This window comes from Coenobita brevimanus, chromosome 1 (genome assembly GCF_032717465.1).
Source record: "Coenobita brevimanus isolate Jiangsu-jjx chromosome 1, ASM3271746v2, whole genome shotgun sequence".
Lineage (NCBI taxonomy): Eukaryota > Metazoa > Arthropoda > Malacostraca > Decapoda > Coenobitidae > Coenobita > Coenobita brevimanus.
The window spans coordinates 2,655,200-2,799,378 of record NC_136954.1 but is presented as its reverse complement, the minus strand read 5'-3'; the positions used below and the strand labels follow the sequence as shown (position 1 = coordinate 2,799,378).

The following is a 144,179-nucleotide window of genomic DNA, read 5'->3' as shown; positions in this document are numbered from 1 at the left end:
TAGGAAGGTAGGTAGGAAAAGGTGCAGTCAGGGAGGTAGGCAGGAGACAGACAACAATAGCGATATCCACCCATGTATTAGTCATCATTCATAAGTAAGTCCTCCTTAGAATTATACAGCATTTATCATTATTATACACCATTCATTATTAACTACACCTGTGAATTGAACACCATTCATAACTACACCTATGAATACACCGCTCATTACACCATTAAGTCCATCATTACACCATTTTATTACACCCATCAATAGGCCACTTCAATCAATCAATCAATCATCAATCAATCAATCAATAGGCCACGTAAGACAACTAATCAGCGTGACATCATGTAACAGGGGGAGGATTGTCACGCTAGGGCAGCACCAGTGGACCAACTCTACAGGCGTGCAGAACATCACATCTCGCGTGACCGTGCGGACCAAGCACGGGGTAGAGGCGGACCAAGACCTGGCTGTGTTTATCTTGGAGGAGCCTGCGGTGCTGGAGCCAGGTAAGTCCAGGCAGGAACTTAAGGATCTTGTCACACAAAGGTCAGAATCGATAGTGACACACACGGTCAGAATCAGTACACATGAAGGTCAGAATCGGTACACATGAAGGTCAGAATCGGTACACACGAAGGTCAGAATCGGTAGTATTTTGACACGAACTGTGGTAGTGTAAGTCAGCACGAAAACTGGAAAAAAAAAATCACCTCGCTTCCTTGAGCCACTGGGAAATAAACACCTTCCTTGAGCCACTGGGAAAAAAACACCTTCCTTGTGCCACTGGGAAATAAACACCTTCCTTGTGCCACTGGGAAAAAAACACCTTCCTTGTGCCACTGGGAAATAAACACCTTCCTTGAGCCACTGGGAAATAAACACCTTCCTTGAGCCACTGGGAAATAAACACCTTCCTTGAGCCACTGGGAAATAAACACCTTCCTTGAGCCACTGGGAAATAAACACCTTCCTTGAGCCACTGGGAAATAAACACCTTCCTTGTGCCACTGGGAAATAAACACCTTCCTTGAGCCACTGGGAAAAAAACACCTTCCTTGAGCCACTGGGAAATAAACACCTCGCTTCCTTGAGCCACTGGGAAATAAACACCTTCCTTGAGCCACTGGGAAATAAACACCTTCCTTGAGCCACTGGGAATAAACACCTCGCTTCCTTGAGCCACATCCTTGAAAGCTTTTGTTCAGTGAGATATAATGTATGTGACAGTCGATGCAGCAATGGCCGGAGAGTGACCCTGGTAAATGAGGTGTTTCTTTCTAACTTTTATCTCGACCACCATGGAGAGAGACTGACAAATAAGGAAGTGAAGGAGCGTTGTGGTGTGGATGTGGATGTGATAGGAAGCGTTAGGAGAAACACACTGAGGTGGTTTGGCCATGCGGAGAGGATGGAGAGTGAGAGACTGACGAGGAGAGTGTATGTGAGTGAGGTGGAGGGGGAGAGAGGGACGGGGAGGCCAAGGATTAGGTGGAGAGATGGACTGGAGAGGTATATGAGAGAGGACGGTGTGAATTGGGAACAGGGCAGTGAGATGGCGGGGGACAGGGCGACGTGGAGGCAACTTGTCTGTGGTCACCCCGTATGGGATTAAGGCGTCTGGCAATAGATAGATAGATAGATTTACTGACACTCATTGTCATCCATTTATCTCTATTAACCTGCTTATTTATTGCTATCTTTGCATGCTTCTATTTGTCTGTTTATTATTTATTTCTGACCTCAGTGCTTGGATGTTTTATATGTTTTTTATTTACTTATATAATTATTTCCTCAGATGTGGTATGGCCTGTGTGTGTGAGCCAGGACCCCTTGAATGACCTGGGCTACTCTTTGGATGGTCTACCTGCTGGCAAAAAGTACCTGGGCTACTTATCCTACTGGCCTGTCCTTGACATAGGTACCAAAGTAGCAGTAACTCTGGAACTGTCTCCCTCTGTCTGTATTTCCAACTTCCTATGACCTCCAGTCCTTCAAACGCAGTGTGTCCAGGCATCTTGAAGTGAACAGTAACTCTGGAACTGTCTCCCTCTGTCTGTATTTCCTGTTTACTATGACCTCCAGTCTTTCAAACGCAGTGTGTCCAGGCATCTTGAAGTGAACAGTAACTCTGGAACTGTCTCCCTCTGTCTGTATTTCCTACCTCCTATGATCTCCAGTCTTTTAAACTCTGTGTCCAGGCAACTCGAAATGAACGGATCTTGAATTCGGCTCTCTTTTGTATTGATTTTTTTTTTCTTGGAAGGAGTGGTTTGCTGGCTCCTGGCCTTTGGTTCCTTCTTCCTTGCATAAAAAAAAGTTACATTGACGTTCAGTACTCCCTATAACTACAACACTTTCCCTTAAATTTATCCACAAGTTGAAATTTTGCGATTCATGTAAATACAACAGTTTTGGTTAGGCTTGAAAAAAGAACCCAAGCTGGATCAAAATTATTCTGTGTTTACGTAAAGATAGAGACCCCTGACCGTGTACGTAGAGACCCCTGACCGTGTACGTAGAGACCTCTGACCGTGTACGTAAAGATAGAGACCTCTGACCGTGTACGTAGAGACCTCTGACCGTGTACGTAGAGACCCCTGACCGTGTACGTAGAGACCCCTGACCGTGTACGTAGAGACCTCTGACCGTGTACGTAGAGACCCCTGACCGTGTACGTAGAGACCTCTGACCGTGTACGTAGAGACCTCTGACCGTGTACGTAAAGACCTCTGACCGTGTACGTAGAGACCCCTGACCGTGTACGTAAAGATAGAGACCTCTGACCGTGTACGTAGAGACCCCTGACCGTGTACGTAAAGTTAGAGACCTCTGACCGTGTACGTAGAGACCCCTGACCGTGTACGTAAAGTTAGAGACCTCTGACCGTGTACGTAGAGACCCCTGACCGTGTACGTAAAGTTAGAGACCTCTGACCGTGTACGTAGAGACCTCTGACCGTGTACATAGAGACCTCTGACCGTGTACGTAAAGTTAGAGACCTCTGACCGTGTACGTAAAGTTAGAGACCTCTGACCGTGTACGTAAAGTTAGAGACCTCTGACCATGTACGTAAAGTTAGAGACCTCTGACCGTGTACGTAGAGACCTCTGATCGTGTACGTAAAGTTACAGACCTCTGACCGTGTACGTAGAGACCTCTGACCGTGTACGTAAAGGTAGAGACCTGACCGTGCAGGCCTGTGTCTTTCACCCGATGACAATTATCAAGCGTTATTTCACACTGAGGTGGTTTGGCCATGTGGAGAGGATGGAGAGTGAGAGACTGACGAGGATAGTGTATGTGAGTGAGGTGGAGGGGGGGAGGGAGGGAGGGAGAGGCCAAGGATGAGATGGAGGGATGCAGTGGAGAGGTATATGAGAGAGGGGTGTGTGAGTTGGGAGCGGGGCAGTGACATGGCGGAGGACAGGGTGACATGGAGGCGACTTGTTTGTGGCCACCCCTTATGGGATTAAGGCGTCTGGCACTAGATAGACAGATAGATTTCTCTGCTCAGGCCCCTACCTTGGCGGTCTCCATGCACAACTTCACCCAGTCATCCCAAGTCTTTCCAGGTGTTTCTCTGGCCAGTCTCTCCTCCCCATTCACGCTTCTGGCTCTCACATTCAGTTATCCTCCTCAATTCTCACAACATGTCCAAATAATTCTCTCGAACACAAATTTAGCATGATGGTAATACTTCCATCATGTGAATTAGCAGTAGCACTATTCAGCCAGCATGGAATGATGACAGCGTCTGAAGGTTTGTATTCCACGCTTATTTGCACCGCTCTAAGACCTCTGCATAGCTTTTACTTCTAGTGCTGCTGCTTTCCTCTTGCAGATATCGGTTACACTTTTACGGTAGCTACACAGTACATAAAGTTAATCTCTTTTCTGTGGATATTAGCAGTGTTTCCATAATGTTGGCAGAATCATAACAATACTGACAGATTTTAGTCCATCTATCTATCTATAGCCCGACACCCTAATGCCGCAAAGGGTGGCCGCGGACAAAACACCTTCAAGTCGCTCTGTCACCCACCATTTGACTGCCCTCCCCCCAGCTCACTCCCCCCTCCCTCATATACCTCTCAACTCCATCCCTCCACCTCATCCTCGGTCTCCCCCTCTCCCTCCCTCCCTCCACTTCACTTACAAACACCCTCTTAGTCAGTCTTTCATGTTAGTGCATTGAGGTTTTGTGTTTTGAATTTCCCTTTCAAATATCGGCCTCATTTCCATACGGGCGAGTCAATTATCACTTCCTCACGGTGTTTTTCTGCCTTTACCACTTGATACATCGGCACCTGGCCATTGGTTCCTTCTTCCTTGCATTAAAAAAAAGCATCTCACATTAACAGCATAATTTTTACATCATCATAGCTCTGTAACTCATTTTCTTATTTTCACATCATCAGAGCGCTCTAAACCAATTTCTTCTTTCAGACAACAAGGGGACATTGCGCCAGTCTGAGGTGTTCGTTCGAAACTGTTCCGAGTTCTGTGACCGAGGCTTCGACCCCAACCCTTTATGCCGCTACTACAACACTACCAAGGGCCCCAAGAACCCCCTGTGTGTCGTGGGCATGAGCTTCCGGGAGTGCTGTGAAACGGTACTGATATTCACAAACTCTCCCCAGCTTACGTCGTGCAAAATAAGCTTATATTGTTTACAAGTGTATGTGAGTGCGGTGGAGCGGGGGAGAGTTAGGAAGGGGGAGGCCAAGTTTGAGATGGAGGGATTGAGTGGAGAGGTATATGAGAGAAGGGTGTGTGAGCTGGGAGCAGAGCGGTGAAATGGCGGGGGACAGGGCGACATGGAGGCGATATATTTGTGGCCACCCCTTACGGGATTAAGGCGTCTGGCAATAGACAGATAGATAGACAGACACGATAAAACCTACCGTCCTTGTGTTAAAAAAAAATAATAATAACAAATGCACAGTCTTTGCTGGCGAATTGTTACCCACCCCCCACAGTACACATTGGCTCCGCACCATCACCTTCACAGTGCATTAAATGAAAGCTGTGATGTTCCAGTTGCATTACCTTATTGTCTGATAGTACCCATAGTAGTTGGCCTGGCTGTGGGCGCTACTGAAGAGAGATGGTTTGTGTTTTGATATTCACTCCTACTGCTGTAAACACGTCAGAGGCCAAGTAGGGAGACTATCTATCTGTCTACCTATCTATCTATTGCCAGACAATCCTGTAAGGAGTGGCCACAAACAAATCGCCTGCATGTCGCCCTGTCCCCCGCCAATTCACTGCCCCGCTCCCAGCTCACACGCCCCTCTCCCATATAAAGTGAACTATATCCAACATAATTATTTTTGACTGTAGTCTGCCATTCACACTGTTAATCTAACTGCACTGTTTACTGTTCTCTCAGATGTTTGTGGATGGACACCCGATGGTCGTTCAGAGTGCCGTCAACAGAAAGTTCTATCTAACTGGGCTGTCATGGACCTGGGATGAGTGTGCGATAGACAGCATCAGCACTCTACTCACACCCGTCACCCCCAGTGCCAGGGATATCTTAACTATCATAAAGTAGTTGGGGATATTTGCAGCTGTTGACGAGCAGTTACTTATAATTTACAAGAGTCATGTGCGCTCTCAGCCTGAATACTGCTTACCCTTGGGAATGGATGTGGATGGAATGGTTGTGGAGAGGTTGCATTAAAACAACTAGACAAAATTCAGAACAAGGCTGTTAGAATTATTAACAACCCTGCCATTACATGTAAACTACCTCCCTTACAAGTAAGAAGGAATGTTGCCTCCCTTGCATTATTTTACAGATATTTTTATGGCAAATGCTCAGATGAAGTTGCGTCCATGGTGCCACCTCTCCATGCCTTCCCTCGCGCTACACGGGCATCTGGTAGCGCTCATGACTGGACTGACACACTGCCATATTGCACAACTTCTACCTATCAGAATTCTTTCAATCCCCGAACTGCATCTCTCTAGAACTCGCTTCCGCAGAGTTGTTTCCCTCCAAACTTCAACCCACAGCTGTTCAAGTCCAACTGTTAGAGATATTTTATGAACAGAGGACACCAGTAATATGGTGTATGGATTATTTTTTTAATTCATTTGTTTTTCCTTCCTCTGTTCTGTTATTTAAAAAAAAAAATCATATGGTAGTTCATTTCTTTAGCCTGATCACTTAGTATTTATTTTATTTTCTTCAGGGAGTTTTGTTCTCCATAGTAGACTTTTCGATCCTTTAAAAGTAGAGTTAAATAAAATAATTAACTTTAATCTTTTGGTGATGTCAAGAATGAGATTATAACTATATATTCATTGTTTTGAGAGTAACACCAGAAAAATCTACAGGATCATAATCATAATCATTCATAAAACTAGAGCACAAAGCAGGATTTCTTTTACACTTTTTTATTCATTTGTCTTTCCTTCCCCTGTTCTATATAAAAAAAAATGGACACTGCCTTTTCGTGAACTGAATTTAGTCTTTTCGATTGTGTTTATACATGAAAATCAAAAGAAACGAGTATTATTGTTTTATTACCCCTCTAGGCAGGAACTTAAGTGTATTTCTACTTCTGAAGATAACCTGTATTATTATTAAAAACTTATTATCTAGTTCAGTGTGGGTTCTATTTATCTATCTATTGCCAGAAGCCTTAATCCCATACGGGGTGGCCAAAAACAAATCGCCTCCACGTCGCCCCGTCCCCCACCATTTCACTGCCCTGCTCCCAATTCACCCCCCCCCCTCTCATATGCCTCTCCACTCCATCCCTCCATCTCATCCTTGGCCTCCCCCTCCCTCTCTCCCCCTCCATCTCACTCAAATACACTCTTTCGTCAGTCTCTCACTGCATCCTCTCCACATGGTCAAACCACCTCAATATTCTGTGGGTTACTCCATATAATTACTGACAGTCAGCAATATTTTAAGGGCAATATTTACCAATGCCATTATGCAATACCTGGTGGAAGATATTAATTTCCACCAGGCTACGAGTGTGAGGTGGCTGGACGTGCCTGCCGGCGACAGCGGGCACATGAGGGACTAGATACCTGAGGAAGTGGGGGAGTTGTTTGTGTGGCTGGCCTTTACTATGCTGATGGTGCAGGTATGAAAACGTGCTCCATGACTATTGGTCGGTTGATGAACTCGTGGGCACACTTGTCTTCGGTAAGTATATGGACCGTGACAGGTACCTGGCAATCCTACGGTTCCTGCATTTCAGCAGAAATTATCGGCCTGCACTGAATGACATGTTATGAAAAATTAGACCCACCCTGACCAGGCTCAAGGCGTCATTTTCCAGGGTTTTCTGTCCATTTCAGAAAGTGGTTATTGACGAGTCTCTGGTGCTATTCCGGGACAGGCTGGTATTTATTCGGTATGTGCCGACAAAGAGTCACCGCTTTGGACCAAAATTCTTTGTCCTTTGCGACTGCAAAACTGGATATGTGTTTGATGTGAAAGTTTATTTGGCTAAGGATGCTGATATACCTTGTGACAATCCTTATGGTTTCTCAGCATCAGTCGTGAAAGTGCTGATGGAAAGGTACTTCAACAAGCACCACATTCTGTACACAGATAATTACTACACAGCCCCAGCGTTGACCAAGTATTTGCTTGAACACAGTACTGGGACCTGTTTAATTGCCTAGGCAAACTGAAAAAATTTCCCTAACCTCCCAGCAAATACTAAGAAAGGCGCCCTTCTTACCAAGAAATGTGACAAAATGTTAGCCTTTCTTTGGCATGACAACAGTACATAAGGGTGTGTTTGAGGAAACAGGAAGAACAGACTACAGGACCAGGGACCGCGTGTTGAAGCCCGATGCTGTCAACACTATAATATCAACAAGCGGCTTGTTGATAAGTCGGACATGCAGACTGGTGAGGTTGACTGCCTTAGTAAGTCCTGCCGATGGTACAAGATTCGCCACCTGAACAGTTTCATACTGTTCACGGAGGTCAAGAAACCTCTCTCTCTACGGGAGTTTGAGAGCTTGCATGCGAACTCCTTGAAGAGTATTCAACTGCACAGGTGCCAGGTGTGAGGCGGGGGATGCAGACAATGGCTACAGCTGACAGGCTAAGCTGTGCCAAATATTTCCGCAGCACAGGCTAGTACAGACTGGCCGTAACACTGCAGGTTGTCAAGCGTACAGGTGTTGCCATGTCTACAACACCACCAAATGCCATCCCCCGGCATGAAAAGAGACAGCCTATCAAGGTGCAGAATGCAAGGTTTCCCTGTGCCCTAACTGTTTTACCGAACACCAGCCCAAGCGTGAGTACTGAGCAAGTGTGGGGGAAATTGTAAATGGTAAACAGGTATGGTCAAATATGTTATTTTTAATACATAAGTTAAATGTCAGATACTGTCAGTTGTATCTAGGAAGTGTTATGAGTGTTTTATAATAAGTTTTTAAGTGCAATGCAATAAGTGGCACTGTTTATGGTTATTGGTGAAATTGATTAGAAATACCTTGAGTAACCCCACCTGCTACATGAAAGAAAACCATGAATGTGCAGGCGAGAAAGGGAATGACCTGGTTGGCTATAACTAAATTTCTTCTCTCGTTACTCAAAAAATAATGGTGAATATGTGAGAATAAGCCTATTTGTGAAGTACAAAAAATATAAATTGTGTATAACATTAGTAATATTTTCATGATGTCCCTGAGTAGTACAAGTCAGTCACAATTTTAGTACAAGTAATTAGCTCATACTCAACCATACTGCGTGAAACAGCCACAGCATTTACTTCTCAAAAAGCAGTTACCCGCAATCGTGATGTCATGCAAGTATACAGAAGTGCCATAGTAATGGGAAATTTTTATATTTGACGCAAGAAGTGAGTACATAAAACTAAAGAGCTATTCTTTTCCCACACACCTACGGGGTGTACAGAGTACCAAAGTAAGGAAACTTTGGGATAAAATATACAATTCGAGTATGACATACGTCCGTATGCTTAAAGCTCTGGGGCCTTTCTTAAGAGCCCTATATCAAAAAAGTATGCTAAAAGTTTGAGTTGGGAAAGATTTCACTCTCTCTGTAGGGATTGCTATATTATTATTATTTTTTTTTTTGGGGGGGGTAAGACAGCATGATATGACTTTCACAAACCCTATATTTAATTATACGTAACAAAGTAGCCCCGTACCTGCAGAAAATGTAAACAATTTGTAAACAATATTATAACAAGCTAAAAATATAATGCAAGTATACACTGCAATTGTTTGTTTTTAATTCCCGCAGGCTATACCTTAAGGAGTAATAGGTCAAGGGCAAGTCGGGTCCTCAGCTGCACTTGTGGTGACATGCACTATTTTTTTTTTTTTTTCCACAGAAGTTAATAATAGGGCAAGATCCTCAAACTGACATGCTTAAACCACATACATACACACTATCCATGTGACTTAACTGAATATCGGGCGCTCAGTCAATGCTTGGAGGAATAATATACGAGTACATGCTGTCTCATATATCAAGAAGTTACCATCCTTAGCACAAATGCCAAACTATGAAGCATCGTGACAGCATCAGCTCTCAGGCACTGCAAACTATAATTTTTCCTATTTATCTAACACCATTTTTAAATATGTACAAGTGGCATCCTATTCATAACTCTTGGTAATCCTTTAGGAGACTGGACAACCTTATTTTGCAGTTTTCTCATTTTCTCCTTACCCTTCAAGTATTCTCCAACTGCGTTTTAGAGTTTCAATATTTTATTTATTTATTATATCTTATTTTATTCTGAGTGGTAAAGTGCGCCTAAAAAGGCAGTTTGTTCACGGACACTATCTTGCGATCCACGAAGACAGATGGACGCCATCTTAGAACGCTATCTATGAGCGAAATTAACTTTATCAGTGCTTACTTATCCAAACCTAACCTAAATTTTCGTTACAACCCAATCTTATTCATCCTAACCTTATCTAACCTATTTTTTGCTAACCTTACCAAACTTATCCTAACCTGTGCGCGAAGACACAGGGACGCCATCTTAGAACGCCCCCCTTAAGCAATTTACCTTTTGTCAGTGCCCATTTACCCAAACCTAACATAAATTTTCGTATTTCAACCCTACCTTATTTATTCTAACCTACTTCATGCTAACCTAACCCATTTTATGCTAACCTAACCAAATTTATCCTAACCTATCCCTTACGTAATCATTTTCTTTGTTTATTGGTGGATTCTCTTCCTATTCGAAAACAGTACCCACACCTTAAGTCACTAAATTTATTCGATTTTTTTTTTTTATAACTGCAGCGCTAGCCATCATATTTAAAACATTAGTATTGACCAGAAATTTTATTACTGTAAAAGTAAATAAAGTATACGAACGTGCTTATATAAAAATGACGGGAAATTTTGTTGTTATTGATGGACATATGGCGACTGCCACGGGTGTGATTCCAACATACCAACCAGTCACGCAGAGCTGCCAATCACCCTCTTTCCCTTCGTGCTCTCTCAGCATTTTCCGTAGTGTGTAAAGTAGGGACCAGTGTAGGGCCTCTCTGTTTGTGTTTAATCATACGGCCGTCTGTGATCGGCTAATATATTCCCACACGCGCTGCGGATATCACAAGATGGAATATAAACACTTACCTCGTCCTACTGTATGATATCTTGGTCCACTTCTTCCTGCTTGTACTCTCCCTACGCAAAGCTACCGTCCTTATATCTCGTCAAGAAGCACACATTCACGTCGTTGATAATCCACCACAAAGGAAACAAAACAACGCAACAGCTCCACAGATCCCCCGTGGGGGCAGGAGCACAAGTAAACATTTTAACATACAGGGTTACGGAAGCTTAGGCGTGACGTCATTGGATCCAGCCAATAAGAGCATTCGCTGAGTTTCTATATAGTTAATTGACTGCTCTTGCTGCTAGTGACGGAAGAATCTCTACACTTGTACGATTGTGTGATATTTAGGTCGAAACAATATGCTTTTTCTTTTTTTAATAAACATTATTAATCATACGCTCCACTTCAGGACAATGTTCCGTAAACCTACGCTTTACTTGAAGTAGTTGAAGAACCTTACCAAGTCATTTCATATTCCTCCAGTTTGTTTTCTGTATTTTTCTGACAATTTTCAGGGTGGCAAATTATCTTTTTCTGCTGAAAAATTTCCCACTTTTTATCATCACGCTTGCGTACTCAGAGGTGATTTTCGTTTCAACTTCCCAACTGGAGGCTAGGTTAGGTTAGGTTAGGTCTGGTTAAGTCAGGTTTGGATAGATTAAATTATTAGGTACAGTTAAGCTAGGTTAGGTTAGATTTAGTTAAAGACTCAGGACACCACGCAAGCTTACATAATGTCAATACACAGCTCACAAACTCCAGTGCTTATAATCCGCCTTAAGATGAAAACAATTCTTAAGTGGAGACAAGAGCAAGACAGACAAGTAAGGAAGTATCAGGGTGTCTCTCAGCGTAATAAAATCATTTGGAAATAGGGAAGTGTTAGGAGAAACATACTGAGGTGGTTTGGCCATATGGAGAGGATGGAGAGTGAGAGACTGACGAGGAGAGTGCATGTGAGGTGGAGGGGAAGAGAGGGAGGGGGAAGGCCAAGGATGAGATGGAGGGATAGAGTGGAGAGGTATATGAGAGAGGGGGGGGGGGTTACTTGAAAACAGGGCAGTGAAATGGCGGGGGACAGGGTGACGTGGAGGCGATTTGTCTGTGGCCACCCCGTATGGGATTAAGGCGTCTGGCAATAGATAGATAGATAGATAGAAATAGAGGTAACATAACATCTAACTTTGACAATCAGGGGACAAGGACCGTAGAATATGGTAGGTCAGTGAACATTTTTGCAGAACACGGTTATAATGTACATGAAAATGAACATCACTTGCTCATCGTGTACCATTTTCTAACCACTTCAGTACCATACATTATTTTTATTTTATTTATCTATTACTATCTATTGCCAGACGCCATAATCCCGTAAGGGGTGGCCATTTGACTTTGAGTTATTTGTTTTACTGGGAGGGGCACTAACCCTCCACCAACCCACTTGCTGACACGTAGGGAGCACGTATGGTTTGGTTATATGGTTACCACCCAGCGCTGTTAATGTTTTTTTTGGCTTACAGGAAACCATTTGGCTTGCCACTCAATGTAAAGCCACCTGTAAAGGAAAGAAAAGCAAGAAGAAGCGACAGGAAAGATGGGAGAAATAGGAAGAGAGGAGGGCAGGCACAGAAAAAGAATGACAAAGGCTAAGGAAGAAGTAGACAGCACTACATCAAGTGAGAGGATGATGGTGAGAAATAGGAGGAGAGGAGGGCAGGCACAGAAAAAGAATGATAAAGGCTAAGGAAGAAGTAGGCAGCACTACATCAAGTGAGTGGATGATGGTCGCCATATATCTATTTTTATTTATTTTTTTTACTGTCTCCTGTTCAGCTCATTAATCTCTAAAGCAACCTCTTTTAAGAATCATTCCCTTCATTAAGATAGATTTTAAAATGTACGATAATTCTTGCTTCCCTCAGACGATTTTATTAGACGCTTTTTTTTTTATTACAGACGAGAGCTTTATGAAGCTGGAGGGATTTGATAGAGCCTTCAGTAACTCAGTTCCCTTCTAGAAGCCTTTTATAAGTTAAATAAAATCACACTGGTGGTAGCAAGAGTAAGCTGAAAATAGATGAGACGATAATGATAGTAACAGCAGTAGTAGTAGTAGTGGTGGTGGTGGTGGTGGTGGTGGTGGTGGTTGCAGGAATAGTAATCATCATCATCATCTATAATACTAATGGTAGTAGTAGTAGTAGCAGTAGTAGCAGTACTGTAGTAGTAGTAGAAGTAGTGGTAGTAGTAGTAGTAGCAGCAGTAGTAGCAGAAGTAGTAATCATCATCATCATCATCATCATCAATAATACTAATGGTAGTAGTAGTAGTAGCAGTAGTAGTAGTAGTAGTAGTAGTAGTAATAATAATAATAACCATCATCATCATCATCATCATCAACATCGTCATCTTCATCATCTAGAATAATAGTAATAATAATAATGGTAGTAGTAGTAGTGTAGTAGTAGTAGTAGCAGTAGTGGCAGCAGCACAGTCTCTAAGCAATAATCCTAAGTTAATTACGCATTACATATTCTAATAATTCTAAACAATAGGAATTTAAGCAACAAAACTCCCAAGAAGCAAAGCAATGTAAGGATTCTAAGCAGTGATCTAAGAATTCTAAGCAGTGACGATTCAAAAACTCCTAAGCAATGATGATTCTAAACCGTGAGAATCCTAGAGAGCAAGATCTTAGGCACGCAACGGTGAAAGTGGTAAAAAATAATATATCGATTCTAAGCATGAAGACTAAAACATGAGGATTGTCAGAAGTTAGAATCCTAGACAGCAAAGAATCCTATGCACGGAACATTCAAAGCAGAGAAGGAGTAGGGATTCTAAGCAGTGCCATAACGAGTCTAAAATCTAAGCAGAGTGGATTCTGAGGCAAAGAAAAATATCCTTTACCCCAAGAATCCTAAGTGTCGAATATTCCAAGCAATCAAAGAGTGTGAATCCTAACCAGTAAGGACTTTGAGTAGGACTACGCAGTAAGGATTCTAGGAGTTGAGGATTCTAGGCACCGAGGATCCTATGCAGAGTATCCTTGAGGAAATAGAGGAGTGAGAATCCTATGGTACTGCTGGCCACACCGCCGATGTCACTGAGTAGCTGCGAGGCTGTTTGCAAATCCTGTTCCGTCACCACCACGTCCTCCTCCTGACTCAGCCGCACCTCAACCTGTTATTATTATTATTATTATTAGTAGTAGTAGTAGTGGTGGTATTAGTAATAGTAGTAGTAGTAGTAGTAGTAGTAGTAGTAGTAGTAGCAGTGGTGGTATTGGTGGTGGTGGTGTATCAGTAGTAGTAGAAGTAGTAGTAGTAGCAGCAGTGGTGGTGGTCGTGGTGGTCGTGGTGGTGGTGGTGGTGGGAGTAGTAGTAGTAGTAGTAGTAATAGCAGTAGTAGTAGTAACAGTTTTAGTAATGGACTGAGCTGTGAAGACTGAGAAACTAAAGATCTGTTTGGAAAATTAATCTCAGTATACTCGCAATACACTAATCAGCACATACCAGGCCAGTATTTACAGTATATACACAGACTACACGAAAATAAACCAATAACAGTCAGCTGTTTAAAAAAAAATATACATCATACTATAACACTACTGACAAACCGTTGGAAAGAAAGAGAGGATCTTCTTCACTGAGATGGCCGAAAACGCCTTCTGTAGGTGGCGACAATCCTGATAGCAACTACTTCGCCGTGCATTGACATCCGGTGAGATATTGGCGCTGGTTGTAAAGCCACGTCGCGTTAATTCAAAGCCACTCAGACCCTTGAAGTAGCGAGGCACAGATGCGTACTCCTCTTGAGTGCATAAAGGTAGTTCAGGACGATCCTGTAAGTAAGGAAGGCGACATTTCGAAGAGGCAGCCTCGGAAAGGCAGCGGTGGATGCAAGAGTTAAAGCTCTCTGAACCGTTTCCACCTTGTCCGCCCCGTCGATGGTATTCTGCCTCGTGGTGCGTTGCTACTACACTATGTTCAGCTGTCTTGGCCACCATGTCATCCATTAATGGTTGCTCATCCACTCTGGTGATGGTAACGTACATCTGAGGGCTGTCACCCAGAATGGTCTTCTTTTTCAGGATTTCTGGGGGCACAAACGTGAGCTTTGTGATATCCGTGTCAAAGAGAGAAGCATTTAGGGAGAAACAGCGGTTGAGTGGAGTTATTACAGGCTTCCAGATCTTGGCACAGCGAGGGTCCGTGGCACAGAAGAAGAGATGGGCGCTGCCATCTCTCAAGTCAGCCATAAAATCCTGGACAATATCAGTGAGATTCCAAGCAGCCTGCTTCCAAATCTGGTCCAGGCTGACTGACCAATTGCCTGGCAGGAGATCCATAACTCTCAGCACCTCCGGCAGGCGATCCTCCCTGGGAAGACGGTACAGCAGTCTGGTGGAGATGTTGAAGTCCAGCTGGGCAGCCAGGTGTGGCAGGCTGAAGGGTGGCCATCGGCACATAGTCACTGCCAACTGCTGAGTGCGGTTGTCACGCCACGACTTTTCAGTGGACGAGGACACCTTGTGGTACAGCAGAAAGGTGTGCAACTGCCACACTGAAAGCACAGTGCACAATATCACTGTCACAACTTTCAATAAGTGCTGAAATCTTCGACAATATATCATTGCCTTGGTGTGTTGGATCTGAGATCTGTTATACATCATTGCCTGAAAATGTAAAAGCTGAGTTCTTTGATGAAATATCGTTGCCTTTGTATCTGTTACTGGTTTGTTCGAAGACTTGAAAGCAGACCAGCTGGAGTCAATGGCATCAAATAGTGAATACCCTAAATATAACCCTATTATCCCGCCTAAGGTACAAGCTAACTGAAGAGCATCAAAACTATAGTAATTATCATCAATCACCATGACAAACCCACTGCTGTTTGTGTTGTTGTGGTGGTACGTGGAGACACATTGTTTGCGGCACTTGTCTACCTTCTCTTGTTGAGTGGCCACCATTATCATTTCCATTGGCACCACGTATAAGGTAAAGGGAAGGTGGAGGTGTGCATCTTTGCACACTGGCAGTCCTGCTAGGTTTATAAAAGGCGTTGCACTGGTCATGTCATCAACCGCCAACTCCAACAAGCAGTGGGCTCGACATTGTTCATTGCTGGTTTCTGGTGGGCGACAGTTCAGGGCGCGTGAAGCCAGGCGACGCGTGATAAGCTCAGTCTCAGTGGCTGGTTCAGGTGAGGCCACTCTTAGGTACACGGCTGTAAGTTTTGGCTGCGTCAGGAACACCCGTAGTGTCTCAACGGAGTGAATACACGCGATGGCAGCTAGTACCAGTATGAAACAGTACTTAGTTACTGTCACTATATTAAGGATTTTCTCTTTGTCATACTTTCTACAGAATCGTTTAAGGAAGATGGTAACCAGGCTGGACAGGGAGAGGAGTGACACGCCAAGAAAGAGTCCCAGGCTACCACCTGTGTCTGAGAAAAGTTTGATCAATGGGTAGACTTTCACCTCCTCTTCGCGCTTCACGTCAGTTGTTGCGGCCTTCATTGTTACATGGCTATTATGATAGTACTCCTTAATGTCGTAGCTCCAACTCTGTCTCCTACACCTCTCTGGGCACCGAAAACTACTCACTGATTCAAGCCAACTAAGCTTTTCAAAGAAATCTGGAGACCGACATATTTGCCCGGAAGGTTCATAAAATGTGTAAGGGTACATTGGGGAACAGCCATATTCGCGGTTGGTCTTAGATGTATGCAGGTTTGAGTAACACTGGCTTCTGGTGTATTTTGGGTCGGAGATGCAGCCTTTCAGTAACGAGGATTCCGTTAGCTGGGTAGCCACTGTCATACTGCGAAGGAAATCCACTGCTCGTAGGTCGTAATGGCCATCAAAGAGTTTATTGGAATAAGCAAGCACCTCACCCACACTAGTTGTTTTTCGGTGGCCATACGCTGGTGTCCTGTGAAAGTATATGAAGGCCTTCCGTATCTTAGCCATCCTGTACGCTATGTATTGCTCCATGCCACAGGTAGAATTACACTCCTCCGCTACCTTCGGGCAATTTACCACAGTTCCTGGGTTCTTCCGTATCGCCTCACACACCTTCACGGTGGACAGGGTCTGGAAGTTGAAGGACACCTCGGTTTCTCCAGCTGGCGGATTGAAAGTGAAACATGGTCCTAAGGGAGAGAAAGATCGGTACCACTCCGATGGCATCGTGTCGGAGGGTTTGAACATATTTATGGCGCCTCTGCTCTGATACACACTCATGAACACCTGTCCAAACTCCCACGAAGCTTCCTGCCAAAGTCGACTCACCGGCAGCTCCTCCGGCACGCCCCTCAGACTGAAGTAACTGTCCCTAAAGTCAAAATAGCTGCCGGAGATGTTGAGTCCGAGGTGTCTTAGTTTGGTGAGGTCGTAGGCCGGGTGGGGGCAGATGGTGAGAGGCGGAAGACGAAAGAAAGGATTCGGTTGCACGGTTACGGTGATCACAGTGGGGAGGGAAAGGTAGACGCCCAGGTTGAGACTAGCTTGGTAGATAAACAGTACCGTCACTGCCGCCCACACCACCGCCTCACACACCCACACGCCCACATGCTTCCCCCTCCACGCCCACGACAACCTGCAACACATAAACCCGTATTCTAGGTGTCATTGAAGGCTTCAGTGCTTCTTCCTTAGCAAATTAATTTGTTTTACACCTCAGCGCACTTTCTCGAACATTGTTTATATCGTTTCAGTATCAACATAACATCAACAAAGTTTGCATCATACATACAAGATGATACTTCGGTGTAAAGTTCAGAAATAAATCGCTAGGGAGAAGGTGCAATGAACTTTCCAAAGCTACACATACGTTCAATAATGCCTCACCTGCAGTGCCACATGAAGCCGTGCCGTGTCACCTCCCCCACACACACCCATCAACTGACATCTAAATCCCACGACAGCCCATACCATCCCCACCTTCATGCACACTGCTCCCCCCTCCCCTCCCTCCTATCCCTCTGCACATAAACTCCTCCTCATTCCTTTCTATACACATCCCTCCCCTTCCCATCCCTCTCGATACACACCCCTCTCTCCCTCATTCTCTACACCCCCTCCCTCTTCCATCCTTCAGTACACACACCTCTTTCTCACTACACAAACACACTTCTCCCATTCCTCCTTCTCTCTCTTCACATTTCCCCTTGCCTAAGTACCTCTCTTCCCTTCGTATATAATCATCCTTCCTCTCTCTCTACACTTCCCTTTTTCCCTCCCTCCCTCCCTTCCTTACCTCCCTCCCTCCCCTCCTCTATTTTCATTCCCTCATTCCTATGTACTTTCCTACATAGCTTACCTCCATTCCTCCCACTCTATACGTCTCTCCCTCCCTCCCTTTCCCTCCCGTTCTCCTCCATCTCTCCCTCTCCCTCTCTCCCTCCTTCCCCCTCCCCTTCCCTCCCCTTCCTCATACCTTCCCCCTTATACAAACACACTAGGCATCAACCAATTCGTCAAAGTACTGGAATCGAGCGGCCGTCCATTTTTCGACATCATATAATTTTCTCCAGCATAAAAGCAGTACTGGATGGCCGTACCGAATGTGGGACGTGTTAATAATTTACCACCATTGACAGGCGTCGGGAAACTATGTAACCTTCTCTACAGTGGGGGATAAAACTTGTATATCGGCTCCTCTGCTTCTCATTTTCTTCTGTTGGCTACTATTCCTAAGCTGAGAAAGGTCTGGTATGTCTCTCTGTTCATAGATGCAAAAGTTCGTCTAATATTTCCCCTGTTCTGATCCTCACTACCCTCAGCTGGTTATTTTTGCGAAGATGAAAGAGTCTTGGTATGTTCCCATGCACATAGATACGTATGTTTGCCTAATATTTCATCTCTTCTGCCTCTTATTTTGCTCTGCTGGCTAATATCCCTGAACTGAGAGAGGCTTGATGAGAGTTTTAGTATGTTTCCATGCACACAGATACGTATGTTTGCCTAATATTTCATCTCTTCTGCTTCTTATTTTGCTCTATTGGCTACTATTCCTAAGCTGAGAGAGGCTTGGTATGTTTCTATGTTCATAGGTACAGAAATTCGCCATTTCATCAGTTCTGCCTCTCACTTCCCTCTGTTAGCAATTATTCGTATGCTGAGAGAGGCTTGGTATATTTCTCCCTCCCTTAGATTAATTTCTTTACTGTGTCAGAAAAAGAAGTTACGGACATACCCTACCTGTGAAGTAAACGCAGTGAAACAGTCACCATCCACTCACCCGATGTAGTGCAAACTTAAGGTAACAAGCCAAATGGTTGCCTGTAATCCAGGAAACCATTCACTAGGTTGGGTGGCAACCATATAACCAAATGACGTATGTAGGTCTAGTAGGGAGGTCCAACCCAATGGCATCCGTAAAGGCTTAATTCGTAGGGTTGGGGCATAGTGCTCACATACTGCTACCCAGGGGCGAGCGAGGCTAGTGACCATCGCCTGAAATGTCCGGACTGAGTAACGTAGCCCTGGATCCCTACGCTCCTGATGGGAAAATAAATTGAATGACGGATAGATGGCCGATGGAAGGAAGAAAAAAAAATTGGATGACGGAGAGATGGGTGATGGAAGAAGAAAAGAAGACTGGATGACGGAGAGATGGGTGATGGAAGGAAGAAAAAAAAAATTGGATGATGGATAGATGGATGGAACTGTACACCAACTTTTGCCCCGTCTGTACCTCTTTTGAATGCTCTAACACGCTATGGGGAGATTAACAACGGTACAAATACAACTCCTATACAATATTCAGTATGAGGAGAGCCACTGAGAGGCAGGAAGGGGTTAATATTTCCATCACGTATAAATTCCAGTGATAATGATGATGATGATGAGGGGGGAAAATTGTGATGATGAATATTATGATGATGATGATGTGGTGGGGAAGGAGGAGGAAGATAGTTGTGGTGATGATATGCCGATAACGATGATGATGGTGATGATGATGATGATGGGTAACTGTATACGCATTTCCATCATCCATAAATTCCATTTGTATTCCCATGTCCACTTTTCAGGTGGAAATGAGTGTTAAGATGCTACTGCTACTAGTGATGATGATGATGGTGATGATTCAATTGTCCTTACAACACACACACACACACACACACACACACACACACACACACACACACACACACACACACACACTCGCTGGTGCAGTGGTAACGCTCTCGCTTGCCAACTGGTGGACGGGAGTTCGCACCTCGCTCAGGTTGCGAAAAGTTTCACTGACGAAGTGGGTGGTTACTGTCCCCCTTGAACAAGGGGACAGGTGTGTGCGTGTGTGAAGGTCACAGCCTTGCCCTTAGATCGGACTATATGAGCTCTCAGCTCCCTTCCGGGAAGGTAAAAGCTGACGATCACGACCATCAAGTGATCCTGACCAACCCGGTGAATTACACACACACACACACACACACACACACACTTCAGGCTTTAACTCCTCTAGTAGGCAAACTTCTTTTCATCATAGTTATCTTTGCTATGGCCAGACAACTTTACCCAACCATCGATAGGAGTAACGAAGTGAAGATGTTACTTATCATTGTCTTTCTTCCTACACATCTTCCCTCTACCCTTCCTCCCTCTCTCCTCTCGCTTTCCTTCTTCCCTCCTTCCGTTCATCCATTTATCCTCCTTCCCTCCCTCCCCTCCACTCCTCTCTCCTTCTCTGTATGGGTTAGCACGTCCAGAGCGTATGGAAAAAAACCCAGTTCGTTTGCCAGTCCCGTCAAACTCTTGGTCTAAATTTTTTCCCACCTTTATGCCTGTCCACCCAACAGTAAAAAGAGGGACCTGGAAATAACATCAATTATTCAGTGTTAGAGAGGGGCACCTTCATGCAGCGGTACTCATGCTGCACAAGTATACAAACGTCCCTCAGCTCCTTCCTTACACTCTGGAAGGGGAATGGTGGACTGCTAGAGAGAGACAGCTTCACTCTGCAGTCCACTGGGTTCACATTTCAGATGAACCTGGGACCATTACTACTACTACCACCTCCCTCCCTGAACACTCCCCTGCCTCCTTACGTCACAGCTCTCTCTACCGATGGACAACTTGTTATGTAGGGAATTCCTGTGTAATATTGCACCACTTTACCCGCCACATAATGGGTCTCGTACGCTTAGGAGGGCCACACCCCTATGGCATAATTGAACAGGTTAGTGTGGAAGGAGTACAGCCATGTATAAGAGTAACACGTTCTAATATCTCAGCTCGTGCAGAAGTGTCGGCGAACTTTTGCAGATGGCTGTACGTGACACCTACGAAGTTGAGGGTTGTATTCTGAGTCAAAGAGATTTCGTAACACCTCTTCCTTTGCAATTTATTCCGCACAGTGCATCTTAATATCGTCCTCAATGTCACTGATTGAAGCTTTGTCGATTTTAAAGTGACACGGATACTGAAATGGTGGGGGACAGGGCGACATGAAGGCGATTTGTTTGTGGTCACCCCTTACGGGATTAAGGCGTATGGCGATAGGTTAGGATAACATACAAGACAATGTTAAGGAGTAAATGGAACATAAATCGCTAAATAAGAGGAGCTACGAAGCCTCTTGTGGCACTTAGAGAACCACTGTACTATGTTCTATAATTATGTGTTCACCTGACGTAGATCCATAACCCCTTTCAGTTCAGGTGATGACCAAGTGTAGTCAGGGTGGCTTTGACTAGTAACCAAGAAGATCCATTCCTACCTCATCACTGAGTATCATAAAAATTGACATAAAAAGGACTTAGGATTCAAGTTGTGAGTGTAGGCCAGTTTCTTCAAATGAAAGCAAACCGTCTATAGGAAGCCTCAGCTGCCCATGAGAATACGACGCCCTTCCCCCAGAAAAATAAACACAGGACACTCAGTACATGTTTGTGTTGCTCCTAATGCGTATTACCGGATCATATATCTAAATTGGTAGCCTCGTAAGTAGGGCCGTTTGATCATATAATGCCTCCACTCCCAGCAGTGCCTAACCCCCCCAGCAATGTGTGTGTGTGTGTGTGTGTGTGTGTGTGTGTGTGTGTGTGTGTGTGTGTGCGTGCGTGTGTGCGCGCGCGCGCAATTTGGAGGCTCGAATGGTGTGTAATTGTGTGCCTTATTTAAATGGACACTTCATAATTTTCCCACTTCCATGCTATCTTTGTTTCTGGATATTATCTCACAAACCTAAATGGAAATTAAGGTCAGATCTATCATGTTTGTTAGACCTCAGTGATCAAAACTAGACTTGAAGTTGATTGAATGATTCTAAATTAACTTGCTTGAGCTGTGAGCTGCAGTAACTGTGGAGTAGCGGTTGGTAATATTATGGTTAGTGAGCTTGACTTTGCTGATGTTGCAATTTTCCAAGCAGGGTCAGTGGAAGCATTCGTGGGTGCACTTGAAACACTTACGAGGAAGCAAAGCCATTGGAACTAAAGGTCTCCTGAGCCATGATCAAGTTCCAGGTATTTGATGGCTTGTTGGATGAATCAATAGTCTCCTCAGGTATGTGGGGGTGACACAGAGGTCTTGGAGAGGTTTACTTATCTTGGTACTGTGACCTGTAACAATGGTGAATTGGATTATGAGATTTTCCGTCACATTAGTCTAGTTTAAAGTTTTATGCACTCACTTAATTTTAGTATTTGGCACTGTCATTATTTGTGCAGAACAAAGATTCACGTTTTCAAGGATGTGTACTGCGTCTTGAATGATAAGCCTGAGGGACGTTTGGATCAAGAATGAAGAGTCGAGACGAAGGATGGGACTTGAATGTATTAGTACTGTGATAAGATGGGGTAGATTCAGATGGTCTGGGCATGTGGAGAGGATGGAGTATGACAACTCGGTACAGAAAGTGAGGTGTGAACGGTGGTGGTAGAGTTGCGAGAAGCAGACCGAAAAAGACTAGGAACAAGGTCATAGAGTGTGACCTCAGGGATAAGGAACTGTGTAATGGAACAAACACAAGATGATGGCCAAGCCACGCATTGGTGAACTCGACCAGGCCTGCCTGAAGTGGTTTCAACAACAGTGTGGCTGTGGCGTGACAGCATCCCGTTGAGCTGAAGGCTGTAGCCACGAAGTTTGCTGAACAACTGGGGACCATGTATTTCAAGGCATCTGAAGGTTGGATGTCTTTGTTCAAACTTCGACATTGGCTGTCCAACAAGATGACATATGGTGATGCACTGGATGCAGACATGGATGATTTGATGAGTTTCGCACCAAGTTTAAAAACCTGATTGACAAAGAACGGTTAGGTCTCAATCACGTTTATAATGCTGAGTGGTCTTTTCTTCAGGTCAGTCCCAACTAATACCTTGGGTGACGATGAGAAGCCATTACCTGGTTGTAAGGCGGGCAAACAGCACGTCTCTGTTTTGTGTTGAGCCAGTGCAACAGGCTACCATCACCGGAAACCTGTTGTAATGGGGCACTCCAAACAGCCACGCTGTTTCCGGGGTTAATGGATCACCTCCCAGTGACTTATTTCCACTCGCTGAAGGCTTGGTTTACAGTCAAGATATTCAGAGATTGGTTCTACAATCAAGCTGTGAAGGAGATTATCCATTATCAAACTGAGAGTCTTGGCCTGCAGCCAAGTGAGGGCTCTGTTGCTCTTCAACAATGCTCCTGCTCATCCTCCTGAGAGTTGGTTGGAGATGGAGGTCGTATAAGGGTCATGTTCTTGCCCCCTAATTCGACCGCAGTCTTGCAACCTATGGACCAGGGTATTATCGCGGCAATGAAGCGGCTATACCTGAAGAGGTTTATGGAAGACGTGATGATTGTGCTCGAAGATGATGATGAGGCAGCCCAAGGCATGGACTGTAAGGGGAAGAGGATCTTTGCCAACCTCAAGTGGTATTCCCTCAAGTCTGCAATTTATAACTGGGTGCAGGCTTGGAGGGAACTCTCCGCACTCACGCGTGAGCATGGTTGGAACAAGCTCCTCAAGTGCAAACAGTCCATTACTGACTTTGCCAGCTTAGAAGCTCAGGATTTCATCCAGCTTATGGAAGCAGCAGGAGACCAGGGGACTGAGAACACGATCCACGATTGGCTGGAAGTGGACGAGGGAGACCCCGGGTACCAGACTCTGTCCAACATGGAAACTGTGGAGTCCGTGACTGCAGGGGGCAAGGGGGATAAAGAGGAGGAAGATGATGACAACAAAGTGGCAGAAATACCGAAGTTCCAGTAGGTTCATGATGCAGTGGATGTCCTTGACTACTGCGTGCATCCTAATCAGCAACCCATTTTATGACAAGGCCATGAGAATGTGCTAAAGCTGCAGTCGAGAAGGATCCCCAGGTAGTTCTCCATCACCTTCTTTTTCCACCCCGTGACACCTTCCACTCCTTTGCCACAGCCTTCGACCTCCTTGCATCATCCTCTGTAGGCCGAGCCTTTGACCTCCTCGCACTGGCCACTGCCACCCCAGCCCTCTACTTCCTCACATTAGCATCATTTACCCCAGCCAAGCACCACCACTTCAATTTAGCCAGGCACTTTGGCCATAGCATCATCATTAGCCTCACCGAATGTGGTGTTTCCGCCTGAGGTCTCCCTTCAGTCAGAGGCTTCATTGGAGCTCCACCAGACACCCTCTGCCACTCCACCTCCAGCACCTACTCCAGCGCCCTTGACAGAGATCGAGCCTACGGTGGTGGAGCTGGGGTAATCTTTGGGAGAAAAATTCGTCACTTGATCACATGGGATTATGTGAACTATTTAATACAGTACAGTACTGTACTGCACGGTGTACTACTGTATCCTGCAATGCCAACACTTGGTGGGCACTCATACATACAATTGTACAAAGTATTGTACTGTATTACTGTACTGTATCATTACTATATATTTTATATGCTTAGTTTTCATCATACAGTAGTACACTATGTACTGTAATACAGTACTTTATCATTACTGTATTGTTTTTATATGCTTAGTTTTCATCATTTGCCCATGGTAAATTTTTTAGGACAGCAGATCGAGATGGACAGAATCACAATATCTGGCTCAAAGCCGAATGCTTAGCCAGATATGCAATATCCGGCATTTCACTTTGTTTGACGTCAATTGAAAGTTTACTGTATTAAGAAAAGAGACTCACTCACTCATAAACAAGGCTCAAGGAATTTAATGTAACCAAGTCGTAGTCTTCGAGTTTTGCGAGTGGCCCAGTTCTGTCTGGTAAAAACAAACCGACTGTTATAGGATGAAGTGTACAAACTGACAGTAAGTCAGAAAGTGTCTGAGAGGAGTACAAAATGTATAATTACTTGACAGAGTCTACATAGTGTCCTTGTAGAAAAGGGAAGTGTATGAATTGTGCATCCTGTTTGTAAGAGTGTACAGTTATATGTTTCACTGTGCATTCAGTGTTAGCATTGTGTATGTGTTGAGTGTGTATTGTGTACTTACACCCACGTGTGAAAACGCGAGATGGTTGTATGTTTGGTTTGGTTTGTCTGACTGTTTGTGTGTCTGTCTGTCTGCAACATTATGAAAAACTATTTGACGAATCTGCACGAAATTACGTATAATGGTTGGGGATCACCAATGGAACAGATGATTATTTTTCGGGCGAAAAAAGTCAGGGAAAAAAAATAAAAAAATAAAAAATAAAAAACGATTCTGTCCAACTTTAGTGGAAGGTTTGAAAGACAGGAAAGTGTGAAATTATTAAGTTGTCATATGCTGGAGTATTCAAGGATCTGTACCAGGTGACTTCACATCATGGCACCGATATAACAAAGTGTCTCCGCTGCTCGATTATATCAAAGTCCTTCAACTTCCTCCCTGTACCCCGACTGAAGGATGATGGGCTGCAGGAAATGGGGCACTTCAGCCTGGAGTCCACTGGGTTTACGTCTAGACAAGCCTGGGGTCCCAACAACAACAATAACAAGTGTGATAAATAAATGAAACTGTTGTAAAAGTGGAAGACCAGAAACAATATAGTATAGCCTATGTTCGGTCACAATTACTAGTTTCTTTACCCCCATGGCGAATGGGAGAGGGAAGACAAGAAAGTTTTAAATCAAAACGAATAGGTCTTGGCGGTTCAACTGTGTACATGCATGAGTTTATAAACCTGATGAAATGCCAATATCTGTTCCCCTGATCTTTCTCCAACCTTGTCCTCCACATCCTATCGCCGGGGGGTAGGGTGTATAAAAAAACAAACAAAAAAAACTAGGGATCGTGACTGAATCTTCGAGAACAAAGATTCTGTCGCCTCTCCTGCTTCTCTCTCCGTGGATTTTTAACAACCAGACTCATGAATCCTCAGCAAGTGGCCCTAATTACTTTTATCTGGCCACATATGAGTGATAACACTGTCATTCGCATCGGATTCATCAGATTAGGTTTCCAACAGCATGGAGAGAAAAGGCAAGAGGCGACAGGACTTTTGTTGCCGATAGTATAGGCGATCAAAACAGAATCGATGCACATTTGGCACGAAACAATCTCACACCACAGTCAATGGCTTCAGAAAAAGATCCGCTGATTTAATCCCACACTGGTAAACCTGCTTGAATGAGAATGCTATATATTGCTTGCTTCTGACACTTCCTGCTCGGTACTCTCACATTACTGTCATTAAAAACATATGAAAAATATAATAAACTGTAGCTGACTCTACTAACAATTCTTATAATTTTGGATATCATCGAATCTTTCCTACACGATACAGTTCTGACTATTCATGCATGGTTTGTAATGGCACAACATCAATATAATCCATCATATACACATGTGATTCTTGGGACCTTGGTATTAAAACTATGTATAAAGGTACATTTTACACCTTATTTTTTTTACAGTAATTAAGAAACGCTTGTACAGGACAGTAATTGTTTAACCCTACAAAGCATTGTTAGCATGTTCTGAACTCATTTTTTTTTTTCTTGAAGTCATTGCAAAAACACTTAAGGGAGGTCTGTCCATTTCTTCTCTCCCTACATTTGATTTTCAGACCTTAATTTGAGCAAATACTGAGTCCCGGCTGGACACACATACCAGTAAGTCATAGTTCTGCTCATTCGTTAATCCCGCCCCTGGCTGGAGGAAGTCATAGGCAGGGGGTCACACAGAAGAGCAAAGGGTCACATTCTTACTCTGGAGATTTCGTAACACCTCCTCCTTAGTGATTTTTTCTATTACATCTCAAATCAACGTTGAGACAAAAGGTATACATGAGCATATTATGGGAAAATAGTCTAAATTATGCCGCTAAGGAGGACATGTTATTAACCCTACTGTACCACCTAAAATACGCCCCAAATCTGCGTGAATACAAGAGTCATGTCCTTTAAATGCTCAATCACAAAGTGGAATACAAACCCCTATTTCTTAATCCTTTATTTTGGAATGCCTGTGGTTATTACGTATGATCAGCCCGCATCCCACATTTAGAACACAGCCAGCAACGATATAGGAAGGCTGCACATGCTTTACTTACTCGCTTCAGAAATTATCTAAGAAAAATTGGGACATTGCATTTCACTTTACGGTTTAATGCTTAAGTATGCAACCACAAGTTTCAAATCGCCAGGAACTGTTTCCATTTACGCCTTTAATTCTATTGCTGGCTGGAGGGAAGTCATAGCTAGGGCTGCCCACTAAATGCAGACCTGTTGGTGGTGGTTTGAAACTGTTGTAGGTTGCGTAGTGTCGCCACAAACTGTTACTTGTGTTGACAGCCAGACTTCAGATTGTATCCTCTTCAGCCTGATGAAATAGTGTCCCTCGCTTATTACAGTTGTTACTAGTCCAGTGTAATATTTCCTTGCTTCAGTACTTACAAAAAATATAACTCTGAAACAGTCCAGTCAGGCCACAATGAAGTGCAGCTCACCTCACTGCAACACTCGCTTCAAGCACCTCACTAACACAAAAGACAACAGGAAATTCCCTCACAAACAATCTACTATGCTAACACTTCGCTGCAGGCTCCACACCATACCACACTCGCCTCTTACACCACTGACTCTCACAACCACAACACAGTACTCTATATAACTTACAAACAATCCACTATGCCCTGTGTAATTCAGACCCCACACCACAATACGCTTGCAACATCAGTAACAGCTCACACACAGTTCACTATGTCTACTGTACACTGTAATGCAGTCTCCTACACCACAACACAGGCAACTCATACACTTCACATTCAAAACACAGACATGCCTTCAAGGTAACCTCAATAAATGATCTCCGAGAGCACCCATCTGAGGCGACCAGTTTCTTGCAGTCCACTGGGTTCACATCTTGACGAACCGAGGGTAACAACACCAACACCGACAACAACGCTTCTAATTTACTGACACCCTTTTCTGATCGACACTTAAGTTTTTGCAGTAATTATAAACAGGAACATTATCTGGGTCAGTTAAATGAGAAGGGTTATTTGCAAAGAAATAAAGGTTCTGCTGGATCAAATATTTGTCAGAATGGGAGACTGACGCGAAGTGTGTCGAGAGAGGTGGAGCGTGAAGGTGGTGCAATCTGAGGTAGGGCAGCTTGGCGCGAGATGATATGGTAACAGAGGGGTGATTTGTTTGTGGTTTCCCCCTCCGAGATTAAGGCGTCAGGTACAGCAGGGAGGAAAGGTTGCTGGTTCAGTGAAAGCAGAGATATAGAATTAGGAAATGAGCATGGAGATCAAAAATTCGATGCACGGCAGTACTGTGATCCCCAAAAACGTACGTAAAAGAAGCTTGAACCCCGTTGTTAGCCCACAAATCAAGAGGGATAGCAGTGGAAATGAGTTATATGCGAGGAGTATGTGGAATTATGTGAAGATTTTGGAGAGACAGACAGATACATAAGGAAGTAAAGGAGCGCAGTGGTATTGATGTGGATGTGACTGAAAGTGTCAAGAGAAATATCTTTCATATAGTTTGGCCATGTGGAGAAGACGGAGAATGAGAAAAGGACTAGGAAAGTATATGTGAGTGAGGTGATGGGGGAAGATGGGGAAGGACGGAGAGAACAAAAATGAAATGGATAGACGAAGCGGAGAGATATATAAGAAACGAGGGTGCGAGTTGCAGGGAGAGCAGTCCAATGGCAGAAAACAGGGCGAGGTTGAGGCACTTTGTTTAAGGCCACCCGTTACAGGATTAAGGCGTCTGACTATAGAGAGAGAATTTTAGTGACCGGGATAACACCGGACAACAGGTGTTTAATTATTGTGAAATCCTGGCTTTCCTCCAGCGAGGGTTAGGATTAGAAGATGAGTAAAAATCATGACTTATGAGTTTACATATGTTCTTTGACATTAACAAATAATGTGGAGTTTGTGTGTATACAGGATTGAGAAACCCCCACTGGCAGAAGAAAAGGTGTATTTCTAAACAGTTCGGGCGACTAGTGTACCAGTCTTGGTCTGCAGTTTCAATGAAGAGGGCGACTGCAGTTACCAGAGCTTTCTGAATATACATCATCTCGCCTGCCAATGTGGGCTTCTCTATCTTCACTAATGTTCACGGCAGTGTGACTCTTTAGCCGTTACATGTACACAGCATATAATATCCGCACAAATACTTAATCCTACAACACAACCAGTAACACAGAGACCAGGGATATCATTGTCACGAATCAATTCGCGACATTTCCTTTTTGTGAGAAGCCACGAACTATTAGTGGAAAACTCACTGTGTATCGCTCAGTTAACCGTTTCTCTCTCCATTCCGGGGTATACTTTTCAAATAATTCGTCACCGTTTTCAAAAAGTGACCGATTTAATGCACGTCACTAAGTGCGCTACTGAGCGATACAATTATTTCTTTATCGTTTGCCTCTGCTCATTCAACCGTTAGCCACGCCTTCTTCCGGTGGCCTGTGCGTCCTGCTTATGCATTATTTGAATTCAGTCTTGTGTTTGCTGTGGCGGAGAAAGGTTCTGTGCTCAGAAGTGGAGAGGTCAGCTAGCACCCCAAGCTCCACTAGACAGTTAATCCAGTCCTCCCACCTTAGTGGTGATACACAGTATTCATCGACTGGTATTTCTTTTGTGTATTTTGTAGTTTTAAGAGCTTAGTTAAGGTGTTTTTCCTAGGCGTAAGTATTTAGCTTCTGTGTGAGTGAGCGAGTGCGTCTCATTTAATTGATTTGAAATGTAATGTTGAATTTATTTTTGTAATTAATAAATTTAACAGTTCTATTTCTTGAGCTTAATGTAGAGTAAATCTTGTTTCATTTCTCCATAATTAAGCTTATTTTCCATACAGCTCCTAGCTTGCATAAACGTTTACTATTCATAACTGGTACTTAGACCAGTCTTGTTGTATTAACTTAAAATCCGTTGTGCCAGGAGTTAATGCATCAGCAAGAACCTGATGTTATTATTATTAGTATTAGTTATTTATTGTCAGGGGTGATGTAACTTTCTCCAGAGGCTAACAGTACAGTAATTCAGCAATTGTGAGTAATTAGTCTCTGCTGTGTACTGTTGAGAAAGTTTATAAATTCTCGTTCTTGAGAATCTTAGCAAGTCAGCGTAAAGTAATCGTTGCTTGATGTAGCAAGACAATCATTGTCTCTGCTCTTCAATATTAATATTATTATCAAATTAAATAATACTTAACCATTTATTTTAAAATTACCGTGATATTATAAAAACCCCGTGACAATTGGCGACCTCATTCCAGGATATTAACTCCTAGCTCTAAAGCTATTCACGAGATAGTGCTCACTCATTCATATTTAGGTATTTATCATTAAAGTTTATAGGCACAAGCTTACTGGTGTTTACCCTTAATTTAGCAAGTGAATTTTGCTTTATCAATCCATAGAGTACTTAACTCTAGTTTATTCTTGGTAACGCCAGACGATTTTATTCGCTCCTGGGAAGTCGCCGTACCCATTGTGTTTATTATTGAGTCTTCCCAGTCATTTACATTTTTTATTTATTCTTTGCCAGTTAACTGGATAAGACTGGTCACCACTAGCTTGTGTCTGTACTCTTTACTTGTGTTTATTAGTATTCGTCGCTAAGCAGTCAGTACTCAATTTCGGTTTTGCTTAATAAATTAGCGCCATGGCTACTACTGTATTTTTACAGGAAGCCAAAGATATGGGTCTTTCGGACCCAACCGAAATTAAAGAGTATATACTCTCACGGCATAATCAGGAGCAGCAGCGCGAGAATGATGCCCGTGAAGAGCGTAAGATTCAGCGCGAATACGAGCGAGAACAGCGCGAACAACGTGAAAGAGAGCGTGCATATGAACAAGAGCAGCGTTAGAAAGAGCGAATACGAGCAGAAACAACGCGAGCTCGAGTTAGAAAAAGAGCGACAACAGCGCGAATACGAGCGAGAACAGCGCGAACACGAGCGAGAACAGCGCGAATACGAGCGTGAACAACGAGACAAAGAACGAGAACATGAACGTGCCGAACGTGAGGCACGAGAAAAACATGAACTTGAAATGATGAAGCTCAAGCGAGATTCCTTGGCTTCAGACACGTCTGGTGCAGTTGGTCAAAGCTCCACGAGCGTTCCCCCTGCACATGTCCTGGCGACCCCACGCATCAAGCTTCCTTCATACAAGGAAAGCGAGCGAATCGAGCCGTACATAGCTCGTTTTGAGGACATGGCAGACTTATATCAACTGGATGAGGCAGCTAAGCGGATCCAATTTCTTAGTTTATTTGAGGGCCCTGCCCTCGATATTCTCCACAGAATTCGTGGAGACAATCTCACATATGAGATGATGAAAGCTGCACTCATTAAGGCGTATGGTCTCACAGTAGACGACGCCAAAGTTCAGTTCATGCGAGCTCGTCTCCAAGACAAGGAGACAGCTGTTCAGTTCCTTGATCGTCTCACAGCTTATTTAAATGAGTGGATGGAGAAAGATGAAACTCCTTCCACGCGTGAGGGGATAATTGACCTTATGCTGCGTACACAGCTAGAGAGGTCGTGGCCTGCTGAGCTCATAGCACAGCTTAAGATCTGCCAGGTGAAAGATGCCAGCCAAATGGCAGAGAAGGCTGACGCATTCTTTACTGCATACGGGTATCAAGCTCGTAAGCAAAACACCTGGAACAGAAAACCTGATAAGTCTGGGAAGCCGTCTCAGACTGAATCCCAGCACCAAGGCCGTTCTCAGAGTAATGGTCACGGTCCAAGCAAACCACAGAAGGACCAGGGGCAAAACACTCAGAAATCTGAGTGGAAGCGGTACAACAAGCACCCCAACCAGCAGCAGTATCAGCCACGCAACCGACCGTCGGGACAAACTTTTTCACCACCAGCTCAAAAGAGGCAGGAAGCAAATGCAGCCTTCATTCCTCAGCAGCAGCACGGTGGTCACGTCCCTACCAGTGTGGGTACTTCCCCACAGTTCACTAGTCCCACAGTGACAGTGAACCCCCCTCCACAGATGGCCAATGTTCCATCTCAAGTATATAACCCTCAAGGCACAATGTTTGCCACATCAATTCAGCAGCCTCATGAGTGGCTAGCTGCTTCCTCCACAGGCCCTCCCACAGGTGACAGTACCTTCCTTGTTCAGCCAGGGTTTGTGGGAGGCATTCCTGTGAAGGTCCTGAGAGACAATGGTTCCTCAGGTTGCTCTGTCAAGCAGAGTCTAGTTCGGCCTGAGCAGTATACAGGTCGACAGATCCATGCAAGCCTTATTGATGGATCAGTGAGATTGTTCCCTGAGGCATGTATCCAGGTGGCATCTCCATTTTATACTGGTATGACACTTGCAGTTGTCATGCCAGAGCCTCTATTTGACTTGATAGTAGGCAATATTCAAGGAGCCAAGGATAGTTGCTCCGATGATGGCGCCACTCAGACTTCGGCTGCTGTGGTAACACGAGCCATGACTGAGGCTCCAGACTGTGTCACCCCAGTGATCATTGAATCGCCGCAAGATCTGATGTGTAGTCAACTTGTTGTACAAGAACAACATTCTGACCCGACACTTGCTGCCGTGTGGAACAAACAAAAGGGTCGAGTGATAAAGTATTCACGGGGAGGTCGAGCCAAGTTCCTTCGTAAACAAGGACGGCTCTACCGTGAGTCACGAACACCCGAGGGCGAGGTTCGACTGCAGTTTGTCGTTCCCGCCAAGTACCGCCCAGCAGTGTTACAATGGGGTCATTGTTCAGCCTCAGGAGGTCACATGGGGAAAAGGAAGACCCAGGGCCGTATCCGAGCTGACTTTTTCTGGCCAGGGATGGGACGGGACATAGATAGTTTTGTCCGTTCTTGCAGTGTGTGCCAAAGTATCACCACTAATCAGGGACATGCCCTTCCTGTGCCATTTATAACCACACCTGTAATCTCTGAGTCAGTTGAGAGACAGGGTAGTGGTGAAGTGGGTGCAGACCTGACATCTCGCCCATTGGCCCCACAGGACACAGTATGTCCAGGGCCTGTACATGCATATTATGTACCTTAAGTTAAGGGGGAAGTTGAGAGGCGACTTGAGGCTATGGAAGACCCAAGTTTGCATAAGGATTCTCAGCTTCCCGGTACTAATATATGTACCGTAAGTTAAGGGGGAAGTTGAGTGGCGACTTGAGGCTATGGAAGACCCAAGTTTGCATAAGGATTCTCAGCTTCCCGGTACTAATAGAAGTACTGTAGGTTAAGGGGGAAGTTCGAGAGAGAACTCCGCAGTGGCGACTTGAGGCTATGGAAGACCCAAGTTTGCATAAGGATTCTCAGCTTCCCGGTACTAATAGAAGTACTGTAGGTTAAGGGGGAAGTTCGAGAGAGAACTCCGCAGTGGCGACTTGAGGCTATGGAAGACCCAAGTTTGCAAGGTTTCTCAGCTCTCCGATATTAATATAAGTACTGTAGGTTGAGGCACAGGTTGAGGACCCGTGTGCGGTTCGAGGCTATGGAAGACCCGAGTTTGCACAGGGATTCTCAACTTGTCGAAACATAATTGTGTGCTATAATTAATGGCGACCTCGAATGTACGTCGTAGCACTGACTGCTAGGCAGAGAGAGTAATTGTAACTTAATAAGAATTTTGTCTCATTGACACTTTTGATGCTCCACCTCAATTGGTTTTGCAGGTTCAGCAATGGGTGTAGCAGTTTTGCTGTGCGGACCAGCTGATCGTCTGCCACGCCTGCCGCCTCTTCTCCTCTGCCTCCGTCGTCGCCATAATATTTACTATGTCATTTTACACGTAGGTACAGTTACACTACAACTGTCACACCTACACCGTGTATTACATACACCACGCTACACAACAATTAGTTGTCAGTGTAAATGTAGCGAATTTTCGCTCAGTTTGACCTGAGTACAGGATTTTCACCGTCGTCACGGAGTTTTTCCCTCAAGCTTGCTTCTATTAACGTAAATACGAGGTTTTTTCGCTCACTGACGACTGCGACTTTCTCCTGTAGCAGGATAGCACACACACCACAGTGTGAATCTTGTGTGACTGAGTTAGGATTTATATGTATGTATATTGAAATCATTCTTCTGAAGGAAGAAAGATTTAATTTTCATGGGGCGTAATGTCACGAATCAATTCGCGACATTTCCTTTTTGTGAGAAGCCACGAACTATTAGTGGAAAACTCACTGTGTATCGCTCAGTTAACCGTTTCTCTCTCCATTCCGGGGTATACTTTTCAAATAATTCGTCACCGTTTTCAAAAAGTGACCGATTTAATGCACGTCACTAAGTGCGCTACTGAGCGATACAATTATTTCTTTATCGTTTGCCTCTGCTCATTCAACCGTTAGCCACGCCTTCTTCCGGTGGCCTGTGCGTCCTGCTTATGCATTATTTGAATTCAGTCTTGTGTTTGCTGTGGCGGAGAAAGGTTCTGTGCTCAGAAGTGGAGAGGTCAGCTAGCACCCCAAGCTCCACTAGACAGTTAATCCAGTCCTCCCACCTTAGTGGTGATACACAGTATTCATCGACTGGTATTTCTTTTTGTGTATTTTGTAGTTTTAAGAGCTTAGTTAAGGTGTTTTTCCTAGGCGTAAGTATTTAGCTTCTGTGTGAGTGAAGGTGCGTCTCATTTAATTGATTTGAAATGTAATGTTGAATTTATTTTTGTAATTAATAAATTTAACAGTTCTATTTCTTGAGCTTAATGTAGAGTAAATCTTGTTTCATTTCTCCATAATTAAGCTTATTTTCCATACAGCTCCTAGCTTGCATAAACGTTTACTATTCATAACTGGTACTTAGACCAGTCTTGTTGTATTAACTTAAAATCCGTTGTGCCAGGAGTTAATGCATCAGCAAGAACCTGATGTTATTATTATTAGTATTAGTTATTTATTGTCAGGGGTGATGTAACTTTCTCCAGAGGCTAACAGTACAGTAATTCAGCAATTGTGAGTAATTAGTCTCTGCTGTGTACTGTTGAGAAAGTTTATAAATTCTCGTTCTTGAGAATCTTAGCAAGTCAGCGTAAAGTAATCGTTGCTTGATGTAGCAAGACAATCATTGTCTCTGCTCTTCAATATTAATATTATTATCAAATTAAATAATACTTAACCATTTATTTTAAAATTACCGTGATATTATAAAAACCCCGTGACAATCATTAATTAGTGTATGGGTAGAAACTATGACATAAGAGTTTACATAAATGCCTGTGTTCTTATGGCAATAATAAATGGTAAGGCGATGATATGTATGTGTAATATTTGCAATACTTAACCACACGCAACTAGAGACACAGAGAGGGTTGTATTCCAAGTGGCACGGGAGATTTTGTGACACCTCTTCCTTTGCGATTTATTTTACACAACACCACAGTTTCTTCTTGTATGTTTATGATGCAAGTTATGTCAGTATTAAAGTGACAACATCCAGGTCAATGCTAGGTTGTAATATGCAAGATAAACTGCTAAGGAAGACGAGGTATAAAGCTGCAACTAGGAATACAACCCTGGGAGAGGCAACAAGTCACACACAATAGCAATACTAAAGTTCCAAGTATATATCTGCTTAAATAAATAGTATCACACAACCAAATATGCATGAGAGGGGCAACAGGCACAACACTATAGTACAGTAATACAATAAGTTCCATGTTTATATCTGCATAAATAATATCACACAACCAACTATACAGTGAGAGGGGCAACAAATCCCACACTAGAAAAATACAGCACTAAAGTTCAGAGTCGACAGGATCGTTGCGGTAGAAGTTTAACACCAGTTCTTCCATGACTTCACATGTTCTGCTGTCATCTGTAACAAAAGATTATGCTGTACTTACGAGTATATATTTACATTCAGGCTAATACAAGTACATTTAATGGAACTGGACCAAAAACAATATCCACGACTTTATCTCACCCTGATAACTGTTTACAGTATCCTGTTGTAAATGAGATTAATAAATATTTAAAGTCATGGGTAATATAAATTTATCTATTGGCAGTGAACCAAACAAGATATTTACTTCTGGATCCTAGCTCTCAGTATAGCAGCTATCAGTTATGTAGAAAAGCTTGTAATTTTTCCATCTTCACTTCCTTATTTGGAGACATCTTCACGGGAAGTTGATGAATGTAGTTTATTGTAGCTTACTGATGTCCACCGCTGCTGCCAATCTCGATGAACGTAGTTTGTCGTTGTTTACCGTTGTTCACCGCTGCTGCCGGTATCCATGAGCGGAGTTTATCATTGTCTAAACTCATAAGGCGTGGTTTAATTGTAGTCGGTTCGTTGTTAGTGCTCGCCACCAATGTCAATGAGCTTAGATTGACTGCAGTCGGTTCGCTGTTACTGCTCGCCACCAGTGTCAATGACGTAGCCGAGGGGTTTGATTAGACAGAGGTTATCTGACTGTATCGTTGATGGGAGTGGCACCAAGAGAGAGAGTAATGGTGAGGCATTGTAGGAGATGTCATTATAGACCTTCTCTGTTCCATTATCCCTTCGTATTTTAAGTGGGATGATGAAATAGGCAGATTGGGGTCGATGGGGTTTATTGTGAGACAGTTGCTTGAATAAAAAGTAAAAGCTTGGCATGACCTGTGTATGGTTAGTAGCGGTTTGTGCTAGCTGCAGTCCTCCTACATTACTCTCACTCTGCTACTCTATATGGCTCTCTGGGAATCTCTCTCCTTTCCTGGCCGTCTCTCTCTCTGGATCGCTCTTGGGTGCTCTAACCTTCCTACACGTGATATCGTGTGTGTGTGTGTGTGTGTATTTACCTATTTGTAGTATACAGGAATTGAGCAATGCTCGTGTTGTCCTGTCTCCATATCCACATTTATCAAGTCTACCTTTACACACATGAATGTTTTTCTCATGCACCACCTCTTTGTCTAAGTCGTTCCAAATATTTAAGTATTTACCTAATATACCTAATTGTGATATACACGGAATGTACTATGCTCGTGGGTTTCCGTCGCTGTTTCTCAATAAGTCGAATTTAACTTTAAACTCGTTTAAGTTTTTAGACTGGACGATCTCTTTGTCCAGGCTATTCCATAAGTCTATACTTCTGTAAGGAAAGCTATATTTCTTGATATCCTTCAAGCAGCTTGACTTTTTCAATTTCATTCCATGTCCTCTTGTTGCTCTCTTATCCCATACAAACAGATCTTCTTTGTCAATTTTATCTACTCCCACCATGGTCCTGAACACCGCAATCATGTCTCCCCGCTTTCTCCTTTCCTCTAACGAAGGCAAATCCAGTTTTTCCAGCCTCTCTCTGTATGACAGGTCTGTCAGACTGGGGACCATCTTGGTTGCTGTTCTTTGTGTGTGTGTGTGTGTGTGTGTGTGTGTGTGTGTGTGTGTGTGTGTGTGTGTGTGTGTGGGTCATGCTTCCTGCACATGATCAGAGGTGTTTGGCATTCTTGATTAGTCTAGGCAAGAAGATGTATAGTTGTCTCTTCCTGGAGAACTTCAGACATACAGTAGCTTCCTGTTTTACATACTGTTACCTATAGCTATACAGTTACAATCCGTAGTTACATACAGATTTGTGTCAAAACATATTATGCCCACATATTGTTCTGTCACGCCAACTGTCGTACCAATGACAGTAAATATTGTCATAACATATCATGCATATTATATACACATTACAATCAACTTGTATGCTAATTAAATGAAATACATAATATTGTAAGAGTAACGTAATTGAAGGAATATTGTATCACAATTGCAGTTACATCGTGTTAATGCAACTGTAGTTACACTGTGTAAATGCAACTGTTAATGCGTGTGACTAACATACTGTAACATGTGTTAATGCAAACTGAAGTTACATCTTGTTAATGCAACTGTTACATAATCGTGGTTGCAATGAAATTGTAGTTACATCTTGTTAATGCAACTGTAGTTGTGGCTGCAATAAAATTGTGGTTACATCTTGTTAATGCAACTGTTACATAATTGTGGTTGCCATAAAATTGTACTTACATCTTGTTAATGCAACTCTTACATAATTGTGGTTGTAACAAATTGCAGTTACATAACTAGCAATTGTAACATAATTGCAGTAATGCTAGCGTTTGTAGTTGCACACTTGTAGCAATTGTAACAATTGCAGTAATACTAGTGTTTGTAATTACATAACCGTGGCAATTGTAATATAACTGCAGTAATGCCAGTGTCTGTAGTTATATAACTGTAACAACTGTAACATAAGTGCAATAATGCTAGTGTTTGTAGTTACATAACCGTAGCAACTGTAACATAACTGCAGGAATGCTTGTGTTTGTAGTTACATAACTGTAGCAACTGTAACATAACTGCAGGAATGCTTGTGTTTGTAGTTACATAACTGTAGCAACTGTAATATAATTGCAGGAATGCTAGTGTTTGTACGGTAGTAACATAATTGTGGCAACAATAATATTTTTGCAGTAATGCAACTGTTTGTAGTTACATAACTATAGCAATTGTAACATAATAGCAGTAATGCTAGTGTTTGTAGTTATATATAGTACTGTGTCATTACATATTATGCCTACATTCTGACTGGTGACTTGAGGATTATTTCACACTCAGAGCTTAAGAGAGGGTGTATAGCTTACTGAGTACGATGAAATTACATCATAAACACGACAAGCTTCATTCATGACCACTGTTAACCCGTCTGCTTGCTGTGTCCACAACTGAGTGAGCAGCTTGGCAGAACCACTCCACTCATGTGAGGTCGTTCATGCACGTCTCATTTATGCATGGCTCCATTAGCCCTCAGTATTTGCTTCTGCTCCCTCCCCTTCCCCCTCGCCCCCTTTTTAATATGCTCTGTTCAATACCCCGTTCCACTGCAAGCTGTCCAGGTTATCGTATATGTGTCAGGAGTTTCACGTGCCTTTCTTGTTCTTGTCTTGTATTCTTTTCGTTATCTCTGGGCTACGTTTAAAGAGGCCTGGCAGTTCTAGCTTGCTGTTATGTGGTTCACCTGAAGGGCTGTAATTTTTTCTGTTTTAAGTATGGTTTGTTTCACATAGTTGCCATATATTAGCCACCCTCTACACGCCTGACTACTCTGGTGCCCACCTTCCTCTCAGCTGCTACCTCACTTGTATAATACTGGCTCTATTTCTCGTTCCTTTACCCACTCTGTGATCTTTCCTTCCAGCCTTGGGCATCATTACTTTCTGATCATCTAGCAAGGGTTGGGCAAATCGATATGCGCAGCGCTACGGACGATGATAAATGTACAGTCGGCCCCAAACATTTGCGAGGATTAGGTTATAAGACTCCTCGAGAATGGGTGATGTTCGAGAGTGGGTGATCCATGTAAAGAGTAATATTTGTTCCCCAAACGGGCACGACGGTCCGACATTCCTCAGTTTTTAGGCGTCTATTAACGGATACTCATCAGCCGTTTCCTCATGTAAATTATTTTGACCTAACCAGACACCAGCTAGATAACAAGAAACCAGCCACCTAGGGTTTGTTCAAGGACTTGTTTATTCATTACATGTGAGAATGACATGCACAGATGGAAATGAGTGTTGTTGTAGGGGTATGTGTGCTGTCACTGAGCCCTAACCTCTTTGGCATTACCATAAATAAACTATGCATTCTATTGCCAAATGTGCACACACATGGAGCATGGAATGGCTGTACCATGCCAGGCACATCGAAAGATTGTAAACTAAGTCAGCTCATTGCCTGCTAGCAAACGAAGACTGTGGTGAAAGATTGGTATAGACATGTAGGTCCCTATTTCCACTTTAAACAACATATTTTATACAAAATTATTTTCCGTCACATCTTAATGATGGATGTTGAATATGAATTAGTAATTTGAGTATTTTTCCCCCGCCAGGCTAATTCCTTTGTGTAACGTTGCTGCAACTTACGGTCCGCGGCCACATAAAAAAAAAAAAAAAAATCCTTGCTTTCATTTTTTGCCCAGGACCAATTCGTGGATAAGGCGGGGGCGCGGGTGTTTCTTCCGCGGAGGCTCGGGGATGACCGTATTTAGTACGGGTGAGCTGCAACTGCTCTTTCAAATTACTCCTGCTTCAGTGTATGTGTAGACTGAAGCAAGAATGTGCAGTCCTGTAGGCCTGGCGAGCCACCACGTACTCACAGCTCCACCACGATACAGACCTACATAAAAAGACCCGGTAATCCGGGAAACTGACCTCAATCTTGGCTGATACAGAAGTTGTGTATAGTATTACTGTACATGGCTTCATTGCTGTTATTAACCTCATTTACCTAAGCAAACGATGCTGGAGAAGGACGCCTTCAAGAGGTGGCACTGATGTAATTGGGTGACTCCCTGCCCCGTTACATACACTGGTATACCGAAACTGTCTCCTGCAGACAGACACGTTAGACGGAAGTAAGTCAACGGTAGTCGAAGCTCATACTGTTTACATCCACAGTGTCTACAGTTCCGCTGCAGGATTTAGAATATGAACCAGTAGGCTTGCATGCAGCCCTTGGGACAGCATTTGGTTAATAACGGTCGGTATTTCTGTGTTTCTACCACGCTGATTGTCACAGAGGGCAAGATGGAGGGTCCAGTAATCTGATATTTCCTCATCACTGAAGGAGCTCAAGGAACCTTTCTGACTCCTGGTCATCCTCCTTTAGGGAGTTTGGCGAAAGCTTTGCCACTGCACTTGACATCTCAAAGGCTTCCGATGGAGTCTGGCATAGATCTTTAATTTCCAAACTACTCTCTTATGGTTTCCATCCTTCTATCTGTGCCTTCATCTCTAGCTTCCTTTCTGGTCGTTCTATGGCCGCTGTTGTAGACGGCCACCTTTCTTCCTCTAGAGCAATCAACAGTGGTGTTGTTCTGGCCTCTTCTATCACCAACTCTCTTCGTTTTATTTATCAACGACCTTCTAAACTGTACATTTAACCCAATCCACATATAAACAAATGACTCTACCCTTCATCTTTCCATTCGCTTCCTGGGCGTCCATCTCAGCAGTTACTTCAACAGACAAGGGATGAGGCTGTGGCACACCTAATGTCTGACTTGGTTCATATCTCTGACTGGGGTAATAGTAATTTTGTTGTTTTCAATGCATCAAAAACTCAGTTCTTATATCTCTCAACCCTTCGAAATCTTCCACAGGAGTATCCCCTAATTTTTAATAATATCCAGCTCAGTCCTGCACCATCTTTAATCACAGCTGAGGTTTCTTTCTGTCGGGATTTATCTTGGAAAGATCATATTACCTCTCATAAAATCTGCTTCCAAGAGATTAGGACTGCTAAGCCGACTCCATGCCTTTTTTACCCCTGCACAGTTGTTGACTTCATACACGGGTTTTATTCACTCGAGTGTAAAGTACAACTCTCATGTGTGAGAAGACTCTCCACATACAGCTCTTCTGAACATGGCTTTTCGTTTCATTAACTCTCCTCCTTTTACTGGCTCCCTTCAACCTCCGTCCCTTTTCTGTGCGCACTGTTGCATCTTTATCTTTCTTCTATCATTACTTCAATGGTCATTGCTCTTCTGAACTGTCTGCTTGCATCCGTCCACCACTACGGCGGCCATGTAGTACCCACCTACTAACAAGCTCTCATCCTTTTTCAGGCCAACTCTAATGCAAGAGTTAACTTTTACTTCCAGTCACTCATGTATGCAACAGATCTACCTGAAACTGACTTCATCTGTCTGTATTTTCTACTGCCTATGACCCCCAGTCTTTCAAACGCAGTAGTGTCCAGGCATCTCGAAATGAACGGATCTCGAATTTTGGTCTCTGTTAGCTTGTTTTTGTTTTTTCTTTGAGGGAACAATCTCTCGGGCTTCTGACCTTTGGTTCTTTCTTCCTTACGTAAAAAAAAGGCTAGACATGGCTAGGCTTGGCTATGCTGGGCTGAGCTAGACCAGAATTACTAGGCTAGGATGGCTAGGGTTGAGTTCTTAATTTCAGAGTGCTATTTCCCCGAGTCCTGGATGGTGGCTGGGAGAGGGATGCTCTAAGGACAAGTTGGTTGGCGTGGATTATAGGAATGAGTAGTTGGTTACTTCACCCTTTTCACCCTCGCTTGGCCCAAAATTGCCATCTCTCCATCTTAAATACCGAGCTATTATACAGACTAATACTAAAATATGATGCTAGTCACAATGAAATGTCGGAGCACTTTTTCTGCCACTCAGTTACATGAATTAAGCTGGAAAAGCACGGACACCTGGACCAAGTTAAGGTAGAAAGAGTATAGTCAAATGGACCCTCTAATCTGACTACACCTGGCCATCAACTGCTGAAAAGGGATAAAATTTCTCCGTCAGATTACAACATACGGGCTATACCAAGAGAGGTTCACACTCACCAGCTGTATACAGAGCATTGTCAAAACAGTATCCCCCATCGATTTTCTGCGGCTTGAGCGTCTTCCTCCTGTAGACATATCCAGCTGCCAACAGTGCCATTACCACAGCGATCAGTGCCAATGTAATGCCAGCAGTACCGGCGGCACTTAGGTGAGGCTGACGCACTGAGGAGAAAAAACAGAAAAGGTGGGTATAACACTTTGAATCCGGGTGACATCAATTTATTTCTCTTGCTATCTCTCTCTCTTTATGCCTAGGCTGCTTCCCCCAGAGAAAGGGAGGTTGCCGAGACAGGACGACACACTCCTAATTTACTCATTCAAACACACACATTTATTCGTATCTTAGCCCCAAGGGAAGAAGGGACAGATCCTCACCGCATCACACCGCATGAGGGTCTTTTGCTACTAAACGATATTTATTCTGTGTATTGTATCGAAGGGGTTTATTATTGCTCCAAATCTACCCATTCGAAATATCTGTCTTAAGCTGAACAAAACCGCCAGGAAATAGCAAGAATACGAAAAAGACACCCCCGGGCTGAAAGAGTTAAACCTTCCAGTCCAGTGATGTATACGCCTTGCTGTATTTTACTTTATTTTACTTCCTTCAACTTCTGACGATTTCATTCAACTTAAGAGAGAGATTTCAAAGTACAGGGGCTAAGTACTGTCTTCATTAACACCTTCAATTCACAAGATGACTAATCACCTGAAAGTAGGTGGAGAAAAAGGTAAACAAGCTGAACGTGTTAAACATCTTCCACCTGTACATATATTCAGCTGCCAACATTTGTCAACATTAAAACTATCAGTGCCAACAATACCAGCAGCACCAAGACGGGGCAATCGTACTGAAGAGAGACAAACAGTAAGGTGGAATTACACTGAACAAATCGCCAGTTTTCTCCATGATTTAACTTAAGACTTTTAGAATTAGACAGGTTAGATACTGTCTTCATTAACCCTTTCATTACTAAACGTTCTTTAGATTCAGTAAGGTGGTTTTTACTTCTTTACATGCTATTACAGTGTAGCATAAGTGTACCCAGAAACTGTTAAAACACTGGTATATCTGTTAACCAACCATGCAATGCACATAATGTAGGGATGTAGTTACGTGTCTTCTTACTGCCTTGACCTTGTTCCACTGATTTTGGGCGTACTGCCATCCCTACACATCCACACATTTTATCAAACGTAGGCTATTTTTAAACGTTCATTCTACTATGGTTGTGAAGTGTTCGGCACCTGTATGAAACATTATCAAAATTTCTTGATGTTCACGAAAGTTTTGACTATAGTACTGTACAGTTCCGGTCAATAATGCTTTTACACGCTTGGCCTTGTGAAGAGGATGGAAAATGAGAGACTGACTAGAAAAGTGTATGTGGGTGAGTTGGAGGAAACAGGAGGAGAGGGGGACCAAGGATGAGATGGAGGGATGGAATGGAGAGAGATGAGTGTAGTGATTGTTGGAGAGAGGGCAACCAAATGGCAGGAGACAGGGCAAGGTGAGGGCAATTTGTTTGTGGGTACCCCTTATGGGATTAAGGTGTCGGGCAACAGATAGATAGACAGATGGACATGCTTGGATTGCGAAATAATGATAAGAGATTCAGAACACCCTTACCTACTAGAATACTACAGGTTTCTGAAGCATGATGTCATTAACCCTTAAACAGCGGCATTCCTTCCAAGCGTAACAATAAAATGACCTAGACGTTATAGCCGTGGCACAAGACGCTGAGGTTGTCATTATCGTACCCTGGCAACCTACCTGTAAACAGTGCGTCCGATTTCGTATCATACACGAATCATATTATTATACACGAATATATTATACACGGATAGTATTATACACGAACAAATTATACCCGAATCACATGCGTATCATATTATACACGAAATCGGACGCACTGTTGACGGGTAGGTTGCTAGGGCACGATGACAACCTCAGAGCCGCGCGCCGTGTCTGTAGTTACTCTTGGATGCCCAGCCAGAAGTAAAATGCCTGCCTCCTCACCTTAATGCTGCATCGAACGTGCCACTTTCACGTTGTTGCAATACCTTGGCCAGGATAAGTACACACATTTTCCTTTAGTCATCACTATCAACTCATATCATGTGGGAAAAAAGGCTTTATTCAAAACAATTATGCATTAGGGTCGTGGATAAGATAAAACGTGATGCATTTTATGTTTTTACGCAATTCTCAGGCAGTTTGAAGGACTGACTACGTTGCACTTGATGTGAAATGCATCCAAGACGAAAATAACCTCAATAATATATAAGAGGAAGCCAGGATTCCGGAGGCTTGAATAGTGGGTGAATGAGTGGGTGGCCCATTTCACTGGGAATGCTGTAGATACGTCCCCCCCTTTAATGCTTTCTCCTCCTTGTCTGGACCCTTCCTCACACTATGTTTAGGTGGGAGAGAAAACATCAACAAGATGATAATGTAAAGGAATTATTGACTCTGTAACTGATCTACTGTACAAATGGTCTACTCACAGCCTTCTGAAGTTACGATGTTGTTGGTAACCGCATCCTCCTCTTCCTTCTCCTGAGCCTCCTCGTCTATCTCGTCAGTTGCATTGAGCGGTGCTGGAAACAGGAAGGATATGTTTAACCAATTCAATTCGGTAACGTTTACTTTATTATTATTATTTAGTGGTAGGTGGTGGCGACTATCATCCACTCACTTGTTGTAGTGCTGCCTACTTCTTCCTTAGCCTTTATCATTCTTTTTCTGTGCCTGCCCTCCTCTCTTCCTATTTCTCCCATCTTTCCTGTCACTTCTTATTGCTTTTCTTTCCTTTACAGGTGGCTTTACATTGAGTGACAGGCCTAATGGTTTCCTGTAAGCCAAGAAACCATTTACAACGCTGGGTGGTAACCATATAACCCAACCATATGTGCTCCCTACGTGTCAACAAGTGGGTTGGTGGAGGGTTAGTGCCCCTAACAAATAACTCAGAGTCGAATGGCCACTCCTTACGGGATTATGGTGTCTGGCAATAGATAGATAGATAGATAGATTATTATTATTATCATCAGCATCATCATTATCACCATTATTACTATTATTATTATTTTTATTGCTGTCTTCAAGCGATTTTATTTAGTTTATTAGACTTCTAATACCAAAGGCCAGATACTAGTACAGCCTTCATTAACGTATTCAGTACTACACGTCTGTCCTATGATGAATAAGAGTTTCTGGTGGCAGCAAGAATAAAACAAGTGAATGAAGTACTGCCATGCCATACAAAGTCCCCTCCCGGATGAATACCATACATACGTCCTGTGTATACAATGAGGGTATGACAACAATACATAAGTAGTGTGTACACGATATGAGTATGTGAAAATGTTGACCTTAGGGATAGATGGCTGGTTGTTGCACGGGACACACCGTCATGGTATGGGGAAGTATTGTGTGAAGTTATATCAAAATCTGTCCATGCATGTGGAAGTTACGGAGCAGACAAGAATGGAGGTATGAATGTTAAATACGACAGCACCCGACCTTGTTTGAGCCCCAAGTGTGACCTTGACCTTGGGAGTAGATGGCTGGTTGTTACGCGCGACACACCGTCATGGTATGGGGTACAATTGTGTGAAATTATATCAAAATCCGTCCATGTATGTGGAAGTTACAGGCGGACACGAAATTGTGGACGGACTGAGGGACGTTGACGGAACCGCGCAAACCTGTAGTCCCCGACCAGTAGGGGATTTTTAAAAAAAGTCCTCGGATTAATATTTACAACACTAACTCCTTCAGCTTGATTTTTCTTTATTCTGGCTGCCGAAGGGAACATTTAACGCAACTCAGGGGAAGCCACTAATCAAGGAGATGACGACAGTATCAAACCCTCCAGTTAGGAAGGTTATATGCTGAATAAAATGATCGATAATTAGCAAAACTAGTGAAAAAGACCATCGCATCTGAGCTAGCACAATATCTTACCGGAGTTTTTGTTATTTTTGTTTTTAACACTTTTTACACACACATTACACTATACATATGTATGGTACGAATGTATGTAATGTAATGTACGAGTATGTATGTGTGTGCGTGTAATGTATGTAAGGTAAGGTAAGGTAAGGTAATGTAATGAATTGTAATGTAACGTAATGTAATTTAATGTATGTACTGTATATATGTATGTATAGCCAGATATGATATTTTCTTGTAGGCAGACGAGGTTAAACGCAGCTGCTGTTTCTGCCAGAGGCTTGAAGTGCGTTGGACTAATTCGCGGCAGTTCTCAGGTTTATTTATGAGATGCTCTCCGAATGGTGGTTTGAGTGGCTGCATTTCGAACCCTCCTGGGAACATCTTCGGGTCAGTCTGATGGTGGGTAGGTAAGTATCGTAGGAGTGATGTTTATGGACTGGGGAAAAAGTGCAGAGGCTTGGAAGACTGTTGGGGAAGGTGGCAGGTGTGTCTGGGTTGAATGCTAAAATGTTGAAGGTTTCAGGGGAAATAGAAGTGGGCTTAGTTACTGATATGATAAATACGATTATATGTGTGTGTCCTGTTCCAGATGACTGCGTGAAGAGTGTGACTGTAAATGTGTACATGGGGAAGGGTGATGCTCTGGAAAGAGGAAATTAGGAAGGCATAACGCTTTTCAACCAAATAATGAAGGAAATGGAAAGAGTCCTAAAGGTATGATTAAGGAAAGTAATGAATACTCAAACAGTGAATACTGACGACATGCAGTTTGGGTTTATGCAAGGAAAAGGGGCCATTGATGCCATATTCATTGTCCGACAGATTCAGGAAACAAATATATAGGAAAGAAAAGAGTAGTACTTTGTTTTATCTGCGGCAAAGCCAACAGGTATATAAGTGGTACACCTGGGGATTATTATCTCTCTCTCTCCTTCGAGGAAAGTTCGAATATCTGCTCTTGGATGGCTCTGAGTGATTTTCTGATGAATACAAAGTTGTTCAGCTTGAAATTTTGAGTTGATTTAACATGTCAGCTGTTGCATCAGCTGAAGAATCGGATGAATATTATGCGATTTTTATTTTCGGCTGTCAGGGGGCATTTCAGCCACTTTGTTATGAAATACAAAGTTACTCAGCTTGAATTTTTGAGTTCTATATAGACATGCCAGCTGTTGCATTAGCTGATGGATAGTTTCGCCTCAGGTCTATGTGGATAGTCTCTTGTTGTTGTTCATTTGGAGAAGGCCTTTGAAAGTGACCCTAGGGAGGTAGTGAAGGAGATATGAAAATGCTTGGGATCGAGGAGTGGCAGGTTACAGTGGGTATAGATATGTATGTAGGTGCTGGCACCCAGGTGACAGCGAACGGAGATATGAGTGATGAGTTTTCTGTGAATGCTGAGATGCATCAGGGGTCAGTCTTGACCCCTTATTATCATGGTGGTTGAAGCTCTCTCATGTGACTTCAGAAATGGACTCCCATAAGAGATGTTGAATTCTGATGGCTTGGTGTTGATTGCGGAGAATGTAAAGGGGGTATCACACGGTACCTCGCATGAGGTCTGCCGAGTAAAGGTCCGTGGACCAGGCACAGACCTTATCACACACGTTCCTCGTATTGTCGGCGATGACGCTTCTTCTCACACTGTTGCCTGTACCCGTCTCGTTTGTACCCAGTGAAGGTCACTGGAGAATGCGATCGCTGCATGAGAAAGCCTTGGTGGTATAAAAGAATTTCCCACGAACTACTGTATGTGCAAACAAACTAGTCTGAGTGGTGTGTGATAAAAACATAAGTCTATTCATGAATATTAAATATATTTACCGGCAGAAAGGCCTGTCAGCTCCAGAAACCCCTGGGACAACTCTTTTGCTATCTAGTGCAGCAGGCGGCTCTTAAACGTTCTCTCCTGGGACATATCATCTCTGCTTCCAAAAACAAGGAAGCTGCCTAATTTTTTTCAGTGAGGGCGATTTCAGCAGCCCTAGTCCAGAAAATCGGAGCAAAAGCCATCATATATTCACTGATGAAGCTGTGTGGTGCTGAAGATATTGTATTGCACAGAAGTACTGCTCCGCTGTGTTGTGCTCGCCTCACGTGGTGCACCAGATGCTCTGGTTCAAATCTCCCCAGATCTGTTCCCCAAATTGAAAAGAAATTTCCCACTTTTTACTTTCATTCGTAATAAATATATTATGTTACGAGTTAAAGCTGTAATTAACGTTTTTATACATGAATGATATTGGAAAAGAGAAGCATTCACTGTAATTGCACGCCACTGTACTATTGTATAAAGTCCTCATGCATCACACCTTCTGTTCATAATACTGTGTGAAGAACGTATAATTTTTGTCCTAGTTATGAGCAACTCACACTGATCAATCTATACTCATATACAGTAATGTGTGTGTGTGTGTGTGGGGGGGGATTTCGGGGACTGTAATAATGGAAAACGAAAATATCACATGAGTCTGTCTTTGGTTTACTCCATATGAACTTAATGCTTCAAAAAATAAACAAAATAATCATCAGTCACAAAAATCGTAGCGCCGTGTTAGCAACTAAAAACCTCTTCATTGTACTACTTAGTTTTACCATTTTCCTATAACATACATAAACATATATATTTTAAATTTATAGGAGAAGGGCATTCTGTTCTGTCCTGCTCACAACTAGGTACACACCATCATTCAGCACTTAAGTTAATTCTGACATTTTACAACAACATGCCTTTAAACAGTAGCTACTGTCTTTTATAAACATTTCAGCCTGAATCACTCTGTTCATTGTCATACGTTTCTGATCTCATACGTCTAATAAGAATGTCAACTGGGAAATATGAAACAAGAATCCTTTTTCAAACAGCACTGAGAATGCAGTAATCCAACCAATGTTTTTGTTGACAGCGAATTTCTGTTTTGTTTTCACACTGTTTACTCCTTAAAGGGGGGGGGGGATGATTACCCAAGTTTGGGATAAATTGCCCTAGAAGAGAAGCACTGGAGTCGCAATGTGTACCCGTAAACTCCCTGTGCGCCTTTGTCCTTGTCCCACCAGTGGAGTGCGCTTGTTGTTGGTCTTATTCCCGTATACTGCGTGTCTGTTTAGTCCAGATCGACTAAGAACAGAAATGACAAGTTACGAGCTACACAACTGCCAAATGGGCACTGTCACCAGGAATGTAGGATGTTGTAATTAAAAAGTACAATAAATACCATAGATATTGTGTAGCATTTTACCTTTAAAATCTCCTTTCCTTAGATGAACCAATTATGGCATATGCTACACGATAAGTTTCTAAAGAAGTATTACGTAGCTATAAAGAAAGATATTTGGTTCAGTGAAAATTCCCCAAATTTTGAAGGAAATCTAATTCACAGTAAAAATTCCCCCAAATCGGACCTGAATTCCCCATTTCCCCATGAAAACCAAGAACTCCCCAAATCTAGGGAAAATTCCCCATGTCTGGCAGCACTGTGGACCGTCCCCAAACGTAAACACATGAGTATTTTATCGACATTATCACAGTTTTCATCAATGCATGAACTATTTTCTATTTACGGATTTCATGATTATATGTATTTAAAAACATTATTAAGTATTCTGAGATAGGTTAGATGTTCAGTGCTATAATACGACATTCTCTTGAGCTGTCTAGTTGGTCACACAGTTTTGTACCTCGTATGATGGGCACGAAATCCGTCCAATCGGATTCCAAGCATGCCGAGGATAACGTCGACATTCTCCACGATATTATGCCGATCTGATCTCGTTTCCTCGTCAAACCTCATACGAGGTACCGTGTGATACCTCCTTGAGGGAAGTGGAGGAAAGGTTTAGGAAATGGAGAGACAGAATGGGGCACAAGGGTTTGACAGTAAATGAGGATAAAACAAATAATGACATCTACGGCTGGTAGCGGTACTTTTAAAGCAGAGGGACAGTGGCCATGTGCAGTTTGCCAGAAAGGTGTGGGAAGTAAATCGATCATGTGAGTATTTGAGATAAGTGGGTGCATAAGAGATGTAGTGTTATCCGAGGAAGATTGTGAGATAATGCTAATTTCATGTGTGCGGTGTGTTGGGGGGAGACTGCAGAGATTGTCAGGCGTGAAAGGATTGATCTTGATGGTGTCTCTTGAGCATGTGGAAGAGTTTTGTTATTTGGGAGACATGTTATGAGCTGGAGGTGGGGCTGGAGCTAGCTCTGTGGCTAGGGTGAGGAGTGATTGGAAGTTCAGGGAGCTGTTGCCTCTCCTGACATCAGAGGGCTCTCCCTCCGTGCTACGGGATTTTTGTATGCAGCATGTGTGATGAGTGTAATGCTGTATGGTAGTGAGACCTGGGCTGGAAAGGAAGAGTATATCTGTAGGCTCACACGTACAGAAATGACAACGATCAGATGGGCGTGTAGTTCATCCTTGAATGCGAGGCCTGGGCGAGCTTGCTTTACTACTGAAGAGTACTGTAGATAGGAAGGATGAGACTGGAATGTCTTGGTGTTCTGATAAGGAGGGGTAGATTGATATGGTCTGGGCATGTGAAGAGGACGAAGGACGACAGTTGGGTGCGGAAAGTGAGAAATGTGAGCGTCATAAGGTGGGACCTCAGGGATAAGGGATGAACAGGGAGGCTGCCACAGATCGTGCAGCGTGAAGAGCCGCCATTAGGTGACCAAGGCTGACGCATGCAAATATGCTGGAGCCTTTACATACAATACGACGATACGACGTTCTTTTACTTCCCTCTCCAGTCCTTTGGTGTGTGCCCTTACTTCACCTTCCGGTCCTTAGGCGTGTGCTCTTACTTCCCTCTCCAGTCCTTAGGTGTGTGCCTTTCCTTCCCTCTCCAGTCCTTTGATATATGGCTCATTTAACTGCAAATCGTTGACTTCACTTGTTAATTCCTCCTTAAACTGATCCAAGACAAACGACAGGACAAAACCATATTCTAGGTGTCATAGAAGGCTTCGTAGCACTTCTTTAATTTGTTCTCCATATTACACCTTGCATGCTTATGTTATTTTTACTGTTTTATTACGGAAAGAGTATCCACTAGAGCAATAGTCACTAATCTGCATCACTAACATAAGAGGATACTGAGGTCAAATGTGAAGAATAAATTAAGGAATAAAGCACTTCAAAATCTACAGACTATGGCTCTCTATCCAATCTCCTTTGACAACCTTTCCTCAGAATAATGATCATGCTGTCCTCAACGGTTAAATTTCATCATCATTGCCAGACGCCATGTATCCCAAACGGGGTGGCCAAGGGCTTAGAGTTAACTGTTTTACAGGGAGGGGCACTAATCCCCCACCAACCCCACTTGACACGTAGGGATGCCAACAGCATCTGATGTTCCCAGGCGGTCACCCATCCAAGTACTAACCAGACCCAACGCTGCTTAACCTTTCCTCAGAATAATGATCATGCTGTCCTCAACGGTTAAATTTAAGACTGCTAAAAAACGGATATGGCACTCCATCGCAGCCTAAAACTTATAAAGATCGTCTGCGCCATTTTCAGTCGCATGCATCTGCTACAGAGATGACTTTTTTTTCTCTCTGTTCGTGTCCCAAGAGGTATGTCAAAGTAATTTTAGTCCCTCCTGAAGAGTTACTGGCCAACAACTCGAAACCTTCAACTAACTGTAATGCTTCCTCTCCTAACTGGCCCTTCATGTAACGAAGCTTTAATACTGTCATTACTGCATTGTGAACGCTTGAGGAAAACATTTAAAATGACAACCATTCAGTTCTTTCACTACTAAAGGTTGGAAGTGTTAATTTGGGTAACTAAGTCTGATAGTGTCGTACCTCTGTCAGTTTCTTAACATTTCTGGTTGCTGTTTTAGGTGCTCAGTGCAGCCTACGTCTGTGCTTGAGGATAAAACATTCCGCTCTTATGTCGCACAATTATTTTTTTCTCACCTCCAAAACTATCACGATCTTATGATACAGTGTTAGTACCTCACTGTACATGTTTTGGAAGGATTTGAGAGGGCCTTGCAGCTGGCCTATAGTTGCCGTTGCGATACAGTCGTCTAACCCTCTAGTGACGCCTCAAGATAATACATATTCCTTTCTCATCTTCCTTTAATTCGCCATAAAGACAACTAATCAACCAAAAAGGATATAATTATAGAGAAATAAGTGGCCTCTAAATCAAACGGCAAACACAGACGTTTATGAACTTCTATTTGACTTTGCTACCACATTCAGTCATGAAATAAAAAGATGAACAGCATGACAAATTGTTATAATTACCAAGGGAGGAAAAAAAAAACTCCATAAAATGATGACTTACTCCACCAAGCATAACCGACCACATAAAATATAACGAGCACCATCATCACTGTCTCAAAACGATGAAGCATGGCAGGCTATAGATCATGGTGATGTTAGAAACGCACCTCTGTGACCATATTCGCATATCAAAAACTAATTAATGAACTTCTAAAACCTTTATTTTCGTGTAGGGATGGCTCAGTTTTTTTTTTTTTTTTTTTTTTTTTTAAATAACAGAACAGAGGAAGGAAAAACAAATGAATAAAAAAAAAATCCATGCACCAGATTACTGGTGTCCTCTGTTCATAAAATATCTGTAACAGTTAGACTTGAACAGCAGTAGGTTGAAGCCTGGAGGGAAACAACTCTGGGGAAGCGAGTTCCAGAGAGATGAAGTTCGGGGAATGAAAGAATTCTGATAGGAAGAAGTTCTGTAGTATGGCTGAGTGACATTCCAGTCATGAGCGCTACCAGATGCCCGTGTAGCACGAGGGAAGGCATGGAGAGGTGGCACCATGGACGCAACTTCGACTGAGCATTTGCCATAAAAATATCTGTAAAATAATGCAAGGGAGGCAACATTCCTTCTTACTTGTAGGGGAGGTAGTTTATTTGTAATGACAGGGTTGTTAATAATTCTAACAGCTTTGTTCTGAATTTTGTCTAGTTGTTTTAATGCAACCTCTCCACATCCGCTCCACAAGGGTGAGCAATATTCAAGCTGAGAGCGCACATGACTCTTATAAAATATAAAGCTCGTCAGTGAAGAAGTCACGGACTCTGTACTATAATCCAAGTTTCTTTGAGGCGGTTTTAGCAAGTGATCTAACATGAGAGGTCCAGCTGAGGGCATTGTTAAGCGAGACGCCGAGAATTTCAATACTTTTGGAAATGGGAATATTTGTAGCATTGAAGGTAATATACGATTCTGGCAATACCTGCCTATTAGTAAATTGTATATATTTAGTTTTACTAGTATTAAATGAGACAAGGTTGTTTTGTCCCCATTCACTGATCGTGGATAAGTCTTGATTTAAAGAGATGGCTGTACTGAGGTGAGAGTTAGAGATATCGGACTTTGCAAATGAATGTCTGAGTGTGAATGAACTATGAAGTGTTGAGCTCAAGCACTGTTAATCTGGCTTCACTCTTTGATTCCAGCTGTTTGAAACGTCCCAGGGATCGGGCGCCAATCGGTGAATAAAGACTGAATGTAGCTCAGACCACACTGAAGCGGGTCACGAGTAATTGTAAAATGGGAGAATGGACTGAATATCAAAATAAATTAGAATACGATAATAATATAAGACTTTAGCTTCTCCGGCCACGAGGAGCCAATAATATTACCAAGACAGACATGGTGCATACATACAAAGTGGTGAATATGTATGCAAAATGTGTAGTGGGTCGGAAATTACAAAACATGTGGCATCTTCATTCAAGGTACAGCATGAAGTGAATAAGACTGCCCAGTTTCATATATATTACTGTAAGCAGCAAACTTGTAGTGAGCGATGATTTGTAAATGAAGAAGGTAATGTTTTGGGTAAAGAAGCCGTGTAAGAACGTTTGTAAGGCGAACTGAACGTGTGTCAGCTTGTGGCGATATGTGTGTTGACTGTGTGGGCGCTGGCTAATGTCTGATGGTTTACTGCATTCTGCGAGTTGATCAAATCTCTGGGTCAGGCTTCGAAAACCCCAGTGAGCTGCTCATACCTCACTGCTTGGTTTCGGTAAACATACATTCCTATTTTTTTTTTTTGCATGCATTGATATATTTTTCTTATAGATTTAACATTTATAAGGACTACAGTAAGACAAAATATAATCTAACCTACTGTATATATAAAAACATTAAGTATACGGCAATTTGGATTAGTTCACCGGATGCCACTTACTTATAAGGCACATATACCAAATAATTTTGAAGTGGATTCCGATTAGTTTTAACCAAATTACAATAATCTATCGCAAATCCATGACAGAAGGCGTTTGCAGCATAGGACAGGCGACCGGGGACATACCAGCATAGGTCAAAGCCGTGTGTGTGACCTCTGCCACAAACCAAAATCGCTTTCACTCTCATTCCCCATCCTGGACGACCCCTCACTAACAAACTGTACGAGACAGTCTATTAGCCATTTACACCTACAACTTATTTTTACCCTTATTTTGAGTTATACACTAAATTCGCATGTGAATTTACCATACACAAGCTTTATCAGCAATATGTACTTCCTTATACTAGATCTTACAACTGTTTTCCTTCATTACACTTCACGGTTATTTTCAGCAGTTCAAGTTTCTGTCTTCTTTCTACACCGGCGAGGACGTTACATCTACAGTTGTTAACTGCACTAGGTCCTTCATTTACACAAGCTCTTACAACTACTGCCTTATTTACAGTCATTTTCACTTTTTTCTTCAGTTTAAGTTTCAGTAATTTTACTGCTGTTGAATACCTGATTTCTACGAGTGTCAACAGCACCAGATCCTATTACTGCTTCCAGGACTTAAATGGGCAAGTGAGGGCAGCTGTATATTGTGAGAGCAACACTGCAAGCTTCTTTGTCAGCCTGCAGCAGGTGGCCGACGTGGTGCTGCAGTGAGGGTGGCACACAGCAATGCGGCATCTTTGTACTGTATTGCACACACACGCATGCATTTTCTCTTGTTCTGACCAAGAAATGACCGATGATCGCGATGTTGAAGCCCTTGGTGGTGATGGCTGGGTGGGAGAGGCTGTTAGGATACTAGCTGTGCTGAGGATGGCTGTGGTTTCACTGGCTGTACAGATTGCATTGCCTTCCTTTTCCCCTTTTTGGCCTTAGCCTAAGCTTGACACTAGTTTTCCCAGTGCAGGAACTCTTGGTGAGTGTACGTGAGATATGGTGATGCAGATGGCTCAGAGTGTGAAAAGGATGGTGATATTGGGTGCTTAGGAGAGCATGATGGTAAGGATGTTTCTGTATCAATGGTGTTAACACCCCACAACGCTGACATGGCATACTCCTTTTCGCTAATTCCAGCAATCATATCACTCAAGTAAATACGAGATTATATATCCATTAGGAGCTTCTCTACAGCAATGTCACTCAGTCCACGCCCACACTCATATACCATGGGCTTCCGGATAGGCGAAGAAATAAGTATTTGTGAGCGAGCAGGGGAGGACGAATGTGAGTGATGCAACTTCATCGTGAGACAATGGGTGATCAACCATGCATGACCTATACCCAGCTGAGCCTCATGACATAGGTATTGGTGGCCTGTTCTCTTTCTTCGAGCACTGAGGGAATATTCTAGACTGTTACTTGCTTCCTTGACAGCAAAGAATTCGGAACTGTACTTATTTTGATCAATGACACCAGGCATAAGAGCTCCCCTCTGTAGGAGTCATTGATCAATGGCACATGGCAGTAAGGGGTTAAAATAATGTAACCAGCATACATGAGATTGCTTAGGTTTAATAGTCAATATAAATTCCTAATGCTCAAGTGCTACTATACGACCTAAACACGGAAATAAACGTACTTACTTTTATGAGCTTTGCAAACAGAAGGTCGAGCCAGTGAACAGGGAATATCGTTCCATCGTCCAGTGGCCACATCCATCTCAACACACTTCTCATGCCCTCCCGTCGGTTCATTCTCCCGCCAGTGTTCGTATACTAAGCCACTTCCATCACTCCAACCATAACCTGGGAATAAAACAGTGCGTCAGTATGGTAAAAACAGTAACAGCCAATCTCATATTACCCACTTCGAGGTGTTGTGGCTTAAGCTGGTTGATGTAGTACTTAACGTTTCAGAACATGAGACTTATTCACGCCCCAGGTGGCCTTTTGCGTTACAGAAAACCCCTGGCCACCCTTAGGATTCAATTTAAAGTCCATTCAGCATCAGAAGTCCTGTCGCCTCTCATCCTTTTCTCTCCATGCACAATGAAATCAGTTTGGTGAATTCGCAGCAACCAACACTTGACTTTATTTGGCCTCAGATAAATGTAGTGTCGTCTACTGCAAGTCCATCGCACTGATTTTAAAAATTCCGTGGAGAGAGAGGCAGGATAGGAGACAGGACTCTTGATACCGATTGTACATAAGCTACAACTCCTTCCAACCAGAGGGCTCAATCATCAGAACACCAGGTAGTCATCATTATCTGGAAGAAAATACAAGGTGCTGCATATACTCCATCTGCATTCTGAATATTGCAAGGAGCGAAGAGTCAACTGGGTTCACGGTCAGATGATGAAGCTGGTGCAATAACAACGATAATAATAACAATAACACCATATATATCAGACGACACGATTTAAAAACGAAAAACAAGAAGCGCACTCATACCCGCTGGTTCCTTATGCCTGGCAGTACATCACACTATTAGTACGAGTAGCAAAGGGAGGATAGGCCCTTGCAAGGAGGATGGAGAGGGTAGAATGGAGTGGGTAAAGGTACCCTTGTGGCCAACGGTAATCATCCACCATCCTTACCACCCCTCAGAGTCCAGCTAGTCCTACTGGGGTGGGAGTGGGGGTAGAGGAGGGGTGGGAAGAGTGTGGTGTATGATTACTCCATACCACAAGAATACATATGTACTTTTGGTATGGCAAGCAACACTACAGGGTACAGTCAAGGTCAAAGTTGTGTCGGAGAGTTGTGATGGAGGAAATACAGTTGGGATCAGAAGTTTTGTTACAGAATCGGCAATGGTTGACTGACTGACTCTTGTGACACAACCTTTGACAACAACTACCTATGTCTGATACAACTATTAACCTGACAATACAGTACCTCTAGCTGGCACAACTTATGGCCTCGACTGTATCTATAAAAAAAAAAAAAAAAAAAAAGTCCTAAAACCCTACAAGGATAATTATATATCTAATCAGGGTCACCAGTACGTACAAATATTCACACATAAACACAACAGCTTTCTTACTGTCTCTCTTGTGCAGAAGTCCAGTCCAGAATGAATCCTTAATGACATGAGCCAGCTGCTGAAGGAAATAGGTCTCCTGCTTTGAGTGGATTGACACCAGATCTGCATTTTCTCTCAGACATCTGTTTGTGATATAAGAAAGGATTAATTACTCCAACATACACAAGATGAAAAGCAAAAACAATACAATGCAATCAAAGAAATATTTGCAGCAGACATACACCCTAAGAAACAGGACGCAACACAACAAAGACACATCACCCAGACACTATTCCAACCTAACGACAGGGTGAGGTGGGATTAAGAAACAAGAAAATGTACAAAAATGTGAGAACTATCATCGGCATCCAAGAAAATGTACGAAAATGCGAGAACTATCAACTGCATGTCAGGGAAATGGCCCACACGATCGTCCACACATCATACAAGCCTCGGAATCCGGGCCCCACCTCAAAACCACTATATAACCCACGCCACAAAACTACACACACACACACACACACACACACAACAAGCAGAAACAAACTTCATCAAAAACCCTAACCTTTCACATTCAGAACTGCTTCTCCCTGGTGGATTGGGCCACGCCCACAACTCGAACAAGTTAAGCGCATTCACAGAGCTCATACCTCCGCCAATACCTATACCAGACAACTCAGACCACCACCAAAAATTAATCAACTCTTCCTTGGCCCATGACCCATATATCCACAATATTTCATTGAAATCCATCAAAACTTTTTCAGATACCTTGTGGACAAACAACTATACCAGTCCAGAACCGGAACTCGAACTCAGATTACAGCCAATATGTAATAAACTCTTCCTTGGTCCATGGACCATGTATCCACAAAAGTTCATTGAAATCATCAATAACTTTTTGAGATTTCTTGTGGACAGACAGACAGACAAACGGGTGTGAATACATAACCTCATCCAACCTGCTGGAAGAGGTATAGATATGTTTTTGTTGCATAAAAATCAATTAACCCAAGTTATGAGGAAAGAATAAGTCTCCCTGCCTACTATACTCCACACCAGTCAACTTCCTTTCTGGTCGTCCTCTAGCCTCTATTGTAGACGGCCGCCGTTCATCTCCTAGAGCTATCAAAAATGGTGTTCCTCAGGGCTCTCTCCTATCACCAGCTCTCTTCCTTCTATTCATCAATGACCTTCTAAGCTGCACTTCTAATCCTATCCGTTCATACGGTGATGACTGCACCTTTCATCTTTCCATCCGCTTCTCGCAGCGTCCATATCAGCAGTCACTTTAACAAACAAGGGATGAGACAATGACACACTTAATGTCTGACGTGGCTCATATCTCTGATTGGGGTAAAAGAATCTTTTTTAATGCGTCACAAACTCACTCTTTACATCTTTCGATTCGTCAAAATCTTTTGCAGGGGTACCCTCTAGTTTTTTACTGTATCCAACTCAATTCTGCATCATCTTTGAATATACTTGTGGTTTCATTCTCTAGGGAATTATCTCGGAAAGATAATATTACCTTTCTTGTAAAATCTGCTTCCAAATGATTAGATGTGTTAAGCCGACTCCATGTCTTCTTTACCCCTGCACAGTTGTTGACCTGATACACGGGTTTTACTAGCCCCTGTGTAAAGTACAACTCTCCTGTGTGGAAAGGCTCCCCACATAGAGCTGTTCTCAACAAGGTAGAGTCAAAGGCTTCTCGTCTCATTAACTCTCCTCCTCCTACTGGCTCCCTTCAACCTCCGTATCTTTGCCCCACTGTTGCATTTTTATCTCGTTGCTATTGCTACTTCTGTTGTCCCTGCTTCTCTGAACTGTCTGCTTGCATCCCTCTACCACTATGACGGGCACGTAGGACCCGTCTAGCAGGAAACTCTCATCCCATTTCTGTCCAGCTCTCTAATGCAAGAGTTAACCGTTACTCCAAGTTCTTCATGCATGCAACAGGTCAGCTTTGGAAATGTCTTCCTCTGTCTGTATTTCCTACTGCCGAGGACCTCCAGTCTTTCGAATGCAGTGTGCCCAGGCGTCTAGAAATGAACGAATCTTGAATTTGGCTCTCACTTGTTTTTATTTTTTCTTGGAGAGAACAGTCTTGCGGGCATCTAGCGTCTGGTTCCTTCTTCCTTGCATTAAAAAAAAAAAAAAAAAACTCAGTACAATAATCTCCATAAAGCAAGACTTATCTCAAGATCACTGAATGAGGACAAAATAACTTTCTCATTCAATGCTCAAGAAACCAAATATATCCAATGAACTAATAAACTGATACTGCCTGATTCCAACGCAACCAATATTCCTATCTCCAAAAGTAATGAAATCCTCGGTGTTTCGCTTAACAGTACCTTCAGTTGGATCTCACACGTTCGGGCACTTGCAAAAAACACCTCAAAGAAACTTGGTTTATTGTGCAGATTCCGCACTATCTTCACTGACGAGCAGTTAGCTGTAGTTTAGAAGAGTCAGTTGGACATGTGCGCTCTCAGCTCGAATACTGCTCACGCTTGCGGAGTGGATGTGGAAAGGTTACACTACAACAACTGGACAAAATTTAGAACAAAGCTATAAGAATAATAAATAACCTTGCAATTATAAAAGAACTTCCTCCTCAGCAAGCAAGACGGAATGTTGCCTAACTTGCATTATTAGGCTATACAGATACCTTTATGACAAATGCTCAAAGTTGCATCCATTGTGCCACCTCTCCACTCCTTCCCTTGTCATACACTGGCATCTGGTAGTGTTCATGACCTGACTATCACACTGTCAGATTGCAATACTTATATCTATCAGAATTACTGGGCTGCTTCTCTTTGAAATTCGCTTCCCCAGATTAGTTTCTCCCCAAATTTCAACCAACAGAAGTTCAAATCCAACTGTAACGGATTTTTTAAATGAATGGAAGACACCTGTAATCCGGTGTATGGATCTTTTTTTATGTTTTTTCTTCATCTGTTCAAAATCTGTAAAAAAAATATGGCCAATTAGAGACAACTGGAAGAAAGTGTTAATCTATGGATGAGTTGGCTGGCACGGGGTACAGTCCAAGCAACTCTATAATCTGACGACAATTGGCCATCAGCTGAGGTGAGTGGGGTGCAGGTTTTTGTCAGTCTCTTCTAAAGCTGCAAAAACCTGGCCAGGGAGAGCAAAAAATAATAACAATGACGTCAACAAATGATTCTTTCTTACCAGTGTTAGTTAACCTAGAAAAAGCCTCCTGTAATGAAAGGGTTACTGAAGGCTATTTAATACCCCTCTCCCCATTTCGAAAAAGTAGTTCCAAAGCTGCATAAATTCGTTTGAGAACTACAACAAAATAAATAGGTAAATAACATCTGATTCGGGTTTAATTTCTCTTACCCCATATTAGCATCCTTCCAAGGCCGCACCTCCTCCACAAGCATATAACAGAAGCTGCCGCCGAAATCGAACCATTCACGTGAGGGACACTTGCCCTCCACTGGGGTGTCTGGCGTGGGTATGCTCTCTGAAATGACAGGGACACTCGAGGTTTACATGGGAAGGATGTGGATACTATTGGATGGTGTAATTTTAAGTATACAAGGCCCGTAAGTGGTAGGTTCTGACAGTCCCTCATTGACCACTGGATATGTCTGGGTGATTTCCTGGTGAGTCACTCTTCAAGAACATATTATTATTATTATTAGTAGTAGTAGTATTAGTAGTAGTATTAGTAGTAGTAGTAGTGGTAGTAGTAATAGTAGTATAGTCCCGGCGTGTGACTCTGAGGTCATTCAAGAATCTTTCTCTTTCTACATCATCCAAGCCAGCCTGTGGAGCATATGCCGATATAGCCGAAATCATAAATATACCAAATACTATTCTCCATACTATAATACTTTCATTCACTCTCATTACATTCATTACATATTCCACTCATTTCTCCTCAACCAGTACACCCATACCACCACATCCATCTACACTTCCTTGCTACAACAGTTTATACCTACAGTCCCTCCCAGTAATCATTCTAGCTGATTCTCCCCTATACCTGACTCCTATACGCAACTGACATCCACCCCCCTCCGACTCATCGTCTCCACTGCTTCTCACAAGCTACCGTTCAGACTACCCACATTAAGCGACGCCCCTCTAAACCCCTTGGGTGATTTGATTTCCACAGCATGCTAGTTTTTCCATCTCTTATTTTTGTCATAACCAAGTAACATAAAAGAGTAGACAGACCACAAGCTCTGGCCACCGGCACAGCCTCAAGTCCAGGCATGAGACCTGGGACCCATAGCCCACCAGCAGTGGCCAGCGGTTGTGGCAGAGGCCTCAGGGCACCCTACCAAGACAGCTACATGGACACCTTCCAAGCATGCCTTGGCACCCTAACTGCCCTGACATTATACATCACTGATAGGGAAGCCTCCTGGTACGCTACTCCCAGGTTCAATGCCCTCTCAATCAGGTGGAAGCAGCAGCCTGGGAACTGCAATGCCCTGCACCATTTGGCACAGACTTGAGCCCATCCCATCCCGGTTCCAAAAGCTACGCTGGTGGAGCCCATGCCACGCTTCCCCTCAGATCCATAATGGGGGCAAAATGTTCTGGCCTCATGCCACTGGTGGCATCAACCCCTGTGATGCAGTGGGGTACATTTTATGGTATGTGAAGTGCATGCAGAGTAGGGCATGAGACAGATAAGTGTTTGGGAGGGTATGCTGGCTTACTTTTCGTGTTAGTGTCACACTGAAACAGGTCAGCAAAGAGGGATGGTCAGGATATCCTACTGGCTAGAAAAACAGAAACTCCAGCTCTCCCTATCAGCAGCATTCCCATCCTCCTCGGGAGCACCAACCAGATCAGCTGGTGCTACAGCCTACTCATGACAAGACATAAACAAAGAAAGAAAATTTGGTACTGGGAGAGTCTGGAAGGATTCAGAAACAGGGCAAATGTTACTGGAATATTCAGCTCTGACAAAAACTAAGAAAAAGGGGCTGGAGGGATGTATAGTGATCCCTTAGTTATTGCGCACTCGGCTTTTGCGTTTCTTTAACACTGCAAGGTGAAAATCTGCACTCCCACCACTATCGTGCATTTTCTGGCTTAAAAAGACATCGTTATCGCGCACCTAAGCTGGTTTCTGCCAACAAAGATGGTGCAATATCTGTGGTTTTTATGGCTCTGAGGGATTTATAGGCTCGAGCAGTTAATCCTAGGCGGTGAAGACTCTGAGACCACTAACTCTCCCTCCCTCTTAGCCTCAGAATAATTTACCTGAAGCTTCGCCCTGGTCTTTCTATGCTACCTGTTTCTTCCTTAGTGTGCCCTTTTCATCACCATCTCTTACCCTACCCATGCCTACGCGTGTTTTTTATACCTAACAATATGTATGTATTTAGTGGGACATAAGCTGCAGTAAAAGTGAAAATTTTGGGTATACAATTTGGGTGCCTGATACCAGTTAGGATAAATTCCATAGGTTCTGTGCTTTTGTTACCTCACAGTTTTGTTATTATGAACTGGCCTTGATATGAATTATGCACGATTACCAAGGGATCACTGTAAGACCATGAAAGGTTGCAGTTGTCCCTGTAACTGTAATGGAGAGAGAGAGAGAGAGAGAGAGAGAGAGAGCCTGCAAAGACAAAAATTACACAAACGCGTCTGGCATCCACAAGGTCTTTGGAATGACCAGGAGTACGGGAGACGGAGGGAAAATGACAAACCTAATTATAAAAAAGAAAAATAAACAAAACCTGCATGATATGGCTTTAGTTCTCTCTCAGCTTTTCAATCATCTAAATTTTCAGTACAATATGATCACCGGAACCCGAACAAAGCTGAATGAGACACCGACTCAGCATTTCGAAACCTCAATAATAGCCTGGACGTTAATGAAGCTCCTAAAAACTTCAAGGTGATGCACTCAGTATTTTGAAGCCTGCACAAGAACACTCCCTGTACCATAAGCCATAAAAATATAAATATCTGAAGGTTCGTTTACGATAAGTGATACTCCAACAGAATCAATACACTTAACTACTAAAGATTCGGTATTTCGACACATGAATTTGAAGCTTCGTTTTTCAGCAGCGCAGTTTTTTTTCTTCAAGTCCAAAATCCATATAGTTAATGAGCTGACATACTAAAACATATGATTAAGGAAATTCACTGACCATTTTGAAATCTGCACAAAAATGGCTTCGCTTCATCGCATCTTTCTGTGTACCAGAGTCCATCGGAGGCAGAGACCTTTGTGCATAGACGTTCATGGTGAGGTTGTTTGGCACCCCAGTTCGTGTACAGCGCTGACCAACCACTGGACCATCTGTACACTTCTTGATCCTGAAAAAAGAAAAAAAGTTTGAGGCTGTAAATCTTCTCCAGTTACATATTTTATTGTATTCTGTTTACTTCCCTATGGCTTTATAGAGTTTAGGAGGGACATTGAACTGGTGGAGAGGTCAACTAACTTCTTGAATCTGGTGACATTTGTTTCCTTATATTCTTGGTACCATCCGAGAGAGAGAGAGAGAGAGAGAGAGAGAGAGAGAGAGAGAGAGAGAGAGAACCTTTTCGCCTCCGTAAACAGAACCCAAACATTAGGGAGCAGAGAGGGTGCCACACTGCCCTTTCCATGTTTACTGATCTATTACGTCCTTCCTTTAGCTGTGACAGTAAGAAAGAACGAGAAGAGTAAGTGAGAAGAGATATCCAAGAGTGGGACGGCAGTAACAGGAGGAGGACAGAAGAGAGGAAATATGAGAGACGAATAGAAAAAGGAGGAGAGGGAGGAAAGGAAACGAAAAAGGCACTACCACTAGCTCAACCGTGGGAAAAAGAAATTAACCATTATTCTACAACTATTCTAAATTCACTAATAACCAAGGAGACTTTCTTAACACACTGTCTACAGCTCAATGAATTTTATGCAACCACGACTCAATATTCGAACTGTTAGAGTCTCTCAGTGCTGTCAGGTGGAAGCAATCTGATAATAATAATAATAATAATAATAATAATAATAATAATAATAATAAGAAGAAGAAGAAGAAGAAGAAGTATATAAGAAGACGAATAGCAATAATAAAACAACAACAATAATAATAATTATAATAATAATAATAATATGATGGGGTGAAGCAAGGTCCATCAGAGTGAACAAGAAAAAAATATGTATAGAACAGGAAACTAATTGAAGTGTACCCAGTTGAATGGGCCACACTCCCTTTCACTCATCATTCTAGCCCCTGGAATCTTGACTCCACCTCCACGCTTGATGCGCTTCATACAATAATAATAATAAAATGTTGTAGTAGTGGTAGTTGAAGAATATGGCTGTAGTAGTAGTAGTAGTAGAAGAAGAAGAATATGGTAGTAGTAGTAGTAGTAGTAAACAGTAGTAGTAGCAGTAGTAGCTGAAGTACTAGTAGTAGTAAATAGTAGTAGTAGTAAATAGTAGTAGTAGTAATAGTAGTTAGTAGTAGTAGTAGTATAAAGCCAGTATAATACCTGGTTATAGTGTAGACCAGTCCAAACATCTATAACTCCAGTCTCTAGCAACAACACCCACAGAGACGCAGCCTCTGACACTGAATTGGCTGAGGCAAGGTGACCGCCATCTAGTCTGCATACTGTTTCGCCTTCCTGTAATATGTAATAAAGTTGGGTTAAATTTGATCAGGTTATGCTAGGAATGAGAGACTGACGAGGAGAGTGTAAGTGAGTGAGGTGGAGGGGGAGGCCAAGGATGAGATGGAGGGATGGAGATGTTTATGAGAGAGGGGCGTGTGATCTGGAAGCAGAGCAGTGAAATGGCGAGGGACATGAAGGTGATTTGTTTGTGGCCACACTTTATGGGATTAAGGCGTCTGTCAATAGATAGATAGATAGTCAGGCTAGCCCTATTTGTCCCCTTGTCTCATCATTCTCTCTACTGTAGACACGGCTTCCCCATTCTAGAGTATGGCAAAGGTTAGGTCATGCATGTTCTGTTGGCTTGGAGCAGGTTAGGTTAGGAGAGGTTTGATGTTACTTAGGAGTGACGTCTTTCATACCTTAGTCTTTCTACCTCCAGACGCTTTGATTTAACTAAGGAAATCTCTCTTACACCAAAGTAATGAATGAAGGTTTTGTTAATAGCTCAGAGCCTCAAGGTGTGTGCTTGTATACCTCTACCTCTAACCTTTCCCATTTGAAAAGTTGTTCTAAAACTGAATAGATTTGCGTGGCGAGAGGAAGAATGAAGTAAAGAATATGTAGTGGCGGGGATAAATACTTCTGTTGCATGGTACTTGAAGCCCTTTCACGTGACTTTAGAAACGGACTCCCGTGGGAGTTGTTGTATGCTGATGATTTGGTGTTGATTGCAGAGAATGAAAGGGAGGCGGAGGAAAGGTTTAGGAAGTGGAAAGATGGTATGGGGCAAAAGGGTTTAAGGGTAAATGCAGATAAAACTAAAGTGATGATATCTAGGGTTGGTGGCGGTACTGTCAAAGACGAGGGAGAGTGGCCATGTGCAGTTTGCCACAAGGGCGTGGGAAGTAATTCCATCTTGTGCGGTGTGTGTGATAAATGGGTGCATAAGAGATGTAGTGGTATCAGAGGTAGACAGCGAGATAATACTGATTTTATGTGTACGGCGTGCCAGGGTGAGCAGATGGAGATTGTCAGACGTGAAAGGATTGAACTTGCTGGTGAATCTCTTGAGTGTGTGGAAGAGTTTTGTTATTTGGGAGACATGTTGAGTGCTGGAGGTGGGGCTGGAGCTAGCTCTGTGGCTAGGGTGAGAAATGGTTGGAAGAAGTTCAGGGAGCTCTTGCCTCTCCTGACATTGAGAGGGCTCTCCCTACGTGCTAAGGGGTCTTTGTATGCAGCATGTGTTAGGAGTGTAATGCTGTATGGCAGTGAGACCTGGGCAGTGAAGGAGGAAGACATTCGCCGGCTCAGACGTACAGAAATGACAATGATTAGGTGGATGTGCAGTGCGTCCCTGCGTCCAAGGCCTGGAGGGGCTGGGTTTACAATGGAAGAGTTGAGAGGTAGGATGGGACTGGAGTGTATTGGTGTTGTGATGAGGAGAGGTAGATTGAGGTGGTTTGGACATGTGGAGAGGATGGGGGATGATAATTGGGTGAGGAAGGTGAGAAGTGTTAATATTGGGGGTGGGGTTATGAGGGGTAGACCGAGAAAGACATGGGACGAGGTCATTAAGTGTGACCTTAGGGTTAAGGGACTGAACAGGGAGGCTGCAATGGATCGTGCAGCGTGGAAAGCCGCCATTAGGTGACCAAGGCCGACACATGCAAGCATGTTGAGGCCTTTAAAAACGAAAACGAAGACGAAACGTAACACCCTTACCTCCCAAGACGCAGGCGAGGTCACAACGCGGTAGCACTGTCCAGCAATATTGGTGTAGTTGATACCAGAAGCTTGGCAGGAGGGTCGAGGGATGGGGCTGGTAATGCTGGGATCTGTGGAATACATTAATTTTTTACTCTTACACATGTGCAGGAATGAAAGTTGGTCTACTATTCCACTATGCCTACACCACACTTGGGTCTGTCCGTCACACCAGTTACATTTCATATCAAAGAAAATCATATATATGCAGACAAACATGCCAAGCCTCTCTCAGCTTGGGGATATTAGCCAGCAGAGGACTTTGAGGTGCAGCAGAGGTGAAATAGCAGTCAAAGTATCCTCCTCAACTGTGCGTTAAATACAGATGGTTCCCAACACTGAGAGGTCCAGTTTGTAAGACAATACAGTACATCGAGTGGAAGTTATGAAAGTTACAAAAAACTCTTGGGGTTGCATAAAATCATCATCATCATCATCATCATCATCAATCTTTTCCCCACTTGATGGAGTGAGGTAAGATCCAGACACCTGAAAAATGAAAGCAAAAATAAATAAATAAATAAAAAAGGCATTCGAGAGTCGCATGCTAATCGCCCGCCAGAATATACTGTTGGAAAAGTCCAAAATTTTGGCCATATCTTGATACTCTGAAGGTTTCATGTTGATAGCGCAAGCCGTTCATGAGATGTAATGGAAACACACACACACACACACACACACACACACACACGAACTACAAAATAAGGCGCTGAACTATGCCAAAATTAGGTGCAAGATTACAGCAAGGAAGAAAACAACATCATGTAATAGCAAAAATGATGCAACACTGCGGCAAAGCGTATAATATTCACCTGTTGGCTGCTGACAGACATATCCTCGCTGCACTTGGCACTTGTGGTTGTTCCAGCGTCCCGCCTGGTGGAATGGCAGCATCTCCACGCAGTCCTCTGGTAGCACTTTCCAGCCCTTGGGATGGAGGAGTAGATTTAGAGCTGTATAATAAGTGGCTTTCAATTTTTCTCCCCCATCCCTTTTTTTATGCAAATATGAAAGATCCTAAAGCCAGAAACATGGAAAGTTGTTCATTCCAAAGCTAAACAACAAAGTCAAATTCAAAATCGTCCTTTTCGAGACGTCTGGACACATTGCGCTTAAAAACAGTGTGGATCATAGGTAAATACAGACTGTGGAAGGCAACTCTTAGAGATGACAATATACCTAGCATATCCCAGATCAATCTCCTCTCTTATGTGATTAATGAAAACAATGTCGATCCTAAAAACGACATAAATAACATGGAAAAGAATTTTAGAACACAACACACATGCCACCAGTTCCTTACCAATTATTACGCAGTGTGCACCTCAATATCCTCTTTTTAGTTAATGGGGCAAACGATGTAGATTTTAAAACGATATAACATACACCTGAATTCTGAGGTGTAATAAACAGAATAAGTCACTAAGGAAGAGAAGCTATGAAGCCTCCCATCCCACCATGAATACGGTCCTAAGATCCACGTCTTTCAACTGCACAAAGCCCATCTAAGACCTTTGATACGGCCTTCATTAACCCTTCACTACGTTCTATATATATTTTACTGATGCTGTTTCTGGATTGTTCTATATATTTTAGGAAAGACTTCTTATGTTAAAAGGGTTGATGAAGGCTGTTTCTAACCTCTCCAATTCGAAATCTCTCTCATGTGCTGTCTGTTTTCATACACGGTTTGGTACTACAGCTGGACGCCCTCACGTGGTGGCACTAATATAAACATGACAGTCAGGTGCCCAGTAATGCGATTGACAAACACCCCTTCCCTCCCTCCCTATCCCCCGAAAGGAGTCAGGTGAATAGAGGGCAAAAAGGACAGCTCAGCCAGCAGTCCACCATGTTCAAGTCCGTATGAGCCTGGGACAACAACACATTAATACACGGTGTCAAATTGCCCGCCAACTCACTGGACGCCAACCTTTTGCAGTCGGCTCCATTCACGTCCAGCAATGCACCACACTATCCCCTTTAATAAATCACTTAGTTTTTAGTGTTTGTAGCTCCTTCAGTGCAATATAATAAACTCTTCTTGCACTCCATTTCAAGCATACATTTTACTACTCTAGCCACGTTTCAAAAATTGTTTTCCGCCTCACACGCCCGAGAACTTTTCAACTTAGACGCTTCACACATTTTATAATTTCAGAAAGTTCTTTTTCTTAATTACAATGAAGCTTTTCCTTATGTATTTTTATTTTCTCCATCGCCGCTCTCCACATTCTGGTGTCGCTTCACCCCATATTTTTTGTCTTAACCCCCCCCCCCCAAAAAAAAAAAAAAAAAAATCCACTTCTCAGAGTGTTTCATGTACATTTTTCGTCACTGAGTTACACATGCATTTCTTCTGCAATGCATTTTCATCTCAACTGAAAATGCACAGCTTCTTGCATGATCAATGTGGACCCGAGGTAGAAAACTGATACAAAGTCGTTAGCGTGGCAAACTTTAAAAAGGCACCATTCAAAGTGCATAGAGAAGGATTGTATTTTTACCATCACACTTCCTTTGTTCACCACTGTATCCTAGGGTACAGTAAATTTGGCTTGCTTGTCGACAAAAAAATATGATCACTAAATTTTGTGCATATTTGTGGCGCTTTCACTATTTTAAAATGTATGCGTGGAGTGAATGTGAAGTGGGAGATGAAGTGAGACAATGTAAACACGTATATAAAGGTGTCAGCTGTTTAATGAAGCGAGAGTATGCTGATGCTTTGCTGTTTACTAAATTTATCTTCGGCTGCCACCAAGAAATGTGGACAATTGACCATGCAATAAAGAAATGATGCACAATTTATAGTGTCATCATTGTACAATATCCAGTGTACTAAGCACAACTATGAAGCATACCTACATTGCTTGACGCCAGGGATTATAATCAGTAGAAGAAATACTCACTGGGTTAAGAATGCTTCCAGAAGGTTCACCCACAGCCCAGTTGGTGTAGGTCATGGGGGTCTGATCCATCCAGTAGAATTTCGCTCTGTGTTTACGAAGCCCCAGCCACACCGAGTCGTTCATTGCACCCATCGCACTGGTTAAATACACTGTGGGGGAGAAAGTAATTGTTTTAACCCTTTCACTGCTGTTGACATCAACTGAAGACGCAAGCTTAGACTGCTGATGATAGTGACTGATGCACTGGGCTCAGACTGTCAGTCGTATTTATCAATGCAACAAGCTTAGACTACCGATGGCATCAGTCGGGACAAACCTATCAAAATCTGCATGATAAACCATAAAAAAATTTTCTTATTTCCACACAGACACCTAAAACTTTAGTAGACTACTATGTATGACAATGGCAGGGCATTTATCTCAGCTGCCTGTACACCTGGGGCTAAGACACTATTATAGTAAATGTGTGTGTGTGGAGGAGTAAATTGGGAGTGTGTCGTCCTGTCTCGGCTACTCCCCTTTTGGAGGGAGAAGCAGCCTAGGAATATAGATAAACCTTTGCACTGACATTGGTCTTGTCAACTGTATATGTTTTTCTATAGATATATCTCATAGTTTTTTTTTCTGTCACCAATGCCCAATTAAAAAAAAAATTACGAGGATCCCTCCTAATTAACTTCGCCAAACTACAGCAATCCATGCAGTTGGGTACTGGGATTTCATGGCCGTCATACAGGAGGGAGGGGGGTTCAACCCCCCATTTGGAATGAATTAAAAACACTAATGAAAATAATACTAAAAATGCAACTCATTAAATTAAATCCTAAGGATGTTGCAAGATAGAAAAATAACAGAAAAGGTTAAAAAGTTCTACAAAATATAAGAATGAATGAATAGGATGGTTCACATTTTCCCAAAAGCTGCCAATCTTCACGTAATAACTTAATTTGAAAAATAAAAACGCGGTCAACTACACTAATATTTTGTAAGTGTTTCCTTTATCACTTTGTGAATAGAGTATGCTATGAAAAAAGTCTTTTTTTTCAACCCCCCCCCAACTTTCAAAACTCCTGCACACAGCGCTGTCGGATTTCTGTTGTTAATTGCAAGTCCGCCAGACCTCAAACCAATAATCTTATGTAAAAAAAAAAAAAAAAAAATCAATAGAGAAATGTTCTGAAAATCCATGACAACTAGGACTGGAGGGAAAGTTTTGTAATAAGGTGTTCAGTAACACAAGGGTTATGATTTTCTGGCCTACATCTGGGTTATAATCGCCTTTTCTATTATATCCAGCTTGGACTCATATATATATATATATATATATATATATATATATATATATATATATATATATATATATATCGTTTCGTTTTTAAGGCTCCAACATGCTTGCATGCGTCAGCCTTGGTCACCTAATGGCGGCTCTCCGTGTTACTCAATCTCTGGCAGTTTCCCTATTCAGTCCCTTATCCCTGAGGTCATACTAATGACCTCGACCCAGATTTTTTTTTTTTTTTTCGGCCTGCCTCTCCCAACCCTACCCCCGACGTTCACACGTCTCACCTTCCGCACCCACATGCCATCTTCCATCCTGTCAACATGCCCAAACCATCTCAGTCTTCCCCTCCTCATCACAACAATATGCTCCAGTCTCTACCTTGCTCTCAACTTTTTCAATCGTAAACCTACACCCCCTGAACTCGCATTCAAGCACGCACTACACATCCATCTGATCATTATCATTTCTGTATGTTTAAGCCAACGCATGTCCTCTTTCTTTACTACCCAGGTCTTACTACCACACGGCATTACACTCCTATTACGTGTCGCATACAAGATCCTTTAGCACAGAGGGAGAGACCTCTCAATGCCGGGAGAGGCAACAGCTTGCTGAACTTCCTCCAACCACTCCATACCCTCCGGTCCCGGTCTCCTCTCCAGCACATCTCCTCCAGTTAACAAAACCCCTCCATACACTCAAGAGACTCACAGCAAGATCAATCTTTTCACGCCTGACAATCTTTACACGCTCTCCCCGACACACGGCACAAACGAAATCAGCATTATCTCATCGTCTAGCTATAATAACACTACATCTCTTATCTATCTATCTATCTATAGCCCGACGCCCTAATCCCGCAAAGGGTGGCCGCAGGCAAAACGCCCCCTAGTCGCTGTCACCCACCATTTGACTACCCTCCTCCCAGCTCACTCCCCCCTCCTTCATATACCTTCATATCCCACTCTTGTGGCAAACCGCACATGGTCACTCTCCCTCCGCTTTGACAGTACCACCACCAGCCCTAGATATCATCACTTAGGTTTTCACTACATTTACTCTCAAAACCTTGTACCCCATTCCGTCTCTTCACTTCCTAAATGGAATATGTAAGCGCACTTTAGTACTTGGGTAGTCTGATGAGTGAAGATGGAAATTTGGAGGGTGAAGTGCTTGGAAGGGTTCAACAGGAAGGAAACGTTGCTGGTCCGTTGAAAGCAATAATAAGAAATATGGAAGTGAACATGGAAGTAAAAAAAAAAATAATCATTTCGGCTTCATTTTAAGTTTGTAGTACGGAGGTATATAATTCTGTCTAGCCCCCCCCCCCAAAAAAAAAAGTTGAAAATTACAAGCCTGTATATATACTAACATATACGAGCATAATTATAAGTCATCATCATAATCTCACGCACCTTGTCCTTCAGCAAAGTGAACACTGCCACCTCCCCCTTCTCTCTCTCTCTCTCTCACCTTGTTCTTCAGCAGAGTGAACACTGGCCAGGTTCCCGTGTTCACTCAGGTTCTTGCAGGCGGCAATTGCAGACTCAAAATCTAAGTTCTCCTCGAAGATTTTGTAGCATTTCGTTCCTGTATGAAAGACAACTGCAGTCAGTTTGTATCAGAGCAGTAAGCCTTAGTTACCATACTATTAAGCCGGCCCCTCCAGCTGACAGTTTCGGCAAAAATAGAACACACACACACACACACACACACACACACACACACACACACACACACACACACACACACCACTGGGAATAAAATAGGTAAATGAAAATTAAGGTGAAGGCAAAGACGGAACGGAAGAATGGAAGGGAATAGCGGAGAAAGCAAGCAGATAAATATTACAGGAGACGGTGGTGGGTGATGAGATACAGTAGGAGGCAATGAAGTACTGAAGCTGATGGCCACACTACAGTATTTCTCTCTCATCCTCGCTTTCATTACCAGCTAAATAAGTTTCATTACAAAAGCTTATACATAACTAAATGTTCTTAACTGTACTGCTGTCCATCACATATGCTCTATCATCTCAATTGTTAAGCTGTAAGTGTAGTAGGTCAAATATTCTCCTTCCTCACCCAAACTTCCACCCTCAGTACACAGGCCACACATCCCTGATAAAACAGTACACCATCATCAGAAATTTCAGCATGTGCTCTGGTTTAGTTAGGAAAGAGGGAACTGTTTTTGCAATGTATAATTAATAAACTCATGTTGATTTCAAAATGACCTAAACACAGCCTTAAACTCTCGCACTGTCACACAAACACAGTACATTGTGCACCCCACTTCTGCATCCCTCGTCTCCCTTACATTCTCCTTTTATCAATCACATTGCAACCTTCCTTAAATGATCAGTAATTACGATTTTTTATTAGTCGAGCGAGCGAAGCGAGCGAGAACATTATACTTCAGCTGAAATTTGGTGTATAAAATTCTCGACATACAAAATTTTCCAGCATGATGAGCACCAAAACCTCACTTCCTTCTCAGTTATTGAACCACACCATCTTGGAACTCATGAAAACTGCCTTCCAATGGTACCCGAGTTTTCCCCCACCAAAAGAACCAAATACAGTTGAAAAATGTCAAAAAACAAAACAAAAAAAGCTGGACAAGTATATATATATAAAAGTTATGTTTAACAAGAAAATGGTAGAGTCTGCTACCTGGAATACTTAACCCATTCACTACACAAGGTCTTGAACCAAATTTCTTGGGGTAGCCATCTTAAGGATTCCTGGAGACTGCTTCTAGCCTCCTCACTATCAAAGGACATTCCAAATCACAATAAACTGGCACGGGTGTTAGCAGGATAAAGGCAGGTGTTGGGGACAGTCAGCACCAGGGGGTTGAGTTGGCTGCATGGCTGTGATACTCCACCTGTTTCATCTTGTACACTCGACCCTTTTCACCACCACAGTTCTGGTTAATCCCTCCTTACCAGATGATTTACATTCCACGTTTTTCTTGCTACCATACTGCGTTTGTCTTAACTTGGCAAATATCCATAACCCCTTTCAGCTCAGTTGATGACCTCATTTAGTTCGACTGGGTTAACTTGACTAGGAACCAAGGACACTCATTCCTAAGTCATAACTACCGCCCATCAATTTTCAAGTATCCATAACTTAGCATTCGAGCCGTGGGGGTGGCCTATTTCCGTGAGATGAAAACAAAGCCGTCTTAACACACATTTACGCCTCAGACAGAGACACCTAAATGAAGGGATTAGACACAGCTTCCACTCACCCATGCACTACCGGACATTTCTCCTACAGATGAATTAAATTGTCCGAAAAAGCCAAGATCAACCTCACCTGTCGACATCCAGCCTTCCGGACAATACCCGCCTGGAGATCGAGTGGGCTGGATGGCTGTGTGGAATTCACCAAGGCGACGCTTGCACACCCTACCTTCTTTAACGGCACAATTCTGAAGGGGAAGGATTATTTGAGGCTATCACTTTTCCTATTAATCTATTCTCCTTTCACTTTAACTTGACCTAAAAAGTTTCATCTCTTCTTGGACTCTGAATATAACGACAAGGCAAAGGTAGAATTCTGTGTTAGTCGTGATGTGTTAAGGAAAGGATGGAGAGCCACAGCACTGTTTTATTCTGCCAATGAGCTACGTGATACACATTGCAAGTGGACAAAAACCTAAGCCAGATTAAGGTAAAAAGAGTACTGTTTTCCTCAATTCTTATCATACGGCTCAATCACAGCACAGATCTGAGAGAAAGAATCAGTACAGGATCTCAGTAAACTCCCCATTAGTTATTTTCATTATAGTACCAGAACAGGATATATTTTTTCAATATTATTCACCCAAAATTTATCAGATATGTATGTACTCTTACTTTCCACGTTGTCTTTCGTCTTATCGTTAAGGGTAAAGAAAAATATAGATGCAGTCTCAAAAACAAATGCAAAATACTTTATCAGTGGTTCATATTATGGAGGGTTTGCAAATTGTCACTCCTTTTATTTCATTTTTCATTTTTACAAAGCAAACTAATGGTCACCTGATCAAGCCCCCGCACGGCATGGTGGGAGCATACGAGAGTTTTTTGACCTATGTAGTAACTCATTTTTTCATCATACCATATTACTGTGCACTGTTGACAACGACATTAGATAAGGGAAGAATAATGTCATTTTGTTGGTTTCCTGTTGAACTATAAGAGAGAGAGGGATGGATAGCTGCTGTAAGTAGATGGCCGAACTTTCACTCCGTATTCCACTCTGCAGTGCTCACTTTTATGATCATTCCAGTTACCATCATTCTGTATATATCAATGTGTCATAAATATGTGTACAGTGATTAACAACTGGCAATGTGGACTAGAGAATAATGTCCCACCAACAATAGTCAGTGTGTGAAAGTATGTTCAATTTTGGTTAGAAGATTTTATTTCTAACACTGTCACTAAAGGTACACTCTTCCCTGGCATGGGCGAGTTTGTCATGCACGGATCCGTTGCTTCAAAAACTGTGGCCCCAATCCATTATGCGCAGATTCTGACCTATTATATGCGGCCTAAGCGGAATGCAAAACCCCGCCAACATTTCAAATCTGGCGCGTAGTGACGTATGAATTGCAAACCTCAACAACACGGTATCTTCTGGATGTCGGAGTTCCCCCCCCAGGTTGTTTCTTCCTTGTACTCCTGCTGGATTCGGATTGCTCTGTGTGTGTGTGTGTGTGTGTGTGTGTGTGTGTGTGTGTGTGTGTGTGTGTGTGTTCATCCATTGTGGCCCTTTAGCAGAAAAATGGTGCATCCTGTGCTGGGCGATCTCATAACCGTACACTCTCTTCCTAACAATAGACAGGGAAATTCTGCATCGCCAACACAGCCAAGAAAAGGTGGTGGATATTGCTCAAGCCTTTTAATATTCGCGAGTCCACACTATACACCAGCCGGAAGATACGTGGTAAATCTAAGTCTGATATTTGGTTGGGGTCGCAGGATGTTGAGAGATTTATGTGTGATCCTAAGTTTATAGAGTGGGAAAAGATCTTGATGAAGTATGTCTTTTTGCAATGTTTAAGTCATTCACCTCTGGATACCCGTCAGCTGCGTGAGAAAGTACAGGGAAATTTATGTAAAAGTGTCGAAATTGACGCAAAGGATGCCGACCCGTGACTTATATGCCAGCAAAGGGCGAGTGAGCTAGTCTGTCAAGCGCCCTGGCCTTCACCATGGGCAGTTGCATGGTAAAGCCTCCACTGCCAATGCTGAAGCTGTAGCCGTCTTTCTTCCTGTGTTAAAGAAAGTTGAAGAGGAAAGTAGTTACGAAACGGCCCAGCTCTTCAGAATGATTTAGACGGGGCTGTATCGGAAACGCCTGGCTTCCTCTGCTTTTCTACCAAACAAGGAGGTGCAGGCATCGGGATACATAACCAACATGGAGCGGCCAACCATCTTGCTCTCTGCAGCTTAACTGACCAGTGCAAGCTTCAACCGCTTGTCATCCACTGGTTCACCAGAGTTTTTCATTTGTGTTTGTGAGCCTGGAGAAACTGGCCATCGAGTAAGTTCATAACCTGAAAGGGTGGGCCACCGTCAAAGTGGTAACGTGCTGTTTTGATGAAAGTGTTTCATCCGACAACTGATGATTTCCGCAAGGGGAGAAAAATAGGGTGCTCATCATAGAAAACTGTCCAGGGTATACAGCATAGGCCACCTACTGTAGATGGCCGCCATCCAGCATTAATGATGATGTTTTTACCACTCAGCACCATCTCCTACATTGAGCTCCGGGATCAAAAAAACATCTCGTTGGCAAAGGGTCACTTTTTTATGACCATCTACGAGCAACTGCGCCTGGCCACGGATAGAAAGGTAGAACTGGAAGGCACCGAGGAAAGCATATTGATTTTGGGAAGGCATATCAGTAAGCATGTTTGGCCGTACGAGGGCAAGGATCTTAGGGAGGATGTGGGGATCAGGCTAGAGATGAGGTAAACACACTGGCTCCTGTATAAGGGATATGAATTGTCTGCCATACTCAGATCTATTACATATGGTACCCTAAGTGCATCAGCTGTGACTCTCAGATTGTATGTTTACTGATACAGCCAATATTACACAGTGGTATGGCATGATGAAAACGAATGATTATATTGGTGAGACGAACGCATGTGTGTTCCCACGGTGACATCTGCTACAAATAAGAAAAAAATAGTGGAGAGGTCCCTGCAAGTCCTCTAGAAATGGTTTTGAAGGCTTTACCGCACATTTTCCTACCATTTATTCCGCACTTTATGCTTCAATATCCTCGTCTGTGTTAATGATGCAAACTGTCGCCAATCTAACTAATATTCAAGAAGTAGTTGAGGTGCAGTATTTAAAATAAATCGCCAAGGAAGAAGTGCTACAAATACTCTCATGCCACTTAAAGTACAGGCCGATGTTACCTGGTCATTCCAATATCCCTCACGCCGTGTAAACATGCCGATGCAGTCCTCCTGATCTGAAAGGGGAAAAAGGTGTATATACTTGCCATTGCTATAAGTGTTACAATGCAGATTCCAATTCCAATGTAATTAAAAGCTTTATTACTGGGATCAGCTTAAAATGATAAGAACTAATCCCATATTACCAATTCGGTAAGTAGGCGGCAGAGGCTAGGATACCACATTCCAGGGCATTTAATCCCTCGTCTGGTGACATATGGTAGCACCGATATAAACATGTGACTCCACTGTCAGGTGATACAAATGCCCCTCGACTCCTCCCTATCCCCCGAAAGGAGAATAGTGGCGTACAGGAGGAGCAGGAGAACTTTAGATTGTAGTCCACTGGTTCACATTCCAGGTGAAATCGGGGCTACAACGAATATGCTACTTAATTCTTGTTACCTCCAGACGATTTCACTTCAACTTAGGACAGACCTCTAGGCTTGAAGACGTTAATGGCAGCTAAATCTCTTCTAGTTCTCAAATGATCTCCAAAGCTAAATATAATCGTCTGGAGGCGTTATATTTACAATCATATATCATTAGTTTGAGGGGGTTAAAGATACGAAACTGATCTATTCCCTTGGTAGTGTTTTACATGTTAGAAAAACATCTCACTGCCTCCAGCATTCGAACCACAGTGTGTTAATCAAAATCTTATGCAACCCAAGAGACGTAGCATCAGTCCACCAGGCACCTGAGAGAGGAAAAGGACAAATCTGCCTGACTGTATATTTCTGATAATCCTTTGAATCCATGTAACATCCATTTCAATTATTCTTGCTGCCGCTAAATAGTCCCCAAAGATGTTAACCTTGTCTGTGCACGAAGAACAGGAGACATGGCAAGATTCAGCAGTTTCTCTCCTTGTCTTTCAAGCAAAAACTGATCTTAGGTAGTAGTAGTTGTAGTAGTAGTAGCTGTAACCCCAGGCTCATCTGAAATGTGATCCTGGTGGACTGCAGGCTCAAGTTGTCCTCCTGCGATCCACTATCCTCCTTTTTAGTAATTAAGGGACGTTTGTATAGCCACGCAGTTGAGACCCCTGATTATATCCGTGCCATCACTTGAAGGCGTCCCTCTTAAATACATCAGATATTAAAGGACAACGAAAGAGTAATGCAGAATCTTTCCACGTCGCAATTATAAGGCTTAGTTACGACGGGGAAATTATCATGAGTCTGCTTCTGTGAGTATAAAACATCATCATCATTATTGACGAGGCACTGTTCCTCCCTGGGAACCCCCAAACAGGGTACACCAGCGACAGAAACGCCTCCAGGTTACCCTTTCCTCATAGACCTCTCTCAGTCTCTCAGACACTCCTCTTCCTTCTCTTTCACCAATATATTGTTCCACTACCATCTTCCACACCACATAAGGTCTGTCTCTACCAACACTGCACTCTATCTTTCTTTCACAACTTTCTCTGGCAACCTAACAGTGTCCATTCTTTGTTCATGCCCATACGATCTCAGTTTATTCCTCTTTGTCCTCTCAGCTGTCCCAGTAACACTCCAATAGTTCTTTTTTCCATTCCATAAAGCCCATGTATAGCACTGTACACTCCAACAGCTCATTCTTCCATTACATAACATCCATGAATTTCACTAACATCCTCCATGTTCAGGGAAAGGACATTCTTACAGTATGCAACCTTAGGAGTTCCCTGTCACTCACTGCCCAGGTTTCACTCCCTTACGAGTGTTGGTTGTAAAACACTTTCACCCAGGCCTCTCTTAAGACTCCATACTAACCCTCCTACAATTCTAAATGCAGCCGAGTAGTCATGTTACTCTCCTACCTTGAAGTAATATATCTTTCACCTCAACCTCCAATTTCACCCTACACCTGACAGTCAGAGGAGGGTATTGTTATCACTGGTGTCCGTCCGTAGAGCTGAGCAACTGGGCGCAGATATTTGTTTCCGAAGCAGTTCACTATAGTCATGACATTTCACACAGTTATGTCTTATAGTGAACTGGAGAATTGGATAGGTAGAATGCTGTATCTTAAGCAGTTTTTCTGGAAAAAAAAAAAAAAAAATCCGAGATTTCAGTGCGACCTGTGCAAGGAATCTGAATGGGCCAATGCATTTTCACCCTCCACCTGACGGAGTCAGAGGAGGGTATCGTTATTACTGGGATCAACAACAATAGGTGGCGTAGAGATTTCGTTTCCGGAGGAATATATATATATATATATATATATATATATATATATATATATATATATATATATATATATATATATATATATATATATATATATATATATATATATATATATATATATATATATATATATATATATATATATATACATATATATATATATATATATATATATATTTATATATATATATATAACAGAACAGAGGAAGGATAAACAAATGAATAAAAAAAAAAAATCCATGAACCAGATTACTGGTGTCCTCTGTTCATAAAATATCTGTAACAGAAAGTATTAACTACAGGGTAATGAAATTTCACATAGGTATGTGTCTTATGGTGAAATGATGCCTTTTGATATGCAGAATGCTGTTTCTTAAGTAGTTTTAACAAAATCTCGGAGATTTCAATGTAATCTGCACAAGGCATCTGATGCCAGAACTCAGAAAGTATTCACTATAGTCATGAAACCTCACTTCGTTAGGAGTCTTATAGTGAACTGGTGCCTTCTGAGAGGTAAAATGCTGGATCTTCATTTTCTTTTATGAAAAAGTAAAAAAAAAAAAAAAAAAATCAGATTTCAGTGCGACCTGCTGTCTGTGTTATAGAGTTGGGGGGGGGGAGGTGAGGGCCGTTATGAGCTTGGTTGGGTGTGCAGGGAGGTGAGGGGTATGTGCTTGGTCAGATGGAGAGTTGCAACAGCGTAGAATTGCCTATGTTAAGGCTCCCAGACACTTAATATTAACCTCCTCCAACTTTTTACCCACCGTCTGAATCCTGCAATTTAGTGTGTTTCTTTACCCGGTATTGCCTCTCATAACCACTTGTGCTACTCTCTTTTAACATACCATAATCTTACTTTTCTCCACATTCACTTTTCTTCAAAATTATCTACCTGGAAGACTTACCGAATATATTGTTTGGCTCTCCCGTTCCCCAGTTCACGAAATCAAAAGGAGTTTCGTCAAGCCAAGTGTAACCAGAATTTCCCATTTCTCTTCCTCCCAGCCACACCATTTCACTGTCCAAGGCTGCTATCTGTACAGGGATGAGTAAGAACAGATTAGGTTAGATTAGATTACGATGGACTGGTTAGGTCTGGTTAAGTTAGGAAAGGTATAGTTTGGGTTGGTCCAATTTCGATATTGTACGTACTGTACGTTAGGTTAGGTTTGGCTGGATGAGGTTTGATTAGGTTACGCTAACTTAGATATACGTTTCGCTATGTTCAACAACACTGGGGTAACTACACTCCTTCCGTATTTAATTAACACTAACTACATTACACTGTGTTCTTTTATTTTATCGAATCTTGACTGTGAAAAAGTTATATATGTGAATGAGGTGGAGTAAAAGTTGTTAGCGAAAGTAGCACTGTAGTGGGCGGGTGCTACTGCCATCAGCTGACGCTGTGTATGTTAACGTCACCTGGTAAATATGTCGATGATTTTCCAACGATCTTTTTATTCTTGCAACCTCCAGACGATTTTGCCCTACTCAACATATGAAAAAATAGAGTTAATAAACATTATCACTACCCACTCGTTCGGAAAGCCTATCATAAAAAAATACAAGAAATCATCATGGTTCAGCTCCGTCTCTCCTCCCTCACGTAAACAAAGACAATCCAACTTCACCATCCCTTTAGAGTTCATATAAGTATACTTTAAAAGAAGCGTACGAGTATTAATAAACGTGTTGTTAGGCTTCCTTCTGAACGTTTAGTACTTTAAGGCCAGTTCGTGGTGGTTAGGGCAGGCTTCGGGGGTGACTAGGGAAGATTCTAACAAATTCTCTTCTTCCCCATAGGCTCTGTTGTAACCATAACGCACGACTGCATAACAGGCACCTCTACTAACCAAAATGACATATTATGCGAAGACTGTCTGTACCCTCACAAATCCAAAAATTCTTCTCCTGTGAAAGAATGGATGCAATACTACCTCCTTCCTCCCGACATTCCTAACCTCTTCGATAAAATCCTCTGGTGCGCACAGGAAAATAATATAATAGCTGATGACACAAAAGTTTCGATTTAGAATAACTCTGCTAATATTTCTCCCTTCTTGTTACATCCAGACGATTTTTATTCAATTTACGTGAGACTATATGAACTGAAGGGGTTAGGTATGGCCTTCATTACCCTTTAACTGCTACAGACAGGAATAAACGCATCTGGAGGTGGCAAAAACAAAATTTACCTTAGACATAATCCAGTAATTCTCCTCCAGTGAGTGAATGGACGCCAAGTTACCGCCTTCATCTCGGCATGACACCTGCGACTGCCACCAGGTCAAAGGCTCCTCCCCTGGTGCCACATCCGACCCCACAAAGCGGTAGCAGTGACCGTCATACAGAAGCCAGGGAGGCCCATGTGGCTGGTGGTGGGTGTCGTTGCATAACACGTCGGGGGGAGCAGTCGGAGGCGGCAGGGTAGTAAACGGCATGCCTGTATAGGGAATATAGAAAGATCTGTAAACGTTAATCTAAAAATCACCGACTAATGTCATCCGTAAATGGTGTAAAATATTCCTCAACTCTCTCTCTCTCTATGTATATAAGAACTTATGTCCATGATCGCACAAATAACTTCCTATTTACCTCGTGGAGCCTCACACATGTAGGGAAGGGAACTCTCACAGACAGCAGTGGAGAATTCGCAGTTGCGTGGAAGCACCCTCACGCATTTCTCCCTTCCACTGTTCGTGTTCGGTTCTCCATGGCCCCAGGACAGGCTGGTGATGTTGGAACCGTCATACCATTCATATTCTGGTGGTACAGAAGTTTACTGTTAGCTAAGACCGAAAGCTAGGTAAGATTAAAAGTTAAAGTTGGGTAAAATTTATGTTTAGATGAGTTTTCAACTTAGATTTACAGTTAGAGTACATTTAAATGTAGGTCAGGTCTAAAAATAGGTTTCATTTGGCGAGGTTTGAGTTTTGTTTGCTTTGTTTTGGTTTGGTAAGGCATACAGTGGTTTCGTAAAAGTTTGGTTGAGTGTAGTTAAAACTTCCCACATCCCTGTGGGAAGTTTTATTATTCTTGTCAATATTACTATTTTTATTCATTTACAACTGCGATATTTCAAAGGCTATTTGGCCTACAACCTTCAAACTTGATCAACTTAGTCGCAGAGCTGTCTGCTACTTTTGGCCTTATATGGTGGCAATCCGTCAAACTACAGTAGTTTCCGAATATTATCCTAAACACAGGAAAGGGAATCAGCCACGCTAAACTTTCAAGAACAACTTAAGCTAAGAAGCTGAAACTTCACTAAAATACAGCCCTAAGGGAGATGCTGTGCAAAAAGGAGTATGGCAGAAATCGGTTGATTATTCTCTGAGATCGCCTGGGGTCAAATATGGGACTTTTCCAGATATTCCGGATGTCATCTAATTTTCCACGAAGGATTAAAGCTAGAGCCACCAAACTTGGCGGACTTATAGACTGTGATGATCTAAGGTGACAGGCACAAGATCAGCGATCTTGACCTCAAGGTCCCTTTGTGGCTGGGCTTCTAGCGGGACTACAGGACTAGACAGTGACTGTTGGAAGTTTTTCATCTAAATTGTGTTTGGACAATTTTAAGGTGTTCTAGTTAGGTTTCGTTTTGTTTTAGATTGATGTGTAAATTTCAATACGTCAGTTCCATTCTCTGTGGGCCAAGTTCAGGTTCGTGAAGTTGGGATCATCGTACCTCTTATATTCTGGCAGCGCAATGGTTTAGGGTCAGGTTTGGTTATATTAGAATTAGATTGACGCTTTGTTAAGTCTATGGAGAACTGGCTTGATCTGGGTTGGGCTTGATTTGGTTTGGGTTAGGTTTGGTTTGGTAAGGTCAGGGTGGAGTACGTGTGGTTGAAACTGGTTAAGTCCCGTTTACGATTGGTGAGAGTAGAATGGAGAGGTTTGGCTGAGTTTGATTTGGTTAAGATGGATTGGGCTGGGTGAGAATAATTTAAATTCCACTGCTAGGTTAGGTTAAGTAGGAACAAGTATGATTTGGCACCGTTAGAGTTGGTTTGACGGGCTGAAGTTTAGTTGGATTTCTGTTGGGTTAGGAATCGTTGCATTTGCATACGCTTGGCTACGTTACATGAGGATGGAAAGGGTTGCATTTTGTTGGGTTGGGTTAGGATACATATGGCTCATAGTAGCTTTAGATAAGTTAGTTCAGCTTAGATTCAATTGCTATTAAAGACGACTGAATAGCAAGCCAATTACTCTGCTTTAGGGTCAGTAAAGCAGACAAAATATTTTAAGATTCGGTTTTCTCCCATAACAAGACTCGCTACAGTTAATATTTACACCACTGTCATTATCTGCATTAGTGGGTGACAATGAACAAGGGGAAGAGGTACAGTACAGTCTGACCGGACGAGAGAGAGAGAGACTTACCTAAATCGTCACTCATCTTCAGCCCTATCCAAATGGGCTGAGGGTAAAGTCTGACATTGTCCGTTGTCATCAGCCTGAAAAAAGTATAAGTTATTTATTTGGCAAGCACAGGGTGTGGGAGAGACATTATTATTATTATTATCATTATTATTATTTCATTGAGTATAGCTGACTAATTCTTACAGCATCTTTTTTCCCCTTGCTTTCTGGACTCTACCTCATTCAGACTTCGGTCAGAATGATGGTGATGATTAGGACTAAAATCCTGTGGCTTTTTTCCCATCACCAGACGATTTTAACTCATTCACTGATGAAGAATGCTGCCTGCGGCGACGTTGACAGGTCTTTTAAGTGGTTCACCTGGGATTTTTTTTTTTTTGTCTCTCTCTCTCCAAGGGAAGTTTGAATATCTGCTCTTGGAGAGGTCTGAGCGATTTTCTTATCATACGCAAAGTTACACAGCTTGAAATTTTGAGCTGATTTGACGTCACCTGTTGCATCAGCTGATGCATGGTCGCCGCAGGTCTCTGAAGATAACTCTTGTATTTCTAACCATCTCCCCACACCAGCGATGAACGTTTATTTTTTCGAGTTTTGGAAATGGTGTTTTTGTTTCGCTTGCAGAATCATAGATCTTTACCTGTCGCACCTACTTACTGCCTTACTACCTCCGATTCACTCCGTCCCTTCCAACCGCAACCAATGGGAAAAGATTTGCCGATCCTGACTGATGGATGCGGGAAAAAGAAAAAAAATGACGTTTAATTCTGTATGCAAGTACCGGGGTATAATAGAAATAAAAAATATGCTGTAAATATATATATATATATATATATATATATATATATATATATATATATATATATATATATATATATATATATATATATATATATATATATATATCAAACCTCTCCACACTAATAGCAAATGTAATGAAGTCAGAGACTGATGAGCATAATTACGAGCATTACTTCACATAATGACAAGATATCGTAATAACAACAAAAATTTTCCCAGTTTCTAAGCAATATACATACCAAAAATACTGTGTAATGTTATGAGCATATATAGATAGATAGATAGATAGATATACCGTATTTACATATATATATATATATATATATATATATATATATATATATATATATATATATATATATATATATATATATGAAGATGTAATGAAGGTGTAGGTGGAGAATGGAGGGGCCTTATATACTCGTAACACTGACATAATACCTCCCTGAAAACTACACACAATTTTAAATAAGCCAATTAGAGTGACGCCAACAGCAGTGGCAGTATCAGGCGTCAGTATGTGTCAACAGCAGTAAAACGGTCAATCACACCGAGTTTTTTTCCTTTTAACTGGTGAAGTTGAATACAGCCTTCATAAACCTCTGTTCAACCTACGGACTATTCTTATGCAAAGTAAAATCGTCAGTTACAAGCAAGATTATCTATATACTAAACCATCTGATTACAGGTATTAGATATAGGCCTAACTGTCATTATCTGTATACTAAATGGGGGCTCTCCTGTAGCTACTTACAACTGTCTGACGCAAGGAAAAATATACAGTAATACGTAATTGGACTGAAAGAATTACAGGAACTCGTGTTTACATACGATTGAATGGAGGGTCATGATGTAAACAAGCAGCGAAAATAAACTATAAAAGAAATCAAAGAATCGAAAGGATGTGCTCAGTACCATAACCTCCACCTATTGTCTATTTCTGCTACTTCCAGGTGACTCTAAATTAACTTATAATGGAGGTGTTATGAAAGCAATATCAACCCCGTCCTGTTCGAAAATTATCCTCGAAGTTGGATAAATAAATCTGCTGGTATCAAGCACTGAATTAAAATAAGTAAAAGAATAGACAGCTTAATAAGTGAATAAAGCAAAACTCATCAACGTGAAAGGGCAATAACATTATCGATCAGCAGAAAAAAAAAACAGCATGGAAAACGTCACTGTATAAATTAAATGCTTTATCGCTAGCACGGGCAGAATAAGGAAGATCTTTGATGTACAGAAATAAACTGAGATAGCTCTCTGCCCCTTCACTACCACAGGTCTCAACTCATACTAATCAGAAAGTTTGTTATTAGGAAGAATATGCTGTGTTTATGGCACTAGACTCATCTTGGACGTAAACCTAGTGGGCTGAAGACCAAAGCTGCCCTTCTGCAACCTACAACCTTACTTTCAGGGGATAGGGAGGGAGAAAAGGCGAGGCAGTGGAGCCGCTCAGTTGTATCAGTGTGAACTCAGGAAAGCGTCCCTCTCCAGAGACGTTAAGAAGAAAAATAAACAGGCGTCACCTTTCAAAATGGGTACAAGTGAATTCATGGTTTTAACCCGCTGGCCGACGATTGAAGTGGAGGTTTTAGGTATAGTTATCATTAACCCTTCGGTGACATGTAGAGGTGTATGGTATGTAGGAGGACTGCTGGGCCTTGACAGCAGGCTGTGAAGCCTATGCCCAGAGTCGGACACATAAAAAACTCCCTTACCTGAATAAAATCGTAAAATCGTCTGGAAGCAAGGAGAACAGATTATAATCTTTTCACTTTACCTTGGCCTAAAACTGCCATCCCTTCACTTTGAATGCTGAATTTTAACAACAGATCAACGCTTATATAATGCTAGACATGAAGGAGTGCTACTGAAAGAATATACAGCCAAAATATTATCTTTTTCTGTCACTGAGCTGCGTGAAGTAAGTAGCAAAAGGATGAAAATCTGGGCCAAGTTAAAGTGAAGGAAGTATAGCACCGTATTTGAGGAGTTAATATAAGTTGCAAAAGAATGAACATTTGGGCAAAGTTAAGGTGAATGAGGTATAGACGTCACTATGCTTGAGGTGTTAATATTAGTTGTAAAAGGATGAAAATTTGGCCCAAGTTAAAGTGAAGGAAGTATAGCAGTAACGTCACGGTGTCTGAGGTGTTATTGCCGTGTGGCGGATACTCACCACTTGAGAAAGGACATCTCCTGGTCGCTGGTGACGGTCATGAGGTGAGCCCCAAACGTAGCACACATCTTAGACGCCATGTCCCAGTTCAAAGACTGGTGAAAGATCTGGACAAATAATCACATTAGTCAGGGTCGTATTCTAAGCGGCTTGGGAGATTTCGAAACACCTTATCCTTTGCTATTTATTCTGCATATTAAATCTTATCCTTCCCTTGTATGTTTTTCAAGCCCACATCATTTTAATATCAACATAGTTTGCATCCGTGACCATCTACTTAGTTCTTCATTCCTAGATGCCATTTTCCTGAGGGGATGTTTACGCACAAGTTGCCTCCCTATCTCCCTGTTTTCTGCAATCAAGCTGCTCCCCCTCCAACACACACCACCTTACTTCGTATTCGTCTCCACCCTATTCCTCTACGTCATTCTTGGTTCCCTCTCTCTCCACCTTCCTCACACACACTCTCTTCTCGTAAATCTCTCATCATCATCATCAAAGTCATTTTTATCTCGACTTCTATTCCCACATAGAGATGGGGTGATGCTGGATACTGAAAGCAAGGAGAAAACTTAGTATTTTATAACCCTTTCAGCACCATAGCTTCTTTATTTCATATGTGCTGCATTCTCAAGAACACCTGGAAATTTATTAACACCGCCACCAAAAGGACTTCAGTTTAACTTCTTTTTTATACGTGTGGGGCTCGAATCCACCTCGCCACTGCAGGCCTAAAAGACGTGTGGCCATCACGAAATTATGACGTTTTGTTGAATGCACACACCCCACATATTAACGACAGGCAGAATACTCGGACTGCAGTGAAAACGTGGGTTCCAGCCCCACGGAGATGAGGGTGGTTTATGGTACGGTGTTATTCAACTTGTCGATAAGATATATATAGTTTCTTATACAATCAGATGTGCATTCTTAGCATAGTAGAGCCTCCTGTCCCAGTTCAGAGGCTTTTCGAACACTAGGGAAATTGGAACTGTTTCTACCGTCCACCTGACAGTCAGTGGAGGGTGTCGTTACCAGTGTGATCAATAGGTGTCCGACCGTAGAGCTGGGTGGCAGGGCAGCTGGCCTGGCGTAGAGATTTCGTTTCCGGGCCAGGTTTCACTTAGTTATGTGTCTTATAGTGAACTGGTGCCTTTTAATAGGTACAATGATATGTCTTAAGTAGTCTTTTGAAAATAATGAAAAAGTAAAATAAAAAAAATAATACTCAGAAATTTCAATGTAACCTGCACAAGGAAGCTGAAGGGCCCAGGTTATGTTTAGTATTGACTGATTAGATAGTTTCTAAGTTGTTACCCTCCACCTGACAAAGTTAGAGGAGGGAGCTTCTATCACTGGGATCAATAGGTGTCGGACCACAGTGCAGGGCGGCTGGCCAGGCAAAAGATATCTCGTTTCCATGCCAGAACTCAGAGTGACCCAGTGCCGTCAGATGAAAACAAACCAACTACGGCTATGTATCGTATCTGTCTAACATTACTTTACATCCTGATAATTTTCCTAAGAATTAATCCATCTATACGCACAGGTACAGAATGGGCAGTAGAAGTAATAATGGTAATTTGTAATCTCTCTCTCTCTCTCTCAAACTTACCTTATAGCAGTTTCCATGTACAGAAATCCACTCATTAGCACAAAAAAGGACAGGAGTGGTAGTTTTAGTAGTAGCTGTAGTAGTAGTAACAGCAGCAGCAGCGGCAGAAGTGGCGGTAGCAGTCGACGTAGCAGAAGTAGGTGTAGTTGTAGTTGCTACAGTAGTAACTAGAGGTGTAGCCTTGAATTCGCCTGGAAATAAAATAGCTGATTAGGGTTCAAGCTAGGCTAACAATATTTAATTTTCACTATCTATTGCCAAACGCCTTAATCCCGTAAGGGGTGGCCACAAACAAATCGCCTCCATGAAACCCGGTCCCCCTTCACTTCACTGCCCTGCTCCCAGCTCACACTCCTCTCTCTCATATACCTCTCCACCCCATCCCTTCGTCTCATCCTTGGCCTCCTCCCTCCCTCTCCCCTCCTCCACCTCACTCACATACACTCTTCTCGTTAGTCTCTCGCTCCATCCTCTCAACAAGGTCAAACAATACAGAATAATAGAACTGTATGTAGTTATAAAATCTTCCTTCAGATTAGGTTGGCTTGGGTTGGAATGGGCTAGGTTAAGTTAGGTTAGTTTAGGATGGAGTAGGTTGAGTTAGCTTTGGTTGGGTTGGACTGGGTTGCACTGGGTTATTTTTGGTTTGGTTTGGTTTGGTTGGGTTGGGTTTGGTTGGGTCGAGATTAGGTTGGTTTGGGATGGAATGGGCTAGGTTAAGTTAGGTTAGTTTAGGATGGAATGGGTTGAGTTAGATCTGGTAGGGTTGGACTGGGTTGCACTGGGTTATTTTTGGCTTGGTTTGGTTGCGTTGGGTCGAGCTGGATTAGGTTGGGTCAAGCCGGGTTAGGTTAGGTTGGACTGGGTTCCATTGGGTTGGGATGGCCTACATGGGTGAAGTATGGCTGGGGTGAATCCTTATTAAAATATACAGGAACTCTTAACAGCAGCATGATATGAACAAACACTTAAAAAAACCTATTATAGATATATGAATCGACTCTTAAACAACCCTTGTACACAGCGACTCACATATAAATCGGTGATGCACAGAACAGTCATCAGGCAGCCAAGTACCAGCGTGCATGAATTCTCCCAACTGCACTGCAATACATGAGTTGATTTTCCTCCCCCTCACTGCAACGAAAGAACACCGTGTAAAGTCGAGGATAAAAGCTCATCTATTCTTCTAAGCTAAATAAAGCCATCTGGTACCAGCAAAAAAAAATAATAATAATAATGATAATAAGAGCAAAAAATATATATCCAAAGACTGAAAGTGTTAATGGCAGAAACACCGCATATCAGATGAAACTTTAAAACATCAAAATGAGGAACGAACCCAATAAAACGTATCAAAGTAAGGAACATTACGTACAAAATGTTTCAAGAAAATGAACGTGTCACGGGGTTTTTAAAATAAATGCAATAATTAAATGATAATTCTCAATAATACTGAAGAGCAGGGACAATGAATTGTCTTGCTAAATCAAGCAATGATTACTTTATGCCGGCCCGCTTCGCCGACTCTCCCAGAACGAGAATTTATAAACTTTCTCAACAGTACACAGCAGAGACTAATTACTCACAATTGCTGTTTATTAGTACTGTTAGCCTCTGGAGAGTTACTTCACCCCTGACAATAAATAACTAATACTATTAATAATATCAGGTTCTTGCTGATGCGTTAACTCCTAGAAGGCACAACGGATTTTAAGCTTAATACAACAAGACTGGCCTAAGTATCAGTTATGAATAGCAAAGCGTTTATGCAAGCTAGGAGCTATACGGGAAATAAGCTTAATTATGGAGAAATGAAACACGAGTTTACATTACATTAGGCTCAAAGAAAAAGAACTGTTAAATTTATTAATTACAAAGGAACAAAATCAACGTTACATTTCAAAATGAAATCAAATAAAGAGATGCACTCACTCAGAAGCTAACCTCTTAAACCTAAGAAAATAAGAAAAGGAAATACTGGTCAATGTAGCGTATCACCAAGGAAGGGTGGGAGCCTGGAGAACTGTAGTCTAGTGGAATCTGGGTGCTAGATGACCTCTCTCACTCTCACTACTGGAGCACAGAACCTCACTCCGTCGCGACAGACAAAAGACTGCTTCAAATACGATGTATGGGGTAATGCACAGGCCAGCGGAAGAAGGTGTGGCCAACGGTTGAGGCAGGCAGGGGCGAACAATAAAGAAACAATAATATCGCTCAGTAGAGCACTTAATGACGTGCATTAGATCGGTCACTTTTGAAACAGTGACGAATGTTTTAAAAAAGTATACCACCGAAATGGAGAGAGAAACGGTTAACTGAACGATACACAGTGAGTTTTCCACTAAGAGTTCGTGGTTTCTCACAAAAGGAAAATGTCGCGAATTTGATTCGTGACAGAACGTAACTCAGGAAAAGTGTCACAATGCACCTAAATTATAATGCGTGTCATGATGAGTAAAACCAGTCAAAAATATAACACAGGACCTACAAAACCTGTCAAAATACGTCAAAGGCCTTGTAAAACTTATCAAAATGAGGTGCAAAACCAAAACATTGACAATTTGGCACAGGTGGGTAATTAACTTTCAGAACCCACTTGAAACAGCAGAGTGACACACCACCTCCACCACCGCAATCATCGTGATCGATTTTTCCACCTAAAGATGGGTTGAGGCAGGGTCCAGAGGGAAGAGAAAGAGACAGCACGGCAGGGGGGAAAACCATCATTAGGATGCCCTGTGACATGAGCAACACACTACTTCATTTACCATTCAAGCCCCTGGAATCTTGACTCCACCTCACAGATGCCAAGTAATTATCAATATATAGTGGTAGGTGGTGGCGACCATCATCCACTCACTTGATGCAGTGCTGCCTACTTCTTCCTTAGCCTTTATCATTCTTTTTCTGTGCCTGCCCTCCTCTCTTCCGGTTTCTCCCATCTTTCCTGTCACTTCTTATTGCATTTCTTTCCGTAACAAGTGGCTTTACATTGAGTGACAAGCCAAATGGTTTCCTGTAAGTCAAGAAACAATTTACAACGTTGGGTGGTAACCATATAGCCAAACCATACGTGCTCCCTACGTGTCAGCAAGTGGGTTGGGGGAGGGTTAGTGCCTCTCCCCGTAAAACAAATAACTCAGAGTCAAATGGCCACTCCTTACGGGACTATGGCGTCTGGCTATAGATAGATAGGTAGACAGATAGATAGATAGATAGTCCAAAGCCCTAGTAATCAGTCTAAATTAGAAACAGAACCTTACAAACTTTTTAAAATGTGGCACAGAGATTAAATTAGCCGCCGAACCTAAATCTATGTCAAAATGAGACTCAGAAAGCAAGTATGTCAATGTTTATCTATTTATCTATTGCCAGACGCCTTAATCCCGTACGGAGTGGCCACAAACAAATCGCCTCCACGTCGCCCTGTCCCCCGCCATTTCACTGCCCTGCTCCCAACTCACATCCCCCTCTCGCATATACCTCTCCACCCCATCCCTCCATCTCATCCTCGGCCTCGATGTACCACACAAAAATCAGTGAGAAACGGTAACATCCAATCTTGAATTACCCCTCTCAGGTGTGGGGGTTCGAGGCCGGGCTATCATAATCTTATACATGTAAGGATTAATGACCAGCCTACTTCAACTGGTGACCTCAAATACTTCTAAAACCTCCAGCTGCCTCTTGGGGATCAAACCTATGCAAGGCCGCCACTCTGGCTGATGCATTCTAAGCACCAGACCACTAAGCAGTCAGTCAAAATGATAAAAGGAACATGAAAAGTGAAATATGGCACATGAGTTAAATTAGTGGCCAAAATCTTCATCAAATAAACAAAATTAAACAGAGAAACAATGAAACAATTATCAATAAAAAAATAAAGCCCAAATAATCAAAGGAAAATAAACAGAACCTGAAAATGCTCAGTTGTACCACAGAAATTATATTACCCGTGAAAAACCACATCAAGCAGACAAAATGTGACAGAATTCCAATGACTCAGTATAAAAAACTAAATCTAACTAATCAACTAAAATAAGGAACGATCTCTATAAAAAAAAAAAAAAGTCAAAATACAACACAGAAGGGAAATTTGCTGTGAAAATCCAAAATAAATAAGTAAATAAAACAAATGAGCCAGAAAAAAGAGTCAGTACTTGTTATAAATGAAAATGAGGGACAAACCACGATTTTTGGCCCAGTGTGAAGCACAGACATTGCAGTTGTCCGAGGTAAAAGAATTCTATATATGGAACAAAATAAGTGACGCAGGCTCTTTTAGTTGTCTTAAGGTAGTTCAAAATATACTATAGTCTGTTTATTTTCTCCTGACAGAACTTGCTATTCCCACAACTTGAATACTGAGTGCGCGAAACTAGACACGCCTGAGCAAATCAACCCTACAGTCTAACTACACTTGATCATCAACTGGATTGGAAGGTGCTACTGATCACTGTCACACTAAACACTATCTATCTATCTATCTATTGCCAGACGTCTCAATCCCGTTCGGGGTGGCCACAAACAAATCGCCTCCACGCCGCCCTGTCCCTCGCCATTTCACTGCCCTGCTCCCAACTCACATCCCCCTCTCTCATATACTAAACACTGAACAAACTATTGCTAAACTAAAATTACAAGGTCAAAAAGCCATCTATCTTCATCATCAGCATCATCTTAACCTTGTTCTTCCACTAGGCCATGGCGAGGCAGGGTCTAGAAAACTTGTTCATCAACTGAGCTGAAAGGCGGTAATGATCATTGTCACACTAAACACACTATTCTTAAACTCCAATTACAAGGCCAAAAATACATTCATCATCATCATCATCATCATCATCACCACCACTTTAACCTTTTTTTTCTCCAGGTCATGGCGAGGCAGGGTCAAGAAAACAAGAAAAGAGAAAACACTGTACACAGAAAACTAATCAGAATGTTCAGTAAAATGGGCCACACAATCATTTACTGCATATTCAAGCACCGGAATTCTAGCTCTAACTCACCAACCTAACCGACTCACTCTCCATTTACTCATCCATTCAAACACATTCATTCGCATCTTATCTGTCCGTTCTCCCCTTTGGAGCTAAGATGCGAATGAATGTGTTTGAATGGATGAGTAAATGGAGAGTGAGTCGTCCTGTCTCGGCTACCTCCCTTTCCTTGGGGGAAGCAGCCTAGGTATATATATATATATATATATATTTTTTTTTTTTTTTTTTTTTGGGGGGGGGGAATCTCTATAGACTGTAGATGCACTTCAAATTACCCATCAGACATAAAACAGGAAGCACAATATTACTAATGAACTTGAGGCAGAGAACCCAAATTAGTAGTCAGAGTCTGGCATGGTAAATTTGCAGCAAAAATCTAGAAAATTATTGGTATTATGAGATAGATTCGACCAAAAGACAGTCAATGCACACTTGGTATGAAATAATCTAGCACCACAAATGACGGTTATTGCAAAATGCCCACTACTTCAATCCCACATTCCCCACGTTGGTAGTCCTTTTTGTATTTTTTTTATGCGAGGAAGAAGGAACCAAAGGCCACGAGCCCGCAATAACTGTACCTTCCAAGAGAAACACAAAATACAAGAGTGAGCCAAATTCAAGATCCGATCATTTCGAGATGCCAGGACACACTGCGTTTGAAAGACTGGAGATCATAGGAAGCAGGAAATACAGACAGAGGGATACAGTTCCAGAGCTGACCTGTTGCATAAATGAAGGGCAGGGAGTAACGGCTAACTCTTGCATTAAAGAGTTGGACAGAAAAGGGATGAGGGTTTGCTGCTAGACGGGTGCTACGCGTCCGTCGTTGAGGTGGAGGGATGCACGCAGACAGTTCAGAGGAGCAGTGTGATACCACATATAGCTAGTCTGTGAAATTTCCTAACCATTATTGCCATCAAGCGCACATCTAGACAACAGATTACACTCCTTGAGATATTACGAGTCACCAGTATCATTTTGGACACTGCTGGAATATTCCTGGGCAAAATTTCTAGCCAAAACAGGTAACAGAAATTATAACCTTGGTCAAAATAAGTAACACAAGTTGATTAACAGGTCAAAATTATGCCACGAGAGCTAATTTGATGGTTAGAATAGGACAGAACGCAAGACGTCCGTCAAAACGAAGCACAGCGTAGTAGTGTATATGGCTTGGGGGAGCTTTTCTTGGACAAAACCCAACGTACTGGACAAAACAAAGGACAAAACAGAAATGACCAACCTTCCTCCTTGGGATCCCAGTTGGAAAAGTCTACAGGCTTTCCGGTGACCCATGAGAAGGCCTGTGTGCTGTTGTCCCACGAGGCTCCTAACCAGGCAATTATCCCATTACGCGTGAGGGCGCTCAGGTGTTCCGCTTTTAGCCTGTGAAAGTTGGAATGTTAAATCTCTCTCTCTCTCTCTCTGATGACTCATTCTGTGTCAGCTCTGATTAACCTGCCACAGTACAGGGGTAGAAAATGTAAACAATTATACCAAGAGAAAGATAACTACCTGACAGAGAAAGGGACAAGACAAAAGACTCTCAGACTCAACTAACCGGCTATCAACAACGGCTAAATGACCGTTGTGGGCCTTACAGCGTTGTTGGGCACCCCTCCACGTTGCAAGGTATTTGGTTAGCCAGTAGCAGGAGCCAGCATAGTGTAACTCGTCCTGTAAGAGATTTGATAACTTTTTTTTAAGTTAGGTTACGTTAGGTTCAAACTGACTGGGTTTGCTTTGATTAGGTTTGCTTTGGTTGGCTTGGCTAAATTTGGTTTGTTTGGCAGGGCTGGGTTAGGGTTTCTTTATTTGGTTTGTTTTCGTTTGGCTTGGCTTGGTTGGTTTGGCTTGGTCTGGTTTGGTTTAGTCTGGTTAGGTTGGGCCATGGACCAAGAAAGAACTGATTAAATTTTGGGGCAGATCCGGATCCTATACCCACGGACCCGGATCCGGATTCTTTTTAATGGCAAATGGCATTGGTGGTGGTCGGCGCAATCTGAGTGCTTTCTAGTTATCGCGTTGTACCAACTTTTTCTATTCTTCCAGTAACTCTTCTGACCGGGTTTGTATTGCGTTGTTTGTTCCTGCGTGAATGATTTTATGACTATCGTTTGTTGTGTCCTTAATAGCAGCACCCAAGGCCTCAGTTACCTTGTCCAGCACCTGGGATACAATAATGTCTTTGTTTACCTGATGCCAAGACGCAAAACTGCATCAGCTGCGTACGAATGAGTTTTGAATCTTGGGCCTCTTCCTCGCTATGGGCAAACTCTGGAATTTATCATAATGCGTCTTCCTCAACGAATTAAGTGTGCGGGACTGATAAACTGAACTGAATTGGGGGGAGCAACTGCCAGGGTCATACACCGCCAGGAGTCTGAGGGAAAGAGCTTAAAGATTGCTGGTTGCTTTAGTCAGCCTTACCTCAAGACGATATAAGTAGCATGCAAGACAATGTTAAGATGTAATATACAAAATAGATCGGTATATAAAAAGTGTTAAGAAGCATTCAACGCCCATTTAGACTAAGGCTCTGTTTCTTTCCCTCAAATTGGCTCTCTAGTTCACCTGTTTCACTTAAAAGATCTTTATGGAAGACGAAAGGAAATTATATGTCCCCTTCGATGATAATCAAGAAATATTCGAGAAACTAACAAAATAAGCAAAACAAACAAATAAAAACAAAAACAAAATAAACAAAAAAATAAGCAAAACAAAAATAAAATATGCAAAAAATAAGCAGCAAAACAAAATTAGCAAAAAGCATACGTGATATTGGCATAGGGTTAGCATTCTAAGGCCCCATGTTCTGGTCGGTTAAAGACGCATCTCAACACCTTTCCCTATGCGATTGATTATTTATTTTTTATTACATCTTGCTGTCCTCTGCAGTGTTCGATAAATCCTTCTAATATCGCCATACTCTGCATGAATAACGTATAAAAGGATGTTAACCCGCCATGTCCAAAAACAAATCGCTAAGGAAGAGGTGCTAGGGAGCTTGCTTAACCGCCGAGAATGCAAGCTTAAGTGGCACAGGAAGCTTCGTATCACAGCTTAAGCGACTAATTTTATCAACTATACCTTAACAGTTCCTTTACGTTTTGAATATCGTTTGAATCTTAACATAGTTTGCATCAATAACATACAAAAAGATATTAAGGTGAAACGAGCAGAGTAAATCGCTAAAGAAGAGGCACTGCGAAGTCTCGAGAGCAAATTACATTACGATCCTGTGTCTCATACCTTTACTTTCGTTTTGTTATTCGTCTGTATGACCTGAATGTCGTTCTATATAAAACAGTAATCAATACATATGTTCCTCCCTGATAACAAACCTAAAGATGAAACTGATCAAGAATATAAATCATCATCATCATTATTATGACCACCATCACCATCATCACCACCACCATCACCATCCCGCCTCCTTTTCCCACCTGCGAGCGGGGTGAGGTAGGGATCAGAAGGTAAGGGAAAGGAAAGAATACGTCTAGGGAATACAGGCCCAGTGGCGTTGATCATATAGCCATCCATTCACTATTCAAGCCCCTGGAAGCCCGAAACCATCCAACAGGTGTATCTTTCCACACGTAGCATCATAACTACCTACCACACACGGCCAGTTCGAGGACTATCAGGTTGTAAATGGTTTAATATGCAAAAATCTTCATAAACGTCGGTACGAGGTTCGCATTCTTGGTTGTATGTAGGAGGAGTCTAACACCACTTCCTTAGCAAATTATTTAGAATATTACACCTTAACATTCTCCTGTATCCTATTTATATCGTTTTAATTATATATGAACTGAAATATTCCGTGAGTAGACATAATGACCAGCAGAAACCTCTCTTATTCGAAGTGGCTTGGATGATATCGTAACATCTCTTCCATAGAGATTTACAGTATTCCGCACACTATGCCTAATAATCCTCGCATATTTTACAAACGCAAACTATGTATATACTAAAACGATTTAATTATTACACCCCATGGTCCTCTTGTACGTTACTATGGCAGACTTATCGGATCTCTAATCCATGTATCTAAACGGCAAAGCATTCTATTACCGGACCCTTTGGGAAAGGGCTAATTTCAAAACATAGGGCCCAGCAAAATCTATTTATTTACAAACTCATCAGTGGGAGCACGAATAATCCGGTAATCCCAGCTCGTGCAGGAGAGCTACCAGACGCCTCTTCACCAGACCAAAACGGGCCAGAAAAAGGACTTATGAAGGCCCCTAACGACCCTAAATGAGGATGCCTCTTCGGATAATGTGGAGGCTCTTGTGGGGCTGCAAAGGGTTATCTTCAAAATGCAAGGGTGACACGAGAAAGAACAAGTCCAATGGTAGACAATGTGGCGTGGCATGTACTGCTGGACACAAGGCTAACTGATGTACGAATCAGTATCTCATTAATTCAGAAGCAAAGGCGTTTCTAAGCGACCCCTGGAAAGGACCCGCACATACTACATAAAGATGAATAAATAAAAATCATATATATACAGTACAGCATTACAACATATTTATATTTTCATTAATGTGTAATTTATCTAAGAAAGGGATGTTGCCAAACGTCAACTTTCTGCACAACTGGTATATGGCACCTAAAAAAATATTTACAGATACAAATGGTGCTGGTGTTAGATTGGAAAGTCTTTGCTTGGTGACATCGATATGACTTGACTGCAAAAATTCTCAGATATACAAACGTCCCTTCTCTTCCTCTGTGTCCCGTAAATGAAGGATGGTGGACTGCAAACCAAAGACACTTTCAGCCTGAAGTCCACTGAGTTCACGTCCACATGAGCCTGGGGACAACATACAACAACAACAACAACACAGGAATAGATAAATATGGTACTCACACTTAAGCATCCAGTCTTTGCAGTGTGCATATGAGACACTGTTGATGATGGCACTGTAGACCTTAATGGCACTGTAGAATCTGGTGTCACTGTAGCTTCTAATGGCACTGTAGATGCTGGTGGCACTGTTGAATCTGATGCCACTGTAGAATCTAAAGGTACTACAGATCCTGAGAGCACTGGAGAGTCTGATGGCACTGTAATTTCTGATGGCACAGTAGAGTCTGGTGTCACTGTAGAATCTAATAGCACTACAGATCCTGATGTCACTGTAGAATCTGTCACTGCGGAGTCTGATTTCACTGTAGTTTGAGACGAAGCTTCACTGGACTGACTCAGGTTTGAAGACAATGCACTTTTGGTTAGTGGTGGAACGGAGAGTGGGAGGGCGGATGGCTGAGTCGAGGTTGGAGTGTTACTTGACTGTGTGGAGGAGGAGGAAGTGGCTGGAATGCTACTTGACAGGATGGAAGAGATTTGTATGCTAGCTGACGGACTGGAAGGGCCTTGAGTGTTACTTGATGGACTATACGACGCTTCAGTGCTACTTGACAGACCGGAAAAGCCTTGAGTGTCGCTTGATGGACTGGAAGAGTTTTGGGTGCTACTTGATGGATTGGAAGAGTTTTGAGTGTTACCTGACTGACTGGAAGAGCTTTGGGTGCTGCTTGGCTGACTGGAAGAGGCTTGAGTGTTATTTGACTGACTGGAAGAGCTCTGAGTGTTATTTGATCGAATGTTGAAATAGATTCGAGGGCGACTTGACTCTGTAGAAACAGACATTGTTGTGGCTGAAGAACCATTACTTGATCCTGTGCTACGACTCCCACTGGAGGGCACAGCTTGAGTACCTCTTGACTGATCGGAAATTGGAGGGTGAGAAGCTGTCCCACTAAATTTTATGTCGCTAGAAGGGGTGGAATCAACAGAACCACTTGGCTGTCTGGTGCTCGAGGGGCTGGTAACAGTGACTTCGAGTTGCGTAGAAGCAATCGCCGACTGAGTGGATGACACGAAAGAGCTCTCACTTGAAGGGTTATCTGGACTACTGCCAAAATCAGACTGCATATACAAAACGGATGAATCCTCACGTGGAGGGCCATCGGGATTGGTGCCGAAATCGAACTGTGAAGACAAAACTGGGGAACTTCCATCTGAAAGATCCTCTGGACTGTCAAAATTGGATGAAGAAGCGGAGGAACTGACACTCGAAGGTTTATCTGTATTCTCTCCCAAACTGGAGTGAGTGGATGAAACGGATGAACTCCCACCAGGACTGGCAAAAAAATCAGACGAATGCCCTGAAGGATTATCGGAACTGATGCCAGAGTCGAACTGCAGCTGCCTGAATCTATGGCCATCGTGTACTAGATGCTGGGATGAGGTGTGCATGGCGAGATGGTCTTGTGGCTTTACCTCCATCTCTGGTCTATGGTCACTTCGAAAGCTGGAGAATCGGTGGAAGGGTTGGGTGCTGCGCTTTTGTCGGCGCCTCTTCTGAAATTGGTGTAGGAATGTAATGTTAGTTTTAATTATTTAATGGTAGACCCATTATTATTATTATTATTATTATTATTATTGTCCTCATAATCGCCATTAAGGTGATCTGCATCACCCGAAGTCTATATATCGCAACTCTCTGCAACAGATCACCACCACCATCATCATCACCATCATCACTCATAATCATCAGTTATGCATTTCATACTTATCAGTAAATACATTCTCTCCCTCTCTCTCTCTCTCTCTCTCTCTCTTACATAGGACGATGAGGTAGTGCAGGCCTTTTCTGAGGACTTGCAAATGTAGGGTAGCCTTTCTGCACAGTCGATGATCTTCCATTTTCCTTTTGCAGTTAGAGAACCGCATGCGGAATTTGAATTAGCTGTTGGAGAAAGTATTATTATTATTATTATTATTATTATTATTATTTATTATAAATCATTATTATCATTAGTGGCAGTAGTAGTAGTAGTAGTAGTAGCAGTAGTATTTATATTATTACTGCGGTTATTCTGATTACTGTCATCATCATCATCATCATCAACAATACTGTCACTGGCATTATATAATTATCCCCATCATCATCATCATCATCATCAATATCATCAAATCCAATCAAGTACTGCCCATGAAATCAGGGACACAGGGGCTTTGGAGTAGTTTTTTCTGTCCAGACTTTTAAGTAGGCATGACCAGTAGCTCGGCACTGAGCGGCATTACGTGGGCAATAAATTAACCAACCATCGGGTCTGACACATCCAGCTCGAGCGCCTAAACTCACCTGACCACCAGGCGGCATCTATCTGGTGATGTGATTACCACCCAGCGCAGAAAATGATTCCCTGGTCTACAAGAAACCATTTGCCACGACAGTCAGATAGGCGCCTCAGGCAAGCTCTACACATTATTATCTTTATTAACGTGACAGATGGGGGCACTCACCATCCACTCACTCAGTGTAGTGCTGCCTTGGGTGTCTACCCTTTCCTTTCTTCCCTCCTTCCTTTTCTGTCTTTCTTTCCTTCATTCCTTCCACTTCCTTCTGCCTAGGGGTGACTTTACACTCCCTCTTTTGTCTTTCTTCCCTTTTCCTTCTGCCTGTGGGTGACTCTACACTGAGTGACAAGCCAAATGGTTTCCTGTAAACCAGGAAACCACTTACTACGCTGGGTGGTAACCATATAACCAAATTATGGCACCTGGTGGTTTAGCGAGTAATTAACGCGCTCCAATCGGATTGAGCCGGTACAGGTTTATATCCAAGGGATGGTTGGGGTTTATTGCTCATGTAATGCCACTCAGGGATGAGTGAGGCTGGTCACTCTCATCTTAAAAGTCAGGACCAACTCGCCTAGCCCCGGGCTCCTACGCTCCTCATGGGGCAACATAGGATTGGATGATGGATGGATGGATTATTATTATTATTATTATTATTATTTTTATTATTATTACCATTATTATTATTATCATTATTATTATTATTATTATTATTATTGAGGCGTCTGGCAATAGATAGATAGATTATTATCATTATTATTTCTATTATTATTACCATTATTATTATTATTAATATTATTATTTTTATTATTATTACCATTATTATTATTATTATTATTATTATTATTATTATTATTTTTATTATTATTACCATTATTATTATTATTATTATTGGATTGAGAATTTAGGCTGACAGATGTGGTATAGTAAATAAGTGTGTGAGAACGCATGACATAACATTAAAACAAAGAGTATAAAGTAAATAAACTGAAAATAGACATAAATATCTAAGTCAATCGCCAGGAGAGCTAAAAACACCAAATACGTATTATGTTACAAAGGCAAATTTTATTCATGAGTTCAGTAATGTTGTGGACTACGACTGAGAATACCTGTCTATGTTAAAAAGATTCACGGTGTTCCAGATTTCGTTAAATTTGCAAGAAGACTGAAGACAACTCGTGTGTGTGTGTGTGTGTGTGTGTGTGTGTGTGTGTGTGTGTGTGTGTGTGTGTGTGTGTGAGAGAGAGAGAGAGAGAGAGCGAGAGAGAGAGAGAGAGAGAGAGAGAGAGAGAGAGAGAGAGAGTCTCTGGATGTAAGGGGGATGCATACAGAACTCTTTTAACAGCTCTGACAGGTATAACTTCCTACGACGAATTTAAACGTTTTAAAAGAGTACATTACATAAGATAAAGTGGTTCCTCTGACGGCCAAGATTATAATTAATTTGGAATACTGAAGTCAACATGGTGGAAAGATGGCAGCCATTTACCGTAATTACTTCTACAGTATAACCCTAATTAGCATGTCAGCCGGGTAGACAGATTGATGGGATGGGCGGGCAGGGTTGGTGGGTGGGTGGGTAGTGGAAAAAGGGGACCATGGCAGGAATAGGTCCATGGAGAATATAACCCCGGGGAAATGGCCCCAAGGATACCATGGGACCCCGAAGGTCTTCTCCCACAAGGAGTGGCCATCCAGGGTCCCTGGTAATGCACGATCATAGGGTTTTACCCAGGCAACGCAGGGTACCCCTTCTAGTATACATACATATGCATACACTGTGTGTGTGTGTGTGTATATATATATATATATATATATATATATATATTTATATTCCATAAAGGCATTATGTTACAGAGTTCACTTCTCTTATTCGTGAAGTACTGAAAACACCAGCCACTTCTTGAGTGTTCAGAAAGTGTTCGGGAGTTCACGAATTTATTATGTGAAATAACTGAGAATACTAGTAAATGGAAGAAATGTATCCATACACTGAACGTGTAGCGTCAAAGAAACAAGTATCTTTAGCCAGTCCCGCCTGAAGAAAATTTCCAACAGGCGAAATACATCGAAAACCCTATCCCTCCTGGTGCGTGTTTCAGATGAGATTTTTTTTCGCTATGTAGTCGTTAAACTTTGGGGAGATACTTGTCTCTATCTGTATAATTTTTGGTAGATGGCCAGCATACCTCCTTGATGGCATTACATGACCGAAAACCCTCCAGTCACCTCTTGGGGAATCAACGTATGCAGAGCTGACATTCAGACTGGAGCATTCTAACCACTGACTTTGGTAATACTGTTCCCTTGTTTATACACATCGTTGCATTGTCAAACCTAAACATAATACGTAAACATAATACATAATACTTGTGCTACAGATTTTGATATACGATAGGAATGTGTAGACAAAGGAGTGCTGCACATTTACCATCGATAAATTCTACAATAGCAATACATACCAAGACGCTCCTGTTTGCTCCAGTTTGAGAATGTGAGAAGTGACCCGTCTTCCCACCTCTCCTCCCTTCCTTCAGTGGCACCAAACTTCATACCAAGCCATCCTTGAGTCTCCTCTCCTGAAAGAATATCACCATCACCATCACCATCACCACCACCATCATCATCATCATCACCATCATCATCAAAATCATCATTCAGGTGAGTACGATTTTATACAGCTCAGGGATGACTATTCGAACTTAGAGGGTTGGATATTGTCTTCATACCACCTTACTTGTGTTCTGATAATCTGGTAGCAGTAACCAATTTACAAATGAATAAATAAATAAATAAATAAATAGTCATGGTATTATTGCCATCAAAGAGCTTATATTCCTTTTATTAAACATGGTACCAAGCCACCTCTATGTCTTCTCCTGAAATAAATCAAACCAGTCACCATTAATAAAGAAGATGCTATAGATTTGTCCTCATCACCTAGCATTCTTGTTGGCTCAATAATTTCCTTAGGCTATTAATTTCGTGCCGTCCCCCACCAAAACTAGTAGTAATAGGGTTCACCACTCTAATATCATTTCTCCCCAAGTTGACTAAAATCCTTTGGTAGCGGTGCACGTGGAAGTCATCTGTGAAAGGTATATTAGTGACTATTTCTGACATTTTAGTGCGAGACGACTCCACAATCTCCATCTGTCTATCTACCTATCTGTCTACCTATCTATCTATCTACTTATCTATCTATATGAGAATCTATCTATCTATTTATCCATATATATATTTGTTTTGTTTATTTAATTATGTATCCTACATGGTATGGCCATAAACGGATCACCTCCATGTTACTCTTTCCTCCGTTATCAGGCAGCCCTCCCTCCAACTCACCAACTCCTCAGTCATATACCTTTCCATCCCATCCCTCCACCTCACCTTCGGTCTGTTCCTCCACCTCACTCACGTACACCCTATACATTCATCTACTCATTTTCTGTTTCCATTTCCTTTTTAGCCGTCCCGGCCTCGGAGGGGCTCGGGGACGAGTATTGTTTTCACTCGGTTTGTCTGTTTGTTTGTTTGTCTGTTAACTACTTTACGCGAAAACTATTGGTGCGATTTTGACTCAAATTACCGAGATGATGGGCTTTGACCTTCTGATCACCTGATTAATCTTTGGGCCAACTTGAGCTAAGACCCAGGCTGTAGGAAAAAAAAAAAAAAAATCATTTTTTCGCCATACTCCTTTTAAATTCGTCATATTAACGTAAAACCAAAACCTAAAAGTGCATCTTTCAAATCTGCATCCTATAACATGCCTCAGTACATCAGGGGGGTCACCCCTCAGTTAGCGGTAGGAGGGTCAATGTCATGAGGGTTGGGCCTAAAATTTCAAATGGGCATAAAATCGTCAACTTACCCGTTGCGCTCCAAATTTCATATGTGACATCTTTGGCTGGATATCCTGTTGTGTTTAAACGTCAGAACTAAAATAACTGCCGGGGACGGGTTAGCTGTGCCTTGACACAGCTTCTTGTTTTAGATGGGCTGTTGTTGTTACCGTTATTGTTGCTCATCCATAGGCATAGTCATGCCTGACCCAGCAGACCCGTCGACCATAGGTAAACCACTGCCCCTAACACGTAGTACCATAGGTTCTCTTCACCGCTGATGCCGTGTCCAGCATTACTTTGACATGTTTTGTGCAGTGCTTCATAATGTGTGTCTCCTTATGTGGCCTATTCTACAAGAGGGATACGTGTCATTTGTGATTCAGTACAACCCAAATCTAATCTGGAAACTGAGGACTGGGTAAGGTCCTGATCTAAGCCTAGCTTGGTGAACTCTGTCAGCTCGTTAAGGATATATACCTCTGATGGCTGGCTGTTGGTAGAGGGGCCTTATAGTATAGTGTTTTGATCAGGGTGTTGTATTGCCCTGCCATGAAGTAAGTATGAGGGTATTTCCATAGTGCTTGTGTTGGAATTTAAGTAGGTGGGATATTGTTGAAGGGGGTTTGACAGTGATTGTGTGGTGACTGATTTATGTGTTTACTTTGTGGCTGTGTCATGTAATTACAGGGGTGTGTGCTGTGTGTTAGTGCAGGTTGTTGCATAGAACTACGTGCCCCTCATGTCAAGATATGCTACAACAGGGGGGAGTTTGGTTTCGCAGTATGAGTGAGTTATGGGAGTGGTGTTGGTGCAGGAGTGATGTGCATTGTTCTATATGGTCTGCAGGGTGTTGTAGTGGATGTTTGACGGGATGGGCGCCCATGCTGGGGAGGCACTTGACGTCACTCACTGATCTGATGTAATATTTGTAGAGTTACGAGTGTTTATTTTCGTTGCCCAAAGTCCGTCCCTGTAATTGTTCTACAGTGGGTTCCGCTTATTGATGGCTTGTACGTGGTGCTTCAAGGTGAATCCAATGTCGTGTGTGTGTGTGTGTGTGTGTGTGTGTGTGTGTGTGTGTGTGTGTGTGTGTGTGTGTGTGTGTGTGTGTGTGCGTGTGCGCGCGCGCGCGCCACGCGTATACAGTTGGGTGTGATGTTGGTGTAACTGTCCTTATTATTACTGCTGCTAATGAGTGTACTGGTGAAGCTGGGTGAACCTATCGTCAGTCTGTTGTCCTCGACCCTTGCCTGGGTAGAAACCAGTAACAGCAGGGACATATTAGTCTAGGAGCTATTTTAACACACATCTAAATTTAAATGGGGCAAAGAGTAATTAGCTTTGGGAAGAAATTTAGATAAACCTACACAGTCTAGCTCAGTTATTATTACTCGTCCCCGGCCTGAAGGGGCTCAGGGACGGGTACTGTTTTCACTCGGTTTGTCTGTCTGGTTGTTTCTTTGTTCGTCTGTCTGTCTGTCTGCCCGTCTATCGGTTATCATATTTACGTGAAAACTATTGGTGCGATTTTGGCTAAAATTACAGGGATGATGGGCTATGGCCTTCTGATCACCTGATTAAATGCTGGGCCTAATTGGGCCACGGCCCAGGCCGTAGGCTCAAAAAATGTAGAAAAAATCGTCTTTTCGCCATAACTCCTTTCAAATTCGTCATATCGACATGAAACTAAAACCTAAAGGTGCATCTTTCCAATCTGCATCCTATAACATGCCTCATTACATCAGGGGGTCACCCCCCCAGTTAGCGGTAAGGGGGTCAATGTCAGGTTGGCTCAATCGGTAGAGAGGTGGCCTGCAGTCCTTACGGACCCAGGTTCGAATCCCGGCTGGGGCAGGGAACAGTTTAAGGATTTGAATTTCGTTAAATCAGGCTTTACTGATCTACCAGAAGACCCGCCGACATGTCGTAAAAATACCCCCGCTAATACCAATACACCAGTCCTGTATGAGACAGCCCTAGCATGTATTCAATATGGACGGTGGGTGTTAGCGCCGAAGTGGTGACATGTAGAGGTGTATGGTATGTAGGAGGACTGCTGGGCCTTGATAGCAGGCTGTGAAGCCTATGCCCAGAGTCGGACACATAAAAAAAAAAAAAAAAAAAAAAAAAAAGTGGATCGGGCCTAAAATTTCAGATGGGCATAACATCGTCAATTTTCATCCGATTTACTCCAAATTTGATATGTGACATCTCTGACTAGATATCCTGCTGTGTTTATACGACAGCACTAAAATGGCTGCCGGGGACGGGTTTGCTGTGCCTTGGCACCGCTTCTTGTTGTAGGTGATTTCAGTTTTCCCTGGATGGATAGGAAACCCAAACAGGAAATGCTGAGCCTGGGGAATTTTTAGAAATAGGACAGACTAGTATTCTCCCTCAGTACATCAAGGACAGCACAAGGGGAAATAATACACGAGATTTGGCTGTCTGTAATAGTGACAATATTTTATCGGTATAGTTGGCTGGCAACTTGGCCATAGCGATCACAAAGTAATTAGGATTCATTTTTATTGAAATAACAGCAATAAAGGAAACGGGACAACCTTACTCAATTATCGCCTTGGTTATTTCCGAGGATTACAACCGTATTTAAGAAACATAATTCACGGCGAAACCCAAAAAATTAGAGAGGGTAGGGTCAGGGATGAGAACAGAGTTAAGATCAAAGAGCTGAGATTAAGTCAGATCACAGGTGACTCTTCAGACCACGTGACATAAAATAAGTTGCTAAATATAATGCAGAGAGGCTAGGACAAATATTTCCCTTCTAAGACAAAGGGAATGGGCATTTCTGACCCGTGATGTAAACACCAGACAATATTCATCACACATAAGAGAAAAGGAATATGTAGGAGAATAAAAATGATATGGGAACAGTTACGTAATCAGTAGCCAGTCTTGAACAGGGAAGTAATAAAAGAAATTAGGAGAACAAAACACTTATAATATTAAAGCTACTGGGAGTGCAAAGAAACCCACCAATGTTTTTATCAGTTGCACCTCATCCAAAATAAATACAGGATAAGACGTCCCCAAGACACAGCCTGTTATCATTACAAGCAAAGAAGAAATGTGATCTGTTTTAATGAGTATTTCTTATCAGTACTTACTAGGGAAAATGTTGACTTAATCCCTTAGGCCACAATCATTGCAAAGATAATAAATACAATGTTCTTCGTAACATAATTATTTGCAAAGAGAATGTATTGAAAGAAATTAGCTAAGATCTCTTACAGCGTTAACAGTTCTTTCAGCTCGAGGGTAGTTCTCGGTGCATGGATGACAGCAGTAGTAGTACATATTTTAAAGACGGAGGATAAATCAGCTGTGTCGAATTATCCCCCAGTAAACTTAATATAAACAGTAGGAAAACATTAGTCAATTAGCGCAGGTAAAATACGAAAGTCAACAAGAATTCATGCATGGCCAATCCTGCCTTACAAACTTATTAACATATTTCTCTCAGTGTGTCTGAAGCAGTAGACTGGGATACAGCATACGATGTTGTTCCTCTGGACGTTGGCAAAGCCTTTGACAAGATTCCTCACGATAGGTATATTACGAAGATTCCAGCTCACGACATAAACGGTAATATTATAAAGTGCACTGCATCCTGAGTAAAGGAACGAAAACAGAGGGCTATGATGAATGGGACTAAGACTGAAGATTATTACTAGCGGAGTGCCTTTGGGTTCAGTTCTGGGCCCTTTATTATTTATTAAATATATCGTAATAATATACAGTAGACTTAGGGAACACCAGCGGTACCGTATTAATAAATTTGCTGATGACATAAACAATACGACGCACTGTTTACTCAGGTGGTCACTGTGATATAATTAAGAAACATCAATATTGTAGTTCACGGCCAGAGGACTGGAAAGTGAAATCTAACTTAAAAGAATCGTAACGCATTTAATGCAGGCAAACTTATCGTGGATATTAAGTAACGCAGGATTAAACACGACTGTGAAAGGAATCTTGGAGTTATGGTTACCAAGGACCTAGAACAGCGGCAAAAATGTATTGTGCAATAAATAAAGCAAACAGGGTCTTTGGACTTACTTACGGGAAGGTTAGTAACCATACATCAAAACATAACACTACAGCTTTATCTAATATTAGTAAGGCCGCACTTACATCATGCCGTTCAGTTTTGTGCCGTATCATAGACTGAATATAAACTTCTTAGACAATGAGCAGAGAAGAATGGCAAAAATGGTAAGTGATATTAACAACCTCTTGCATAAAACATGATGAAAAGGTAGCATTTGCACTCACTTGAAAGGCGTACAGAAAAGGGAAATTTGGCTGAGGTATTTAAATGAAATAAAGAAGAAATAAAGGGTATATTTAAAAAGTCTAAAAATTAAGCAGACAAGACAGAACTAGAACAAATTATTTCAAACTCAATAAATGCCGCTTTGGTTAGGAGATAGGTAGGACCTGGTCTGGTAATAGAATTGTATGGCAGATCAGTGGAATATGCTACCTACAAAGCGTTTAACCCGTCAGAGATTCACAGCCCCTTTCAACTCATTTGAGGGCCAAGTGCAGACCGACTGGATGGGTGATCTTACTAGTAACCAAGGAGTTTGATTCCTACCTAAGAGCTACGGTTCATAAAATTCCTTGCATCCACGACTCTAGCATACATATTGCGGAAGTGACCCTGTTCAGTCTGATGAAAACAAACCATTGATGGTGATATTGCTGGTGCTCCTTCCACTGAGAGTTTCAAGTATAAGCTAAATAGGCATATTATAAGTAAGGGTTGATTTCAAAAATAATCCTGGATATTATTATTATTTTTTTTTTTAGGTTCCACAACGATAAGCCCTATTTTTCTTTTGCCTTGCCTATGAAATCTCTACGTCATTATATTCTATGCTCCATGTTGTTACGTCTCACTCTTTCCTCCTGGATTCGACTGGAGAGTTAGATGGGAAGGGGGAGACCATTATTTGCTATCCTCGTTTTATCCATGTAGTGTATTCACAGGTTTATAGGAGTTGCCTAGCATAGGGCATCGAGGCTACTGCGGTTTTCCTATCTATCTATCTATCTATTGCCAGACGCCTTAATCCCGTAAGGAGTGGCCACAAACAAATCGCCTCCATGTCACCCTGTCCCCCGCCATTTCATTGCCCTGTTCCCAGCTCACACCCCCCTCTCTCATATACCTCTCCACCCCATCCCTCCATCTCATCCTTGGCCTCCCCTTTCCTCTCCCCCCCTCCACCTCACTCACATACACTCTCCTCGTCAGTCTCTCACTCTCCATCCTCTCCACAGGGCCAAACCACCTCAGTGTGTTTCTCATAACGCTTCCTATCACATCCACATCCACACCACAACGCTCCTTCACGGTTTTCCTCATTTCTGATATTCTCACGTCATTGTCTACTCACCTGTCTCCAATAAAGATGTCACGAAGTCGGCCTCATCCCCAGAATGCAGTGAAGTCAGATGACCTCCTCTCACCACACAGTGTATCGTGGCCTCTGCATAAGTAGCTGCCTGGTTGTAAGGGAAATCTGTGGATAGCCAGTAGCACTCCTCTGTGACGTAGCAGGAAGCGCGGAGGACGAGGAGTAGATGCGGAGCTGGTGGAGAGAAATACGGGGTTATTGATATTATACACTATCACTAACCCTCTCCACAGAACCATCTCAAAGGGAAAGTGATAACAAGAATTAACATTTCCTCATACTGGCAAAGTACGAATGAGTAAAGGGTGTTGGTAAAAAGAGTGGTGCATATTAAAGTCGGTTATATATATTGAAAGTACAGTATTTAATCTCGTCAGAATGGCTATGTCATATTAAAGTGCTATCCCCATTCGGTTTTATTGAGGTCAGGAGAAATAACTTAGAACTGATGGCGTTAGACAATCCATAATTAAACTACTCCCTACATCGTTTTTAAAATAATAATAATAATAATAATAATAATAAATAATAATAATAATAATAATAATAATAATGATAATAAATAATAAAATCGACTGGTGACAGCAGGAGCAAATTATGTCATTGATTTGAAAGAGGTTAATCATCATCATCATCATCATCATTATCATTCCAGCACTCATACCCACAGAAAATATGGGGTGAGGTAGAATCCAGCAAGAAATAAAGCAGAGAAGTGCGGGAAGTATCAAACGGTATGAACAAAGAAATGACCCACACCATCATTCACACATCATAAAGGCGTTCAACATCCTGGCTCCACCTCACAAACAAAAAACATCTGCACAGTTTTTCTTCTTTTTAGATGCACTTCAGACACACCTGCGGCCGTATTATTAACTAAGGAATAACAGCACTAAGGAAACAAGCGCCGATACCCATTACAGATAGGATAACAAATGTATAGGTACGTATATGTCTGTGTATATGTGTGTATAAGGCCTACAATCTGTTAGAACTCAAAGTGGCATTATCGACAAAAAATATATTAAATCACCAGTATTACATCCTTGGATGTTATGAAGTTCTTCAGTGTGGTGACGTTGAAAATTTGATAAAAAACGGAATGACAGCTCTCAAGGACCTGTTTCGTTCATACTGAGGATATGTTTGACACAAAAAAAAAACTTGCACACACTAAAAACTGACATGGGGCGGAGACACAAGAGTCAAACCATTATCAAGATATGCAAACGTTACTGGAGATACTGTAGCCTTGTTCAAATCCGTTTGTTTTGAATGTCATAAAAATGGAAAAGACTTAAGACCAAGGGTGTTGTTGTTAACCCGATTTCGTCAAAGGACTTTGGTTCAAGACTTCAAGCTGATCTTGTTATGAAGTCCTGCGCCAAAGGAAAATATAAGTGGATAAAGGTGTACCAAGCTCACCAAACAAAAGTTCTATATACACTGCATCCCTTAACTTCAAAAATGGCCGCTGAGGTGACATTCCAACTGATGGACATATTATTAATGTTCGGAGCCCCTCAAATTCTTCAGAGTGATAATGGTAGTGGATTTACAGCATCAGTCATTACGGAACTCAAACTTCTTTGGCCAGACTTGTTAATGGTTCGTGGTAAACCAAGGTATCCATAAAATCTGCGATCAGTTGAACGCATTAATTGTGATATAAAAGACACGCAAATTTAATGGCTAGGTGAAAATGACTCAAGTGACTGGTCCATGGGACTCCGGTTTTTGTAGTTGCAAAAGAACAGCAATTATCTTTCTGAGATCAAACAATCCTCATACAAGGCATACTTCGGTGTTGAGGCCAGAGTAGGACTGCGTTCAAATGCGCTTCCAAATGAAGTTCTGGAGAGAATGGTTACTGAAGATGATTTAAGTGGAGCTTACACTTCGCTCTCGGACTCGGCTCATCCACTTGATTCACCCGAGGACTCTGTCTATCCAGGTACTTCACCCTCGAACTCTACTCATCCAGGTAATTCACCCAGGGGTTCTGCCTATCCAGGTGCTTCAACCGTGGACTCTGTTCAACCAAGTGATTCATCCGAGGACTCTGCTTACCCAGCTGCCTCACCTCGGACTCTGCTCAAAATCAGGGATCCTCGGATTCTTCACGCCATGATTTTTGTGTGAGTGAGTCGACCCCTCCAGATACCAGGTCATCAGACTTAGCCCATCCGGGCGATTCACCTTGTAATCAGGATCCTCAAAAGAAAAAAAAATCAAGTACATAACATAAAAGGGCATAGTACTTCAGTGGGCATGAGCAGTGACTGGTTATTTAGCCCAGGCTGAGCGCACGGTGAGACGTAGTCATTTGGATAATTCCCCTGGTAATCTCGGAGATAATGTTGCAGATCCCATCCCAGAGGTTGATCGAGGTAAATGTGATCCCCGCAATGTTACAGGCGTTATCATAAATCGTAATGAAAATGACATGTATCGAGTAGCAACGCAAGCTGGAATACTTAAGGGACGCTACATTAGAGGTCAGTTTGATATTTGTACCCAGCAACCGTATGGCCTAGCCTTGGTGACGTATACAGACAAGGAAAAAGGTCTTCGCCAGGCAGTGCAACAGTCATCTAGGTTCGGTGGTTAGGGATATGCCAAGTGCAATTGTACTGGAAGAAACAGTGCCAAACAAATATCTGTTAATGTTATAAAGCAGATCACAAGTGCAACAGCAGGTGCCATTCTATTTTGGCCCGTATGAATAAAAACTGAATATATACATGGTGCCAACAAACATGATTTTTTTTTTTGTCATACCAGTCTAAGTTTTAGAAAATAAAATTATACTCAAGAATATTATTTTATTTGCTCACAACTGTCAGTCTAGCCTAATGGACAGTAATAGCAAAAAATATCTACCAGGCAGTTTACCCACACCAGGCTTTATTTCATTCAATATATCAAGAAAATAGACCCGAAGTTAGGCCTATGCCACTTTGTAAACTGCCTGCAATTTCCGCTGCTGTGTAAAGTGAGTAAACCATGCGATTTATATATCGCCTAAAAATTTCAGTCACCCTGCAACTTGTTTAAATTTAAATATTGACTGTAATTAATATATATATATATATATATATATATATATATTATATATAATATATATATATATATATATATATATATATATATATATATATATATATGATATACCACCCAGCGTTTTCAATAGTTTCCCGGGTTATAGGAAATTTTTAGTCTTGTTACTCAATGCAGAGTCATCTGAAGTGGAAAGAAGGGTAATAAAAGTGATATGAAAGATGAAAGACGTAGAAAATGAGTGATAAAAGTGAAAGAAGTACGGTAGGCAGCTGTACATCGAGTGTTGGATGATGGTCGTCACCACCTACCAACACATTACAGAAGTGAAGAAATTTATCTCGCCGCTAGTCTGTAAGTCTTTCCTAAGCTGATTCGTTGATTATTCGTCGATAGCAAGATCTAAAAAAAAGATCGAATTAAAATCGTTCGCTGCCAGTAACTAAAATGAACAGGCTGCGTAAAATCTCCTAGTAATACATCACAAATATGTATACATTGTACACTAAGTATAAAAGGAAATGAAAAATAGCTAAGACAAAGACAAACAGTTCGGTGACAGTAACTAAAAAAAAAAAAGGGGGGGGAGAGGGGCGATGTAAAATGGTTTGGTGGAAAAAAAAAAAAAAAAAAAAGCCAAAATAGTGAGGAAGAACAAAAAAATCAATAAAAAAAACTAGTGAGGAAGAAGCATTAATTAGAATGAGAAAATAAAGCATAATAATCAGGAAGAAATACAAAACTGAGAAAGAATAAAGACACTCCGGAAGCAAGACGCTAATTGAGAAAAAAGTAGAATCGTCAGGAAAATGCAAGAAACTAAACGAGAAAGAAAAATGTCAGGAAGAAGAAGTTGAATTAATAAAAAAGCAAAATCGTCAGGAATAAGGAAGAAACTGAATGAGAAAAAAAACTATCAGGAAGAAAAATGAAACTGACTGAGGAAAAAAGGAGAAATTGGCATAAATAACAAGAAAATAAGAGAAAAACACAAAATTGTCAAAAATATGCAAGAACTTGAGAGAAGAAAGTAAAATATCAGGAAGAAGCGAGAAGCCAAGCAATAAAAAAAAAAAAAAGCTAAATAAATCATCCGCTGATAACGAAAAATAATAATAATAATAAAGACAAGTTAAAATCAACTGTGGATTGGAAGAAATTGAAAGTGTGGCAGCGCAAAATACAGGGAGAAAGTTTAAACCAAAAAAATCCATAGGTAGCAAAAAGTTAAACAAGAAAAAATTAAGGTGCTCCAATCGTCCGCCTTTAACAAGAAACGTAATGAAAATAATAAAGAAAATCGTCAGGAGGGAACAAGAAATTTAAATAAACAAACACAGATCCTGAAAAATATCAAGGAAAAATTTAGTCTTTTTACTCAACTTGGCTCAAAATTGTCCTGCACTTTACTTTCACATAGTTCAGTCGTAGAAAAAGACAATGCTACCTTTTTACATGCCTTCCTTAGTGCTTCTTCGTGACTAGCATCATATCCGCTTTAATCTATTGCTACCATACAATACTGAAGGTGGAGAAAGGGCACTTTTAGGCCAGATCAGAGTACAATGGAGCAGCTACAGTACATTAAAATTAACACAGGTCGCACACTAACCTTACCCTGAGACCTAAGCCTCTGACTGGGTACCGTATGGGATCTCTTTATTCATGGTTTAAGAATAGGAACCTTTCATTCTTGGCTTACCCTGAATCCTTCCAACAATTTGGGCCTAAATCAGATTAGAACTGTTTTAGGTTCACTTCGCCATGTGATCTTAATTCTTAACCTATTTTTCTCCCAATCCTTCCGCCAAGTTTGGTTCAGATTCCATGAAAGCTATTTGAAAATACTTGATTCTTTTCCCTTCAAGTTGGTCCAGGTTTTCGTCTTTTTGCAGCTCATTTAACGTACTCGGTAGCTCAGCGGCGGGAAAAAGATAACGCTACGGCTATACATCCTTTCCACAACACCTTTTCGTGACTAGCTCCACGTTCCAGTGTTAATCTACCGCTGCATGTTAATATTCAAGACAGAGAGATGGTAATTTTGGGCCATGTTATAGTAAAAAGAGTATAGTACACCACACGCCGATCACTTACATACTTACTCACATACGGTACAAATACAGTTAGTGGCAGACTTACACGTTGAGATTCTTGTCTGTATTTACAATAGCTACATCACATCGCCAGTGGCAGCAAGAAACACAATAAAAAGAAAAGGGTGTTGGCAGTGAATGGGTTAAACGAGGCAGATTGCTTTCAATTGCAAGGACAGGATGGACTAACCCTTCCCACACCACATGTGACCAAGGTAGCAGGGAACAACAACAACAACAATGATACTACCATCATCATCATCATCACCATTTTCATTGTTTCCATCACAGTCACTAATAATATCACCACAGGCAGAAACATCACCACTATTTTCAGCAGCACTGGGAGTAAATAATAATAATAATAATAACAACAACTAGAAAGAGCTTAGAGATCGCATATCTCCGCCAGTGTCATTGCCATTAAAAATTATACGGATCCGGATCCGCCCCCAAATTTAGTCAACTCTTTAGTGGTCCATGGCCCACGTTTCCACAAAATTTCAGTGAAATTCATTGAGAAGTTTTGGAGCTATTGTGCGGGATACTCCGGACCAGGATCCGCCTCAAAATTTAGTCATTTCTTTCTTGGCCCATGGCCCACCTTTCCACAAAATTTCATCAAAATCAGTTCTTAACTTTTTGAGTAATCCCGGATCCGGATCAGCTCCCAAATTTAACCAATTCTTTCTTGGTCCATGGTGCATCTTTCCACAAAATTTCATTGAAAATCATGGAGAACTTTTGGAGATATTGTCCGGGATACTCCGGAACCGGATCCGGATCCGGCCCAAATTTTAATCATTTATTCATTGGCTCTACTGTAGACCCACCTTTCCACAAAATCTCATCAAAATCCGTTCATAACTTTTTTAGTAATCCTGCTAACAGACACACAAACAAACATACAAACGCGGGGCAAAACATAATTATATATACCTTCTGGTGGAGGTATATAATAACAACAACAACAACAACAACAACAACAACAATAATAATAATAATAATAATAATAAGAAGAAGAAGAAGAAGAAGAAGAGAAGGAGAACGAGGAGGAGGAGGAGGAGGAGAATAACAACTACTACTACTACTACTGCTATTACTACTACTACAACAACAACAACTACTACTACTACTATTACTACTATGACTACAATAGCTATCACCATCATCATCGTCGTCGTTGTCATTAGACTATCTGTTACACAACTTTCTTAACACACATAACACTGACACAAGACTAATATGATACGCTACACTCACAAATAGGTCAAACACTCCACCCTTCACAAACCACCCTACAGTCAGACAAGTCGGAACAAACGGCAAAAACGGGGTGGCCTCATCAGCTTCGTACACAAAGGCATCTCATTCACAAACACAACAAACGGAATAACACGCACCAAAATCTAATAACACAGAAAATACCATCAACACAAATCATAATATATAACACTACATACATTTGTCACATCAACACACCACCACGCACAACATACCCCCCAGGATGCACCCCATCCCCCACTCGACTCCACAATGTCCCAAAAGACTCTTCATGACTAAACAGACAAAAGACAGCCTGGGGTCCCTTGTTCTAGAATAGCTAGAACATCTGAACTTTCTAAACCACCACAGAGATGCCAAGAGACCACCTCCTCCCCCAGCATTACCAAATATGCCCTTGCATTAATCATTCAGACTTCTGGAAAGTACCGTAGTAAATGATCTCTCACCAGACCATTATATCACACATAGTAAAAGCAAACCCTGAGAAAGAGAAGAAAACCTTCACCAAGTACAGTACATGAAGGTAAGCTGGGTACACCTCGCTCAAGGCATACTATTAAGCAAGCATTAGAAAGCATTGATTCTTTCGATAACACTGACAACGCAGTTGCCTCCTTCAAAAAATCATTACAAAAGCCAGCAAATATCATATCCCCAGTGGCAACACCAAAAACTTTAACCCTAACTTGTCCGCTTAACCTAAAGAATAGTCTGTCAATGACAGAAACAAACTAGAGGAAGGCCTAGCTCATTCTCAGCAGAACTTAAAACCATGCAGAACCTAAATATCACAACAAATAAACTTAGTAATGTACATACGCATGAAAATTCAGCTTTGTTGGCATCCTTAATCATTGAGCGAATAACAATTTTTGGAAACCAATACAAAAATTCACACATCCAAAACCTCCTCCTCACCAACTCACGAAGCCCTGCTAAATAATGGTGACATCCCCAGCAGGAAGGAACAGACACACAACCTAATAATCTACTGTGCATCAATTAGCCACAAAAACACAGATCCCCAAAACAGGGCCATCGAAAAAAAAGAAAGGCAAAACACGGACTCCAACTCCATTCGTCTCACAGGTACAACAATCTGTATTATAATGATCTGATTTCTGTATGTTTGTTGCTTTGTTACCGTACCGTAACAGCAAAAACGGCGCAACGTAGCACAATTTTTGTTAGAGCAAAGTAGTTTTTGTTTGTTTGTTTGTTTTAATGTGTCCGACTCTGAGCCTATCCCAGGCCCAGTAGTCCTCCTACATACCTCCACATGTCACCACTTCGGCGCTTAACACCAACCGTCCATATTGAATACATGCTATGGGCGTCTCATACAGGACTGGTGTACTGGTATTAGTCGGGGTATTTTTACGACATGTCGGCGGGTCTTCTAGTAGATCAGTTAAGTCTGCTTCTATGAAATTCAAAACCATTAACTGTTCCCTGCCCCAGCCGGGATTCGGTCCTGGGTTCATTAAGACTGCAGGCCGCCTTTCTACCGACTGAGCCCCCGCCTCCCCGTTATAATGCTCTAACTTGAAGAATAAGACAATTTCCTGTCCAATCAGGCTACCGGTTCCCGAGTAATGATACTTTTCTGGCCTTTTCACATCGAGCGGGAGCCGCTGAAGGCAGCCTTTAAGCGAGTAAATCAAAAGCAAAAAAACTACATTTTTTTTTTTTTTATACAGAAGATAAACAGAGGGAAGAAAAACATTATATGAAAATATAATCCATACACCAGATTACAGGTGTCCTTTCATTTTAAAAAATCTGTAACAGTTGAACTTGAACAGTTGTAGGTCGAAGTTTTGGGGGGAAACCACTCTGGGGAAGCAAGTTCCTAAGATGTGCAGTTTGGGGAATAAAAGGATTCTGATGGGCAGAAGTTCTTCAATATGGCAGTGTAACTTGTCCAGTCATGAGCTACTAGATGCCCGTGTAGCGCGAAGGCAGGCATGGAGAGGTGGCACAATGGATGCGATTTCGTTTGAGCATTTGCCATAAAAGTACGAGTATCTATAAAACATTGCAAGGGAGGCAGCATTCCTTCTTACATGTACAAGAGTTAGTTCATTTGTAACAGCGGGGTTATTAATGGTTCCAACAGCTTTGGCCTGAATTTTGTCTAGTTGTTTAGTGCGACATCACATCCACTCCACATGGGTGAGCAATAATCCAGCTGAGAGTGCACACGACTAACCCTGTCAATAGGTGTTCTGCCATCTACCGGGTATTTACTTTTACCATTACACAAGAAGGCAAATGCCGCAATGATTACCAGACACTTCTTTTTCTCCTTTTCCTTTGTACAGGGGAATAACTGTACCTGACTTCCAATCCCGTGAGACTCCTATTTTCACCCAGGCCAATCTGCACATCTTCCATATTCATTCTACCACTCTCTCGCCCCCATGCTTCAGCATTTCACCACACACACTCCGTCAATTCTTACTCTCTCTTACTAATCTTTTCACTTCTCTTCCTCTCTACATACTGTATCACTTTCTCTGCCAGCTCTCAACTTCCTCCGTGCCTCTGCTTCCCTTCCACTCATTATACAGTATGTTTTCTTCTTTTGCGCCACACCTTGTCTCACCTCTCCATTCCACCATCATGTTCCTTGCACCCCCTTTCGTCTTCTCTTTACCCCCAAACATCACCTCACATGCTTTACAGATTCGTTCTGTGAATACCTTGCACACACCTTCCACCTCCCCCATCTGCTACAAATCGTATTTTCCCAATCGTTCCTCCATTTCTCTATTCTGCCTTTTTTTAACCTCTTTGCACCCCGTGTCCTCAATATGCGACGGAACTGGACGTTTTCAAAATTCAATAAAGAAGGGAGGGACCTATGAGCTTCGCGACTATGAGCCGACAGGCAAAGGGCGGTGCGCCTAGCACCCTTCCAGTAAAAATCATTCGCACAGCAACTCTGAGGACTAAGGGGTTAACATCCTCTTGCAACCTTGCTATCCTCCTTGTATGGACTACTTCCTCCTGTCCCTCTCTCCTTCTATTCATCCATCGCATATTTTGTACGGTACCTTGACTTTCACCACCATCAAGAATTGGTCAGATAGTCTACTCCTCCAACCTTTGTGTGCCCTTGCATTCATTACACGCCTTCTCACTGTCATCCACACACACACATACTCATTCACTTCCTTCCGTTCATTCAATTCACCACCCACTTCTCATCACTCGCCACGTAGGCTATACCTGTGTATCATCGTGTACCTAAAGAGGGCAATGGCTATCACCAACCCCCTCCCAGCACAAATGTCCACTAGAGCACCGCCATTCTCATCCACTTCTGCAGGCACACCCCACTCACCAACTACCCCATCCACCTTCACATTCTCTACTTTTCCATTAATATCTCCAATCAAAAGCACTCTCTCATTCCTCTCAAATTATTTTATGCACGCTTCCCCATTTGCCCAGAACCCTTCTTTCACTCTGCTAGTACTGTCTTCCGTTGGCACATATAGGCTATACACACAGTCGCCCATGTTTGTATTCCTACTTTCAATCTTACCAACACAATCCATGAACCAACTAATCTATATTTTATTCTCCTTCCATCTCTTGCACACTACAATACATACACCCTCTTTTGCCCTCTCATTCTCACTTACTCCCACACATACTGTATATCCTACAGAAGATGTGATATATAATGTGCATGTATTGTGATGTAGACAGTTGGAAGAAGAGGTAGCTATTATGAGAGTATGCTGGCCTACAACACTGAAAATGTTCAGCAAATGGAGATGGTCAGGAGCAGATCCTGAGGGCTGATGAAACGGGAGCTCCAGCCCTTCTTGTCACCAGCTTGCCATCCACCTTGGGAGTATTGCCCTGTTCGACTGGTGCTACAGTCTACTTCCCTATCCCCCCAGAGGGAGGATGGTGGACAGCAGAAGGGCAACTTAAGCCTGCAGTTCATCGGATTCGTGTTTTAGTTGAACCTGAGACGAAGAAAAAAAAAAAAAACGCTATGGCAAGCTCTTTACTCTGCGTTTGGGAAATCTCACAAGCACTTCACTCCGATGACATCTTTATCATTATATTCTTGAGTCTCTTCAGACGATTTTATTCAGGTTAGAGATTTTAGAGCTGGATGGGTTGGTTTAGCAGTCATTAACTGTGACATACATCTTCCCAAAGTTAAAGAAATCATCTGATGTCACACACACACACACACACACACACACACACACACACACATACACACACACACAAAGGAGTTAATGGGAACGTTCACACATGAGGAGTTGCCAGTGATCACCGGGTAATTTAATTATGAACTCTGTCAACAACTCCCAGATCCCACAGTTACATACGGTATTTTGCACAATCCCTTCCATGATATTTAGTGATGACCAATGCATAAATTCTTCAATATCCTAATCACTGGTTATTATACCAATTTTTCATATATGATCTAAGTAAAATGCTGCAGAACAGTTACTTGAATACATAAAACAAGTGGTCCAATAGCATTCATCACATAATATTAGAAGTCTCACTGCACGTCAGATTTGAAAAGCTTGTCATTTAGTTATAAAAAAGAATGTTTCATCTGGCATATGCTGAAGAGGATGTACTGGCTATTAGATGTTAACAAAAAAATAATAATAATAATACTTTATGAAGCCTAAATCAAGCGAAAACGAAGCTGCTGACTGAAATCGCAAATACTGAAATGTTTCCAGACAGACAACAACTCGACGCGGGTATGTGCATACCCTATAATCGGATCTCCATAAATATTTTGCAGCTAAGCAACTTCATGTTAGTATTAAATATTGGCATATATGTCTGAAAATTTTATTGGATTACAACTAATTAAAAAACATGACAGACTATGGATAATCGCTTTTAAGCTATGAACAATAATTATCCCTAGGTTTAGACGGTGTATTACTTTAGAATTCCCTTCATTTTGATCATACTGAGCGTCTTTTCCTCATTTTATTGAATAAATATGTTCACAATATAAGACTTAGGGACAAAGTGATAAAGGGAATACATATAAAACAGCAGTTTAGTTGATCGCGTTTGTATTTTTCAAATTATCACGTGAAAACTGGCAACTTTGGGAGTTTGTGAACACTCCCACTGGGAATTAGTATTTATGAGCCCTATGTACGATTGTCTTCACTCACGTAACTCTTTACAGTGAAATACGAGTTAATACTGGTGTGAAAAAAGATATGTTAATTGTTATGTTATTCACTCCAGAGGGAAGTGAAAAAAAATGTGATCAATAGGTTATTCACTGTCAAACTGGAGTAGCGAAAAAGAAAATATATATATATTACTTAAAATGGTAATTTTAAATTTATTTCGACAAAGATTCACAAAAGAAAGGGTAGTCTTCTCTCACAGAATGTGGGTTTCGTGTTCATTTGCCACACCGGTAAACATCGTGTTTTTTTGCTATCTTCTGAATGGTTCAAGATACAACTGAGTTTCAAATAATTTTTGCAACCGTTTACTCAAGACAATGTGTGTGGACTAGACTTTTAATTTTGGCTTGCTTTGTATGCTGTTTTTCTTACTACAATAATCCTCTACAAGGATTCACGAAAGAAATGTCAGTAGCCATTGTAAACTCTGGATGATGTGTTAACCTTACCCCGTAGTCTCGGTCAATAATTCCTTTACTAGTATGGAGTTCAGAACACTTGATACGAGGCCCCACACTGCCTCAGCTGTACTGATTCTACGGTTTAGCATGATCTCTGAAGTTCTGAGACAGCAAGTTTGTGGTTTCTGGGTAGTGAAGAGAGATTCTGGTCCCCTTGATTCGCCTATACCTATATATACTATTTTTCCAAGTCGTAATGATATTAACAATGTTTTGGATATTTTTCAAGGGAACTAATTCCCTGAATCTGGTTATGTCTGGTCTGTTTTATCTTTATTACCAGCAGAAAATATTATTACGAGCGAGCGATGTTTACTTTCAGTTAATTTTGGAAATGAGCGGCCCGGCCCGACCTGGTCCGACCCGACTGTCACGCTAAGAAGCTAATAACATTACTCCTTTGTGAAGTACAGTTGAAACCCTTTCTGCATGTGATACATTCACTCAGTAAATTTTGTTATCAACTAAAAACTCACCCATAATGACACAGGAACCCCTTGGAAACTAAGTTTTCCAAGGGAGCGTTTGGTTCTAATCGGTGAACACCTTAATCATGAAATCAAATTCTAAAAGAATTTCCGTCGTAACACTGTTTTTTGGCATTAACTCTTGCAATTAAATGTTGGAGATTCCGCCTATAATTTTATATCAGAGGGAAACTATGATAACATGGCGCTTGCTCGGTCGTCACACGCTTACAAGGCGCACTTTGCTGGTTTACTTTGTGAGGATATCCAGTACCCAGTTACAAGGTTACCGGAGGCTATATCTGCCCTGTAAGTTCAAAAACTGTATATTAGAGTGGGCAAAATTGCCTGGAAATAGCAACATTATTATGTAATATATCATCAGACTGAGGGTTATACTCGTTGGGAGAGAGTCGTAAAATGTTTCACTGGAAATCAACGTTCCTTGAACTCCAACGCCATTCGATTTATCTCGAGCTCAAGTAACATTATTCATTTATAATTTATATCAAACTCTAACCAAACTTTCGACCGAAGTTAAAAGATGCTTATAAAGTACATTATTTAATATCGTGTAAGAATCTTTTAATTTCTGTCGAAAGTTTCGTTAGAGTTTGAGATATTTTTAATAAGACACACATCGTTTTGACAAGGCCTACAAGCTTCGAAATCCGAACCAATGGGGCGAAAATTAAACTTGCTTCATTATCATAGATTAGCAAAATATCTATGGGTTTTGAAATTCTTTACATGGTACGTGATTCATAACTTGAGAAGTGCTAGTCCAACCCTCTAGTTTAGTTTGTTTGGTTTAACAAGATTTGTAAAAGATTTTGACAGTTTCGAGAGTGCCGGAAACGGACGCCTTCACGTGATGACACCGCTATTACTAGGCGGCCTCATTGTTTGGTTAAACAAAAGTCTCTCAACTCCCTCCCTATCCCCCGAAAGGAGGACGGTGGACTGCACGAGAAGAACGACTTCAACTTGCAGATCACCGGGTATACGTTGTTAAACCTGAGGTTGCAACTACCACTACTGCCAACCCCATGACAGCTAGAATTTCTCTCTGCTGGACAGAATCGTCTTGTGTTAGTCTTAATGAAATTATTAAATGTACCAACCGCAGGGAAAGGATTATGTACCCAAGACTGTGATGCCTCTGAGTCTTGCTTACTATTTTTCTACTGAATAAAATCGACGGGCTTCAGCCTAAGTAAAAGTTTTAGGCGTGACAATAGTAAAGAAAGAATCGGGATACTCGATATAAATTGTGAAGCGTTTGATAAAATTTCTTTGTACAGAATATTTTCGTCTCGTGAAGGCATGAATAAAACTATCCAATTTCACCAACCGCAGTAAATGAGTTAAAGCACCTATAATTGGTTTGTTTTCACCTGACGGAACTTGGCCACTCCCACAGCTTGAAAATGGTACTAAGTTGTGGTTGTATGAAATGAGTTATGGTAGATTCTAAAGGGATTACGTATCTTTGTCACACTAGAACAAATGCACTATAGTCAACCATACCTGAGGCGATCCAAATTACAATAGCTGAGATGGCGAAGAACCCAAAAGGCGAACCTTATCATATGGCGCGTTATGCGAATCTCAGTGCTGACCTCTTGAATACGGTGACCTACCGGTATTTTTACACCCGTGATGATCTGAGCTCCGTGCGCGCAAGTAGGCTGTGTGTGTGTGTGTGTGTGTGTGTGTGTGTGTGTGTGTGTGTGTGTGTGTGTGTGTGTGTGTGTGTGTGTGTGTGTGTGTGTGTGTGAACAAAATAACAAACTGCTTTCATCTTATTTTAAACCAACTTGGTGGAAGGACTGAGGATCAACCAAGGAGGAAACCTATTATTCTTTAAAGAACAAAGTTCAAGTCAAAGATTACATGGCTAGGTCAAACGATGACCCAACAAAATCAACCATTTTCATCCAGTTTAGATCAAACGTGGGAAACAGTAAAGTAAGGCTAGAAGTAAGTCATTTAATTTTGAAAACACTGAGTCGAAGAGCACAGTCAAAGTTCGATCCATGTGTTTTGATCCAATTTTAACCAAACCTGGTGGATGCGTTGAGGATCGGCCAAGGAATAAATCTATTATGTATTTCTTAGAAAAGGTCAAAGGTCAAGGCCACTGAAAGCAAGATAAACTTATATTTTATCCCGATTTAGATGAAACTTTGTGGATTCGTCGAGGATAAGAATTAAAAGATTCGAGTTTGAAAACAATCACTTGAAGGTCAAGGTCACTGATGTCATATTCCAAGGTCACACAATAAGGTCAACTCTATCTTGCAATGATCTGAACTAAATCTGGTGGTAGTATTAAAGGTCAGGCAAGAACGAAGGGATTCGATTTTCAAAACGATCAGTAAAAGTTCAAGATCACAAAACAAAACCAAAGTTCGACCTGTGTGTCTGTGTGCGAACAAAGTAACAACATTTTTGAACTTATACGGATCAAATTTGGTGGATGAGCTCAGGATCACCCCAAAACTTGACCTATTGTTTTTTTTTAGAACAAAAGGTCAAAGGTCAAGATAACATGGCAAGGTCATCTAAAGCAGTTTTAATCCAGATTTAGACTAAACTCTGAGGAGGAGTTCAGATTAAGTCTAACGAGATTCGCTTCAGAAAACAATCATAAATCAAGGTCACAGGCATACGTGAAAGTTCAAGGTCACTGGGCAAAGTCAATTAAAATAGTTTTGATCTGATCTGAACCAAAGGTGGTGGATGGGTAATGGGTTGGGCTAGAATTCAATTCCATTTTCAAAGGACTCTGTCGAAGGTTAAGGTCACAGGGCAAAGTCAATAATTCGGCCCTTTGACCAGCTGCTGTGAGCGTTCCTTCAAGTTCAGTCTATTCTACTTCTGCCAGACGATTTTGTTAAATTTCAGAAGTCCTCCAAGACTGAAGAGGTTTACGAAGGCTATAGGGTACTGTACTGCATCTAACTTGGCACATCTCTCATAACGTCAGCTAAAGCAGATCTTCTGGGGACTGAAGAGGTTAATACGACTAGTAGGTTAGCTTCACTGTACAGTCGGCACCAAAAGTTATGTCGCCTTTCCTGCCTCTCTCTCTCTCTCTCTCTCTCTCTCTCTCTCTCTCCGTGAATTCTAAATACCAGTTTGTTCAATCTTCAGTAAACACCACAGATGACACTGCTCTGTTGCCAGTTAAATTCATCTTCGTCAGTTATTACAGACTCACCACTCTGCTTTCCCACGTCCATGGTGAGAGAAGCAGGAGAGGCGACAGGACTTTTGATGCTGACTGTACAATCGGCAGCAAGAGTTCTGTTTTCACCAAATTTTAAGAAGATACCAGTACTTAATGTCCTGTAATACCCAATAAAGGTATATACACTGCATGCAGTTAATCAGACGATGCTGGATAAGGACGCCTTCAAGTGGTGGCACAGACATTCGACTACCTGGTAATACAGACGTCCCTCAGCTGCTTCTCTCCCTCTCTCTCTCTCTCTCTCTCTCTCTCTTTCTCCCAAAATGAGGACGGTGAACTCCAGGATGAAGGCAACTTGAGCTACTGGGTTCACGTTTCAAATAATCCTGGTACAACAACAACAACAACAACAACAACAAGATGCTACCCAGGCGATCGATTGTAACCTCCTCAGTAATTCTTGTTGCTAATCACGTTGTTTTTTTAGGCAAATGTTTCCGAATGAATTAGTCTATTTCCTGTTACAAAAAGTTCCTTCTTTATGCGGTACCAACCCCTTCAGTCCGAGGACGTCTACAATTGTATTTTTCTTTTACCCATCAGACTATGGTGGTACCAATCTTAAGTGGCGGTTTGGGTGGGGCACGAACCTCTGTACGTGTTGCCACGTATTCCATACCCGCTATGTGAACGGCTCTGATATATGTAATAGGCATCACAATAAGATAAACACATAAGAATATAGTGGTAACGTGTGTATTATAATATATGAACGAACAGTAAACTGATTATGCGTAAAATATTTATACGGCAATACAGAAACGTGGCATAATTATTTTACAGTGTTGCTTAATAAAGAGTAGTCACTTTTATTGGCTGTTACCGTATTTCTGGGGTTGGTAATAATGTCACAATTATGATTATAAGATATGTGCAGGAATATAAGCAAAAATATGCCAGTTTCTTAGTAAAAAAAAATATATACATTAAACCCTCGTGAGTGGCAACACGTGGAGACACAGGCTGACGAATGAGGATATAAAGGAACGTTGTGGTGTGGATGTGGATGTGATAGGAAGCGTTATGAGGAATACACTGAGGTGGTTTGGCCATGTGGAGAGGATGGAGGGTGAAAGACTGACGAAGAGAGTGTATATGAGTGAGGTGGAGGGGGAAAGAGGGAGGGGGAGGCTGAGGATGAGATGGAGGGATGGGGTGGAGAGGTATATGAGAGAGGGGGGTGTGAGTTGGGAGCAGGGCAGTGAAATGGCGGGGGAACAGGGCGACTTGGAGGCGATTTGTTTGTGGCCACCCCAAACGGGATTGAGGCGTCTGGCAATAGATAGATAGATAGAGTGGCAACACTTACACACACCCAGTCCGACCTGGTCATCTGTGAGGGATAGAGGAATAGGCCTGTTTGGGGACACCTCTTTAAAAAAACGCGCCAAGACTTTAACCTCCTGGGTGGTGTGGAAATAAAGTCAAATTTACAATGTGTACATTATAACGTAAAAGAAAATAACCAAAATGTATCCTAAAATACCACAGACGAGAGAGAGAGAGAGAGGGGGGGGGGGGCAAGGCAGACCAGGGGCAGTGTTGAGTGCAGCTTGGTGAGAGATGAAGGAAGGGAGGGAAGGAAGGAGGAAGAGAGTGATTGAATGAAAACAAATCATGGCGCCACAACAACGAGGTCATCTGGCGCCATATGTAAAACAATAATATTTTTAAACATAATTAGATATAATAAGAACAAAATAAAGAAATGAAATCACAAGTTTATAAGTCACTCATAAAAGAAACAAAATTCCCAAGGGTGAAGCAACTCACCCCAAGGAGAGAGAGAGAGAGAGAGAGAGAGAGAGAAGGCAGGCCAGGGGCAGTGTTGAGTGCATTGTAAAGCTGAGGGAAAGATGAAGGGAGGGAAGGAAGGCGGGCGAGAATGACTGAATGAAAAGGCGCCGCAACACTGAGGTCATCTGGCGTCATATGTAAAACAATAATATAATTAAAAAAAAAATAAAGAAATGAAAGCACAAGTTTATAAGACATAAAAGAAACAAAATTCCCTAGGGTGATGCACATCCCCCCAGGAGAGAGAGAGAGAGAGAGAGAGAGAGAGAGAGAGAGAGAGAGAGAGAGAGCGGCATCGCGAGTATGGAAAACGTGGCAACACTGTACAGAGGTTCGTGCCCCACCCAAACCGCCACTTTAGAATGGTACGACCTTAGCTTAGATTCTCTCTCTCTCTCTCTCTCTCTCTCTCTCTCTCTCTCTCTCTCTCCTCGCAGTTAAAGAAGCTGAATATGACCGTCTGGAGATTAAATAAAATAAATAAATAAATAAATAAAGGACATCATCGTGGTGAGGAAATGAACAGAATGAACTTCGAACGAGGTCATACAAAGTGACCGCAGGGATAAGGAAATGAATAGAGGCTGCTAGAGATCGAGCAGAGTGGAAAGCCGCCATTCGGTAATCAAGGCCGACGCATGCAAGCTTGCTGGAGCCTTTATAAGCGAAAAAAACGGTGAACGAAACAAGCCATACACATACCTAAAAATAAGACAATTATCAGAGGCCAATCTCAAATTTAATTCACTTTTTTTTTTATGTAGAGATGGAAGTAAATAAGTCTGAACAATAGGCAACAAAAGTCCTGATGTCTTTCCTGCATTTCTCATCCTTAGTCGCCTCGGAGATTTCGCAACGCCTTTTCCTAGGTGATTTATTCTGCATGTTACACCTCAGTATCGTCTTGTATGTTGCTGATGCATTAAAAAGTTATACATACCTGGTGAAATAAAAGAGGATGTTAAGCTGTAATATGCTAAGTCGCTGAGGAATGGGTGCTAAGAAGCCTCGTATGGGACTTACAGTAGAATATGGCGTATAAGAAGATATGTGGCCACATAAACACATCAGTGTCAGTTGTTGCAAATTCCTGGACCTGGTTATCAGAGTCTATAGACAGAGGTGAGTCTGTTTTATCTATCTATCTGTTTATTGTCAGACGCCTTAATGTCGTAAGGGGTGGCCACAAACAGTTCGCCTCCTTGTCGCCCTGTCCTCTGTCATTTGCCTACCCTCCCTCAAACTCACACACCTCTCATATATCCCTCCACTCCATCCCTCCACCTTATCCTTGGTCTCCCCCTACTTCTCCCTTCCACCTCGCTCACACACACTTCTCTAGTTAGTCTTTCATTCTCCACTCTCTCCAAACGGCCAAACTGTCTCAAAGTATTTCTCTTATCACTTTCATTTAGATGGGGAAGCCACAGGATATTCATTACTGATTTTATACATATACTAGCAGGCTACGTCCTTTCACCGTCTTGGTAATCAACAGCTGAGGCCACCAGTCTGACCGGCTTGCAAATCCAATTCAGGTTCTTGGCGCTGGCACTCGACTGGCAGAGGTACAGGGTGGGCAAAACCTATAGCTCACGAGGGTACACTTTAAGGACAAAAATTCCCCTAATATTTCTCCTCTTTCACTTGGCACTTTCCTTTGCTGGTTGATGTTCGCAGTGAGATGCCTGGTGTGTTTCCCTGCCCACTGATAGATTCTCTTTGATATGGTGTGTCAGAGGAAAAGTGTAAGACATTCCCAAAGTGTGAGGTGGACGCAGTGAACCAATAACCTACCTTTCGTCCCTCACTGTCCGTCTGTTCACAATATTCACTGGATATAACAAACTGGTCGACTCCACTGAACGGTTATGCCAAGTCCAACTCCCTTCCTATCTCCCTTAAGTGCAGAATAGCCTGTAGTCCACTGGGTACACGTTCAGAGGAGTATGGGATCACAACAACAACAGCAACAGCAATAAATCAATACCGGTAAAGTCTGCAGATGCACATACCACTGGAGTCAGCAAAGAATAAAACATTTCGTGATATTTGCTCTCCTACTTTAATCACAAAGAACATCATCAACATCATCATATCGGTATTAGCATGCACATCGCTGTCATCATTTGTAATCATCATCATCATCACCATCATCATCATCATAATTCCCTCTAACAGGTGCGGTGCGACAGACCAATAAACATTAACAAGAAAGCACAAAAGTAGAACTAAAAACACAATAAAAATTGTGAAATAGGCCACACATCTACTGTAAACCATTCACTCATTATTTTAAGGTTTCTATCTCGGGCAGTAGAGCTAGCGAATTTTTTTTTTTTTTTTTTTTTTAATAGGGTTCTGGTTTTTGTATATATGTATATACTTCAATATACTTTTATATACAGTATTTGTGAGTCGCAGGGGGAAGTTCCATTTATTTAACTGTATTCTTTCTCCTTTGTTCAGGACCAATAACTTAGTAATTGTTCCTTTTTATATTTTTTACATAATTTTCATTTGTATATGATTATATCTGAGTAGTAATGAGATTTGAGTAGTAATACTTCCATCTATACATGTGATGTATAGATGGAAGTATTTGTCCTGGTACTATCCATGTATACTGATGTATTCTTTATTACTTATTGTGTTTCACACTCATGAATAATAACTTAATATTGGTATGAAATAGATGCAAATATTTCATATCATTATTCTGACTTTCGTGATTATCGATTCTTGCTCGCCTAATGCCCCTTCAGGGTGATGGTCATTAACCCCCCCCCACACACACACACAACAATATGCTCTCTAAACTCACCTAGTACAAGAATCAGCTTCATCTTGGTCGCTCGAAACTGTGACACTTCAGTCTTTCTCGTCAATACAGTGCTGTTTCATTTCAATGTTTCAAGGTTTCAAAAGTTTCAATCAGCCCGTTGCATGATCAAAATACTGTATCCTTCAAATTTCCACTTAACCCTCTGGAGCATCCGAAAGAATCTTTAGTATTTCGTTCTTGTTTTGGTTAGTGTCCGATAGCTTTATACAGCCTCTTTCACAATGACAGATGCGTTAAGAGCTTCATTCTTGCTGCAGACATGATTTCAATGAACTTCCATTTTACACTCTGGATCACAATAATAACAGCCTATGTGAACTTCCTGCCGACGGACGAATTTAGGCAGCTTATTCCATCACTATTTTGATGACGAAAGGTGAGTTAACTTTAGGTCTACCTTCAGGCCATTTTCTGCACCTTCTCGTTTTCTGTGTGACTCGGATTTTCACTGCACTTTTCGAGACGCTTTATGCTTGCTGTTGCCACGGGTCTCAGCTTTATTCCGTCTTCAAATAAACGTAAAAAATCAATGTACACTTCCACAACGACCACAAGCTTCAGTGTTTTGTTCATGCCACCCTCAGATGTTTTTATTCAGGCTGTTCCGTATTCAAAGATGTAATATTATTCTTCTGATAACACTTGGAAGACGAGAGAAATGTTTATTGTTTTTTATCTTGCTGCTTTTTCATCGTCGAAGTAAAAAAATAAATAATAATAAAGTTTCGTTCATCTTTTTCTTTAAGGATAAAGGAAGATTAAGGGCCCTATTCTCGTCAGTTAAGGAAGCTCCTGAAGACCTTTTCCAAAGCGATTTATTATACTTTAATGTCCTCTTCTGTGTAACATAAATCCTTCCAATATCGCCATACTCTTAAAAAAAAAAAAAAATGTAATCAGCCGTATCTAAACGCAAATCGCCGAGGATGAGGTGCTAGGGAGCCTCCTTAACCCACAAAAATTGGTCTTAGTGTTTTATTCTTGGTGCAGTTAGACTGTTTTATTCAGTTTATTTCGTCTCGAGTGATTTCCGATAACAGAGGATGGGAGAAGTCTTACGGTTGTGTTCTTGTCGGTTGAGGAAGCACCCTAACACATCTTCCTAAGCGGTTTATCATTATTATTATTATTATTTGCTGATTACTCCTTACTGTCCTCTTTTGTCATTTAAATCGTTCCAGTACCACCATACTCAGCATAAATAACACAAATTGATATTAACCAGCCGTATCCAAAAATAAATGGCTAATGAAGAGGAGTTCGGGAGCTTTCTTACCCTGCTAGATTACAGGCCTTACATTCTCCATTCCTGCTATCGGTGGATGATTTAAATTTGAACCCATTACCTCCCTCGATTATTGTGATCCATTTTACAGCTTGGCTCAGGTGACTGCCTGACACCACTTCCTTAGCGATTTATTTTTGGATATGGATGGTTAATAGCCTTTTGTACGCTACTTATGCAGAGTATGGCGGTATTGAAAGGATTTTTATAACAGGACAGTATCGTTTAACAAAACGTAAGCCTAATCTAGAAAAGTTTGTTTAAATGAGTTTATGAATTTTTTATATAACTCTCTAATTGGAAAAGTCTGTAACGAGCTGAATTACATAGTCTGGTGGCGTCAGGAATAGTACGAAAATTACGCTATAAGTTAGTTTTCCAGTACGGCACAGATGGAAAATGTCACTTTGTTTAAATCACTGGAGGGTTTGAAAAGCTTGAGTGAGAGACTATCATACACACGCCACAACCGCCAGAGGGATACTGCATGTCCAACCGCTGAACCGAGTCGCTGAACGGAGGTCTGTTGAAATGATGTTGGAGTCGTACACCTCTTGAACGATTTAGCTCTGCACAATACACCCAGTGGGGCAACCAGGGCTCTACAAATGGAGAGGCCAAGGTGGGGGAGCCTTATCCTGGGACAGGGGAGGGGAGGTCACTATCACCCAATGCGCGCATAGTAAATCAAAATATCAAGTTTTCAAGTGAGGGGTAATGGGAGGAACTGACTGGAGAGTCCGCCCCCCTCCCCCCCCCTCAACTATGCCACTGGTTACACTGCAGTACAGTACCTTTTATATAACTATGGGAATACTAATATGGTTTAAATTGCGCAGCAGTGAAATTTAAAGTGAAATATGCAAACCAACTCACTAACACGAGGTACTACGAAGCCTCCTATGCCACCGTCTCTTAAGTAGATGGTGACTCGTTCTTCCTGTATAACGCAAGCCATCTTGGGCGTAACATACTAAAGGAAGTCTGTGAATATGAGGCTGGATTCTCAGTAACTTCTAATTACTCCCGTTCATCCTAGTAATAAAAAAGGTAAGATCGGATTTAAGTTTGTAAATATAATATCAAACCTTTCCCAGACGCATGTTTCTTGTTCTCACTGGTAAATATAACACACTTAAAATCTATCTACCTGTCTGTTTATCCATCGCCTGACGCCCTAATCCCGTAAAGGGTGGCCACAAACAGATCGCCTCCATGTCACCCTGTCCACCACCAGGCTACCTTTTCTCCAACTCACGCCCTCCCCTCATATACTTCACCCCATCCTCGACCTCCCGCACCATCTGTCCTCCGCCATCAGGCTGCCTCATCCCCAGCTCACATCTTCCTCTCATATACCTCTCCATCTCATCCTCGACATCCCCCTCCTGTCCTCCGTCTTCAGCCTGCCTTCTCTCCAACTCACGCCCTCATATCTCCACCTCATCCTCGACCTCCTGCTACTCCCTCTTCATTCACCTATGCTCTCCTCGTCAGTTTCTCATTCTCCATACTCTCCACATGGCCCAAGTTACGACAGGGGATTATTGGCAAGTTTTTTTTTTTTTTCTGATTCCTGACACTGATAAGTTATAGAACAACTTTATTTCCATGCAAACCATTTTTTTTTTTTTTAATTCCTTGAACCCAGTGGCGTACTCTAGTGCCTTATTTTTACTAATTCCACAAGGTTTTTTTTTTTATCCAACTAAAAAAAAAAAAAAAATCCGTATTCAGTGGAGTTAATGTAGATAGTGTTTTACGTTTCCAGTTTAGAGTCTATCCCAAGCTGAATAAAATCGTCGAGCGGTAAACGCTAAGCAATTATCATCCGCTAATTTTCAGTACGGCAGATACAAATTGCCAAAAAAAAAAAAAAAAAAAGACAATCACAAGCACAAAACGTCACTTAAAAAAAAAAAAAATCAGTTTTGAAAAGACGGAGAAGTGAGAGGGGTGAACGTTCACTCCCAACCTTGATCAAATGGACATTGAACGTCTGACCGAGCTGAGGACTTAAAAATCATTCAAGCAGTTTGGGAGATATTGCTAAACCTCTTCCCTGAATCCTTAAAATTTGCTACATATTCTGCACATTACAGCTCAACGCCTTGTTTTGTAATAGTGATTGCCAGAAAGTATTAGGAGAAACAATTTGAAGTGATTTAGCCATATGGAGAGGATGGAGAAAGTGATTAGGAGTTTATGTAATGTGCCGAGGGAAGAGGGAATGGGAAACAGGATTATATTGAGATGGAGTGGAAACGTATATGAGGGAAAGGTGTTAGCTGGAGAAAAGGCAGTCAGACAGCAGAGGACAGTTTGACATGATCGTTTGTAGCCACCCTTTGCCCGTAGAAATAAGGCGTCCAGCGATAGATAGATGGCTATGATGCAAAATAAGCTTATACCGAAAGAAACAACACGTGAGAATTAAGGCGTAACATACAAAATACATCGGTAAGGAAGTTCTACTAAGCTTCCTGTGCAGCCTTGAATATGGGTCTGTCTTATTGTTGAATAAAACACGTCCAAGCTACGAGCAGGAAATCAATTGTCACTTGGCTTTAAGAATTTTAGCACAGAGACAGCCTACAGAATATCACGAACACGAATATCACTTTCTAGCTCAAGAGACTGAGAGGTGAGTGAGGCAAACGAGCACCCTCCACAACAGTCAAAGGTGCACTGACTGACTGACCGACTCATCTCGGTCGACGGATGCCAGTTCTTTGCTTTTGACACCGGTTTCAAGATTTCTGTCCAGCGCCAGTTTTTGACCGATTAATTTTGTCCGTATCTGAGCGGTATTCCGGAGATATTAGCTTTATTTACAGTGATGCATAAAGGTTTGTGTTCCTACAGTCGGTTTAATTTCGCCTAACATAACCCCATTTGATAGTACCTAATGGTCAAATAGTCAGACTGGAGGAGAGATTTGACAAGTAACCAAGGAGATTTATTTCTGCCACACTACTAAGGCTCACTGCATTTCACAAAACCACACTTGGTACCTATTCACTGAGAATAGATCAGTCCTGTCACGTGGCAACATACTGATTGTAGTAACCAAGGAGACTTAAAAAAATCTAAGCCGCATAGAATTCCACGTAACAACGACTTGGAAATCAAGTTGCGAGAGAGTGACTCATTTTCGACAGGTAAAAGCCTACCGACAATAGTAACCAAGGAGACTCATTCCTAACCATTAAGGTGCATTGAACTTCTGCTACATGAAAGCAAACCGGCTGCAGCAACGTTCTAAATACTATACTTCATTCACTTTAACTTGGTCCAAATTGTAATCCTTTTTGCAGCTTAGTTCATGTAGTTTCAGTGGCAAGAAAAAGACAGTTCTGTGGCTCTATAAACTTTCTGTAACTTCTTCATGGCTAGTATAATACTCTAGCGTTAATCTATTGATATAACTCAGCACGCAAGATACAGAGATGGCAATTTTAGGCCAAGGTAAACAGAGCACAGTATCTAGCGTCTTCAGATTTGGCAACACAGAATAGGGTACGCCATTGTGCTGCCCACTTACCAAAACACTGATTCATTGTGATTGTAAAAATTTGCTCGAAAAAGCTGTTCGAAAACAAACACAAAAATCTATATGAAGTCGCTAAAATTAATAAATCGTGGCAAATATCCTTTAATATAAAATGTTGCTATATTAGAATACATATCTCTGCATCGACCTGTGATATCGCTAAACTGGCAACTATAGGCTAGAGTTACACAATTTGAAAAAAAAAAAAAATGCTAAAGGAACCTAGAATATTGCAACTAATAAAAAACTGATGCGAAAAATGTGCCAAAATCTTGAGAGCATCACTGAAAATTTGTATTTACAGTAGAATATGAGTTATTCTTGTAGCTAGATGTAAAATAAATAAAACTTTAAATAGAAGTGAATTCCTTTGGATCTAGCGCCAAAAACGCTAATTCAGCAACTGTGTAGCTGGTGTGTGTGTGTGTGTGTTCTTACCTACCTTACCTAATTGTATCTTGACAGGAATGAGTCCAGCTCGTACTGTCCCGTGTCTTAAACCATATTTATCGTACATATCCTTAAATTTGTGAATTGTTTTGGCACACACTATTTCATTCGGTAGTGCATTCCATTGATCAATTGCTCTGTTTGGGAAACTGAATTTCCATACGTCTTTATCACCTCTCTTCTTATGCAGTTTTTTGCAGTGTCCTCTTACTGATGCTTCTCCATATGTTAAGTAATCATTTATGTCTATTTTCTCCTTCCCTGATATGCACTTATATAGCATTATCATGTCACCTCTTTTCCTTCGCTCCTGTAGTGTTGGTAGATTCAGTTTATTTAGTCTTTCTTCGTAGCTTAGGTCCCTTAAGCTTGGTATCCATCTTGTAGCGGCCCTTTGAACTTTTTCAATCTTATCTATGTGTGTGTGTGTGTGTGTGAGAAAGAGAGAGAGAGAGAGAGAGAGAGAGAGAGAGAGAGAGAGAGAGAGAGAGAGAGAGAATGTAAACTGGAAGATGAAGAAACTGAAAAAGGAAAGAGAGAAAATGTGTGTGTGTGTGTGTGTGTGTGTGTGTGTGTGTGTGTGTGTGTGTGTGAGAGAGAGAGAGAGAGAGAGAGAGAGAGAGAGAGAGAGAGAGAATGTAAACTGGAAGATAAAGAAATTGAAAATGAGAAAATGTGTGTGTGTGTGTGTGTGTGTGTGTGTGTGTGTGTGTGTGTGTGTGTGTGTGTGAGAGAGAGAGAGAGAGAGAGAGAGAGAGAGAGAGAGAGATCACTGGGTAGTGCGTTTGTCCTTCCAGTTAGACCTAATCTCTCTCCCTCCACCCTCACTTCCTCTCCCCATTCTTTCTCTTCCCTCCCTCTTACCTCCCCTTTTCCTCCTTCCCTAGCTTCCTCCTACTGTTTAGATATCTTTTTTTCTCTCTCCCTCCATTTCTTTCCTCCTCCCTCCTCTCCGTTCTCTCTCTCTCTCTCTCTCTCTCTCTCTCCCTCCTCACTGTCTCACTCCCTCCTTTTCCTTCTTCCATACCTCTCTCTCTCTCTCTCTGCTTAAAAAGGATATAATAATTGAACGGTGGATTTACTTCAATGGAGAGAGAGAGAGAGAGAGAGAGAGAGACAGACAGACAGACAGACAGAGACAAAGACAGAGAATTTGTGTGTGTGTGTGTGTGTGTGTGTGTGTGTGTGTAATTCACCGGGTCGGTCAGGATCACTTGATGGTCGTGATGGTCAGCTTTTACCCTCCCGGAAGGGAGCTGAGAGCTCATATAGTCCGATCTAAGGGCAAGGCTGTGACCTTCACACACCCGTCCCCTTGCTCAAGGGGGACAGTAACCACCCACTTCGTCAGTGAAACTTTTCGCAACCTGAGCGAGGCGCGAACTCCCGTCCACCAGTTGGCAAGCGAGAACGTTACCACTGCGTGTGTGTGTGTGTGTGTGTGATACTACTGGTAGCAATGCGGTAGTTTTGAATGAATGGATGTGAAAGAGCGTGTGTAAAGAACTCGTGTGTGTGTGTGTGTGTGTGTGTGTGTGTGTGTGTGTGTGTGTGTGTGTTACTACTGGTAGCACTGCGGTAGTTGTGAGTGAGTGAATGGATGTGAAAGAGCGTGTGTGTGTGTGTGTGTGTGTGTGTGTGTGTGTGTGTGTGTGTGTGTGTGTGAGAGAGAGAGAGAGCATGGTGTCCAAAGGAAGCATTATCAGTGTTAAATTGCTTCCACTTAAGTGTTCATATATGGCTTCACTGAGAGAGAGAGAGAGAGAGAGACAGACAGACAGACAGACAGATGGATATACAGACAGACACACATACATACACAACACACAAGTAGACAGACAGACAGACAGACATAGACTTTCCTTATAACACCTTACTCTCTTATTCTGCGTTATATAAATCCTTCCACTATAGCCATACTCTGCATAAATAACGTGCGAAAAGATATTAACCAGCCATATCTCAAAATAAATCGCTAAGGAAGAGGTGCTAGGGAGCGTCCTTACCCTGCCAGATCACGAGTCTTGAACTATTTCTCCCAACCAAATAAAATAATGAAGATCCAATCACAATATTATGTTCTATTTTTCCAGCATTAAATAAGGGGTGGCCACAGACAAATCGCCTCCATGTCGCCCTGTCCCCCGCCATTTCACTGCCCTGCTCCCAGCTCACACACCCCATTCTCTTATACCTCTCCACTCCAGCCCTCCATCTCATCCTTGGCCTCCCCCTCCCTTTCCCCTCTCCACCTCACTCACATGCACTCTCCTCGTTAGTCTCTCACTCTCCATCCTCTCCACATGGCCAAACAACTCAAGAATCTCAAGAGTAAACAAATCGCTTATAGTTTGTCGAAATATAACTGACTTCTAACCCTCCCTGAAAGTTAGAATATCTCTTTGCTTAGAAAAAAAAAAATCGCCTTGAAATACCTTGAATAAAATAAAATCCTTCATTCAGTATTAACACTTGTGCTAAGGTGATTCTGAGGTGAACAAAGTCGCCTGGAGTTAGGATAAGATCGAAATGCCAGGAGACCATTTTCCTAGTTCAGCTTCATGCAGTCTTCATTTGCCATTTCCTCTCTCTTTCTCCCTCTCCCTCTCTCTCTCTCTCTCTCTCTCTCTCTCTCTCACACACACACACACACACACACACACACACACACACACACACACACCTGCCAATTGTGAACACTTAAATGCAAGCAACTTATACACTGATAACACCTCCTTTGTATAATGCATGCTCTCTCTCTCTCTCTCTCTCTCTCTCTCTCTCTACCTACCTACCTACCTACCTATCTACTTACCTACCTACCAATGTACCAACTCTTCAATTTCTCATACGTACTAGCTGTCTATCTAACAATCATTCCCTCAGTCTATCTACCTATCACTATATATGTGTATCTGTCTATTCGGCTATCTATTTCTCTCTACATATCAGTTTTTCTATCTATTTATTTACCAATCACTCAGTTTATTTATCTATCTAGGTATCTCTATGTCTATCCATCTATCTATCTATCTATCATCCCTTAATCAATCTATATATCTAACTGTTTATCTCTGTCTATATTTCTTTCTATTTTCTGTGTATGTATGTCCTGTGTTTTTCCAGGTCAAAGCCCTGCAATCATCACTCACCATTTCCTCATGCCACCCTCATCCTCTCTCTCTCTCTCTCTGGCCACGTATTGCATTTTCTGCGCAGGAGTTATATTCTGCGCATTGGCCTTCGTTTGTCAGACGTACGAATATACGATCGTTCCCCTATCACAATGGGGGACATGGTTAGGCACGATATCTGCTGTTTGAAAGGACCTGAGTTAGATCCTAGCCTCAGGCAGTTTTATTATCATTATTATTATTACTATTATTATTATTATTATTATTATTATTATTATTTCATTAAAGGAGTGTTTACAGACCATCCATGCGACCACCGACACGCCAATAAAATACTCTGCTGGTGTGTGTATTCAGTATGGACGGTGGGTATTAGTGTCCAAGTAGCGACATTTCCCAAAAGCACCATCACTAAAACTCTCACTCCAATCTTGAATGAAGCAGTCTCAGTATGTATTCTGTATGGACTGTGGGTATAAGTGTCAAAGTGATGACAGGACAAAAACAAGTCTGCTAATACCACCACACCAGTTCCGAAGAAGTCAGCCCTGACATGTATCCAATATGGACGGTGATATCAGTGCCCAAGTGGTGAAATGAGGAGTGTGGCAGGTAGGAGAAGTGCCGGGCCTCTGGGGATGTACCGTCGTCTATGCCCTGAGTTGGGAAAATATATATATATATATATATATATATATATATATATATATATATATATATATATATATATATATATATACATATATATATATATATATATATATACATATATATATATATATATATATATATATATATATATATATATATATATATATATTTATGTTTGTATGAAGGCCTATCACACATTATTCAAGTTCCCGGAATCCTGTCTGTCTTCCTGCCTGGCATTACATATCTGTCTGTCTATCTATGTATCTCCATCTATTTATTCATCTACCTTCAAGACGTTACAAGGACAAGTAGTAAATGACAAGATCTTACGACACGTACTAGGAAGGCTAGGAATTTATCTTAATGCGGACGATAATACTCACACTTTCACACTTTCTCCCCTTGTTTCTGAATCCCACCTCACTCAATTTGTAAGTGGTAATAATAAAAATAATAATAATAATAATAATAATAATAATAGTATTAATAATAATAAAAAAAATAATAACAGTAATAATTATAATAACTAGAAAGCGCTCAGAGTGCGCATACCTCCGCCAATGCCATTAAAAAGGATCTGGATCCGAATCCGTCCCCAAATTTAATAATTTCTTCCTTGGCCAACGGCCCACCCTTCCACGAAAATTTCATCAAAGTCCGCTGGTAACTTTATGAGTAATATCGGATCCGTATCCGTGGATATAGGATCCGTATCCGGATCCGTGGATATAGGATCCGGATCCGGATCCGCCCTTAAATTTAATCAGTTCTTTCTTTACCCATGGAGCATCTTTCCACAAAATTTCAATGAAATTCATAGAAAACTTTTGGAGATATTGTGCGGGATATTCCGGATATGGGTCCGGATCCTGCCCAGAATTTTATCATTTCTTCCATGGCCCATGGCCATCCCTTCCAGAAAATTTCATCAAAATCCGTTCATAACTTTCTGAGTAACCCTGCTGACAGACAGACAAACAGACAAACCAACGAGGGGTAAAACATAACCTCCTTGGCGGAGGATATGATGATGATGATGATGATGAGGAGGAGGAGGAGGAGGAGGAGGAGGAGAGAGGATAAGGTAAAGATGATGATGATGATGATGATGAGGAGGAGGAGGAGGAGAGAGAGGATAAGGTAAAGATGATGATGATGATGATGAGGAGGAGGAGGAGAGAGAGGATAAGGAAGATATGATGATGATGATGACGATGGTTGACGATACCTGATGATGTTTGACGACGACGACGATGATGATGATAATGAAAAGGATAGCCGCCAGTCTTCCTCCAACTCTTCTTATAAACCAAATCTATTAATTATGTGACAAGAAAAATGAAATATGAAGGAAAACAGCAAGACAGACAAAGTACGAGAGAGAGAGAGAATGTGTGTGTGTGTGTGTGTGTGTGTGTGTGTGTGTGTGTGTGTGTGTGTGTGTGTGTGTGTGTGTGTGTGTGTGTGTGTCCCCTATTCTTTCTCCCAGAACAAACATAACACAACCCCGATTTAACAGTAATTTTAACCCGGTGTGTTAATCTTTTTCCGGAAGCTCTTTGTCCATTATCTCTCTCTCTCTCTACTGCGGTATATGCCTACTTTATGTACCAACCTTCCTTTATCTCCATCTATCTATCTATCTTTTTTACCTCTCTGCCTATCCGAAATTTCAGTTGATTTATTTGTGTCTATCTACCTGTCTTCAGTCTGTCTACTTTCCTTATTATCTATCTATCTATCTGCCTGTATTAATATAAATTTATCTATCTGTCTATTTATCTATCAATCCATGTATCTATCCACCTATCTATCTAGCTATTTCTCTCTCTCTCTCTCTCTCTCTCTCTCTCTCTCTCTCTCTCTCTCTCACCCGCATGATGCTCCAATTGAACCCCTAAGTGGCTGAGATGACCGGACGCACGTGTGTGTGTGTGTGTGTGTGTGTGTGTGTGTGTGTGTGTGAGAGAGAGAGAGAGAGAGAGAGAGAGAGAGAGAGAGGGTGGGGTGACAGGGAGTAAGAGCAGGGTTGGGTGGGAGGCAGTGAGGTAATGGTGGGGTTGGGTGGGGTGCGGTGGGGTAATGGCAGGGTTGGGTGGGAGGCAGTGAGGTAATGGTGGGGTTGGGTGGGGTGCAGTGGGGTTAGGGTGGGGTTGGGTGGGGTGCAGTGGGGTTAGGGTGGGGTGCGGTGGGGTAATGGAGGGGTTGGGTGAGGTGCAGTGGGGTAAAGACAGGATTGGCTGGGGTGCAGTGGGGTTAGGGTGGGGATGGGCGGAGTAAAGGAGGGGTTGGGAGGGGTGCAGTGGGATAAGGGAAGGCGTGGTGCAGGAGGATAATGACGTGGTTTCGTCGGTTACAGTCGGTAGTGCCAGGGGTGCGTGGATAACAATGGAGTAAGAGCAAGATTGGATGGGGTAAGGGCGTGGTTTTGTGGAGTGCGGTAGTGTAAGGGTAGGGATGGGTATGGTGCACTGGGGAAGGTACGGGCATGGGAGGGGTGCATTCGAGTAACGACGGGTTTGGGTGGAGTGATGCGGGGAAAAATTTCGTGATGGGATACAGCGGTGAGAGGATGGAGTTAGGGGATGCAGTGGGATAAGGGCGGGGTAGGTGACATAAGGAAGGGATTGAGTGTGATACTGACGCGGGTAGGATATGTTAAATAGGATAAGGGCAAGGTTTTCCTGGGTGCAGCGGGATAAGGATGACGTTGCGTGGAGTGGGGTGGGATTAGGACAGAGTTGGGTAGGGTGGGGCAACGACGGGTTCGGGAGGGCTGCAGCGGGGTATTGGTGGGGTTGGGTAATGGCGGGGTTGGGGTTGGATGGTGTGCGGTGGGGTAATGGCAGGGTTGGGTGATGTGCAATGGGATAATGGAGGGCTGCAGAAGGGGAATGGTAGGGTTGGATGGAGTGCAATGGGTTAATGGTGAGGTGAGGAGCAGCAATAACAAGATCCGCTTTGTTGGAGTGGAGTAATTACAGGGAAGGATGGGGTACTTTGGTGCATTGGCGAATTTGGGATGGTGGCAGCGGGATAATGTTTGGTTTTGGGTGAGGTGCAGTGGGTAATATCGGGGTGGGAGACGTGCAGTGCCGCAATGGTGGGGCTTAGTGTGGGGTGATGGGGTAATGGCGCGGTGGAATGGGGTTCAGAGAGGTAATGGCGGTGTGCTTTGGCGTAATGTCGTGGTGTACTGAAGTAATGGCGAGGTTGGGCAGCGTATAATGGCGGGATGGAGTAGGGTACTGCGGGGCAAGGGTGGGTTTAGGTGAGGTGGAGCGAGATGAAACCCGGATTGGCCTGAGTGCAGTAGGGCAATGGTGAGGCTAAGTAGGGTGCAGTCGCTAAATCTCTGGGTTAGGGAGGATGGAATGGGGTAAAGGCGGGATATCAGTAAAGTTCAGTGGGATAGTGACGGAGCTGGGCGAGAGGCAGTGGTCATAACGGGACTGGTTGCGGTGAGGTGGGGTAATGGTGGCATGGGTGGGTTGCTGCTGAAGTCCAGATGTTACAGATTTCTTAAGAATGGAGGACACCTGTAATCTGGTGCATAATTTTTTTTTATTTAATTTGTTTTTCCTTCCCCTGTTCATATTACTGTATGTATATATATATATATATATATATATATATATATATATATATATATATATATATATATATATATATATATATATATATATATATATATATATATATATATCCAGCCGACTTATTCCACGAAAAAAGCGCCATAAACAGCTTCATCACTCTGTCCTTAGCCATCAGGCTGCCCTGCTCCAACTCACACCACCATCTTTCACAATACCTCTCCACCCCATTCCTCCACCTCACTCACTCTTTACCAACTCCCTCCTCCTCCTTCACATAAACTCTCCTAGTCAATCTCTTCTCCATTCTCTCCACATGACCAAACTATCTTGGGGCACTCCTTACACTTTCCATGATCATTCACATCAGCACACACACACACACACACACACACACACACACACACAAAACTACAAGAAACGAGTTGTTTGTAATTAAAAAAAGAAAAAAAATGATTTGGCTGTACTGGAAGAAAAGAATCACAGCTATCAAATTACTACTGAATAGTTTCCTTGTTTACCTTTTTTACCTCAGCAAGAAGCAAAAGCTGTTTATACAAGGTATTATCACTGACAAAACATCCACATATTACGATGATTCTAGCTGCGACCTCCCACTCTCAAGGCTAGGGGATGACTGACGGGATTCGGAGCTTCAGGGGTTCATTTGGTTCCATCTCAAGACATGAGGTTCTTTCTTATCAAGCTATGTTATATATATGCCTTTAACTTCATTTTCACTATACTCAGCTTTAACTTACCTTAAAATTAATCTCTGAATCCATAAGACAGA

The 144,179-nt window shown here is 42.0% G+C and overlaps 1 protein-coding gene and 1 long non-coding RNA gene across 2 annotated transcripts; both read right to left on the bottom strand.

Moving 5' to 3' along the window:
• Positions 1–35,449: 35,449 nt before the first annotated feature.
• LOC145403496 (uncharacterized) lies at positions 35,450–42,514 on the bottom strand. Its single transcript, XR_013898039.1, has 2 exons — positions 42,356–42,514; positions 35,450–35,815 (listed from the first exon to the last, which is right to left on the bottom strand). It is a non-coding gene; the product is annotated as an uncharacterized LOC145403496 (long non-coding RNA).
• Positions 42,515–44,861: 2,347 nt separating this feature from the next.
• LOC145411924 (macrophage mannose receptor 1-like) lies at positions 44,862–88,815 on the bottom strand. Its single transcript, XM_080281913.1, has 18 exons — positions 88,761–88,815; positions 87,146–87,252; positions 84,160–84,233; positions 82,363–82,530; positions 81,963–82,210; positions 80,670–80,799; positions 77,549–77,604; positions 74,389–74,560; positions 72,593–72,709; positions 69,838–69,986; positions 67,738–67,852; positions 66,884–66,996; positions 65,036–65,170; positions 63,700–63,868; positions 60,911–61,037; positions 57,554–57,675; positions 56,149–56,310; positions 44,862–44,962 (listed from the first exon to the last, which is right to left on the bottom strand). Exons 2-18 carry the CDS (start codon positions 87,223–87,225, stop codon positions 44,862–44,864), a joined length of 2,238 nt encoding a protein of 745 aa, XP_080138039.1. The 5' UTR covers positions 87,226–87,252; positions 88,761–88,815.
• Positions 88,816–144,179: the final 55,364 nt, after the last annotated feature.

What these genes read in the sequence shown, in the direction of transcription:
- LOC145411924 (XM_080281913.1), bottom strand. Translation starts at nt 87,225, where the DNA reads ATGGCGTCTAAGATGTGTGCTACGTTTGGGGCTCACCTCATGACCGTC. An exon ending in ATTACTGGATTATGTCTAAG is followed by an intron (nt 80,800 to 81,962) that starts GTAAATTTTGTT and finishes ATCCCTGTACAG; the next exon opens with ATAGCAGCCTTGGACAGTGA. An exon ending in TGTTTGCAAAGCTCATAAAA is followed by an intron (nt 44,963 to 56,148) that starts GTAAGTACGTTT and finishes TCCTGTTTCCAG; the next exon opens with CACCGCTCAATGCAACTGAC.